Source organism: Pelobates fuscus, chromosome 8 (genome assembly GCF_036172605.1).
Source record: "Pelobates fuscus isolate aPelFus1 chromosome 8, aPelFus1.pri, whole genome shotgun sequence".
In the NCBI taxonomy this organism is placed as follows: Eukaryota; Metazoa; Chordata; class Amphibia; order Anura; family Pelobatidae; genus Pelobates; species Pelobates fuscus.
In genome coordinates, this window is record NC_086324.1 from 138,126,433 (window position 1) to 138,261,987 (window position 135,555).

General features: G+C 41.3%; 2 protein-coding genes across 2 annotated transcripts in view; both read left to right on the forward strand.

Moving 5' to 3' along the window:
* Nucleotides 1-26,691: 26,691 nt before the first annotated feature.
* Nucleotides 26,692-101,464, forward strand: LOC134571306 (uromodulin-like). The gene is made up of 17 exons (XM_063429482.1): nt 26,692-26,783; nt 29,421-29,483; nt 37,715-37,870; nt 41,866-42,104; nt 42,680-42,802; nt 49,375-49,552; nt 53,517-53,654; nt 58,932-58,946; nt 61,277-62,065; nt 69,089-69,187; nt 73,378-73,574; nt 74,695-74,855; nt 77,185-77,430; nt 85,127-85,289; nt 93,955-94,036; nt 99,171-99,194; nt 101,406-101,464. Exons 1-17 carry the CDS (start codon nt 26,717-26,719, stop codon nt 101,462-101,464), a joined length of 2,799 nt encoding a protein of 932 aa, XP_063285552.1. The 5' UTR covers nt 26,692-26,716.
* A 26,435-nt stretch (nt 101,465-127,899) lies between these two features.
* Nucleotides 127,900-135,555, forward strand: part of LOC134570876 (small ribosomal subunit protein RACK1) — a 9,359-nt gene continuing 1,703 nt past the window's right edge. The window contains exons 1-5 of the mRNA XM_063428865.1: nt 127,900-128,099; nt 128,978-129,149; nt 129,259-129,406; nt 129,609-129,704; nt 129,853-129,963. Of these exons, the coding sequence (XP_063284935.1) occupies nt 127,991-128,099; nt 128,978-129,149; nt 129,259-129,406; nt 129,609-129,704; nt 129,853-129,963 (636 nt within the window). The 5' untranslated portion in view covers nt 127,900-127,990. The remainder of the gene's footprint in view (nt 128,100-128,977; nt 129,150-129,258; nt 129,407-129,608; nt 129,705-129,852; nt 129,964-135,555) is intronic.

Sequence of the window (135,555 nt, forward strand, 5' to 3'; positions counted from 1 at the left end):
TCCTCCCTTTGTATACTGGACAGTTGAGCAGTTTGTCCAGCTCTAGGTCCATTTCCCATCCCTAAAAGGTAAAATCCATGCAACATTTTAGGATACATGCACTTTCTACTTAAACTTTTAATGCATCGATGGTGTTCATATGGCATGTCTAACATGCTAGATTCAGCCACACACAAACACAGAAACAAAATTAAAAATGTTTTTAAAAAAGTTTAATAATATAACATCTGTACAAAAATGCTTTACTGATTTGACTAATAATTCCTTAGAAGTTATCTCTCTGAAAAATATTTTAACAAACAATAACAGAAAACCTTTTGGACTATAAGAAAAGCATTAATTTGTTTTGTGATATGACCAATATTGCATACAAAACATAATTTATCCTATTTTGTTCAATAAATACTAATCTGAAGCATGTAAGATGAATGAATCAAATAAATAAAAATAATGTTTTATTAACTTGTATTTTTGTTGTTGTTGTGTCGTTATTAGGATAATGCTGTTTTTCTGCTATTTGTCCTTTTTTTTTTTTTTACCAAGTTCAAATCTTAGCATAATATGTATTTTAGTCATAATGCATAGCTAGCACATAATTTTAGCATATAAAATCATATTATACGTATATTTTTGTTTATAGATACATTTAAAAAAATAGAACAATTACAATGTTAAAAAACAAGATTTATAAGAAAATACTGCCAGTCATAAGTTCTGAAAACATCATAATAAAGTTAGGGCTTAGTAGCAGCACCAGATCTTACATCTCCTGGTCTGCCTGAGATTACGGGAACTTACATTCCAGGGCAGCAAATTCTATTTGTGCTGCTGAACTAAAATTTTTAATTTCTTTGTAATAATGTGTCAGAATCGGCGCTGGGGAGAGAGAATGGTTCTGTTTCTGTCTTCCCATCCCCTTGTATGGACTCTCAGAGTTTAGACATGGAGTTAGGAAGTAGATACAAAGATATACAGATATTTCTTCAAGGCAGAGGTATGGATGTCTGTTGCTGGTATTTTCTCTAGAATGCTGTACCATGGAACAAAAAATTGTGTGGTGTATACGTACGTGCAGAAACTATTATTTTACAATTCTAGGTGAGAATTAAAACACCAATAATATACCCACCAACTGAAATGCGCTGCTATACTGAACAAAAAGATTGAATAAATACTTAGACTATCTGGATAAAATACCCAGATGTCAAAAGTATGTGCTGGAATTGTAGAATGAAGATTTCCCAAATTAATTCAATAGGATAGGATGAAATGGTAATATAGCAAAGATAACCAAAATTGGTGGTCAAAAAACCCGAATTGGGTATAAATACTAGCCTTAATGGCACACCTCTAAATATCCTAGTAATTTGTAACCGATTGGCTACAGATAATAGACTTTAATCATGATAGGTCAATTCTGATAGCTACAGAAAATAAATTAACTTAGCTTGAGTCCGCTAAGTATAATATGTAACTAGGATTACTGGTCACTTAGATTGGAAATGATAGTTGTTAGATTGCTAAACGGCCATATGTGACACTTATAGAAGTATCGAACAAAGCCTACATAATCTTACAATCAGAATATACAACTATATTAGGTAGTGTAACAGACTTTCCACGAACAGTCCTGCATAAATCACCATATCTTAGGGTTAGAACACCTTGATAGAATCAAAGATTCCTCAGACTCATGGTGTAACTACCCACAATTACTGAATGAAAGGTGACAAGTTGCATATATATAGGTGTAGGTCTTGTAAAAAAAACTACCCACCCAAATAAGTATTAACCAGTGTGAAGAGGTGAAAATTATAGTAAACTAATGTGCAGAACCATACTTAGGTTGTTGGTTACCTGCACATAGTGACAGTGCCCTAGTGAAAAAGTAAAGTGAAAGAAAGGAGCCCGACGCGCGTTTCGGTGCTTACAGTAATGCATCTTCGTCAGGGGCTAAAGGGAGACTGACCTCCGGTCTCCATTTATATGTGTACAAGTAGCTGCTGGTTGAAGTTGAACCAATCGGTAGCAAGCACGACGAACTCAATTGGGCGCCAAAATGCCGATCGCTAAATATGCTAAGGAGCTCTTCGAAATAAACCAATCCGTTCGCTTGCCGTTTGACGTCAGCGGTTAAATCTATTAACTATTGCCATGCCGAAAATGTCATCCATAGGAATATACTGTTAAATTCCACTATCACAAATGTGACAAATTCGTTACTATTATTCTAAAAGGCAATACATAATGGAATGGTGTCATACAAAGAGCAAAATATGCCGAACTTCTCACAATAGATGATAAAGACAGTGTGCCGCTGAAGTGGCATAACTAAATCAAAGTCGTTAAACCTAACAGGATGCCAGGAACTGTATAACTAGTTGGCATACTGTAGTTTTATAGGTATTAATAAACACTTTGTATAGTGTCGCTGTCAAATCAATCAAGAAGACACTGCACCTGAAAATGTAAAAATTTAGCTTATTAAGTTACAATGCAGTGATCTATTAAAATGCAAATGTCATGCTCCGGCAGTATCTCTACTAGATTTCTAAGGAAAACTCTCATGTAATCAGAGAAATACAATAACTTGGTTGATCATGCAATAAAAAAAAAATGGTACTTATGTTGGAGAGAACTTATATGTTTGAGCGACTCTTCTCAAAAATGAAACACACGAAGAAGAAGATAAGAACCCAACTGACTGATGCCCATTTTAAATTAAAGGATCCCTCCCGTGGCGCTTTAATCCAGTGCCGGGCTCCCTCGGCGCTGGTCCCCCTCCCGTGGCACTTTAATCAAGCGCCGGGCTCCCTTGGCGCTGGTGACCTCTCCTCCCCCATCGACGTCAGCTCCCCAATCCGACGTCAGCAGAGCCGAATGCGCATGTGCGGTAAGTGCCGCGCGCGCATTCAAAGTGTCCATAGGAAAGCATTTCTTAATGCATTCCTATGGACACTCTGTGCGATGGAGGCTTAATATTCCTCCAGCGTCGCAGATGCGCCTCTAGTGGCTGTCCGGAAGACAGCCACTAGAGGCTGGCTTAACCCCAAATGTAAACACAGCAGTTTCTCTGAAACTGCTATGTTCGCATCTGAAGTGTTAAAACCTGAGGGACCTGGCACCCAGACCACTTCATTGAGCTGAAGTGGTCTGGGTGACTATAGAACGAGTTACGTGATGTCCTGCATCTGCCATTAATCACCTTGTCATAGGTAAGAGACTTTCAGACAACAGACAGCATCAAATCTAATGCCAATTCCTTCGTTCTTATTGTTTAACTATTGGTAAAACTTGTTTACAAAGTAAACGTTATTCAAAGTTTACTGTTTGTTGTTTTGATTGCTCTTAGCATTACTATATTACATTTTCTAGCTATAGAGATGAATGCAGCCCTCCATCTATTAACCACAATCCAGCCCTCTCAACGATAAAGATTGCCTATCCCTGACAAACTATAAATATTCAGTGCAGACATTACACAACTCAAATGACACACAGAATGTAAGGGACCTTTCTCCTTCGTTTCCTTTTGTCCTTACCCTCTCTCTGGTGCTCTGGTCTCTTCAAATTTTTCTGATCTCTGTTTTCACCCTGATTGGTGACACGAATCACATAACAATTGGTGACTGTCATTAAAGATATTTCCCAGTCACTTAATACTACCCCTGGTAGAATGTATTTCATTGTAACACCTGTCTTACTGTCAAAACATTTGTGAACAATGCATTGCATGTGTAAGTTTAGAAAAACACTACTTTGAATGAATTGAAATACATGTAAATCCCCAGGTGAGTGCTTATGTATTGGATGAATTATCAACTTGGGCCTTTGTCATTGAGAACAAAGACGAAATAAAAAGAAAAAATCAGGAATCCATTAACATTCTTTTAACACAAATATGAGCTTATTGCATTTATTCAACATTAAGAAACCGAAACCAAAGCTCACCAGATTTCTTATACAAGAAAGAGAGCCATTTATTATAAACATGTTACCTACATTAGAAAAAAAACAAAACATATATATATATACACACACGCAATATTATATTCAAAAAGATGTTTAAACCATGTTAATGCTGTATGTAAAAAATATGGTTTTATTAAAAGACCAGTGATTTTTTTTTTAAACTATTTAAGAGCTATCCACAAAAGAAAACAGACATTTTTGTTCTGCATGTTTTCTTTAGAGGCATATGAAAAAACTGATTCAAGCAGCAGACCTGTTATCTGCACCCTTTCCCAACCTTCCCATTTTCTCTGGCACAGACTGAAATTGTTCAATCAGAGGTTTCTTATTGAGTAGTTTCAGAGCTGCAGCCGGGAACATGTTTTTTTTAATGCTTCTCAATGTGCTGTAGTACTGCTCATTGAGAAGTGGGAAACATAAGCACACTTTAGCCTAGCGCGCCTGACACTTCCAGGAGGGTTGCACTCACCTCAACATGCATACATTCTAAGGGTGCTACTAGGACCAATTAATACAACATACAAGATCACACGCACTCACACATTCCCTAAAAAACAACTTTACAGCTCTCAAATCCAATGTTTCCAAACACCTGGCATCAATAATGGGGATTTAGTTAAGTAAATGATCACATATTGCATAAACCTGCCACATTGCCAATGTACCCCATTTTTGACTGCAACTCATATGGTTTTCACCCCACCCTGTCACAGGTGCTTTATTCCAAGGCCCTATTTAATCTTGCACTGCAGAGAGTCCCAAGTGAATGGATTTCTCAATTAAGTGATTTAATCTTATAAGAGCAGGCATTAGGTTGCTTATAGAAAGTATGATTATATACTGTAACATAATCCCCATTATTTTTGTTTTGTGAGCTTTGAAGTTGGTGTCTAGTGAACGAGTGAGTGTTGCTGGAGCTTGTATGTTGAATGAATTGGCTCCAGCAGCACCCTTATAATGTGTATATGTATGTGGTCAAAAGACAGATCCCTAAGTGCTTCTGTGAGCCACAAGGCAGGTACTTATGCTTGATGTATGTATTTTACTTAATGTGTCCCTTGCTCTAGTTTTCTGGCTGCCTGAGCGGTCAGGAACAGTAGTGGGGCAGTTGTTGCCAAGTGTGAGTGAGATCAAATAATGTTTCATTAACCCATAATGATATTGAACTCTAAATCAGCCTCTCAGTAGTGGTGACATTCTGGTTAAGGAGGTGAGCTCATCCATGTGATTCTCCACTGGTTCTGAAGGAGTTGCAATGTTTTGGAGATCTCTTTAATGATCAAGCAGAACTGGCCAGGGGACTGCCTTAACAAATATCCTCACCCAGTCATGCGTGCATGTGGATGGTCAAGTCTACTTCTGTCAGAAAGATGGCCCAATACCCGGTGGCTGAAGTCCATGTTAGTCCAGTGACTCCTTGAGAAGAATCACTTGACTGTGCCTCCATTCTTGCTGGTAACAATGTTTGTTGAGCAAAAAAATACAATAAAATAAAACAAGTCTTTTGATAAATTGTAACATAACTAGGCACCATATATGTTTCTGGGATCAACTGTGCCCCATTGGCCTATTTGTATAAATATACAGATATAATCAGTTGGTTACATAGCAAATATTGTTTACTACAGACATTTTTGCAAGAATGATAAAATATGGACTGTAACGGATCACCTGGCACCATGACTGGGCACCTCCATTGACGGACGCTTCCTAGCTGACGCCGAGGACCATAAGCACCGCATCGGACACCACAACCACTGCACACTCCACAACCACCGTAGCTTAACTGGAGTCTCGCTGTCTTCCTTCCACCCTGGATCAGCCTCTGTCCTCCTGGACCATGTGGGGAAGACCTCTCCTCCAGGAGAGCGTATCAGCAACAGCTCTTAAAAGAGCTAAGTGATTAGAGCTCAGGGGAGTATACAAAGTAAAGCAATCCCCAGGTTGAATATAGCTGTTTCCTACAATAATGAGACAAGGCTACGTATTGAGGGTTAAGCAGAACAGACTGAACTGAGGCTTTATTGCTTCTTATATACAAGTTCTCCTACAAGGTTACCACCCACGTGGACCTTGTTGGTCACTGAAAACACAAACTCAACAACCAATCATTTACAGTTACACAGTTAAATACTCCCATTCATTACAGTAAATTCCTCCCCTCTGCTTGGGAGATAATTGAGTTAATTGCTGTATCAGCTCAATTATCTCCAAGCGAAAAAATATACTTTTTACTAAATTTTTATAACTTTGAAATTTATACATGCAATTCCAATAAAAATTCGTACAAAATACATTTTCTGAACCAGCATAATTAGGGAACCAACATATCGAAAAATCATACGAATTGGTCCAGTGGTTCTGGAGATAGCTAGAAGTCTCATTTGACCGACCGCACGCACATTTTCATGCCCAAAACAGTTCCACAGATTTGGGCTGTGCAGCTGGTCTATTCACCATAGTTCAAATACTGTTCAAATGCACGAATGGGGACCGTTTGTGCAAAAAGGCAATGTTAATGTGGCGTTCATATTGTCAAACGCCGTTCGACTATTGTCGAAGCGTCAAAGTTCCAGAGAAGGCAAAAGTTCAGCGGTGTTCGTGCCGTCGTGTATCCGATTTTAGTTCAATGGGCTCGATGGCAAAACACCGCTGACCGCGTTCGGCTAAACAAGATGGCCGCCGCCACGTGTTCGACTATACGAACGGCAACCATCCAGCCATTCGTCTATTAGCGTGCGGTTCACCACCAGCCTGGGAGCTAAATTGGCTGCACACTCCACTTGTGTGTGGTCCGGCTGTTCGGTAATTCGAAGTTCCACTTCGACCACTTCGACAGTTTAAAAGGGGCATTGTGCCAAGTCTAAATATGCCCCTATATGGTTCTTAAAGGGCAATACACACCAGGGCCATAGTCACAGGGCAAAAGGCTAGCCATTAGTCCTCTCCAAGAACAAGTGGTGAAGTCCATTACAGTATGAGAAAATTTGGTTAAGCAGAAATTGAAAATAAAAAATTTGTTTGGGTAGTCCAAAATTTGTTTATGTGCAAATTATTCAGGTAAAACAATTTGTATGAACAAAAAATGGCACAAAAATGTGCAAATTATATAAATAATATAAAAGTTATGTTTTTTGTTTCATGCAATACACTGTAGGTATATTTTCCTGCCATATGGTTCACAGAATGAGTAGCCAAAAAAGGGGAGAAAAGAAGAGTAAAAAAAAAAATCTATATTTATGTTTTATATTTATTAAATATATAATCTATTATAAGTAGATACATATAGATTTTTTTTTACTGCTACTCCGTTTTCTCCTCTATTGATAGCTTCTCACTTGATCCGTAAAAAAAACCAAAAGCATTTATTGGCTTTCAACTTGCTATCAATCTTCTTTATTTTCCATCATCATCTCTTTTTTTTGGCACCATGGATGGAACTCTAAATAAAACAATAGAAAAAAAAACCAAAAAACAAAGCTACTCATGCACTGTTCATGATGCGTGCACATGGAACTTCATAGTTACAGAATTCAGCCAATCTGCCGAACGCCTAAAATTCATACAAATCCTAGTTTGTTTAAACCAAGCATGTCAAACTCAAAGGCTAACATGGGCCAAATAAACAAAGTTTAAGTTTATGTGGGCCGCAAAAAAAAAAAAAACAACTTTCATTTTCATAGTACATTATAAAAAAAATACAAGAACAACAATAAAATGAATGCTTTCTACTATAGTCCTGCGTCTATAGCTCAATAGCGCCATCCACCCTTGAAGGCAGAGCACGTAGACATGACGTGACATTGCGCACCTCCGCCCAACTCAATGCACCTCCGCCCGCCTCCAGGTCCCCTTGGCAATGAATATCTTTGCTGGGCCGCAAAGATATTCATTGTGGGCCGCGAGTTTGACATCCATGGTTTAAAGAAATTACACAAGTCTAATAATTTACGCTAGCTCAGGGGTCTTTGTAAATGTTGCAAAAAGCCCAACAGCAAAAGGTGACAAACCCACTTGGAGTGAGGTGACCTGAGGGTGCAATGAAATATTGTTATTCTTACCCAACCTGTATGACAAAATCTGACAGCGGAAGCTCTGGGTTCTGTCAACTTATGCACTATAAGTGGTACCTGTTTTGTCTTATCATATTTTTTTACTACCTGTGATTTTCAAAAAAATGCAATCTTTAGGAAATACTCAAGAATAACTGTTTGCAGCTTTTAATGGAGATATTTAGGGAACTTGCAAGTGTTAAAGATTACATACATTCAAGGGACATGCAGTACTTTGAGACAGAAATCTTTAAATGCTTTAGCTTCAAATGAGACAATTGCCTTACTCTGCAGGCTGAACAAAAGCAGTTAAATATGAATCTTTTCTTCAAATTTAACTACTTCTTCTTTCTTATGCTTTCCACACCCACTCCAGAGGGAACACTGACCTAACCAATCAGTGTCCTATCCCTGGGAATATTGAACAAGTGCATTTGGCACACCTGCCGATTTACACATATGCAACTGAAAGATCTGTTCACCTTGCAACATCCTGACAGAGGGAGAAAAGAAGGAATCTGATCAGTGTGGTTATGCGGAGCACGCTCCAGTGCCGAGTTTCTCTCTCCTGCTGCTGCACAATGATGCCCTATTTCTGTCATTAGTGGGCTGGTGTGAAACAGAGATGGGTGTGTAAGGAGGGATGCTGAAGAAACTCACTTTGCTGTGAAGCGTGAACAAGAATGCAATCTGGTTATAGTGTATTGTACATAGTTTATAAACATTTATTATATACTTTTGACAAATTGTTATCTTTTTATTTTGGTTCGTATATATGTTTAACCCCTTAAGGACCAAACTTCTGGAATAAAAGGGAATCATGACATGTCACACATGTCATGTGTCCTTAAGGGGTTAAAAGTGTCTGTTGTTATAAAAATATAATTGTTAAGTGATGCATGTCCATTTAAAATAAACGTTTACAACTATGCGTGTCCTTGATATTTTACTTTTAAGGTTTATATACCAGGTACCTGCATGCAGGTGGTATCAAAACCACAGCACATGACAAAAATCCTCCCCCTAGCCCCAGTGTGGTGGGCCACTAGTAGTGCCACTGGACAGACTGTACTTGGACTTAGTGCAAGCATTATGTTCACATACTTTTCATGTGAAAATTAGATTTGGATATTTGTTTTGGGCTGAACTGCAATTTGACCAAGTTCGATACGATCGGATGAGCAAAACAAATGTTATTTCTGCCAACTTGCGCAAGCCCAAATATGTTCGGTTCCAGATTGTCATTATGAGCATCAGAAAAAAAAGAAGAATGGAATGTTAAAGAGGCTGTTTTGTTTTTGTTTTTGTTTTTTGGGGGGTGGTGGGCAAATAAGCAGCTAACTTTCCCATGATAGACAAGAGGTCTGCCCAGTCATTTGGGTTGGGTCTCCTGTCAAGTCAAGAAGTAACAAAAAAAAAAAAAAGGTGACTGATAGTTAGTGGACACTCACTAAATGCTTTTTGTTCATTTTTTACAGTCTTTTTTTTTTTTTTAGCAAGTAGGTTTTGCAATAACAGACAAGGAAATAATATAGACATTTTAGAATCTTTATTCCAAAACAGTTGTATAGACAGAATCAAACAAAAGAAAGAGATCGGTTGTATCAAGTAACATAATAAATGGTATAAACATGTCACACATAGAATATTAAGGAAAATACCAGAACCTGAATTCGCTTATACAATAAAAAGATAAATATATAATAAAAGACAAGGAAATAAAGCAAAGTAGACATTTGAGACTTTCCCATTCAAGGCATCAGTTGTTCTAATATCTTGCATAAACAAGTCTCACAGCAGTAGAATGTACACCAGGACCTGAATTTGCATATATTATCAAAATCCAAAAACTGATCTTGAAAGGTCTGAGGGCAGATACGAGCAAAAGAAGTAAAAAGGGGGGGGGAGGGGGGAGCATGGAGAGTGAGAAAGGGGTAGGACAGCATTCCTCTGGATAAAAAAAGAAGAGCAGAGCAACAAACACTCTGGCACCTTCCTAAGTTATGTGTTTGGACATATATATTACAACCATCCACATAAGAGGGCATTTTTCAGATCTGCATGGAAGCTCTGCTGTCATGGACTCAATTTAACCACTCTAGACTTCCACTGATGGAGAGTGGGCACCACTTGTTGTTTCCAGTGTATCGGTATAAGGGCTCTAGCGCAAGCATGTCAAACTCAAAGACAAACACGGGCCAAATAACCAAGGTTTAAGTTTATGGGGGCCGCAAAAAAAAAAAGAGATCTAGACCAACACAAACTACAATTACTTGTATCATTCTCATGCAAACAATATGTAATCCTTTGTAGATATACCCTATGGTACATTTCTCAGTATGTACCATTGAGAAACAAATATAAAAGCAACACATTAAAACCAATGTGGCTTAGTAGAGAAGTAAAACAAGATATTAAAAATAAGAAAAGGGCATTTAAAGCATTTAAATTGGACAAATCAGACGCATCCTATATAAGATATAAGGAAGCCAATAATGCTTGCAAAAAGGCTATTAAAGTGGCTAAACTAAAAAAAATTTTTCAAATACATCAATTCTAAAAAAAACAAAAAATGAACACTGGAAACAGAGATGGGTCTGTTGGTTCATGAAGACCAGGAAAAGACAGGCATTTTAGATAACTATTTTTCTTCAATATATATTAATGAGGATCCTATGGCAAGAGATGTGCAAATGATTGCTGCAAAATACTTGCAGATAACTTGTGATTGGGTGACTTGAGACAAGGTACCAGAGCAGTTAAAGAAAATTAATGTAAATAAAGCTCCGGGGCCTGACGGTATTCGCCCATGAGTACTTAAGGAGCTAAGTGGGAAAATAAGTGAACCTCTGTGTTTAATCTTTTAAGATTCTTTTGTTTCAGGTATTTTACTGGAGGATTGGAGGAAGGCAGATGACGTTCCTATATCTAAAAAGGGTTTAAAATCCTTGCCTGGAAAATATAGAACTGTGAGCTTAACTTCTATGACAGGGAAAATATTTGAAGGGCTATTAAGCGATAATATTCAGGAATTCATTGGGAATAACTTTGTTATTAGCAATAATCAGCATGGTTTTATGAAACATAGGTCGTGTCAAACTAACCTAATTGCATTCTACGAAGAAGTAAGTAGAAGTATAGATCAGGGTGCTGCAGTAGATGTGATCTACTTGGATTTTGCTTGGATGTGATCTGCAGTGCTGCAGTGGATGTGATCTACTTGGATACAGTTCCTACAATAGGTTAGTCTTCAAACTAAAAGAAATTGGTCTATATGAATATCCTTGTTCTTGGGTAGAACCTTGGCTTAAGGATAAAGTACAACGAGTTGTCATTAATGGTAAATTTTCAAGCTGGACAAAAATGGTAAGTGGTGTCCCTCATGGTTCTGTTTTGGGACCGCTTCTAGTTAATATATTTATAAATGATCTTGCTATAGGCATTGAAAGCCATGTTTTAGTGTTTGCAGATGACACAAAACTTTGTAAAGTAATAAAATGTGCATATTATATTGCTTTGCTGCAGAGGGATTTAGATAGATTGGGGGACTGGGCATTAAAATGACAGATTACATTTAATGTAGAGAAATGCAAAGTTATGCACTGCGGGGTCAAGAATGCACAAGCAACTTACACCCTAAATAGTAGTGAATTAGGGGTAACCACACACGAGAAGGATTTGGGAATTGTTATAGACAACAAATTAGGCAGCAATATGCAATGTCAATCTAAATTCTCGGGCTGAAAATATAATTTTGCCTCTTTATAAATCGCTGGTAAGAACACACCTTGAATATGCTGTGCAATTTTGGGCACCTGTTCTAAAGAAGGATATCATGGCACTAGAAAAAGTGCAAAGACGAGCTACAAAATTGATCAAAAGAATTGAGCATTTTAGTTATGAAGAAAGGTTAAAAAATTTAAATCTCTTTAGTTTGGAAAAACATCGCCTCAGAGGGGATATGATAACATTATACAAATATATTTGGGGCCAGTGCAAACCATTATCTGGAAATCTATTCATAAACAGGGCTACACATAGGACACAAGATCACGCATTTAGGCTGGAAGAAAGGAGATTTAATATAAAGCAAAGAAAAGGGTTTTTACAGTAATAACTATAAGGATACAGAATTATCTGCCTGAAGAGGTGGTTTTATAAGAGTTCATACAGATGTTTAAACATGGTAATATTTTGAGCACTTATTTAGTAGGTGAAAAAAGTCTAATTAGAGCTAATAACTTAAATTACTGCTTCAAAAATGTTTAAGATGTTTAAACAGCAATTGGATAAATACTACCAGAAACATAACATACAGGGATATAATTTCTAATTAGTGGGTTAATAGCTGCTTGATCCAAGGAGATATCTGACTGCCATTTTGGGGTAAAGAAGGATTTTTTTCCTAGTTTGTTGCAAAATTGGAAGCGCTTCACACTGGGTTTTCTGCCTTCCTTTGGATCAACAGCAAAAACATATGTGAGGAAGGCTGAACTTGATTGACGCAAGTCTCTTTTCAGCTATGTAACTATGTAACTAATATATATAATTTATTGAAGAGCTTATCTTCAAGTTAAGGGCGCAGTGTTTGCAGGGGGCAATGCGTGGAGACGGGGCTGTGAGTAAAGAAGGAGCAGTGTGTGGATAGGGGGCAGTGTGGGGAGGGCAGTGTGTGGAGAGGGGGCAGTGTGGGGGGGCAGTGTGTAGATACAGGACTCTGTGGAGAGGGTGCAGTGGGGGGTGCAGTGTGTTGAGAGGGGGCAGTGTGGTGGGGGGGCAGTGTGTGGAGAGAGGTCAGTGTGGGAGGGGGGCAGTGTGTGGAGAAGGTGCCCTGTGGAGAGGCAGCAGTATGGGGGGGGGGGCACTGTGTGGAGAAGAGGAAGTGTGAAGGGGCTCTTTGGAGAGGGAGCAGTGTGGGGGGGCAGTGTGTGGAGAGGGTGCCCTTTGGAGAGGGAGCAGTGTGTGGAGAGGGGGCTCTGTAGAGAGGGAGCAGTGTGGGGGGGGGGTGGCAGTGTGTGAAGAGGGAGCAGTATGTGGAGGCATGACACTGTGGAGGGGACAGAGTGTGGAGACGGGGCAGTGTGGAGGGATAACAGTGTGAAGGGATGACACTGTGGAAGAGGGCAGTGTGGAGGGATGACACTGTGGAGGGGGCAGTGTGTGGAGAGGGGGCAGTGTAAAAAGATGACACTGTGGAGGGGACAGTGTGGAGAGGGGGCAGTGTGGAGGGATGACACTGTGGAGGGAGCTGTGTGTGGTAGGGGGCTGTGTGTGGTAGGGGCCAGTGTGGTGGGGGGCAATGTGTGGTGGGGGGCAGTGTGTGGAGAGAGGGCAGTGTGTGTGGGGGGTAGTGTTTGGAGAGTGGGCAGTGTGTGGTGGTGGGGCAGTGTATGGTGGTGGGGCAGTGTGTGATGGGGAGCAGTGTGTGTGGGGGTAGTATGTGTGGGGGTAGTGTGTGCTGGGGCAGTGTGTGGAGAGGGGGCAGTGTGTGGTGGGGGGAATGTGTGATGGGGCAGTGTATGGAGAGGGGGAAGTGTGTGTGATGGGGCAATGTGTGGAGAGGGGGCAGTGTGTGGTGTGGGCAGTGTGTGTGGCTGGTAGTGTGTGATGAGGAAGTGTGTGGAGAGGGGGCAGTGTGTGGGGGGGATAGTGTGTGATGGGGCAGTGTGTGGAGAGGGGGCAGTGTGTGGGGGGGCAGTATGTGATGGGGTAGTGTGTGGTGGGGCAGTGTATGGTGGGCAGTGTATGGTTGGGGCAGTGTGTGATGGGGCAGTGTGTAGAGAAGGGGCAATGTGTTGTGGGGGTAGTGTGTGAGGGGGCAGTGTGTGGAGAGGGGGTAGTGTGTGGTGGGGGGCAGTGTGTGTGGGGGGTAGTGTGTGATGGGGCAGTGTGTGTAGAGGGGGCAGTGTGTGGGGGGTACTGTGTGATGGTGGCTGTGTGTAGAGGGGGCAGTGTGTGGGTGTAGTGTGTGATGGGGCAGTTTGTGGAGAGGGGGCAGTGTTTGTGAGAGGGGGCAGTGTGTGGAGAGGGGGCAATGTGTGGTAAGGGCAGTGTGTGTGGGGGTAGTGTGTGACGAGGCAGTGTATGTAGAGGGGGCAGTGTGGAGAGGAGGCAGTGTGTGGTGGGTGGCAGTGTGTGGAGAGGGGGCAGTGTGTTTGGGTTTAGTGTGTGGTGGGGCAGTGTTTGTAAAATGGGGCAGTGTGTGGTGGGGCAGTGTGGGGGGAGGGGTAGTGTGTGATGGGGCAGTGTGGAGAGGAGGCAGTGTGTGGTGGGGGAAGTGTGTGGAGAGGGGGCAGAGTGTGTGTGGGGTAGTGTGTGATGGGGCAGTGTGTGGAGAGTGGGCAGTGTGTTTGGGGGTGTAGTGTGTGATAGGGCAGTGTATGGAGAGGGGGTAGTGTGTGATGGGGCAGTGTGTGGTGGGGTGCAGTGTGTGATGGGGCCAGTGTTTGTGTAATGGGGCAGTTTGTGTGGGGGTAGTGTGTGATGGGTGCAGGGCAGTGTGTAATGGGGGCAGTGTGTGGTGGGGTGCAGTGTGTGTGGAGGGGGACAGTGTGTGATGGGGTGCAGTGTGTGTTTGGGTGGTGTGTGTGTGTGGGAGGTAGTGTGTGATGGTGGGCAGTGTGTGGTGGGGTGCAGTGTGTGGTGGGGGGCATTGTGTGATGGGGCAGTGTGTGTGTGGGGGGTAGTGAGTAATGTCTGGAGAGGGGGCTTTGTGGAGGGGACAATGTACCTTTTTTTTCCCCTGCAATAACTTCCCTGGTGGTCCGGTGGCATAGCTATCTGGTCTGCAGCTCCGCTGGGTGCAGACCACGTGATAGGTGTCTTGCGAGCTTTGGAAGTGTCAGAGCGCTGCCGTGATAACCCACGGCAACGCTCTGATTGAGATTGCGAGACACTAACTTCAGTCTGCAGCTCTGCACCACTGGCGGAGCTGCAGACTGGAGGCACAGTGCTTACTCCACATGGGCAGAGTGAGTGGAGGGGACACAAGGCGAGAGCCGACTAAGTCCGCCCTTTTGAAAGGGCAAGTACAAAAATCCAGGGGGGGGGCAAGCGCCCTCCCTTGCCCACCCTCTGCGGACACCCATACATAGAGGGCAAGCCACCTGGCCCCCTCCTGGTGTCGGGCTCTCGGTCATAGATCACTCCCACCACTGTATATTAATAGACTGCCTCCCCACCCTCCCCCCAATATAATACACTGCCCAACTCACTCACTCCCACCACTCTAACACACTTCCCTCCTACCACCCCCCTTCCCATTTAATACACTACACTACAGGAAAGTTCCCCTACTTTAAGCCATTTTTCAGTCCAGCCCTGCACTATCTTCTCTGCTCAAGTAGGCCACACGCTCTTCTGACACTGTGAGCAGCATGGGATGGGGGGTGGCTGACCTTCTCTGCATGCAGCCAGCCACTCTGGGCACTCTAGCGCTGCCGCACAGCCACCAGATATGACTCCATAAGTATATCTGGTGGACGGCATGGTAGAATGCTTTGCGCTCTTGTGGCAGCCAGGGGGATCACAGGAACACACGATCGACCGCGACCTGTGGGAGGGCAACAGCACAAAGCGGCCCAGGGCCGATGGCCTATTAGGGAAATTTCCCGGTATCCTGATCCCGGGATTATTCTAGACACCTTGACTTCAACTATTATGGGAGACAGACTAGCAGTGACCCTGTGTGGGAGTGGGAGATAGCCTGGGTCAATAATTCTAGTGGGAGACTTGGTTTAGCTTTCTGCTGTATCTAAATAGCAGCTACTGCTTGAGGCACTTGAAACATCTTTGGGTGGGGGATATGAGCTTGGCAGATATTTTGTCATTGATCTTGAAGAGAGATCTTGTGAGATTAGATTACCAATATACAGCCAATACACAGTTGCTACATTTTTTGTTTAACTGTTTGGACAAAAAAAATCCCATTTTAATTTTTTTCTGATTGTATTCAGTCCAGTATGTACTGTGCAAGTGTGTGAGCACTGTGCAGTGTTTCTTAAATGAGCCCTATATTGCCAGGAAAGCAAACTAATTTTTCTGGCACTATAGAGTTATTAGGTCCCCTATTAACCCCAGGGCCCAACTCCTGCTGGGCTGAAGGGGTTAAAACCCCTACAGTCACTTACATTAATCCAGCGCCAGGCTGGACTCTCCTCCCCCTGCCGACGTCAGCTCCCGAATCAAGCTGAATGCGCATGCACGGCCAGAGCCGCATTCAAACCGCCCATAGGAAAGCATTACTCAATGCTTTTCTATGGGGATCTGAACTCACTCTGTGTGAGTTCAATGCAATTTTCTTATTGAGAATCACGGAAGCGGCCTATAGTGGCTGTCAGGGAGACAGCCACTAGAGGCTGGATTAACCCTCAATATAAACATAGCAGTTTCTCTGAAACTGCTATGTTTACAGCTGCAGGGTTAAGACTAGGGGGACCTGGCACCCAGACCCCTTCATTGAGATGAAGTGGTCTGGGTGCCTATAGTGGTCCTTTAACATAAAACACACAATAATCTTATGGCATTTAACTCACATACCACTAACTAATTCTGCAACACAGTCAACTATTTTTTTTTAATAAAGTTATGTTGGTTTACCTAATACACATACGTACTAATTCAAAGGTGAAACTGGGGGTAGGGGAATAGGTCCTGTTCTCCATGAATTGCCTCTGAATCAACATCCAGGAGGCAATTGTTTTTTTCCCATCTTGTTCATGCTTCAACAACATGTGTAGCCGCTACCAGTGCGGTTCCTTCCACCACAACTAGTTCAAGCGCTATATCTTTTTGGTGCCCTCCTTCCCCCCAAAAAGAAAAAGAGACTAATTTGTGGGGGGGCAACAGAGTCACTCTTTAATAAAGACTTAGCACAGAGTACCAAAGTAGTATTCCCAATGTCTGGTGACTGTGATGAATTCTGTTTTCCCCACCAACGCAGACTTAGCACTTTTACCTCTGGCCGAGAAGCTACTCGACTATGATTATGATGAGCCAGAGGAATCAAGAGAAAAGAGAGGACAAGCAGAAGTCCAGTATTTTCTTCGGTAGCTAGTGTGTACTCATCTCCTGCATCTTCTCCACCTTCCCAAAGTCCATTTGTATCTGCTGAAGAATCATCACTTCCAATGGAGACAAATGAAACATCTGCTGTGCCTGTAACCACTGGCACAAGTAGCTCACCCAGTACCAGTACCAACAACATTTCTATTAGCATTAATTAACCATGTGCTAGTATACAAACTAGATTTAAGACAACTTCCACTGTCATTGATGTGGCAGGAGGTGAGTAGTCACTAGTATCGCCAAAAAGCAACACCAGCATGAACTTACTTCTACCAACCTGAAAAAAGTTTTAAAAAAATATTGACAAAGTGGTTCAGAAGATCTGAACTTTTTTATCCTGCCCACATCTACTGAAAACAATGTAACCTTATGGGTAAGAATAGTGTGTTATGGTATAATTTTCTTTATGAAGATATATTCATGTGTTGTCACTCAGCTGTCTGGCAGGTGCTGGTATTGAGGTGACCCGACTGCATCCTCCAAAAAATATATATGCATAAAAACTATTTTGCAAACTTAGGAAATATGAGGGTCCTCTGGATTGAACTGTGTTCAGATGTTGGATTCAGAATTCCATTAGCCTTGAAGTATTTTTTTTTTATATCTGTATTGCATGTCAAAGCTCTAGTAGTTTACAACTCTTTTTACAATACATTACACCGTTTTTGCATGAACTTCGAGTGCGCTATTATTTTGTAATTTTCTTTATGGTGGAACTTTATGGTGCCCTCCAAAGCATCTTATTTGTTGACTGGCCACTTCCTCTCTGGTTCCTTGACTAACCGCCAGGTATGTACAAATATGTCTGCTTCCCAGTATGCAGCTGGAGTGTTCTTCTACCTCCAACTCCTCTACCTCCTCTCCTTGTTCCTCCCTGTCTTGGGTATACCTTCCTTTCCTCTCATTCCCTCTGTAATTCAATGTTTACTGCTTCTACTAATTTCTTTCCTGTATCGTACTGTTTCATTCTGCTCTCCTAAGTACCAATTCTGGTGCTTCTACATTATTAGTTCTTCTGTAATCACACCTGCTATATTATCATGTGATCCTTATTTGCCACCTCTGTTCTTTTGGATACTTGTTGTGAGTGGACTGAACTGGATTGTAATATAATTTGCTATTTTTATATATACATATAGAATCAAATGGATCATCACATGAAAATATGTTGATATTTTAACATACATTATAGGTGATTTTCAATGTTTTATTCAATTGTTCTATTCAATGATGCTATTACCATTAAAGTTAATGTTTCCTTTAAAAATAATTTTGATAAGAAACAACAAAATTATCTCGACACCAAACTCCTAAAATAATATCTTCGTGTGATGAGAACATTTTTTGTATTCTCAGAAATGAATATGGTATGTAAAAAATGTATACTATAATAGAGGGAACCCAAGACTTTTAGTAAAATATAATCTAAGCAGTGAGAGTAATATGAAACCCTTCTATTAAATTGGGTATTTCCTTGAAAACTGAATGTTTGTGGCAAACTATAAAAGGATGAATTGGAGGATTTTTATGCAGAACAGATTTACATGACGTCTATAATCAACAAAGGTACGTATTTATAGCCAATATTGATAATATATTGCACGCTAATATCTTATCGACATATATGATTGAAAAAGAGAATACCTTAATTGTTAATATAATCTCTCTGTTGGGGGTTATCAAGATTTACATTAGGAGTTAGCTATTTTGCTATACATAAGTATATTTGTATATATTTTTGTGAATTATTTGTTGTTAGTAGTTCAGAGCATTGTCACATAACTCTTAACCTTAGAAACTAATTTGCAAATAAATCACCACTATTATATTTTTTTTCTTTTTTTTTTTTTTTTGTCTTTTTCTGGAGAGAAATGTGTCAATTTATTTTTCTTATTATGTAGATGGCACAATTTTTAATATTTAGTATGTTTCTTGACTTTTTTTATGGGCAGGATAAATCTCAAAACTCTGTTACATAATACTGATATTAGAGATGAGAAAACAATATTTTAAATAAATACAATTTTGAATCGGTAGCATTTTGCCATAACATTGTCTAACTAATCTAAACGACAGCCTCAGTGACACAGTCCTATATGCCTTGCTTTTATCATGTATACTATAATCAAACAATTGCCCCACACTTTATAACCCTTACATTTCTGCCACAATTTTCTTTTCCCTTTAAATAAGATTAATTGGCAAATATGTCAATCATGTATATCGTGATGCTGTGGTGGTAGGTATACCTCTAAATAATTTGTAAACACAAAAAAACAGGAGTAAATCATATTTGCCAATTTTATGAAGCCTATTCATCATTATACCTTTACTAGTACAGCCCTCTAAATGTCATTGATGGATATGCCTTATGTTCTTCTTTAATGCCTAAAAGAAAACAGCTAAAGGGATACTATAGTGTTAGGAATGCAAACCTTTATTCCTAACACTATAGTACCGTCTGACTCCCACCTCCCTCGCGCCCCTAGGCCAATAAAGGGTTTAAAACCTTTTATTTACTTACCTGAACCAGCACTGATGTCCCTCGGCCCTGGGACTGTGCTTCGCCACCTCCGACATCACCAAACAGGGGGGCCTAATACACCTATGTGGTGAGTTCCGTGAGCGCATAAGGCTCTCTCCATAGGAAAGCATTGAATTAGTGCTTTCCTATGAGGTTTCCACTGACACTAAATGTCCTCATGAAGAGCGTGAGCACGTCCAATGTCAGTTAGGCGACCAAAAGTAGTCTAGCAAGCAGGAAGCACATCTAGTGGCTGTATGATAGACAGCCACTAGAGGCTGTCTTAGTCTTGCAATGTAAACATTGCAGTATCTCTAAAACTGTAGTGTTTTTCATTGCAGGACTAAGGGCAATAGGGACACTGCACCCAGACCACTTCAATGAGCTAAAGTGGACTGGGTACTCATAGTGTCACTTTATTATTATTACTGGCATTATATAGTTCCAACTTATTCTGCAGTGCTTTACAATAAAGTTGTAGAACACTATACTGTGTATTTGTAGTAAGTAATTTGTAACTATTTTATTCTGTATTAGTCCTGTAATTCCTTAACTGATTAAAAATTATTAAAATAAAGAACCTACTTAGCATAATTCCGCTGTCAGAATCCCCTTGCAGTACTTTAATCTGCTTGCTTTTTTTTCGCCATAACGTCAGTGCATTGTGAGCCCAATGCTAATGCTCGTCTCTTGCCGCGATCTGCCAATAAAATTAATCTCATAGAAAATTATTAAATATTATCATGTGTGGTGTGAGCATTTACAAGATGTGATTCATTGATAGCTCACTACTCACAAATCGCCACACACTAAAAGTCTTATTCATGTGTTCTGAGGTCAGGGTATGTTTGAGAATGAGAGCTGGTATGTATGATTCCCAAGTCTCTGATACAGAAGGCTTCTCTAGAAGGAACGCTTTCAAGCTCTTATACAAAACAACCACAATAATTTAGGACACTGGACAAAAGGGAACATATTTAGGGCACTATAACAAGTCCAAAAAGATTAAGCTGTTATAGTGCCTACAGTGTTAGTATAAGGAGATTTTAACAAAGTAGACAAACTATTAAAAATTTTGACAGAAAAAAATAGGTTGATGAGGACCCTGCTCAAACGAGATGGGCGAGATGGGGTATAAATCCACAATATTAAGAGCAGCGTGGGGGATAGGAAACAAGTGACAGGGTGGAAAAGTAACAGAACTAGAAGATAAGAGTGAACTGGAGAATGGATCCGCTAATTAAGTTGGGATATTAATGACGGTTACCATGGGAGTCCATAAACTAATCAGAAGAGGTGGGTTTTTAAGGACTGAATAGTAGGGGAGAGTCTGATGGGGTTAAGGATGTTCCATAAGAATGTAGCTGCCCAAAAGAAGTTCTATAAACAAGTTAGCAGTATGGGTACGAGCAGCAGAGAGGAGAAGGTCACCAGCAGAGTGGCTGATAAAGGTCACTATGAATTAGTGAAGAGAAGTAGCAGGGGGTCGAGATGTTGAGAGTTTGTAGCCAAGAGTTAATTACAGTAATTAATGTAAGAAAATACAAGAGCATGAACCAGCTCCTTAGTAGCATCGTGCATAAGAAAGGGGCAGATGTGAGCAATGTTTTAAGAGAGGATTTGGTGGCAGACCAGATATGAGGTGCAAAATTGAAGCCAGGATTAAAAATAACACCAAGGAAGCGAGTTTGCAAGGACAGGCTAATGCTTGTACCATCAACTTTCAGGACGTGCGACACGGGAGCATTATTATTATAAGGAGGGAAGATGTGGAGTTCGCTTTTAGACAGAGTGAGCTTTAGAAAGGGGGAGGACAGTGGCGTACATACCGGGGTCGCAGGGGTCGCGGCTGCGACCGGGCCCGGCCCACTAGGGGGCCCGGCCGCCCTGCGACCCGGTATGTATGTCACTGGGCCAGCCTCTTCTCCTGGGGGGCCCAGGAGCCGGCCACCTCCGGGCCCCCCGAGGCTGGCCCTGCTGTCATCCGGCTGGCCGGTACTGCGGGCGCGCAAGGGAGCACTGTCTCCTGGGTGCTTCCTCTTCAGCTCCCTCGCGCACCGCACTGATACCGGAGCCGGAAGATGACGTCATCTTCCGGCTCCGGCATCAGTACGCGGCGCGCGAGGGAGCTGAAGAGGAAGCACTCAGGAGACAGTGCTCCCTCGCGCGCCCGCCAGCCTGCCAGCCCACCGGGTGACCGGCCCCCCAGGAGCCCAGCAGCACCACTGGACCCCAGGGAATCCCCTCAGCTCTCCCACAGGTAAGGAGGCTGGGGGGATTTAAAAAAAAAATGTGTTTGTGAGTGTTAGTGTTAGTGAGTGTGTGTTAGAGTGTGAGTGTATGTTAGTGTGTGTTTGTGAGTGTATGTTAGTGTTAGTGAGTGTGTGTTAGAGTGTGAGTGTGTGTTTGTGAGTGTGAGTGTATGTTAGTGTTAGTGAGTGTGTGTTAGTGTTAGTGTGTGTTTGTGAGTGTGAGTGTATGTTAGTGTTAGTGAGTGTGTGTTAGAGTGTGAGTGTGTGTGTGTTTGTGAGTGTGAGTGTATGTTAGTGAGTGTGTGTTTGTGAGTGTGAGTGTATGTTAGTGTTAGTGAGTGTATGTTAGTGTGTGTTTGTGAGTGTGAGTGTATGTTAGTGTTAGCGAGTGTGTGTTTGTGTGTGTGAGTGTATGTTAGTGTGTGTGAGTGTATGTTAGTGTGTGTGAGTGTGTGTGAGTGTGTGTTAGAGTGTGAGTGTGTGTTAGTGAGTGTGTTTGTGTGTGAGTGTGAGTTAGTGTGTGTGAGTGTATGTTAGTGTGTGTTTGTGAGTGTGAGTGTATGTTAGTGTATGTTAGTGTGTGTGAGTGTATGTTAGTGTGTGTGAGTGTATGTTAGTTTGTGTTTGTGAGTGTTAGTGTGTGAGTGTGTGTTAGAGTGTGAGTGTGTGTTAGTGAGTGTGTTAGTGTGTGTGAGTGTATGTTAGTGTGTGTTTGTGAGTGTGAGTGTATGTTAGTGTGTGTGAGTGTGTGTTAGCGTATATGTGTGTTAGTCTTAGAGTGTGTGTGTGAGTGTATGTTAGTGTGTGTGTGTGTTAGAGTGTGTGTTAGTGTGTGTGTCTGTTACTGAGTATGTTTGTGTGCATCGGTTAGTGAGTGTGTATGTATGTCTGTCACTGAGTGTGTGTCTGTCAGTAAATGTGTGCGTCTGTTCATGAGAGTGTGTGTGTGTGTGTGTCTTAAGCACTTACCTTTCTCCAGCGCCGGACTCCCTTGGCGCTGGGAATCTCTCCGCCTCTCAGCTCCGAATACGCATGCGTGGCAAGAGCCACGCGCGCATTCAAACCGCCCATAGGAAAGCATTATTCAATGCTTTCCTATGGACGTTCAGCGTCTTCTCACTGTGATTTTCACAGTGAGAATCGCAGAAAATCCTCTAGCGGCTGTCAATGAGACAGCCACTAGAGGCTGGATTAACCCTCAGTGAAACATAGCCGTTTCTCTGAAACGGCTATGTTTTCAGCTGCAGGGTTAAAACTAGAGACCTGGCACCCAGACCACTTCATTGAGCTGATGTGATCTGGGTGTCTGTAGTGGTCCTTAAAGGACCACTCTAGGCACCCAGACCACTTCAGCTTAATGAAGTGGTATGGGTGCCAGGTCCAGCTAGGGTTAACTAATTTTTTTATAAACATAGCAGTTTCAGAGAAACTGCTATGTTTATCAATTAGTTAAGCCTTCCCCTTTTTCCTCTAGTGGCTGTCTCACTGACAGCCGCTAGAGGCGCTTGCGTGATTCTCACTGTGAAAATCACAGTGAGAGCACGCAAGCGTCCATAGGAAAGCATTATGAATGCTTTCCTATGTGACCGGCTGAATGCGCGCGCAGCTCTTGCCGCGCGTGCGCATTCAGCCGACGGGGAGGAACGGAGGCGGAGAGGAGGAGGAGAGCTCTCCGCCCAGCGCTGGAAAAAGGTAAGTTTTACCCCTTTTCCCCTTTCCAGAGCCGGGCGGGAGGGGGACCCTGAGGGTGGGGGCACCCTCAGGGCACTCTAGTGCCAGGAAAACGAGTATGCTTTCCTGGCACTAGAGTGGTCCTTTAAAGTGTATGTGTTTATGCATGCACTGGCGTACATACCGCGGTCACACAGGTCGCAGCCCTGCGACCCGGTGCCCGCCGCCATGTGCTGCGGCCCCTGCCCGCGCAGCGTAAGCGCGCACGCGGAGGGGCCCACGGATCAGTTTTCGCACCGGGGCCCCATGGGTTGTGTGTACGCCACTGGGGGAGGACATCTAATCAGAGATGGAATAGAGGCAACTGGAGTCTTGTTCTAGGACAGTGGGAGAGAGGTTAGGGTGAGAGGTATGTTGGGGTGTGTCATAGCTCCCGGCATGTCTGACCGCGTGGCTGCACTCAAACAGAGCAGCCACACTGTCAGACATAATCTAAACTTACATTGGGCTCGGTGGGTAGCTGTCCGGTCTCCCTCCTTTTTGGTCCCCAGTGGGTGCGATGCTCCTAGGAGCGCGGGCCACTGCGGACCGGGCTTTTATACGAAACCTACCTTCGCCCACGTCAAAGATGGCGCCGACATGCGTGCGGCGTCACGTCATAGACGCGCACGCACGTTTTGGGGTCAGAGGTCAGACACAGCCAATTACAGCCTAAGGAGGGATATTTAAACTCAAAATAGCATTTGGCCAATGCCCTGTCATGGTTTCCCTTAGCTGGTTATCTGAGAGAGTGTTCCTGATTAATATATTTCTGGTATTTGACTTTGGCTTCGTTTGACTTCCCTGATTTCTGGTATCCTTGACTTTTGGCTTTTCCTCATCGTTGTATCTCGTTCTGTATCCCTGACTTTGGAAAGTATTCTGACTATTCTTTGATACGTTAAGTCCGGCCACTCGAAGGTCCGGTTATACGTTATCCTTAGTACAAAGTGTGATATTATTCTGCGTGCTGGATCACTTAGTAATCCTGGTAGGGTGTCACTGGCATATAGGTAGTAGCAGAATCCAAAAGAAATAATAAGTTTGCTAAGAACGAGAGAATACAGAGAGAAAACAAAAAGGGAGCAAGGAGAGAGCTTTGGGGTAGTCCAAGCTAGACAAAAAGAGAGGAGGATGTGCTACCAGTAAAGGAAACACTAAAGGATAGAACGAGAACCAAAAGTCAGCATTACGAAGCCTAAGGACGTGAAGAGTTTGGAGAAGGAGAGCGTGATCAACAGTGTCATAGGCAGCAGAGAGGTCTGGAAGAATTAGCATGGTGTAGAGGCCTATGGATGTAGGCATGATTAGATCAATAGGCAGAGTATTCTCAATAGAATGGAGGGGGTGAAAAACAGATTGAAAGGGTTGAGGAAGCAGTTAGAGTTGAAAAACTGTTTCAGACAAATTGTTCCAGAAGCTTTGAGAAAAAAGGAAGCAGAGCTATGGGAAGCTAGTTAGGTGGGGAAGACAGGTCAAGAGACGACTTTTGTAGGAGGGGAACAACAATAGCATGTTTGAAGGGAGTAGGGACAATGCCAGAGGAAAGAGAGCAGTTGAATTTATGTTTTAAAGATGGCACAGGGCCATGGGAGAGTGATTGGATAACGTGCGAGGGAATGGGAACAAGGTGACAAGTGGTGATATGAAAGAAAAGAAGAAAAGCAGACACCTCTTAAGTACCTGGGGAAAAGGCCTGAAAGGTAGGAGAGGCAAAGTTAAAATCAGGTTGACAGAGAAGCGTATGAAGAGGGGGAGTAATTTCCTTAATTGATTATTCTTCAGTCAGCAACATAGCTTGCAAAGGTATCAGCTGTAAGGTTAGTATGGGGGATGGTCACAAACAGGGGCGAAGGAGAAGTTGAAAGTATCAAAGAGCAGGCTGATATCGTGAGGGCATGTACTAATGAGACAGAAAATTTATGATTGTTAAGCAAGGAAGCGGGCTGCACTGTATGAGCGTAGTATGAACTTGTAATGGAGAAAGACAACGTGTGAGACTTACTCTAGCAACATTCAGCCTAACAGGAACATCTTTGTAGGTAGTGGGTTTACTTACTGTGCCGCGGTTGGAGATAAACCCCCTTGTGGTGTATGTTTTGAGTGGGGCTACATTGTCAAGGGCAGAGGGTCAGGAGAAAGTATTTATGGATGAGAGTTAAGAATTGACAAAAAAAAAAAAGCAAGAAATTAGCTAGGTAATAGCAAACACTCCTAGAGGGGATAACCCTAATAGATGAAACAGGCAAAAAGAAAAAGAGAATGGAGTGTGCTAAATACGGGATATAGGACAGTGGAAGTTTAATAATATATTTTAAAACTTAACTTTTATTAGACTTGAAAAATGTAAGAACAATCCCTAAATTTACTATTGTTAGTAAAGCTCTCAAAACGAGAGACAGAAAAAGATGCCAAAAAGAAAACAGCAGTAGCCAGTAGAAAAATAAATATATATGGATACTCTCTAATAAAACTAGTATAATGACCTGAAAGTAATCCCTATATTAGAAAGATATAGAGATATAATACCTCTGAAATGCTACCATTGTAATATAAACCCTACCTGTGCCTTCAAGAGCACCTCGAAAAATTCCAGTAACTAAATCAGGTTGAGAAACTCCCTTCCTCCTATAATATTAAAATGCTAGCTGAAAATGAGCCTGTTGGTGAAACGCGCGAGTCAGGGGCTCTGAGATATCTATTGAGTAATGAGATCAGTAATCTATATCTGATAGCAGTATCAGACTCTTTTTTTTCTTTAGGATTATCTTTACTTTTCAACTAGCATTTTAATAATATAAAATAATAATAATAATTATAAGCAGAAAAATAGCGGAAAGTTATGCTTTCAGTTTGGCTACTCTGGTCTTCAATTTGAAATTCACTTCAGTAAATAACCCTCATATTGCTCATCATAGCAAAGCTATTGACACATTTAACATTTACAGATACCAACATACGGTAGCAGTATTGCTGACTAATAGTAATTTCTTAATCCAAAAAAAAAAGAAAATGAAACACAAAGATTTCTCTAAAAATGCTGTATGTTGTATAGACCATTTAATGAAATATTGTCTTGCTGAGTATTTTATTTTATTTTTTTACAAGGTTGTTCCTGTTGAAGTGAATCACTTTACAAGATGTTCTCGTATTTAGTTTTGACGTTCCTTACTATTTCCATGGTTTTCGCTGATCTCCCGTACAGGAGTAAGTACAAGGATATGAAAGATTATTAATTTACATATTTTAGATTAATAATTTACCTTGTTAAAGGGGACATTCTAAACAGAACAGCCAGAAAGTTAGCGTAATCTCCTAAAAATTGCCTGGTTGAGCCTGCAGCAGCCTACTGTGTTTGATAAGAACTACTAAAGTAAATGCACTAAGCTGTATGGTTGAAAATGAAACTTTTTTTTCTGGTAAAATGGAGGCTTTGCGAGTTACATCCAGGGGAGATGTGACTGCATAAATACAGTGACTTTAAAGGACACTATAATCACCAAAACTGTAATTTTTTACATTGCAGGACTAAGGGCAATAGGGACAGTGTGCAGTACTGCCGTTCAGCATTTCTACGCTCTGCATGGAGTCGCTGAACGCTCCAGATAGACATGCATTGAATTAATGGAAAAATAATTACGCTTGATAATGTTCTTTCTATCTTGACCTAAAATTAGCTATTTCCTTGCCAATTTTAAACAATCAATTATTGTAATTAATAACTCCATTAGTGTCACTCATCCCTATTGTAATGGTTATACACTTGTTTTCAAGGGAAGATAATGGAGATATACAAACAAATATTTGATCCCCTGCTGATTTTTAACGTTTGTCCACTGACAAAGAAATGATCAGTCTATAATTTTAATGGTAGGTGTATTTTAACAGTGAGAGACATAACAAAAAAAAATCCAGAAAAACGCATGTCAAACAAGTTATAAATTGATCTGCTTGTCAATGAGTGAAATAAGTATTTGACCCCCTCGACTTAGTACTTGGTGGCAAAACCTTTGTTGGCAATCACAGAGAGAGGTCAGACGTTTCTTGTAGTTGGCCACCAGATTTGTACACATCTCAGGAGGGATTTTGTCCCATTCCTCTTTGCAGATCCTCTCCAAGTCATTAAGGTTTCGAGGCTGACATTTGGAAACTCGAACCTTCAGCTCCCTACACAAATTTTCTATGGGATTAAGGTCTGGAGACTGGCTAGGCCACTCCAGGGCCTTAATGTGCTTCTTCGTGAGCCACTCCTTTGTGTCCTTGGCTGTGTGTTTTGGGTCATTGTCATGCTGGAATACCCATCCACGACCCATTTTCAATGCCCTGGCTGAGGGAACGAGGTTCTCACCCAAGATTTGATGGTACATGGCCCCGTCCATCGTCCCTTTGATGCAGTGCAGTTTTCCCCTTAGCAGAAAAACACTCCCAAAGCATAATGTTTCCACCTCCATGTTTGAGGGTGGGGATGGTGTTCTTGAGGTCATAGGCAGCATTCCTCCTCCTCCAAACACGGCGAGTTCAGTTGATGCCAAAGAACTCGAATTTGGTCTCATCTGACCACAACACTTTCACCCAGTTCTCCTCTGAATCATTCAGATGTTCATTGGCAAACTTCAGACAGGCCTATACATGTGCTTGCGGGTGCTGCAGGATTTCAGTCCTTCACGGCGTAGTGTGTTACCAATTGTTTTCTTGGTGACTATGGTCCCAGCTGCCATGAGATCATTAACAAGATCCTCCCGTGTAGTTCTGGGCTGATTCCTCAATGTTCTCAAGATCATTGAAACTCCACAAGGTGAGATCTTGCATGGAACACCAGACCGAGGGAGACTGACAGTTATTTTGTGTTTCTTCCATTTGAGAATAATCGCACCAACTGTTGTCACCTTCTCACCAAGCTGCTTAGCGATGCTCTTGTAGCCCATTCCAGCCTTGTGTAGGTCTACAATCTTGTCCCTGACATTCTTAGATAGCTCTTTGTCCTTGGCCCTCGTGGAGAGTTTGGAATCTGATTGATTGCTTCTGTGGACAGGTGTCTTTTATACAGGTAATGTGCTGAGATTAGGAGCTTTCCCTTTAAGAGAGTGTTCCTAATCTCAGCTCGTTACCTGTATAAAAGACACCTGGGAGCTAGAGATCTTGCTGATTGACAGGGAATCACATATTTATTTCACTCATTGACATGCAGATCAATTTATAACCTTTTGACAAGCGTTTTTCTGGATTTGTTTTTTTGTTATTCTGTCTCCTACTGTTAAAATAAACCTACCATTAAAATGATAGACTGATCATTTCATGTCAGTGGACAAACGTTCAAAATCAGGAGGGGATCAAATACTTTTTCCCTCACTGTATATATATATATATATATATATATATATATTTATTTATTTATTTATTTTAAACTATACAATGCATGAGAGAGCGCTGAGAAGGGGTCAGAGTGGAAGCTCTGACACCCTTGAGTCTGAGGCAGCCACTGATGCCAGGACAATTTTCAGACCGGGGCACTGTGGTTTCTAGTTACACCTAGGTTAGAGGGACTAAGTGACACACATGACGGCATACAGAGACATACCAACACATTTATACAGGGGGGTGGTTAATTAAACCACTCTCAAAGGGGGCACTAAAAAAAATCTTGGCTCACCCCCTACCCTTGAGTGTACATTTTCCAGTAGAAACTTAAAAAAGAAGCATTATATTATCCTACTTATCATGTATTTTCCATTAATTTGAATAAAGTTTCTAATGAATATTTTGAAAGTTGTGCCATTATTACTTAGTAAATAAACATCAAAATAACAATATGTATTGTGTAATATGTTTGTTTTTTTACTGTAGGTTTTTATAGCACTCAATATTATAGCACGCCGACACCTGAGTTTCAGAACTGCAAGAAAAGAGGTATGTCAAAGCTTCAGCACCAAATAACCTTTCTTAAAGATTGCAGTTTATTGATAAGCCTTCTATATGTGATCAGGGCCGCCACCAGAACTTTTGGGGCCCCTAACTCAGCTCAGGGTCTGGGCCCCCTGGGGCCCGCCTCCAATCCCGCCCACAGTACATGAGGACTTACACATACATACACCGACATTACATACATACACACAGACATACATTAATTCATACTGGCATACATACATACATACATATATACATACATACAGACATACTGACATACTGGCATACACAGACAGTCACAGACATTCTGAAATACACACAGACATTCTAACATACACACAGACATACTGACATACATACAGACATACTAACATACACACAGACATACTGACATACGTACAGACATTCTGACAGACATACTGACATACATACAGACATACTAACATACACACAGACATTCTAACATACATACAGACATTCTAACATACACACAGACATTCTAACATACAAACTGACATACATACATTCTAACATACATACATACATTCTAACATACACACAGACATTCTAACATACATACTGACATACATACATTCTAACATACATACAGACATTCTAACATACATACTGACATACATACATTCTAACATACATACAGACATTCTAACATACACACAGACATTCTAACATACATACTGACATACATACATTCTAACATACATACAGACATTCTAACATACACACAGACATTCTAACATACATACAGACATTCTAACATACATACAGACATTCTAACATACACACAGACATTCTAACATACAGACATTCTAACATACATACAGACATTCTAACATACATACAGACATTCTAACATACACACAGACATTCTAACATACATACAGACATTCTAACATACATACAGACATTCTAACATACACACAGACATTCTAACATACATACAGACATTCTAACATACATACAGACATTCTAACATACACACAGACATTCTAATATACATACTGACATACATACATTCTAACATACATACAGACATTCTAACATACATACAGACATTCTAACATACACACAGACATTCTAACATACACACAGACATTCTAACATACAGACATTCTAACATACAGACAGACATTCTAACATACACACAGACATTCTAACATACACACAGACATTCTAACATACATACAGACATTCTAACATACACACAGACATTCTAACATACATACAGACATTCCAACATACACACAGACATTCTAACATACATACAGACATTCTAACATACATACAGACATTCTAACATACACACAGACATTCTAACATACAGACATTCTAACATACAGACAGACATTCTAACATACACACAGACATTCTAACATACACACAGACATTCTAACATACATACAGACATTCTAACATACACACAGACATTCTAACATACACACAGACATTCTAACATACATACAGACATTCTAACATACACACAGACATTCTAACATACATACAGACATTCTAACATACACACAGACATTCTAACATACATACAGACATTTTAACATACATACAGACATTCTAACATTCTAACATACATACAGACATTCTAACATACATTCTGACATACACACAGACATACATACACAAATACACTAATTTTTCTTACCTTTTTTGCAGGTGGAAGGCTGTGGCTGATGGGAGTCGGCGTGGCTCCAGCGGCGCTTTTCTTTCCTCCCTCCCGCGCGGCGCTGAGGGGAGGGGAGCGAGCTGGGAGGAAGTGACGGGCATTTCCTCCCAGCAGTACTTTGCGGTTGGGATTTTTTTTAAAGGGGCCCGGTCGCGCAATTGCACGGCCGCAGCGCTGACCGGGCCCCTGAAGATACAGGGCCCATCGGGTGGCCCTAAGTGAGTGGGCCACCCGATGGGCCCCATCAGCATGCGCTACACGTGGGGCCCGGGCGGCCGGGCCCCCCAGGGTCGCCGGGCCCGTGACAACCGTTATGGTTGTCACCCCCTGATGGCGGCCCTGTATGTGATAGTGTCAAACTCCGGTCTCCAGTCATTCCTTCCCACATGTGCTCATAACCATCCATAAAGATAATATTAACAAAGACACATACATTTCCACACAGGCATAAATGCACACCATTACACATTTCCAAACAAAAATACACATATATATGCATTTAAGAAAATAGTCTTGTGTATGGCGACAATATTTTCCTCGGTTGAACCATTTTCCCCTGAAAACAGAACATTTTTTGGGACGTCTGTAGAATGTCGTTTATTTTTTATTTTTTTTTATATATATATATATATATATACATATAAATAATTATTATTTTTTATTTATTTATTTATAATTGACCCTACTTATTCTCTTCTGTTGGTCAATTCTCACTGGATTTGTGAATATACTGACGAGCTGAACCACCATGTGCACAAAATTACGCCTTCCCCCAATTTTTTTTCTTCACATTTTTGGACAAAGTGGTTTTCCATCACGTACAAATCTATTGATTGATGTTATGAGATTAATCCACTCCTTTGGAGTTACATCCTCTGGGACTCCCAGTGATTGAAGACTTTAGGGTCTAATAGCACAATCCCTTCTAACCTATAATTACAGCTTGAAAACTTTAGTAACCCCAACATACACATGTATACTTTAGCAAACCCTTTGGTATTAACCTTTGGGGTAACAATTGTCAAAATGACCACATTTGATAGCATCATATCTATATGCAGCTTCTAAGACTGTCCAACTGCCTGCAAGCATATTTTGTAGCAATTTGATGTAAATTTTTAGTATTCATGAAATTCTGCCATATCTTTTTTGCATGATTGGCGCATGCAAAAAAAGGAAGACACTAAGAGCTAGATTCTCTTAAAGGGACATTTCAGGCCACTAAAGCACATTAGCTTGCTGAAGTATTTAGTTTGTGAAGAACGTGTTCTCTTTTATTCATTTTACAAAAAGTGCAGATTTAAATATAATTTTGAACCTTTATAAATTAACTTTGTTACACCCCCTGGCTGTCAAACAGACAACCTGTCCTGTTACTTCCTGGTTTGGTTAGCTCAGTGGAGCTTAACACAAGAGGCAGGCAATTTCCAGAGCACCTGCCTTGCAAAGACTTCTCATTGTGCTGCATTGTGAAGTCTGATTGGACAGCCCATAAAATAAAATTGGGCCCATAAAATAAAAGTGAAATTAGCAGTTTAACTTATTTTTTCTAAGGCACCAGGCTTTCATACCCCAATGCAAAGTGATTGATGACTTTAGAAATCAGTTCTTGGAGCAGACTGAGCATTTTCACAAATGTCTCAAGGAACAGAAATGCCAAATGTTTCACCAGACTTCCGTCAATTAAGGGTGAGGGAAAATTGCAAAACTATAATTACTGACATTTATTCTATATAATAGAACAAATAGTTTTCTCTTAAAGCTGTATTTGTATGACTATTTTTACCATTTGAACTTTAATTGCTAAAGCATGAATGTTGCCAAACAATAAAAGCTAAAGAACATATAGAAAACAACTTGTGTTATCCAGATTAGCTTTAATAAAGTTGAGTAAAAAGCATACAAGTTCGACAAAGAAAAGATAATACCATACTCCAGGTTTTTTAGATGTTAAAACAAGAGTTTATGAAGAAAAGGACATCAGTAAGACAGATGGTAAAGGAGCTTGTCGTATTTTCAGAGACAAATGTTATAATATTATAATGAAAATGTTCATGTTAACCTTCCCACAACAGATTAAAAAGACAGACATCTATACTTTTGTGACAAACTCCTGGAGGAGCCGGCTTGCCAGCCTCCTGCCCAGAGACTATGGGCACTGTAGAGGAACCTGTAAAAAACTGTTTAAATGGCTTGGTTCATGTGATTTCCCTGTACCGTTCAGGAACCGAACAACCAAGTGGCATCCAGTACCTGGGGGTGGATAGAGCGAGTTCCCCATTCGGCTCCAGGAGGGTGTGGTAGCAGGACCCCAGTCAAGCCACGGCGACTGTGCTCAGAAGTGCTGCAGTTTGTCCCCTCTTCCAGCTTCGAAGCGGTCCTTGGAGGAGATACCCCAGTCAGGTGTACAGGGAGCTCCTTTATATTGGTGGCAGTGGTGGGATGGCTTCTTAGCCTTGGGAAAACCAGAACTACTTCAGAGGAAGGATTGTGGAGGAGCTTGGGAGAATGGGATGGGTAAGCCCCTGGGCAGCGCTCACATTAAAGGAGGAGAGTGACCTGAAATGGAGAGATGTAGCCCGAAAAGAAATATGGTACGATGCCCAGGAGGAAGCTCAGTTTCAGCGGAAGGAGAGCCTTCCTGGTATAGCGCACCGCTTGCAGGAACAAGTGGCCTGGCGGATGGCGCTTCTGGGGGACCAATCCATGACGGAGCAGGTAAGGCACCTTGAGTCCCTAGTAGAGAGGGAACTGATCCTGGACGACTAATACCGGGTGAAATGGTGGTGCACCTTCCAGCGAGAGACTTGGATGGCAGAGGGCATTCAATGGTAAAATATGGGGTACATGTCAAAGTAAAATACAGAAAATACAATATAGTGTAGATGGTACTAAAAAATGGCTTCACAGTGATTATAATGATATCGTGCTGAATATTACACTCACATTTCAAGGAGCCTGTATATAGAAAACACTGGCTCCGTATAAAGGCTTGTGTGCTGTTATGGTAGCACTGAAGCTCTATTTAAGAGTGAAACGCGTATTGGCCATTTTAAAGGACTTTTATTTGAGGACTTTTATCATCTTTGTTTTTATGTTTATTTTAAACTAATAAATTCACAATTTTCATTCAAAACCTCATCCAAGTCCTTTTTGGAGCCTCCAAGGAATCCTCACAGGGGAAGTGCCATCCCCATTCAAATTGGCACAAAACCTACACACCTAGAGCCGGGATTCGTAGGCTCAGGACCAGGTGAGCACCCCATTTATTGAACACATATCTGTGTAATTTATCACCATAAGTCTACACATTGGCCTGCTTTCTTCTCTTTTTTTTTCGTGTTCCCGAGAAATTCTTCAAGCCGAAGTAGGAGGGTGGTGCTACCATAACAGCACACAAGCCTTACGGAGCCAGTGTTTTCTATATACAGGCTCCTTGAAATGTGAGTGTAATATTCAGCACGATATCATTATAATCACTGTGAAGCCATTTTTAGTACCATCTACACTATATTGTATTTTCTGTATTTTACTTTGACATGTACCCCATATTTTACCATTGAATGAGACTACGTTTTGGTAAGATTTATCTGTGTTTGAGCGCTCCACTTATAGGGGTAGGTCCTTGTCACTTACACTGCACCAATATCTACTAAATTTATTCAGTGGAATAGAGGATATTTCCACACTAGTGTATTGAGCTGCCTGTAAATCACTTTTTGACTCTTTTGAGCACTTTTGTTATACACACTCCTCTGTAAAAAGAGGCAACCTTTGATTGGCAGAGGGCATTCAGCCGGAGGGGGAGAACTACAGTAGCCCTAGCCTGTTGTGGAAGGCCTTTGAGGAGGACAACGACTTCAGCAGTCCGGCAGAGTCACGGTTCTGGGCTATCTAATTGGGCTGGAACAAGACCTGATCCGTCTAGTTGCCATGGAGCGGGAACTGGAAATAGACTATGTAGAACTATTAGACTTGGTTCAGCCACAGGACATTGATGCAGAGCAGGGAAGCTGGGTGGCGACCCAGACCTGCCACACTCCAGGTGGGGAGACCTGGCTGCTGCACTCCCTGTTTCACTACCAGCTCCAGAAACAGGGGACCTTATAGACTGGTCCTGGGAAGACATTCAGTTGGCACGTGGAGATGGGACCAAGGTCACTCCACCGGCCTACAGGGATGCTGGGAAGCCTGCCCAGATCCCCAACATCAGTGTACGCTATGGGGGAAGAGACAACCGGTCCCTCTCCCCGGTCCCAGCTGGAGACGGTCGGTTCCCCTCTGCTGTGTTGGTCAACCAGGGACCTCCTACACTGGTTCTGGGAGGACCTCTAATTGGCCGGGGCAGATAGGACCCAGGTCTCTGCCCCAGCCCTACATGGATGCTGGGCAGCCTGCCCAGGTCCCCAACCACAGCCGGAGCTACAGGGAGTAGGGACAATTGGTCCCTCTCCCAAGTGGCAGGCAGAGTTACAGGGAGAGAAGTGTGTCGTCCTTCCTCCCCAGCAGCAGAGTGTGTTATTGGGAGAAGAGACAACTAGTCTCCCTCTCCAGCAGCAGCAGCCAACCCAAGCGGAAGAGCAGGCATCAGGGCAGAGGCCAGCTGGCCTCTGTCCATCAAGCACAGATGGCTTCATAAGTGAGGTCCAGGGAGATGAGAGTGTCCCTCCCCAGCGCCAGTATGGGTTAAAGGGAGAAGGGACAACCGGTCCCTCTCCCAAGTAGCAGGAGTTACCCCCTAGAGCGGGGGATTGCGCCCTCCAACCCCAGCAACAACTTGGTCTAACCATGGAGAAGTGTAGCCAGGTCATTTCCCCACAGGACCCTGGATGCATAAATAGGCACGTGTGACAGGAGGCCTTCTGGACAACTATGCCTTTTGGGAAAAGCCACCAGACTATCACAGACCCAGACTGATTGGAGGTCTGGGGTTTGGATAGTCGCCCCTGGGAAGGGGAAGATATGTGAAAAACTCCCCTGTCCTTGTGAGTTTGCCACAAGCTCCTGGAGGAGTCTGCTTGCCACAAGCTCCTGGAGGAGTCTCCTGCCCACAGACTATGGGCCCTGCAGGGAAACCTGTAAAAGACCACGGGACCACGGGAGCTTGTTAACCCCTATTAACACCTTAGAACAGTTCTCACCTTAGTGTTTTAATTGTTCATCTGGTAACAATTCGTATGAACGACCACGAGGTCGGCCATCTTGGTCGCACGAACATAGGCAGCGGTGTTTGGTCGTCGAGTTAATGGAACTAAAATCGGACACTGAAACTCCCTAACACCGCTTGACTTCCATGATCGCCTGGGTTCGATTTTTAAGTCCCTTAGAAGAACACTGTTCGGTGGGATCGTTCGTCTGGATGAAGGGAACAAGCTCCATAGTATGTCAATGGATTCTGTTTGGTAGTTTGTTCGGTTTTTAAACTACCGAACTAGACCGACTAGATCCCAACTGTTTTGGGCATAGGCTCATGCGTGCGGTCGGTCAAATTATGACTTCCAGGAAAATCCTGAACCCCTGAACCGATATGGGTGATTTTTGGATATGTTGGTCACCCAGATAGGGGCTACCAGAAGATGTAACTTTTAGGGAGTTTTATGTATTTTTAATGTACTTTTGGGGAGTTTGTGAAATATGTTTTTTGTGCCTGGAAATAATTAACTTTTGTACAGTTCCTGACTCAATTATCACCCAGGCACAGGGGAGGGATTATCTTGTTTTGTATGGGAATGTCCTGGACCTGAGAGCCAATGTAATTGTGTGTATGTTTTTACTGTTTGCTACTCTCAGGTCCAGTGGGAAGTGCCCCTTGCATGGGGACCTACATGTAAGGCCAGTTGTGGCTGCCAATAAAGGTATTCCAGCTTTTACTCCCAGAACTATGTGTCGTCTGGTTACTGGGAGGGGAAAGGGCTAATTACTGTTCCAGTGTGGAGGATTCAACGGGGAAAGTCCTTGTAAGGACTAGAGCTCCCAGGACTGAGTGTCATCACGTGCCTGGGGGTTGATAGAGCTAGTTCCCCATTCGGCTCCAGGAGGGAGGGATTCCAGGACCCCAATCAAGTCATGGTGACTGTGGGCAGAAATGCTTTGGTTTGTCCCCTGTTCCAGCTAGGAAGCGGTCCTTGGTGAAGGTACCCCAGCCAGGGGTACAGGGAGCTCCGTTAAAACTTTTACCATTGACAATAGATTACATTTTTTATTTATACTCTGGAGAAAAGTTTTTAGTGCCACTCAAGAGCTTTTGAGCAGTGGGTTTTTTAAATGTGATACTTTAAACAGATGACAGGTTACATTTTCCATGCACGTGTTATTTGCATTTCAGTGCAATACTTCATATTAAGCTCATGGACAGACATACATATGTACTATGTGCATGTTCACACACAGTATCAATAAGATACAAACTGAAAGGGTTATTTCTCCTACCAATCACTGCTTGCTGAATAAAACAGATATGTAACTACTACTTATTTTGTGAAAAATTGAATGACTGCAAGATGTGAAATATTATCTACTGCGGTTTTTTTTCTCCTAGAGGCATCTTCACTGACATACCTCGTGGACACGACAGGATCTATGTCTGATGATCTTTACCAGCTGAACTTGGTAAACAGTTGGCTACTTAATCGTGTAGTGGCGCAATTTCCATGTGGAGTACGGCAATATACAATGGTGCAGTTTAATGACCCAAGTATGGGATATCCTATTGTTTTTTATTATTAATATATTATGACGAGTTATTAAGCAATTATGAAAGCAGAAACTTAAAAGTAAATATCCTTATATGTGCAATCATATCATATCTGGAAGATATAATAGTAAACCATGAATGATCGGTAATATCAAATGTGTCAAGCTGCAAAAATATAGAAAAGACTAATGCCATGTCCCATCAAGTGCTGTATTGTTGGGTACACGTCTGTATTCCTGATAGTGGTCTTAGCCAAGCAAGGTATTAAATGTCAGGAGTTTCTATCCTTATCAATCTAGGACAGTCAGTTGTGTATTGAATTTTGATCATGTCATATCATGTCATGCTTCATATCACATCTTATCATATATTATAGTTTTTCCTAACTATCTATCACTCTCTCTTTTTCACACTTTTTCCCCTCAACCCACTCTCCTCCTTTGTCTAAGTACTCTCATACACATTTAACATATATTTGACATACCTCATTAATCTACACATTGGGACACTTGTCCTTGGTATAGCAAGGTTTAATAAAAGGCACCACCAAGGAGGGAATACATTTGGGCAGCTAAAAAGGATTTTTTTAAATCCATATGAAATAAAACAATGTGTAACAATGTTTCCATTTCATAAGGTAAGTCTTAAAATTATGCTTTTTAGAAAATTGTCTCCTGCATTACTTAAAGGGACACTATAGTCACCAGAAAAACTACAGCTTAATGCAGTGGTTCTGGTGTCTATAGCATATCTCTGGAGGCTTTTCCATGAGAGAATGAGAGAAAAGACACTGTTTACATTGCTGCCTAGTAACACCTCTAGTGCCAGTTACTCAGTCTGCCACTAGTGGTGGCACAGTGTGCATCACTGCCATTCAGTGACTCCACACTCTGCATGGAGATGCTGAATGTTCCCCATAGAGATGCATTGATTCAATGTATGTCTTTGAGAAGATGCTGATTGGTGCAGTGTGGCATTTTGCTACACATGCACAGTAGCATCCCAATGCTTCCCTATAGGAGAGCACTGGATTGGCTGAGATTATCAAGCTCAATTATCTTACACATGGAGGTGGAGCCAGCTACAGCAACACTGGTGTGGTGTGGGAGAAAAGGTAAGTTTAATACCTTTTGAGGGTGCCATGAGGAGGGGCCAGGGAGCTAAAGAGTTATGTAACGCTATAGTGCTAAGAATACATGCTTGTATTCCTGACACTATAGTGGCCCTTTAATGCATTTACTGCATTGATACTTAACCTTTATGCTAGCCTGGCATCATGTTAAATGTAGTACACAGTCATAGAAACATAGAAACATAGAATGTGACGGCAGATAAGAACCATTCGGCCCATCTAGTCTGCCCAATTTTCTAAATACTTTCATTAGTCTCTGGCCTTATCTTATAGTTAGGATAGCCTTATGCCTATCCCACGCATGCTTAAACTCCTTTACTGTGTTAACCTCTACCACTTCAGCTGGAAGGCTATTCCATGCATCCACTACCCTCTCAGTAAAGTAATACTTCCTGGTATTATTTTTAAACCTTTGTCCCTCTAATTTAAGACTATGTCCTCTTGTTGTGGTAGTTTTTCTTATTTTAAATATAATCTCCTCCTTTACTGTGTTGATTCCCTTTATGTATTTAAATGTTTCTATCATATCCCCCCTGTCTCATCTTTCCTCCAAGCTATACATGTTAAGATCCTTTAACCTTTCCTGGTAAGTTTTATCCTGCAATCCATGAACCAGTTTAGTAGCCCTTCTCTGAACTCTCTCTAAGGTATCAATATCCTTCTGAAGATACGGTCTCCAGTACTGCGTACAATACTCCAAGTGAGGTCTCACCAGTGTTCTGTACAATGGCATGAGCACTTCCCTCTTTCTACTGCTAATACCTCTCCCTATACAACCAAGCATTCTGCTAGCATTTCCTGCTGCTCTGTTACATTGCCTGCCTATCTTTAAGTCATCAGAAATAATCACCCCTAAATCCCTTTCCTCAGATGTTGAGGTTAGAACTCTATCAAATATTCTGTACTCTGCCCTTGGGTTTTTACGTCCAAGATGCATTATCTTGCACTTATCCACATTAAATGTCAGTTGCCACAACTCTGACCATTTTTCTAGTTTACCTAAATCATTAGCCATTTGGCTTATTCCTCCTGGAACATCAACCCTGTTACATATCTTAGTATCATCAGCAAAAAGACATACCTTACCATCAAGACCTTCTGCAATATCACTAATAAAAATATTAAAGAGAATAGGTCCAAGTACAGATCCCTGAGGTACCCCACTGGTGACAAGCCCAAGCTTTGAATATACTCCATTGACTACAACCCTCTGTTGCCTGTCACTCAGCCACTGCCTCACCTATTCAACAATATTGGAATCCAAACTTAAAGATTGCAGTTTATTGATAAGCCTTATATGTGCAACAGTATCAAAAGCCTTACTGAAATCTAGGTAGGCAATGTCTACTGCACCACCCTGATCTATAATTTTAGTTACCCAATCAAAAAAATCAATAAGATTAGTTTGGCATGATCTCCCTGAAGTAAACCCATGTTGTCTCTGATCTTGAAATCCATGTGTTTTTAGATGTTCAACAATCCTATCCTTTAACATTGTTTCCATCACTTTCCCCACTACTGAAGTAAGGCTTACTGACCTATAGTTGCCCGACTCCTCCCTATTACCTTTCTTGTGAATGGGCACAACATTCACCAACTTCCAATCTTCTGGGACTACTGTTATCAATGATTGGTTAAATAAATCTGTTAATGGTTTTGCTAGTACACCACTAAGCTCTTTTAATAGCTTTGGGTGTATTCAATCAGGTCCCATTGACTTATTTGTCTTTACTTTTGACAGTTGAAATAGAACATCTTCCTCTGTAAACTCACGTGTAATAAATAACTAATTTATCCTTTTTCTTAACTGAGGTCCCTCTCCTTCATTTTCATCTGTAAATACCGAACAAAAATATTCATTCAGGCAGTCAACTAGACCTTTATCCTCTTCTACATACCTTCCTTCTTTTGTTTTTAATCTAACTAATCTTTGTTTTACTTTTCTTTTCTCATTTATGTATCTAAAAAAGTTTTGTCCCCCTTTTTTACTGACTGTGCTATTTTCTCTTCTGTGTGTGATTTGGAAGCTCTTATAACTTGCTTAGCCTCTTTCTGCCTAATCTTATAGATCATTATGTCTTCCTCACTCTGTTTTTTTGTTATAATTACTGAATGCTAACTTTTTGTTTTTTACTATTTTGGCCACATCTGCGGAGTACCACAGTGGTTTCTTGAATTTTGTGCTTTTACTGACAAGCCTAATGCAATTTTCTGTTGCCTTCAGTAGTGCAACTTTTAAATAATCCAATTTCTCTTGGACGCCATTTAAATTGCTCCAGTCTGATAATGACTCCTTTACACATATTCTAATTTTAGAAAAGTCTGTTTTTCTAAAGTCTAAAACTTTTGTTTTTGTGTGGTGTGACTCAGTCACTGTTCTTATATTAAACCACACTGACTGATGATCACTGGATCCTAAACTTTCACCTACAGTAATATCGGATACCAAATCTCCATTTGTTAACACTAAATCTAGTATGGCCGCTTTACGAGTTGGCTCCTCAACGACTTGTTTTAGAGACAATCCCAGTAGGGAGTTTAGAATATGTGTGCTCCTGGCACAAGCAGCTATTTTTGTTTTCCAGTTCACATCAGGAAGATTAAAGTCACCCAGTCATATTTAAAGGCGCTCTTCTCTGGTCCCCCAGAAGTGGAATATCTAAGGAGAGTCCGCATTAAGGACAGAACAAGTGTGTGTTTAAATATTCTTATAAAAGTGATTCCACTGCCTTTCAGCAACATATTTTCACATAATTTCTCCATGTAATTGTCGTCTGGATAGGAGAATTTGTAGGTTTTATATAAATGATATATACTTGTTATTTTCAGTTATTCTAAATATTTGTTTTACTGTATTTTACAGCTGTTGGCCCTGTTCAGATCACAAATTCAACTACAGAGTTTGACTATTTCTTCAGTAAGCTGAATGCTTATGGTGGTGATGATTGCCCGGAATTGGCAGTCCAAGGACTCGAACTGGCATTGGAAAATTCTCCACCTAACTCTTTTATTCTAGTCTTAACTGATGCATCTGCCAAAGATTATCGGAATACAACATTAGTAGAGAAAATACGCAACCTTATCAAGTCAAAAAATGCACAGGTACAGTTTTGTTTTGTGGTTTTCAGTTTTGTTTTTGTTTGGCTTTTTTTTTTTTGGTAAACTAGAAGGTCCCCTCCAATTTTCCTTCATGTTCAAAAGTGGCATTATACTATTTGGTCCCAGGGTTAAGATAAGATAATGCCACTTTTGAACATGAAGTAAAATTGGAGGGGAAGGAATAGGGAAATAAAGAAAATGTGAAGTGTGTATACTGGAGCCAATGCCACACAGAAAGGTTCTAAACAAAAAACAAAAACACAAAAAAATGAAAAAGGGAACAAGACACTGCCCTTTACAAACCTGGTTGACTCTGAAAGCAGAAGTCTCTAGCAGAAAGTAAGAGAAATTATTTGATAGTTATTGATAGCTATCGCTAGTCTCATCTGGAATACCATTAACAGGTTGCAGGCATAATTTTTACCACAAAAGTTATGGAAACATTGAACAATAGCTGATGAGAAGTGGCAGTGGGAGTGGGGACAAAATGTTGATTGGACTGCAAAATGTTACATATTTATATGGTTCCCTAAGGTAATACAAAGTTTATTCACTTGAAATGTTTACTTTTTTCATAGGTCTACTTCTTGATCACGGGACTTTGCTCTGGTTTGGATGATCCAGCTTTCCTTATATACAGAGAACTTGCTTCTTTAAGTTTTGGACATGTCTTTCAAGTCGATCTTAAAGATTTAAATAAAGTAGGTAACTTTAAAAGGGACACTCCATACCACACTTCAGCCTGCTGAAGTCCTTTATGTGTGAAGAGAGTGTCCTCTTTTTTTTTTTTATTTACAAAAAGTGCAGATTTCAATAAAAATTGACCATTTTATAAATTAGCCTTGTTACGCCCTTCTGGTTGTCAATCAGACAACAGGTCCTGTTACTTCCTGGCTTGCTTAGGTCAGTGGAGCTAACTCAAGAGGCGCAGGCAAAGACGTCTCATTGAGCTTTATTGGGAAGTCTGTGATTGGACAGCCACATAAATTCTGGGTGGGGTTTGAAGGGGAGGGCTTACGAAAGCTTCAGGCAGGAAAACTGCAGCTTTCGCAAGCTTTTTAAAGTTGAATTAATGATAAAATGCATAGTTAAATGCATACATGTTTTTTATTGGGAGTAGATCTACTAAACATTTATTTTTACTTATGTAATTTTTTTGTCGGGAGGGAGGAATTTGGGCAGTGTAGTTTCCCTTTAATGTTTGCTTTGTCATTTTTATTTTGGAAAAAAAAGGTAATAATCAAAATATAACAGTAGTTGTAATTATAATACAAAATTAAATGAATAAAAATCCTAGGTTGCAGGAATTAGAGAGTTATCTACTAAATAAATAAAAGAGCAAAAGTAAGAAAATAGCATTTTGTTTCAGTTGTTTAGTAGAAATCTCCCTAATTTGGCATCCTTAGATATGGCAATCCCATGTAGGAAAAGCAAATAAGGAAGTTAACTGCCAAACAACTAAAAGAGCAAATTTAAGAAAAGGGCTTTTCTTAATTTTGATCTTTCAGCTGTTTAGCATCAAGCTCCTTAATTTGCTATCCTTAAATATAGCAATTCCATGAAAGGGTAACACATTTTAAAGTAAAATGTTTTGTCTAAATTTTTTTTAGAAAATTAACAAATTTAACCCCTTAACGACCGAGGACGGTTCAGGACCGTCCTAACGGTCAGATGTACTTACCTGATCGCCGTCATTCCCCCGGCGGCGATCGGCGGTGCTCCCGTTGTGGGGAGACTGCCTGCAGCCCAGACAGTCTCCCCATGGCGGATTAGGACCCCTGTGGCCATGTGATCGCTCAACAGGGCGACCACATGGTCACAATAGGTGTCCATGTGTCTGCCTGCAGGGGGACTGTCTGTGCTGACAGGCAGTCTCCCTGCTAGTGTAAAATCAAAAAAAAATTAAAGTTAAAGTTAATAAAAAAATAATAATAATTATATATGTGTACATATATATGATATATAGACATATATTAGACCTATATAATATACGTCTATATATCATATATATACACTGCGTGCAGAATTATTAGGCAAATGAGTATTTTGACCACATCATCCTCTTTATGCATGTTGTCTTACTCCAAGCTGTATAAGCTCGAACGTCTACTACCAATTAAGCATATTAGGTGATGTGCATCTCTGTAATGAGAAGGGGTGTGGTCTAATGACATCAACACCCTATATCAGGTGTGCATAATTATTAGGCAACCTCCTTTCCTTTGGCAAAATGGGTCAAAAGAAGGACTTCACAGGCTCAGAAAAGTTAAAAATAGTGAGATATCTTGCAGAGGGATGCAGCACTCTTAAAATTGCAAAGCTTCTGAAGCGTGATCATCGAACAATCAAGCGTTTCATTCAAAATAGTCAACAGGGTCGCAAGAAGCGTGTGGAGAAACCAAGGCGCAAAATAACTGCCCATGAACTGAGAAAAGTCAAGCGTGCAGCTGCCAAGATGCCACTTGCCACCAGTCTGGCCATATTTCAGAGCTGCAACATCACTAGAGTGCCCGAAAGCACAAGGTGTGCAATACTCAGAGACATGGTCAAGGTAAGAAAGGCTGAAAGACGACCACCACTGAACAAGACACACAAGCTGAAACGTCAAGACTGGGCCAAGAAATATCTCAAGACTGATTTTTCTAATGTTTTATGGACTGATGAAATGAGAGTGAGTCTTGATGGGCCAGATGGATGGATTGGTAAAGGGCAGAGAGCTCCAGTCTGACTCAGACGCCAGCAAGGTGGAGGTGGAGTACTGGTTTGGGCTGGTATCATCAAAGATGAGCTTGTGGGGCCTTTTCGGGTTGAGGATGGAGTCAAGCTCAACTCCCAGTTTCTGGAAGACACCTTCTTCAAGCAGTGGTACAGGAAGAAGTCTGCATCCTTCAAGAAAAACATGATTTTCATGCAGGACAATGCTCCATCACACGTGTCCAAGTACTCCACAGCGTGGCTGGCAAGAAAGGGTATAAAAGAAGAAAATCTAATGACATGGCCTCCTTGTTCACCTGATCTGAACCCCATTGAGAACCTGTGGTCCATCATCAAATGTGAGATTTACAAGGAGGGAAAACAGTACACCTCTCTGAACAGTGTCTGGGAGGCTGTGGTTGCTGCTGCACGCAATGTTGATGGTGAACAGATCAAAACACTGACAGAATCCATGGATGGCAGGCTTTTGAGTGTCCTTGCAAAGAAAGGTGGCTATATTGGTCACTGATTTGTTTTTGTTATGTTTTTGAATGTCAGAAATGTATATTTGTGAATGTTGAGATGTTATATTGGTTTCACTGGTAAAAATAAATAATTGAAATGGGTATATATTTGTTTTTTGTTAAGTTGCCTAATAATTATGCACAGTAATAGTCACCTGCACACACAGATATCCCCCTAAAATAGCTATAACTAAAAACAAACTAAAAACTACTTCCAAAAATATTCAGCTTTGATATTAATGAGTTTTTTGGGTTCATTGAGAACATGGTTGTTGTTCAATAATAAAATTAATCCTCAAAAATACAACTTGCCTAATAATTCTGCACTCCCTGTAATGTCACGCTAAGTGTATTTTTATATTAATATGTACATATATTAATATAAAAATACACTTATAATTAAATTACACACGTATATATATAATATATATAATAACTATATATATTGTATATATATTATTATAAAATACAAATAATAAGTAAATTAAATTAAATTAAAAAAATTAAAAATAATATTTTTTTTTTAAATGACATATCTTATGCAATTTTATTCTAACTGTATTTTGATATTAAAATATATATATTTATATCAAAATACACTTAGAATGAAATTGTATATATATCTATGTATATATAAATAAATAAATAAATATAATACGAAATATACATATGTCCATATACAAAATTACATAAATAATTATTATAAATATACACGTAGACTATATATATTTAAATTCTACATGCATATTTATGTAATATTTTTACATAATTAAGTAATTTTATTAATTGCAATTTGAGGGACCTGCCTGCCAACCCAGGCCGAAATTCCAGAGAATTTAATTTGCTAGCACTGTATTTTACTCTGTAACTTTCTATGACACCCTAAAACCTGTACATGGAGGGTACCGTTTTACTCGGGAGACTTCACTGAACACAAATATTAGTGATTCAAAACAGCAAATCCTATCACAGCGATGATATTGTCAGTGAAAGTGACTTTGTTTCGCATTTTTCACACACAAACAGCACTTTTACTGATGATATAATTGTTGTGATATGTTTTCCTGTTTTGAAACACTAATATTTGTGTTCAAGAAAGTCTCCCGAGTATAACAGTACCCCCATGTACAGATTTTATAGCGTTTTTGAAAGTTACAGGGTCAAATATATGGGTCAAATATTTTTACATTGAAAATGGCCAGGTTGGTTATGTTGCCTTTGAGAGCGTATGGTAGCCCAGAAATGAGAATTACCCCCATGATGGCATACCATTTGCAAAAGAAGACAACAAAAGGTATTGCAAATGGGGTATGTCCAGTCTTTTTTAGTAGCCACTTAGTCACAAACACTGGCCAAAATTAGCGTTCAATTTAGTTTTTTTGTTTTTTCACACAGAAAACAAATATGAACGCTAACTTTGGCCAGTGTTTGTGACTAGGTGGCTACTAAAAAAGACTGGACATACCCTATATTGAATACCCTGGTTTGTCTACTTTAAAAAAAATATGTACATGTGGGGTGTTATTCAGAGACTTTTGGCAGATAATAGTGTTACAATGTCACTATTGATAAATTTGAAAGAATATATGTTTTGAAATCGCAATATCCTACTTGTACCTATAGCCCTATAACTTGCAAAAAAAAAGCAAAAAAGCATGTAAACACTGGGTATTTTAAAACTCAGGACAATATTTATAATCTATGTAGCAGTTTTTTATTCGCTTTTGTAGATGAGTAAAAGATTTTTCAAGTAAAAGTAAAAAAAAACATGTATTTTTTTAAATTTTTCATCATATTTGTTTGTTTTTTAAAATTAAATTATATGAGATTATATAAATAATGGTATGTAAAGAAAGACTTTTTTTGTTCTGAAAAAAACAATATATAATTTGTATAGGAACAGTAAATGAGAGAGCGGAAAATTACAGCTAAACACAAACACCACAAAAGTGTAAAAAGAGGCCTGGTCGCAAATGTACAACATCGCAAAAACAGTCCAGTCCTTAAGGGGTTAAACAAAACTAAACAATTTGTTTCTAGGTGCACATTTCTAGTAGGTTGTATTATCCCCTTCTCTCCCAAACTATGTGCAATCAGAGGCTAAAGCAATACAAATTAAATCTAGAAGGTAACCCACCAACTTCTTAACAGTTTAACATCTGATCATCTAGAGCAGGGGTTCTCAACCCAGTCCTCAGGACCCCCTACCAGTCCAGGGTTTAGGGATTACCTGGGTGTGTCTAAGGTGTTTAGAAAAAGGGGGAAAAAAAGACTACAGTGTTTTTTTGTTTTTTTTCTAAACACCTTAGACACACCCAGGTAATCCCTAAACCCTGGACTGGTAGGGGGTCCTTGAGGACAAGGTTGAGAACCCCTGATCTAGAGCAGTGGTTCCCAAACCAGTCCTCACCCCTCTCCCCTCCTACCAGTCCAGGATCTACGGATTACCAAATTGTGTCTAACGTGTTTTTAGAAGAAAAAACAAACAAACACCTTTAAATTGGGTAATCCCTAATTCCTGGACTGGTAGGGTGGTAGGGTGAGGGGTGAGGTCTGGTTTGAGAACCACTGGTCTAACGAGTTTGTAAATTGTGTCTAAGGTGATTACCCAGTTAGACACACTGGGTAATCCCTAAATCCTGGCCTGCTCTGGAGGGAAAACACATTTATCCTTCTGGACTTCTGCAGGTCTCTCTGCATTACACAGGAGCAGGTAAATGTTGAACCGCCTTGCGTCAAAACACTGTATAGGTTTCTTAGAGAATCACAAGGTAAAATACTGCATTTCATGGCCAGGCATAAAGGGTGTGTGTTCTGCAACAGCAGTCTGTACAGTTTTATATAACACATATGCCTGGTTGTATCCTGGAAACTGAGCTTCCTGTACGCAGACAGTATTTTTACAATTCATTAGCATTTGAGTAATCTGTATAGGGATCCTAGAGCAGTGCACCTCAACCCTCTCCTCAAGGCACACCTAACAGTCCAGAATTGAAGGATTACCCGTGTGTGTCTAAGGTGCTTAGAAAAAGAGAAAAAAAACTTTTTTGTTTTTTTAAGCACATTACACACACCTGGTTAATCCCAAAATCCTGGACTGTTAGGTGTACCTTGAGGAGAGCGTTGAGGAGCACTGTCCTAGAGGATCATAAAGCAACAGACTGCATTCCACAGACATGGAAGTAGGATCGGCTCTGCAGTAGCTGTCAGCACAGCTCTATATAATACATATGCCAGGGTTTATCCTGGAAACTGTGCTTACTATATGTGTTTTTTTTCCCTTGTAGAAGTATTTGAGGAATCTGCATCCTCAGAAGTGATAGAACCTTACTAGCAAATACCTGAATTTAGGGTTGATTTTTTTTTTTTTAACACACTTCCTGTAAATAACAAAATGGTATTTGACCTTGCAAAACAGGCATACCTGTATATACCTGTATTTGTTTAAAAGTCTGAATGATTAATTGTGTAAATTTGCAGAATGTTTTTTTAAGGTTCATTAAAACCTAAAACCTTATTTTTTATCTAAAAGTGTCATTTTTAAAGTAAAAAGTATGTTTGATTTTTTTAAACGGCAAACATAGAAGGGGTTAATCACTATTTTACTCAGTGTACTCTAAAAAAATTCATCCAATATGCCCAAAAATACTTTATATGTGTCAAAAACAAAAAACAGTAACAGGCATATTTACAAAATTGGGAACCAACAGGAATGCAAAGTGATTCAAAATAAACTCCAAAATTTAGGCCAGAAAAAAACATAGATTCAAACAAGTAAATTCTGTATCCAGTTTGGCTATTTTGGCATTAAATTTGAAATTCTATTTGAATACACCTTTTTCCCAGCAATTCTCACTCTGGTGTATAATCCTGTAAATCTGGTGAAGCTGGCCACTTAAGACATATTTCACTAGGTCTCTATGTCAAGTATAAAATCAAACGTGCAATATATACATGAAATGATCTGACAGGCATTGTTCGTACCTAGATTTTAATAAATAGAATTTTTAGTGTTTCAAAAGATATGTCACCGAGTTTGTTTTTCTTTATACCAGGTATTTAATTACTTGGATTTCACATTATCGAGACCAGTCAACAGCTCAAGACAACTCTTCTCTGGAAATTACACTTCCAGCAATCATTCCAACAGTTTTGCAGTCGGAGATAACTTTACTGAACTAGTTGTAACTACCGATGGTACAGTTTACTCTGTACGTCTGACTGGACCAGGGTGTGAGTACATAAATGCACAATGCTATACAGATCATGTTTAATACATAGCAAACAGGGTTATATAGGAAAGTGAGAATTGTTGGGAATTCAAAGGGTGGCCAAAATGTAGGTCCCCATTTGTCATCTAAATCCCAAAATGCTTTACAGCTGGGAATCTACCATTTGCCCATCCTTGCAGAGTTGTATTTAGCACTGAGCAGTGTTTGTGTATTTGAATGTAAGAAAGCTTTTGTGTGTGAATGTTTGGGTGTGTTTGTATGTAGTGTTGGCATTTGATGCAGACAGGCATTTGTATGTGGTGTTGACATTGGAATGCAGGAGTTTATTTGTGTGTAGTGTTGGCGTTTTAATGCTAAGATGTATGCATATAAACACCTACACTGCCACACAAACACACAGATACACATACATACACATATACATACACTGACACCCATGCAGACCCACAGACACACAGATACACACACTGGCACACATGCAGATACACAGACACACAGAAATACTGGCACACATACACTTAGATACAAACACTGACACACATATAGATACACAGATACATACACTGACACACAAATACACACTGACACATGCAGATACACAGACATTCAGATACAAACACTGACATACACAAAGATATAAGACACACAGATACTAACACTGACATGCATACAGATACACAGGAAGCACATCATGACACACATAAAGACACAAATGCTGGTCAAAATGTAAAAAAAAAAATGTGCCCCCCTCCTCTCTGCCTTATCCTCTGTCCTCCTCTCCTTCCCAAGCGTCAGCAGTTCCATCGCTGATAGGAAGCATACATGACTGACAGAATTATTCCAGTTTGGCTATTTAGACCTTAAATTTAAAATTCACTTTGAATTACCCTGAAATAATTGCATGATCATAGATAGTTGTTACAGCTAGGATGTCTATTGTAGATATGGGTTATATTCCACTACTATTTTTATTTTCTATATATGGAGTAGCAGCAGGTATGTGCAATTGAAACGTCTAGACACAATAACCAGTGTGGCCTAGACTAACTGGCAGATAGCAACATAAACTAATTGATCATCACATCCAACCTGAAGCCAGCAGCTTCTCCGATCAGATCACACTTATGCTCAGCACAATCAACACAGCCTGTCACACTCCCAAAATGACTTGATGAATGACTATCTACCAACCTGGCATGGATTGCACAGCACCATGCTGGGAGCCAAAATGGCTCCTGCCTTGCCAACGACTTCAAACTCATGTGACAAGCCACTGGGAAAGTCCTCACTTTATCAAATGAAAATACATCTGCGAGCCCTAACAGCCATTACTGCCATCTGTAAGACCACCATCAGGATGGAGATTTTGTCCCCTGACCACCACATGATGGCTTTGGAAGCCTCTTAGCAAGCAATCCTAACAGCTTCATCAGGTGTCAGTGTAATATGCTTCTCACACTTTGAAGGCAGGTGGAAACATGGATTACTGTGCATGCCATAATAAAATTTGGGTCTGCAGCATACCAGAGTTACCAGATGGGGAGAATCTGAGATCTGTTAACATGTTTATTTCAGCTTATATTGGAGAAGTGTTGCAGGGAATTGAATTTGAGAGCACACCTGGCTTTGAGTTCACTTTGTTTGGATGGAGCACATGGATAAATTGTGTGCTCTGTACATTCCTTTCTTTTGAAGGAGAAAATCATGGGGAGGGCCAGAACCATCCCATGCAGGGAGTTTGAGTGCAAAGCAAAGCAGTGCACATAGTAGATGACTTGAAAGGGTCATCATATAAGGCACGCATGGCTGCACAAAATGATTACCAGGAATCTAGCTGTGGACTGTTGGGGTGTAGTAGTTGATAGGCCCATTTGAGGTTGACCGGATAACAGGGCTATAGCAGTTTATACCTTGACATAGTTTTGGTTACATGGTGTCACTCCTGGTTTGCCTAGACACATTAACCCCAGTAGCAGTTTGAATGATACCATTCCCTGATGGAGGAAGTGTTTTTTATTCATCAGGCCAAGGGTGAGTTTGGTGCATTAGAGCACTCCCTCAGTCTCGTCACTGATATATTCGTGTTCCTACCATTGTACATAGTTTATACTTGATATGTCAATCCACATTTTCTACTTTTGCTGTATTGGTGAGGTACTTAGTACTGACTTCAGTTCCAATTTTTCTCCCCCCTTCCCCTACACGCCCTACATGCAGTCTCAATTACGGATTATGTTTCTTAACTGAAGAGGCCTTAATTAACATCACATTTGCAGTTACTTCTCAAAATGTTCAAGACGCTGGTGGTTTACCTTTCTGTGTGGTGTCCTTCACAAATTAGCAGACTACTCTGAAGGTGTAGTCATTTTGGGGGTGATCTTGGGTTGGACTCATAAAAAGACGAGCGTTTTTCAATGTAACCATGAGCTGATATGGAGGGCACTTCCCGGGTTGAGGTTGGTGCACAGATTGAGAGCCCTAAACTACTATAGTAGTCCTCCCTTTGCCAGATGAGCCCAATCAGAGATTTGCACAGCTGTAAAAGCACAGACTTGTCTCAGGAGCTGTATTACAGTTCATTGAGAAGTGTTTTAAAGGGACACTATAGTCACCAGAGCCTACAGTTTAATGTAGTTTCTCTGGTTTCTACTGTCTATCCCTTCAGGTTTTTTACACTAACTTTTCAGAGAAATGGCAGTATTTACATTACTGCCTGGTAATATATCTAGTGGCCATTACTCAGACGGCCACTAGAGGTGCTTCTTGGGTCAGTGGTGCACAACATGCAGAACTGGCATTCAGCATCTCCTCACTTTGCATGGAGGCGCAATAATTCAATGTATCTCTATGAGGAGATGCTGATTGGCGCAACGCTGCATTTTGCCTTGCATGCGCAATAGCCTCAGCATTGGATTGGCTCAAGTCATCAAGGAGACAGAGAAGGGGTGTGGCCTAAATGGTGCTATTAGAACTATAGTAGCAGAAATACATGATTGTATTCCTGATACTATAGTGTTTCATTTGAGCTAAGCTTCGAGGAGCTAAACTAGGGCACACAGAAAAGTGCCTCCTGGCTGTCTGATTCATAGCCAGGAGGTGCAATAGTGTTCAGTTATAAAAGTGAAATTGGCAACTTTTTTTAAATGAGAAATGAGGGGACACATTTCAACAAGCTGAAGTGCTTTATGGTCTCTGATGACTTTTTCCACCGGACCAGATTGCAGCTCTCTCCTTCCAGGAAGGTATTGTCCCCTCTGCCTTTGCCTCTACTGTTCCTCTCCCAGGAAGGTATTAACACCTCTGCCTACAATGTCTCCAACTACAGCCTTTGCAAAGGCACTTGTGGCTCTCAGACCTAGCTATTTTTTAACTTGTCAGTGGAATCACAGACCAAGCCAGTGAACAGGTTTAAATACTCTGTTACTGGGACACACAGTTCCCAACGGAACTAATACATACTTCTTTATTTTTGGACAAGGACTAGCCTTCGGTGACTTGCCTTAATTATACATGTGGTTTAATATACAGATATACAGAACATTGGAGAACAAGCAATTATAATTAATACATGAACTATTTAATACAAGTAACATTTTCAAAGACAATAAAAAGCAACAATATATACATTTAGCTACTTATAGGGTTGCCGTAATTTGCATACCAGCATTATGTAAATATACACATATTTATTCAGTCAGCAGAGGGCGTTGCAGGGTTATTAGCCTAACATTTCATAGTTTGTATATTGCTACCATCACAAGCCTTTTTCAGGGGCTCCTGGGACCAGACCTATAGTCTGTTGGCAAGATGCTGGTCTTCAAGCCTCCCCAAAAGGCCATGACTTGGGAGCTTCTGTCACACTTATCATTGGTGATACGTTATCACTTCATTTACCTGTGCATTATACATTTTGTTTAGTAATTTTAATTTTCACTATTTGATTTCCTACCTTATTCTTTTTCCAGCTGTTGAAGTGGCAATGAAAAAAATTATCTCTGAATTGTGGGGATCCATGTATGTATTAAGAAATCCAGCCAAAGGTGTTTGGACGATGTATATATACGCAAACGGTGCTCATTCTGTCAATGTTGAAGGCTTTGTAGGTATGAAAACGTTTACATAATCCATACTTTAGTTTTTTCTGCATTCCTGAACAAATTCGTGGATTAGGAGTGAATTTTAATTTAAGGCCAAAGTAGCTGAACTGGAAGCTCAAATGACTATAAAATGTTTCTGGTTCGGCTATTTTGGCCTTAAATGTGAAATTTACTTTAAATTCCATTCAATTTTCAATCTAGTGAATAGCACTGAAAGAGAGAGAGTTTCAAATCATAGTTAGCTTGGAGCACAAGAATTATGGGGACTGACCCAGTCTATGCTTGGAATACTCTGCCTGGTAATAGTGAGTAGAGTTAAAGGGATACTGTAGTGCCAAGAATGCAAAGCTGTATTCCTGGCACTACTGATCTCTCTGCCTCCCCCTCCCTCGCACCCCCTCCTACCCAGTAAATAAAGGGTTTTTAACCCTTTATTTACTTACCTTATCCCAGCGCCAATGTCCTTCGGCGCTGAGTCAAAGCTCCGCCCCTCCTCTGTCCCACGACGAGCGGGATCTAATGCGCATGCGCGCCAAATGATGCATGTACATGTACATTGAATCAATGCTATCCTATGGGGTAAAATCTGATGCAGGAGGTCCTCATGCAGAGCATATTCGTCATATTCCGGCTCCCAGCATCCAGGGCCGCCATCAGGGCATGACAACCATAACGGTTGTCATGGGCCCGGCGGTCCTGGGGGGCCCGGACTGCTCAGGGAGTCCCGGGCCCCACATTCTATTTGTGCTCATATAGATAGCGATTATCGCTATCTATATGTTCACCTCGGGCCCCGGCTACCTGTAGAATGCAGACGGGGGACCAGCCAAAACATCCTCACTTTCCAGCTGCTCCTGCCTGTAAGTCTCGCGAGCTCCGCGGCTGGCAGAGCGTTGTCACGGGTTACCATGGCAACGCTCCGCGCGGCAAACAGGCACAGCTCGCGAGACTTACAGGCAGGAGCTGCTGGAGAGTAAGGATGTGCTGGCTGGTCCCCCGTCTACATTCTACAGCGGCTGGCTCCCTCTACCAGACCACCGGACCACCAGGGATGCAATCTCCCCCCTCCCTGGCCAGGTAAGAAGCAGGGAGGGGGGAATAAAATATCAAATTTCCCAAATTGTTCCTTTCCCACCCCCCCCCCCCCAATGCAGCCCCCTATTTTACATACACTAAAACCACAACACACACTAAAACCACAACACACACACTGCATACACACACTAAAACCACAACACACACACTGCAAACACACACTAAAACCACAATACACACACACTGCATACACACACTAAAACCACAACACACACACTGCAAACACACACTAAAACCACAACACACACACACTGCATACACACACTAAAACCACAACACACACACTGCATACACACACTAAAACCACAACACACACACTGCATACACACACTAAAACCACAACACACACACTGCATACACACACTAAAACCACAACACACACACTGCATACACACACTAAAACCACAACACACACTGCATACACACACTAAAACCACAACACACACACTGCATACACACACTAAAACCACAACACACACACACTGCATACACACACTAAAACCACAACACACACACATTGCATACACACACTAAAACCACAACACAAACACACACTGCATACACACACTAAAAGCACAACACAAATGTGCACTGCATTCCCCATGCACACACTAAAACCACAACACAAACACGCACTGCATTCAACATACACACACTAAAACCACAACACACACACACACTGCATACACACACTAAAACCACAACACAAACACACACTGCATACACACACTAAAACCAAAACACAAACACACACTGCATACACCATACACACACTAAAACCACAACACACACAATGCATTCACCATAGACACACTAAAACCACAACACACACACTGCATTCACCATACACACACTAAAACCACAACACACACACTGCATTCACCATACACACACTAAAACCACAACACAAACACACACTTCATTCACCATACACACACTAAAACTACAACACACACACTGTATTCACCATACACACACACGCACTGCATTCACCATACGCACACTAAAACTACAATACAAACATACACTGCATTCACTATACACACACTAAAACCACAACACACACTCTGCATTCACCATACGCACACTAAAACCAGGGCCGGTGCTAGGATTTTTGACTACACAGGCGAAGATGCATTTTGACGCCCCACCCCATGCCTCTCCCCAAAAAATAAACAATGCATCTTCACCTCTGTGTCTCGTAGCCCCCTTTTGAATTTCTTAGCCCCCATTAGTGTTGCATATCCAACCTCTTCAATGTCTTACCCCTTTGGCCCCTTAGTGTGTCTCCTACAACCCCTCTTATGTATTTCTTACTTCCCCGCCAGCCCATTTCTGTCTCTTTCTTCCCCTCAGCCCCTATCTATCTCTCTTTTTTTCCCACATAGACATGGATACAGGCAAAAATACATACATGCACAAATACACAAACATACAGACACACAACCATACAAGCACACAGACATAATTATTCAGGCACACAGTCACAAAGATATACAGACACACAGTCATAAAAGGCACACAATCAAACAAACACAGTCATACAATCTACACATACAGGTACATTGTCGTGCAAACACAGACATACATTCATACAGACACAGGCACACACAGAAATACAGACACAGACATAAAAAAACAGAGAGGCATATAGAGACATACATACACAATGATACAGACAGACAGACAGACATACACAGACAGACAGACACACACTGACAGACAGACATATACACACACTGACAGACAGACATACACACACACTGACAGACAGACATACACACACACTGACAGACAGACATACAGACATACACACACTGACAGACAGGTTCAGGAGGGTGGCTTACCTGGGATCCAAAGTGCTGCCTGAGGTAGTTGGGAGTTGGAGGAGCTGGTCCTGCCCAGCCCCTCTCCTCTCTGCCTCCTCTCTGCTCTCTTCTTGGGGGGACTTCCTCCCATGCTGAAGTGAGGGGCCGGCGGTAGCTCTGCCCCTGCTGGGCGCCAGCCGCGCTGTGTGCTACAGAGGGAGCAGGGATATGACGTGTTCATATCCCCGCCCCCTCCACACAGTCCGCGGCACTGCCGGCTTGCGCTCGGTCACGCTACAAAAAGTGACCGGCAGGAGAGGGGAGCTGTGCGCTTCCCAACCTCCTGCCGGTCACCCGGACTTTTGCGCCCCCCGGGCCGGTGCGCCCTAAGGCGGCCGCCTGAGCCGCCTTATGGACGCGCCGGCCCAGACTAAAACCACAACACAAACACACTGCATTCACCTTACACACACTAAAGCCACAACAAAAACAAACACTGCATTCACCATACACACACTAAAACCACAACACAAACATGCACTGCATTCACCATACACACACTAAAACCACAACACAAACACACACTGCATTCACTATACACACACTAAAACCACAACACACACACTGCATTCACCATACAAACACTAAAACCACAACACAAACACACACTGCATTCACCATACACACACTAAAACCACAACACAAACATGCATTGCATTCACCATACACACACTAAAACCACAACACAAACATGCACTGCATTCACCATACACACACTAAAACCACAACACAAACACGCACTGCATTCACCATACACACACTATAACTACAACACACACACTGCATTCACCATACACACACTAAAACCACAACACAAACACACACTGCATTCACCATACACACACTAAAACCACAACACAAACATGCATTGCATTCACCATACACACACTAAAACCACAACACAAACATGCACTGCATTCACCATACACACACTAAAACCACAACACAAACAGGCACTGCATTCACCATACACACACTATAACTACAACACACACACTGCATTCGCCATACACACACTAAAACCACAACACAAACACACACTGCATTCACCATACACACACTAAAACTACAACACACACACTGCATTCACCATACAAACACTAAAACCACAACACAAACACTGCATTCACCACACAAACACTAAAACCACAACACAAACACACACTGCATTCAGCATACACACACTAAAACTACAACACAAACACACACTGCATTCACCATACACACACTAAAACTACAACACACACACTGCATTCACCATACAAACACTAAAACCACAACACAAACACACACTGCATTCACCATACACACACTTAAACCACAACACAAACACACACAGCATTCACCATACACACACTAAAAGCACAACACAAACACTCTGCATTCACTACACAAACACACTTTATCTAAAACACACAAAACTACATTCATTATACAAATGTGCAATTTGTATCCATTTTACACACCACACAGGCCATCCTTGTGGGTGGACTCAGAATGGGCCCCCAGGGGCAGACTCGGGGGTGGGCCCAGGGGGCCCACACTTTGAACTGTGTCAGGGGCCCCAAGATTTCTGATGGCAGCCCTGCCAGCATCACTCTGTCGGCGGTGTGCCAGGGAGCTGAGCAGAGAGCTCAGGGGAAAGTGTTCCCTCGCCAGCGCCGCCTGACCGACCAGCAGCCAAGCAACCACTGGATCCCCTGGGGAATGGGAGAACCATGGGGGGTTAAATAAAAAAAAGTGAGTGTGTTAATGTGAGTGAGTGTCTGTGAGTGTCTGTTAGTGTGTGTGTCTCTGTTAGTGTGTGTGTCTGACTGTGTGTGTCTGTTAGTGTGTGTGTGTGTCTGTTAGTGTGTGTCTGTTAGTGTGTGTGTGTGTTAGTGTGTGTGTGTCTGACTGTGTGTGTGTGTCTGACTGTGTGTGTCTGACTGTGGGCAGATGAAACTAAGGCGTTCTTATATTTGCTTTTTTAGGACTTGACCACTAAAAGAAAGGGACATTGTTAATGTCCCATGACACGATGGGAAAAAAAAATATGCATGGCAGTGAAACAATGTACCTTTATTACAAAACTGAGCACTGAAATAAAAGAAGTACAAATAGTGACAAGGCTTACACAACACAACAAATCATACATATCAAATGTTAAGCCTGATAATGCAATTTATGCCATAATTCCTAGCCCCAGATGCCTTTACAAAGGTGATTGCAGGATTTAAAGGAATTCTGATTACATCTGTTACTTTATTTTAATATCATTAATAGTATATAAATCATCACATGTGCATGCTAATTTATTTTTTCTCTTTTTTTTCTCTAGCCTCCAACATATCATGTGAGTAAATAAATCATTTTTAAACATGAAATTATTTTTAAATGTTATATTATGTATTGTAGAATGTTAACTGTTAATATATATATATATATATATATATATATATATATATATATATATATATATATTTACATGCTTATATATGGAACAAAACCTTTTTGAAAATATTTACAGCGATTTTCCTCTATTTGTAAATGTGCTCTGTGCCCCTACTTGGTAGGTTAAGATTTGAGAGCTGAATGTACCTAACAATTTCATAAGATTTTCACTTCAAATTTTTTACATTTAATGGAGCTTGATGATATTTTTTACTGGTGCATAGTGATTATGTATTGATAATTAATTTTCCTTAAATGTATTAAACTGTAAAAAAAAAAAAAAAAACAAGAATTGAAAGTTGATGATAGCTGTCCTTGAAGAATACAATCAAAATATGCTATTGCTGATTAAATCACCAAAAATAATGGTGCGAGGATAGACAATTCATTATTTAAAAAGTATTAACGAAGCACTCCGATATAGAAAATGTATTTCCATTATTGGAATGTTCCCTTTTTGATGTTGATTTTCATAACAAAAAAAAATGTTGCGCAACTTTTTTTCACAGCAGCGAGAACCTCTTCTTGCCACAGTTTTGTTACACACCTGAGAGATCATCAGTAGTACTGATGATCTCAGGGCCAATGTAATGCTCCTCACAGAGAATCACTGAGGATACAGGGCACATGTCCAGTATCTGTCACACACCACCAACAAAAGCACTCAATACCGTTTCTGAACTAGAATTCCAAGCTATAGATCAGGAAATCCTCCCAACTATCTGATTGATAACTGGCAGAGTGGAACTAATGCCATTTATAAAAGTTCTGATTTAGTTTACTATTGGTATGTTTATGAAATAAGACATTGGGGATAGTGATGTCCCGAACGGTTCGCTGGCGAATAATTCCTGGCGAACATAGTGTGTGTTCGGTCCACCCCCTATTCATCATCATTGAGTAAACTTTCACCCTGTACCTCACAGTCAGCAGACACATTCCCACCTCCTAGACAGCATACATTGTAGATTAATTCTGAAGCTGCATTCTTTTTTTTTTGTGTTTGTGTTTCTTATACATTATCCTCCATAGCCAGTAACCTGTGTATATTATACATTATCCTCCCATTGCCAGTAACCTGTGTTTATTATACATTATCCTCCCCATAGCCAGTAACCTGTGTTTATTATACATTATCCTCCCATAGCCAGTAACCTGTGTTTATTATACATTATCCTCCCCATAGCCAGTAACCTGTGTTTATTATACATTATCCTCCCATAGCCAGTAACCTGTGTTTATTATACCTTATCTTCCCATAGCCAGTAACCTGTGTTTATTATACATTATTCCCCCCATAGCCAGTAACCTGTGCGTATTATACATTATCTCCCCCATAGCCAGTAACCTGTGTTTATTATACATTATCCCCCCACAACCAGTAACCTGTGTTTATTATAAATTATCCCCCCACAACCAGTAACCTGTGTTTATTATATCCTGAGGTAAGTCATTATAAGGCACCTACTGACTGTGGGAAACTGTGGAGACTAAACATAAAAGGCAGTGAGAGCAAAAGCTTAGAAACATCATAAAGATACATGGAGGCCGAGGGCAAGATGCCTGGACAATGAGAGAAATAGACCTGGAAACCTAGAGATTGAGAGTGAGTAATAGAGTTTGGAACTAGGATAATTTGAGGATAAGAGCCATGTGAACTAAGAAGGTTGTGGGTAAAAGACCCGTCACCTGAGAGAAGAAAAGATAAAAACTATGTATCAATACTTGGAGGTCCACCGCGTTTTACATAGACTCAAAAGCTGATATACTATTACCTGACAATTGCTTCTCTCTCCACCAATACGTGGAGGTCCACCGGGTTTTCATAGACTCAAAAGCTGACGTTTTATAACCTGACGATTTCTTCTTTCTCCACCAAGATGGCCACCATATTGAACATGAGCAGATATTTGTGCTCCCCCTAAAGTAGCAAAATAAACAGTACATGTTCTACCTCTATTTACTTTAAATGAACAAAGGCCTAATAAACACGTTTAAAAATGAAAAATAATCTGTACATTTGATGTCAATTAGGCCAATACTGTCTATGAATGTCATGTATTCGCTATTCAATATAATTCCAGGTACACTTTATCTCCACTCTAATTTTGGTATATCTTATCATTGCTCTTCAATGAATAGACACCTAAGATGTTTGTATTTACTGAACTGTTGATGTTTCTGATTAATGATAAATACTATGATTAATCATACATATCTATATTTCCCCAGCTACAACACATTGCTCAGACTGTCATGCTAATGCCACATGTGACAAATTCACGGACTCCTATATCTGTTCCTGCAAGGATGGCTTTATTGGTGACGGCTTCACATGCTCAGATATTGATGAATGTGCATATTCCTGGTCAAACAACTGTAGTTCTGGCATGTGTAAAAACACTTTTGGGTCATTTATCTGTAATTGTTCCAGTGGATACTACAGAGCTTCAGAAACCTCTTGTATCGATATTAATGAGTGTTCTAATCCTGAACTTAACAAATGTGATCCATCAGCAGCATGCTATAATTATCCTGGTACCTACTCATGTGTATGTCCACCTGGTATTTCTGGTAATGGTTTTTTCTGTGACACCGGTCTCTGTCCAACAGGTTTGTGTGGGTTTGGGATGGAATGCTTGTCCTATAACTCCTCTTGTTATGACCCGTGTCTAAATCATACTATTCTCAATGAACCTTGGAGAAGCTCATCCAATGCCTACTACTCATATCCCAATTGTGACAATGACAAATTTGGATGGTACCGCTTTGTTGGCAGTGGAGGTGTACGTATACCAGAAACATGTGTACCTGAAATAAGGTGTGGCACACATGCTCCTATGTGGATAAATGGATCACATCCAGTACTCAGTGATGGTATTGTAACCCGCTCTTCCTGTGCACATTGGTCGGGAAATTGCTGCTTATGGTCAACCAAAGTGAAGATTAAAGCTTGTCCTAATGGTTACCATGTTTATAAATTCACTGGAACACCAGCCTGTTCTCTAACCTATTGCACAGGTAATTATATTATGATTACTTCCATAATTCACAATGTAATAATTAGTGGATGCAGATACATTTTCACAAAGGATTTTATTGATATAGTAATGTGTTCATAATGGCCCCTCCTACATTATGCAGTGCCTCCCCAATTCAAGCAGTACTGACCTCTGTGAGTAGAAGCGCATCACAGTGATAGGCTCCGCCTCCTCACACCAAGCTACGCCCTCCATTTTAAGCTCCACTCCCTGCCTGACGGCCCTCAGAGCTCTGGGAAGGCTGGCTGGGCTGGAATGTAAAGCTGGAAGGTGAGCAGACACGGGAGGGGGGCTACATAAGGGCACAGGAGGCGTGAGGGGCTAAAGAGGGCACATGAGGGAATGGGGCTACATAAGAGCACAGGAGGAAAGGGAACAAAATAATTGCGCAGGAAGGGGCAAAAGAGGCACAGGATGGGAGGCAGGCCCGGACTGGCCATCGGGCACACCGGGCAAATGCCCGGTGGGCCGCGGTGGCCATGGGCCGAGGCCGGCAGGGGAAGGTCCCAGGATCTCCCCTGCCGGTCTATGCAGGGCCGGCACTATCTGAGCGCCGGCCCCGCTGTTTTTAATGAAGGGCCGGTGAGGAGATCATAGATCTCCCTCACCGGCCCCCTTGGAGAGACCTGCGGCTGGGGAGGGAGGTAGAGGACCCGGCGGAGCTCTATCTTGCAGCTCCGCCGGGTTCCTCTCGCGAGATCCGGCGCGTTGCCATGGCAACGACCGGATCTCGCGAGAGTGAACTCTAGCCCTCAGGCTAGAGTTCACTCACCACTGGACCACCAGGGATGGTGTCGGAGTGCCGGTCCCCCCCACCCACTCACCAGCATGCCGGTCCCCCCCTCCCAGGCTAAAGGTAAGAAGGGAGGGGGGGACATAATGCATACTTTTTTATTTATTTTACCCCCCCAACACTCAATCCATTCTAACATTCACACACAGCACACACATCACTATCACACACAACACTCTCACTCCCATCACACACAACACTCTCACACCCATCACAGCACTTTCACACACAGCACTCTCACACCCATCACACACAGAACTCTCACACACATCACACTCAGCACTCACACACATCATCCACAGCACTATCACACTCATCACATTTAGGACTCACACACACATCACACTCAGCACTATCACAAAACACATCATACACAGCACTCTCACACACATCACACTCAGCACTCACGCACATCATCCACAGCACTATCACACTCGGCACTCTCACACACAGCACTCTCACACACATCACCCTCAGCACTCACACACATCATCCACAGCACTATCACACTCAGCACTCTCACACACATCACACTCAGGACTCACACACATCACACTCAGCACTATCACAAAACACATCACACACAGCACCCTCATACACAGCACCCTCACACACATCACACACAGCATCCATCATACACACATACTGCACCCCTCACATACACACCGAACCTCCCCAACACACACATACACAATACTTCCAAATATATATATATATATATATATATATATATATATATATATATATATATATATATATTATATATATATATACACACACGCACACACTACATTCCTGACATACACACTCTGGATACCCTATACACACACTAGATTCCTTGTAAGCAAACACATACTACACCCCTAAACACACACTCTCTACAAACACTACATCACATATACACACACACACACACTATAGCCTGTATGCACACACTTGCTACATCCCCTATACACACATTCTTTACAGACCCTAGCCACATATGCATTACATTACACCACAAACACAACACGACTAAAACCGACCTTATTACACAATACCACACCACAATCAGCTCACTCTATACACACACACACACAATCCCACAAGCAGGCTCCAAACACTGCACGATACTCTTTCCTGGCATTTTTGTCTCCTGGTATCCATTTATAGAGACACCAGAGACAAGTTGCAAGGAAACACAGTGCAAGCATGTTATTAAATTTGCTTGCACTGTGCAGAACAAATACAGGGCTTTTTTCTCATGCTAGAGCTCTTTAGCAGAGCTCTGCGCATGGTCTGCCCTGGCCTGCACTTTGAGAAGGGGGCGTGTTTGTCGTTAGTGACGACAAAACACGCCCTCTCTGCACCGCCCCTTCTTAGTGGGCCGCTGTGATAAAAAAATGCCCGGGCCAAATTTTTATCCCAGTCCGGCCCTGATGGGAGGGGCTACATAAGGGCACAAGAGGGGGCTAAAGAGGGCACAGAAAGGGGAAGGAACAAAATAATGGCACAGATAGGGAAAAAGAGGGCACAGGAGATGAGGGAGGCTAATGAGAGCATAGGAGGGGAGGGGCTAAAGTGGGCACAGGAAAGGGAGGGGCAAAATAATAGCACAGGAGACGAGGGGGGCTACATAAGGGCACAAGAGGGAAGGAGAGCTACACAAGGGCACAGAAGGGGATAGGGCAACAGAAGAGCACAGGAGGAAGGGCGGGCTATGTAATGGTACAGGAGGGGATAGGGCTACAGAAGAGCACAGAAGTAAAGGGGGCTGCATAAGGACACAGGAGGGAAGGGGAGGCTACATAAAAGGGAACAGGAGAGGAGAGGGCTAAAGAGGGTACAGGAGGGAAGGGGGGCTACATAAGAGCACAGGAGGGGGCTAAAGAGCGCACAGCAAATGGAGGGGACAAAAGAAGAGCACAAGAGAGGAGGGGGCTACATAAGGGCACAGGAGGGAAGGAGAGCTACATAAGGGCAAAGGAGGGGATAGGGCTACAAGAAAGCACAGGAGGGAAGGGAGGCTACATAAGGGTGCAGGAGAGGATAAGGCTACAGAAAAGCACAGGAGGGAAGAGGGGCTACAGGAGGGGAGAGATGGGCTAAAGAGGGCACAGGAGGGGATAGGACTACAGAAGAGCATGGGGGAAGAGAGCTATGTAAGGGTACAGGAGGGGATAAGGCTACAGAAGAGCACAGGAGGGATTGGGAGCAACTGGAGCAGAGATGGGCTAAAGAGGGGACAGGAGGGGAGGGGGCTAAAGAGGGCAAAGGAGGCATCGGAACAAAGAGACACAGAGAGGAGCTGGGGAAAAAGGCACACAGAGGGTCTGGGGGCACAGAGCAACACACATATGGGCTGGGGGACACAAAGACACACAAAGGGGCTGGGGGACACAGACACACAGAGGGGCTAGTGACACAAAGAGACACACAGAAGGGCTGGTGGCACAAAGAAGAACCTAGAAGCACGGTGGGGGGGGGGAAGAGACACAACGAGGGGCTGGGGAAGGGGAAAAAGACAAACACAATGGAATTGGGGGTCGAAACAGACACCTACTGGCGGAAGAAAGCCTGCCTGTCAACCAGCCCCATCAGCATGCCAGCTGGCCACAGCAGCCAGCCTGGATCAGCCCTGGTGAGACACATGGTCTGCTGCTCTGCACCGTGGAGATGCAGACTGAATATCATGGCCACTGGACTACCAGGGAACTGATTTCTTTAAAAAAAACTATTTTAGTGTTGGGAGGCTGCTCACTTAAACAGCCTCACCAAACACTGTAGTGTCACCCTTCTCTGACTTGTCACCCCATCCCACCTGTCATTCCACACAGTATCACCCACCCCACACACACACTTTTACCCCCACACACACACAAATACACTGTCAACCCCCAAACACACTGTCATCCCCCTACACACACTATCATCCCCCCACTCACTGTCACCCACATACACACAGTCACCCCCTACACACACACTGGCAGCCCCCTACACACACACATTGTCACCCCTTACACACACATTGTCATACTTTTCAAACACACACACACACGGTCACCCCCTGTAACGGATCACCTGACACCCCGACTGGGTACCTCCGTTGAAGGATGCTCCTAGCGCTTACAGAGGGCTCCAAGCGCTCTGCAGACACCACAACCACCGCAGACCCCACTAACCGCCGCAGCTTGGTTGGGGTCTCGCCGTCTCCTACCCACCCTGGACCTACAACAAGGCTCCAGGTTCCAGTGGGTGAACCTCTCCTCCAAGAGAGTGAAGCAGGAACAAGCTCTTAAAAGAGCTTAGTAGTGATTATCCAAGGGAGCATGCAGAGCATAGCAATCCCTTGTGGTGATATAGAAATTCTCCCAATAAGAGACAGGACTCTAGATTGAGGGTGAAGTAGAACTCTGGTTTAATGACACACACTCTGCTTTTATGCAATTCTCCCATGCAAGGGAGACGCCCACAGACAATTAGACATTAACCAATCAGACAACGGTTACATCCCACAGATTCCCTCCCCTCTACTTGGGAGATAATTGAGTTTCTTACTGTATCTACTCAATTATCTCCAAGCTAAAACTTTTTTATGCATTTGTATAACTTTAAAACTATACATTCAATCTTCATAAAAACATATTCGGACTCAGCACACTTTACTTACAAACATATCCAAAATTCAGCCAATTCCATCCAGGGGTTAAAGAGTTAGCTGGAAGTCCTTTATGACAATTTCACACTGAAAAAATGAATCTTCGAACGGGACTTAGTCTCTGTGGCTGAAAACTCGGTGCAGGAGAAGGTAAGGGTCAGCGGTGTTTGTTCAAATGTGTAGCCGATTTCAGTTCCATGGATTTGGCTACACATACCGCTGACCTCATTCGAATGAACAAAGATGGCCGCCGCCACGTGTTCGTTTGTATCCGAAGTGCCAATTTAAAGCTGCAACACTGCTCCAAAGTAATTAAAGGGCAGAAACAGCATTATAAAAATCCCTTATGCCAAAATACAGTACTTAAAGGGTCAGTAATAGTATAATACAAGTCCATAAGCCCCAACTCAGTTCCTTAAAGGACAATACATCCCAGGGCCATAGTCGCAGGGCAGGAGGCTGGCAAACAGGCCCCTCCAAAAACCAGTGGTGAGGTTACTTTCGCCACACCCCCCTCCACACACATGGTCACCAATTTACACACACACTGTCACCCCCTATACACACCTTGTCACCCCTTTCACACACACACTGTCCCCTCTACACACACTGTCTTCCCCCTGCACACACACTGTTACACACCCCACATACACTGTGACCCTCTACACACACTCTGTCACGCCCTACACACACACACACACTGTTCCTTCATTTCTTTTGTTGTATAATTTAGTGGTGGAAGTTATTAGTGTCCCCCCCAGTTTTGACTGTGGCATGTTATGTGCCCCCCTTATATATTATTCCTAGAGTCATCACTGGATGTGATACAGACAAATTGTAGAATTCAGGTCTAAGGAAAAGTAGAAAAGATCTGAAGATCTTGAATCTCTCTTCTCTTATTTTTCTCCCTATTAAACCATTATTACTCTCTTATTAGTTCCTGCCCCTTGTATGTAAATGTGCAGTACCTGGGACTTAAATCTGGCTTTTGATTGGTTATGGGCGTATCTTAATTTTTTATTATTAATGTGGCCCTTAGCGACTTTCATCAGTAGATTTCCCTAGGTATGAGGACCTTAATTAGATCATTGATGCCATGGTTGAATAAATGATTTGACCTTTAATTCACCTATACTGGGGATATTCAAAATAATTTTAAATATCTGTCTTTGGTTATGTATATTCTTTAACCAAAGACAGGTTTGGTTATATTTATCATTATACAATAAGTCTATATCACTTATTCATCTAACCTGTACGAATAACTGATAAAGACATTCATCTATAAAAAAAAAATGAATTATATTAGTGTGTGTATATATATATATATATTTCCTTTTACCCATATATCTACATTTGTAGATCATGCATGGTTCCAGTATATTTAAATATGGAAGATAGTTTTCTGTGAGACCTCAGGCTTTGGGTCTTGTGGCTGGCTGACAAACACTCTGGATTGCTTGTGATGTTTATGCAAAAACAATTGCATTGTTTGTATACCCCTTTGAAGTTCTGTGCGTTTGAGTATCTCAAATTGTAAAATACAATTTAGTTCTTGTTAACCTTCTACACATATATCTCACGAATTAAACTGTAGATAAGTATTTCTCCTGTTTACTTCTTAGGGTCTCTGAACATAAGGCTATTTTGACCTTTGTCCAGGCCAATCTACCAGCATCCATATTGTTTTCTGAATATTAGAAATTATACTGCACCAAATAGCACAACATAATGCAAGCCCTATTTTTTCAATCAGACAGAGGCTACATACACACGCATTAATGTGATGCAAAACTGTAACATTATGTAACACTAACTCTTACCTCTTCACTGACACTAACCCCTCTACTACCTTAACATGACCCCTTAAAGCGGCACTGTCACTGTCTGTGGAATTTGCATAATTTGCAAAGACCCCCAACGGTGACATAGCTACTGGTCCGTGCATGCAGAAGAATATGCCATTAAGGTCTATGGAGGATCCCGCGTCTGTTGTAGGAAAAAAACTGAGACAAAATAGTCACCATTTTATCTCAATATATCTTTTGACTGGGTAGGAATTTCAGTGAAATTCCAAGACAGTATAACCAAAACAATATAAAGGATACAGTTGAAGATCTACAAAAAGCAAAACCTACAATAGTGTAATACAGTAATAAAACAATATACGAGCTAGCAGAGTTGCACTCACAGGAAGAAGACTGTTGTATATCGCCTTAGGGTGCTTCCCCTTGGAATGCTGGGGGGATGATCAGAGACACCTTCTCTTGGATGCCAGCATTGGTACCAGTATAGAAGACTCCAAATGTAATTCAATAAAGTGCTTTATTGCATACAAAAAAATAAATAAACAATAAAGTAATAATAAAAAGTAGCTAGAGGTCCTACACATTTCGCCCTGTATACAGGACTTCCTCAGAGACCAAACCGTTAAAAACAATATGAAAATAACAAGCAGCAGTATAAGAAATCACTAATGCCATAATATTTGGGACGGCTCATGTGGGTTAACAAGTATTTCTATAGTGCCATGTTATCGAGGTATTTAATCAACCATCTATCTGTCTGTCTAGATCCAGACACATCCAGTGTGCCTTGTGCCACCGATGAAGATTTGATTCTGAAGGACGGAGTCTATGGCTGTTACTGCAAAGTGAAATACGCCATCTCTGGTATGTAAACGTATCCTCACAGAACAACAATTTACAAGCTGAATCGGTTGGTAATTTTAATGCCTGATATAAATTTAACTGAAGTCACTGAAGGAACGTATTGCACCAGTTTTCATCCCACAATCTCTTGAATACAGTTTATTCACCGGTTTCAATACATATTTTTTTTATCTATACACTTACTACATACAAATATAAGCAGAAGGCTGTTGATATAAATTCTAAATAGCAAGCAAAATGTTCCTTGTATATCAAATGCTATGTGTTTTAGCCCCTTAAATACCAAAATATTTTTATGTATCTTGCAGTATAAAATCTAGTCGTCCATGAAGCCTCACTCACCCTGTGGCTTATCTGGCTATCCATACATGCAGGTTTTTCTTCATTACTTTCTCTTTATTTATTTTTATGTCCATTTGAAATGACTAAGATAGGAATGCATTTCCCAAAATTATGTACCTTTTAATCATTGATACTTAGAGATAATTGATAAATATAGCATGTAAAATGGATAAGTGCTGCATATACATGTCAAAGAGCTCAAACATTTTCTGTTTAGTATATTTTTAACATGTATTTGTAACATACACTTTATTTGTTTTTGTTGTGATATTTTATGTACATGCAGATAGATTATAACTTTTTTTACATTATCTTGGATGCATTTTATTTAGGGACACTTGTTATTTTGCACATTGCAATTTGCTGTTGTTGTTTATGTAACTATGGTTACTGTCACTTTGTATGGGTTTGCTACACCCCTTACTTGATCATGTGATTAAATAAGATAGCGGAGTATAGTTTGAGGAGATTACGTTGCTTGATAAAAACTCGCAGTCGAAACATTGCTGCTCTGCCAACACAGGGATATAGTTTCTCGTGATACAGAATGGATGCAGGACATCATTTCTGTTTATCATCTCCTCATGCCGTGCTTTGATTCAGCATCACTTCTGGTATGGGCGATGAGGAAGTGAGCCTACCACCATTTTTAAAAGTCCAATCTGGTTGCAGTTGCTATTTTTGAAAAGGTCAAGATACAAACAAACGAGCAACATTAAATGTGTGATATAATAAGACAGATGGATGCCTGTGTTAACTTAAAAACAGTAATTAGTAACTAGAATTAAAAGACTTAAAGCAATACTATGTAACGCCAAAAAAAGGCTTTTTGTATTGTGAGATATGTATAGCTATAGCTTATAGGGTGTCCTTGATAATAAATCTAAGGACTAATATACATGCATTCTATCTTTGGGTTTACTATGTGTAGGGTTTAATTTTATACGATGACACATGGTACAATAGATATTCCTGATTTTCTGGAACCCAACCTCCCAAAACATAAGTGGATGGCAAAACAGACAGGCTTCCACGTCTATAACATTATGACAGTGGCTCGCGAGCACAACGTCATAAAATGAGGTGGGGGAGCAGCACAGAAGTGTGCAAGAAAGCTGTTCGTCAGTTTAGGCGGTCACATGATCAGCAGACCACCAAGGTTAGGAGCATTGACATTATGGCATTACCCATCTTCCACCAGAACCACCCACCAGACGGGAACACGTTTTGTTAACTCGCCGAACACATGGTCCGCTGGATCGGGCCGTAAAGTGATCGGCATGCCGCCAGGTTATGTTCAGAAGTGCTGACGACATGCTTCTGATACTTGAGCAATTATTATAGGCTCTAAAATGTGAATGGTCCAATATTTACTGACCAGGGATTCATTTTCTGTCCTCTACAGAGCTGTCTTATTTTTGTTATGGTTATGTTATAGTCCCATGAAGATCTGAGAGGGAGAAATTTGTTTGTATTTTGTGTCCTTCTACATATTCTGTTAATATTTTCATTGGGGCATAGCTACTAACTAGTGAATCTTTCAATATATATATATATATATATTTTTATTTGGGAAGTAGAGTGTCCCTTTAAGAAAGCAGAAAATGGAGAGAACCTACAGGATAAAGTTCAATTGCACATTCTAATCACTAGTTTACTAGTATCTCACTAAAATCACATTCTTTTTAAATCCTAGGCTACCTCTAACCTTACAATTGTTTCACCATTGAGGCTTGTAAGGGATGCCATATTATGTTAGATGCAGCAGGCATTGGCAGCTGGTGAAGTTTTGAGATAGTGGCGCACTAGGCTCTACCCCTGTAATTTGATGCCGCCCCACTTTGACCCTAACCTGTTGGACTTTGCCCACTTTCATGCTAATACCCATATCCTATATCAGTAATATATTGAAGTTATTACTTATAACGTTAACTAGTGGCCATTTTTTTTTTTTTATATATTCTTGCATCAAAACATTTATTTTTATGCTTTATGACCTTATACCTTACCAGTAAGTTACACTCGAGTTCAAATATATCCTATGTCTCAAGACACTTAGCCAGCTAAATGGCTGGCTCAGTTTCATGGGAAAGTGGTCAACAAGAACTGCAGTGCTAAAGATAATACATTGCTATTTGAGGGTACTACCAAATACCAAACAATTTAGTTCAATTTCTATATGTAGAGTATCAGACAAAAGTATCAGACTTGGCTGGGCAGCGGTGGTGTGCGGAGCAGTGCTTTCAGTTCCTGCCTGGATAAGCCTGCAGTGAAGAGCTGTCAGCAGGGCAGAGCGTGAGGGAAGGAGTGACTCAAAGCATGCAGCAGTAAAAGCACCAGGCTATAACAATAGAGTCAAAATGGAGGCTGCATGAAGTTTTGCCAATCCCACCCCCTAGTGCAGGCATAGGCAACCTTCGGCACTCCAGATGTTTTGGACTACACCTCCCATGATGCTTTGCCAGCATTATGGGTGTAAGAGCATTATGGGGGATGTAGTTCACAACATCTGGAGTGCTAAAGGTTGCCTATTTCTGCGCCTAGTGCATGCAGCCTCTAAAAACATTTGGGATCAATGTTTTGTGTAGACGCACTGCGCCTACAAGTGAAGGAGACTGACTTGATGTGGAGTACATCCATAGAATTCTAAAAGTTAAGCTTTCAAAGACAACTCTCTGCTTAGAGCTTCCATTTAAGTAACCAATCAATTCATACATCACATATAAAGGTTTGCAGCTGTTTTTTGTAACTTGGATTGTAAATTAAAACCCTGCAGTCAAATTCTGATGATATTACAGTGTGTATTAAATTAGCTTAATAGTGGAAGGCTGGTTGTCTTATTCCCATTAAACAAAGTTAATAATAAAGGAAAATATATACCGTATACTATAATCAGGGCTCACACAGGTTCAAGTCTTATGCTACTAGCCAGGCCTTATTTGTCACTGCAAACCTGGAGGGTCCATGGCACACATGTCAGGGGTAAATTTCTACTCTCCGGAGCTGACTTTTTACTAGCCAATGGCTAGCGTGTGAGAAGGAATGTTGGTCCCTGATATAATATTATTCATCTTTTTTTTATTTCTTTTGTTTTGTTAATAATCTTGGTACTCTTCATTTAAATAGTATACAACATATTTTAACAATTTTAAAATATTAATAATTAATAAATCAAAATCGTTACTCCACATTGTTATAGTACACTGTATCAAAAAATAAATCTTTAAAGGATAAACATTTTTTTTTATCAAAAAGGAACTATGAAGAAGTCTATAGATGTCTTTTTTAATAGAATTTATAAATACCTAAAGAAGTAATTTATAATTACTTATAGTTCCTTTTTGATTAAACAAATACTAATCTCTTTAATTGGAAAAGCTTTTGAATGAGACAGTTATCTCAAAGTAACGCTCGTTCCTTTAATTCAGGGCTGTCCAACCTGCGGCTCCCCCAGATGTTGCTGAACTGCAACTCCCATGATTCCCTGGCTATATGTTTAATTGAAAGAGTCATGGGAGTTGTAGTTCAGCAACATCTGGGGGGCCGCAGGTTGGACAGCCCTGCTTTAATTCATACATTGGAGTGTTAAATGCTGTGCAATAGTTGCTTACTCTGCATTGGAACGCTGTACTATATATATATTTGCTAGAAGCTGGATTTTCCTTATAACTTTTGCACTGTCCAAGTTGTATGTAACCATTGATGTAGAAAGTACTGATAATGCTATGTTAGTGTTTTGTTTTTTTTCATATTCATATAGCGGCATTAATTAACATTTTGGGATATGTAAATTAAAATATATAATGCTGGAGCACATGATAAATGATGTATGTGCATTATTTTTTAAGATATTGCAGATTTCCATCCTGTTTTGACATGTGGTGCACGTGATATGAGAGCCTCGTTTCAGAAATGTCAATTAAAAGCCCTGAATATTAACAATATAAAGGATATAGGCTGCCTAGATGTTTGGAATGACAACACCACAAGCACATATTCAATAATATCTCCTCTTAAGGCTGGGAAATGTGGTACCCAAGTAATTGTGAGTAACATTTGGAACATTTATCAACATTTAATTTTGATGTTTAAACTGAAATTTGTCTATCAATGAGAAGAATAAAAGTTATAAGATACAGGGCTGGAATTTGAATCAACAGGTCAGCAGATAAAGTTATTTAAACACGAAAAACTAGTGTCGACATTTAATAAAATAAAAAGACCTTACCAATGGCTAATTTCAAAATGGCATCATATAGTTGTAGGGTCTAATATATGACGATAAATTAATGAGGCAGCATAAAGAAGATCCGAGTTAATTTGAGTGACGACAAGGTGGGCATAGACTAGCCTATACTATAACTTTAACCCATAGTACAACATGTGTGAGTATAAGGGGGCTCCAAGCTTTCTACTGATCGATATTTTATCCATTAGACCCCACATCATTATTTATTATCTATACCTACTACACAAGGGTAAGATTGTAGGGGAACCATTAAGCATCTAGGCAAAAGGTTTGGTGCATTCCCAATAATCGTTAACAGATGCAGTGATGAGGATCATACACCATTAAGTCATAGGTTCCCTCTGGCCTTCAAACTTTAAACCCCTCATTTATGTTATAATTGTGAGGTCAGAAGTTCTCTTCTAACTACTCACTGAAGAGGTTTTCTGCTAAAGTTAGGTGATACTGTGTACCCTTAATTTGTTGCTTATCCTCCATACCATAGCTTAGGGGATGGGGAAATAACTAGGTTGCAAAGCTATACCCTTTTTGACTTTGAACAATTCCCTGAAATCCCATGGGTGACATGTAGATACTTCAACTGTCAATATGTGTAGGGGACTACTGGACCCTGTATTGTTTATTTAGCTCCATCCCAAAACCCAGAGATGGATTCAGACTGGTTGCAATTTGGAATTCAGATATATTTTAACGTTGTTTTACATATTTTAACAATTTGAGTGTAAAACTGTATGTTTATGCACTGTACTAGTCTTCAAATTTTCAGGAGTATTTTAAATTCACTTTAGTTTAGTTTTAAACGTAAGTTTTAAAGATTGTACATTTTTTAACCTCTTTGTTAAGCTTCTTTTGGAAACAACTAATCTTACATAGTTTTACTGTTTTATACTGATAAATAATATCTATCTTTATTTAGAAAAACTCAACACACGCCGTTTACAAAAACAACCTGTTTTTAACAATGGATATTGGCAGTGGAATTATCACAAGAACAGAGGAAGTTAACATATTAATGTCATGTACATACAAGATTGATATGTTGATCAGTTTAAATCTAGCACTGCAACCTGCTGTCGGGTAAGTCTCATTACACATGTTGTTTTTTTAAGAAGTCATTCAGTTACGCAATGCGGGTGAAATATACATATCTTTTTATTACTAGCATTTATAAATATGTATATATATATATATATATATATTATTAAATACACTTTAGCTTTTTTCAGCGCTATTTGATTTATTCCTTACGTTTGGAATTAGTGTAGGATCCACCGATATTAGGGTTACTGTGAAGTAGTGGTGGGCTTAACAGAAAATATGGCCAAATGGTGAACATAAACAGAATCCCCATATTTGTTTGCTGAGATAGGTGATTTTAAGTAGCCTTACAAAATGTAAAACTGTATATGTGCACGCTGTTCCTTAATTTGTAATATATATATAAAGCCAGGGGGCTGCACTTGAACATCCATAAATGGGGTGCTGCTGGGGCCAATTCATACAACATACAAGATCCAGCGCACTCACTTATCCACTAAACATCAACTTCAAAGCTCACATATTTTATTAGTTTTTTAAAAGTACCTAATCCAGGACAAAAATAATGGGGTATTTAGTTACAGTATATGATCATACATTGCATAAGCCTGCCACAGATGTAGCACATTGACATTGTGGCAGGCTAATGGAATGTATGATCATTGCCAACATGATTGCTCAGGCAGATATAAAAAAAAAAAAAAAAGCTAAACTTACTCAAAAAAATCAGTATACATTATTTTCAAAAATATTATATTTCATTTAATAAACTTAAAAAAAAAAAAGAGAAGTGAAAATTTGATGACCGCTTTCCTTTAAATTAAAAATTAATGCTGAACTTAAGTGAGAAACCCTGTGAGTTCAGTTTGAATATAGAAAATCACTAGATTTTCTCTGGATTTGCAATTCTGATATTTACTGAATGTAAATCTGGTAGGATTTAGATCTTTGTTACTAAATTTGCACATTACATTCAGTACCAAAGCCATATTTCTGTCAGATCTTGCCTGTAATTGCAAATCCACAAAATAGATTTATATGCGTATTGCAGTCATACTATTTGCCAGCTTATATCACAAACAGCAGCACTACTTATAGGACTGCTAAGATCACCTAGACCACTTAAAATCAATGAAGTGGTCTGGCAGCAGTGGTCATTTGTCAAAAGAGTTACATCGAAAACAACCAAGCTTATATTATATTGATATTGGTCAATGTCTGGATTTTGGCATTCAGCATTTGAATGGATGTGATGTCCACTGTATCTCACTCTGTCAAGAGAGGTGTGGGGCATTGGGGTGCAGGAAGGCATTAGGTGAAAGGGAACCTATAGTCACGATAATAACAAGCGTTATTTTGGGACTATAGGTTCCCTTATAGCTTTGTGATCACTGACCATTCAGTAAAATTACATTAAATAAAATTTGCTCATATAGTTTCCAGTGTTGGGACTCCTCCCATGTAACCTCCAGCTCCGCCTCCGGTGATGTCAGCATGTAAACCGACCTCACACTCTGACATCAAATGTAATCTCCTCCAATCCATTGCTTCTCAATGAGAAATAGTGAATTCCTCCAATTATATGCTGATATCAGCAAAATTTGATTCCAGGACTGAGCTTTATCTCAGTTCAACTTCTGTAGGGGGGGGGGGGGGGAGGGGGGGGGCACCTCCAGAGGTTGGAGAATGGAGCAGTGGTCATTTTAGTAGAAATTTACATTTTATATTGCAGAGTTAAATAAAAAATAAAAAAATACACCTCTGGAGGTGCCCCCCCCCTTCCCCCCCTACAGAAGTTGAACTGAGATAAAGCTCAGTCCTGGAATCAAATTTTGCTGATATCAGCATATAATTGGTGGAATTCACCATTTCTCATTGAGAAGCAATGGATTGGAGGAGATTACATTTGATGTCAGAATGTGAGGTCAGTTTACATGCTGACATCACCGGAAGCGGAGCTGGAGGTTACATGGGAGGAGTCCCAGCACTGCAAACTACATGAGCACGTTTTATTTAACGTAATTTTACTGAATGGTCAGTGATCACAAAGCTATAAGGGAACCTATAGTCACAAAATAACGCTTGTTATTATCGTGACTATAGGTTTCCTTTCACCTAATGCCTTCCTGCACCCCAATGCCCCACACCTCTCTTGACAGAGTGAGATACAGTGGACATCACATCCATTCAAATGCTGAATGCCAAAATCCAGACATTGATCAATATCAATATAATATAAGCTTGGTTGTTTTCGATGTAACTCTTTTGACACATTTCTGGCAATTCAGTGAATAACACTGAATGTGAAAAAAAATCATCCTATGAAACCAATCACTAACATATAGAAATTGTGCTTTGATACTTGTAGTTCCACAAATATCAGCCTTGGAGGCACTGGACAGTTTTCTGTGTATATAGCACTTTATAAAGATAGCGCCTACACTTTACCTTATGAAGGATCCAGGGTTGTGGTGTCAATCAAAACCATATTGTACATTGGCATCTTCACTGATGGGGGAGATCCTTCTCAGGATGTATTGGTCATGAAAAACTGCTACGCAACTCCGACAGAAAATGCAGATGATCCAGTGAAATACTACATCATCCAAAACAGGTAAGCCTAATATTAATAGTGACTAAGTACAGCTAAAGAGGACACACACATGCTAATTAAAGCTCATACCTTGTTTTGAGAGTGGCTGGATATAAACAGCAATTTATAGGTTTATTTGCAATTTCAGAGCCAGGCATTTCTCCATATCCAGTTATATCCAATGTCGGCATATAGTTTGGGACAATATATTTTCCACTTGATAAATGTGTTATATATTACACTTGACGAAAAAAAAAAAAATCTAAGTTGTTTTTACTGTGGAGGGCAGTGATAGAAAAATGTATAGCTACCAATTTATAGCTGTCTTTAAACCTCTCATTGGTCTAGTCTGCACATAAAAAATCATAATAAGTCATAAGAATAATAATTTACATTATGTAGCGGATGCCTCTAGTTCCCTGGCTGGTGGAGTGGCTTGGAGACCAGCCTCCTCCTTATAGACTATGGTCCTAGAACCATCTAAAAGTATCCTAAAGTGCTATTGTAGCTGGTACTATTTGCCCACTTAGTGCCTTACCAGAAGTGGAACTTTGTGGAACTATTTACCAGATCGGAACTGTGCCGAAATCCAATGAATCTTTTTTAATGGGTGTCATTCGGTCCCCTGGTCACCAATCACAGCACTTTCCCAAGATGATGCCGGTGAGGTGAGGAGGCATCTGGGGATATTCTGGAGTTGGTGGTGCTCCTAACTGGGGGATCCTTGAACGTCTCAAAACCTGACCAGAAGCAGCTACAAAACAGTTTAGAACCATGTACTGGATGGGAGGATGGCCGTGACTCAGTGGAACTTTAACCCCTTAAGGACCAAACTTCTGGAATAAAAAGGAATTATGACATGTCACACATGTCATGTCTCCTTAAGGGGTTAAAGTAATATAATTTTGTCAGGGTAACTCCAATCAGGGTGCTTTTTGGACAGTAGATAGTTTATGTATCGAGCTACCTAGCGGTGTGCAGGTTTTGAGAGTGCTGTGTTGGAAAATGGAGTTTTGGGGGATAAATTCCCTAGTGCCCTTGGCTTGAGAGGACACAGCAGGGGGGAATGCCATTAATGCTGAACTGACCTTATTAACTTTTATCACCCCAGAACGAGTGACACCGGGGAGGAAACTGTATTGTATTGCATGGATCACCCCTGCTGGTTCAGCACACATTGGATGTATATAAATATGTGTGAGATCATTCAATAAAGTGCAGACTGTTTCACTCTTCATTAAGTTTCAGCTTATGTGTGAGTGAGCTCCTATAATCGCTCAAAGTATTCTTAAAGGAAAAAGGAAGGAGGTTGATGGTGGTACTCGGCCCGAGTACAGAGGCTCTTTCACACTATATATTTAGATGCATTGCATTGGTATACTTGAAGGCAGCACTGTACATCAATGAAATTCAGTTTTGCGGCCTTCTTCGACAATATACTGTATGTTAATGAAGGGTCATAGAATACAAATGTATAAAATCAGAGTACACTGTTAACTGATACCAAAAAGGAGATTGTCAGGATCGGGACAAGGATCCAACACGCAGAGTACAAACAGGTACAGGATACGTATACCGGACCTTAGAATGGCCGGACTAACGTACGGAGAATATAGAGAATAGTCAAAGACAAGCCGAGGTCGAGGGAACGAGAAGACAGGTAAGCGAGGAACAAGCCGGGTCAAGGGTAACAGAGATAAACAGAGTAAGTCAAACAAGCCGGGTCAGAACCAAAGGGATAACGGAAATACAAGAGCACTGTGTGACTAGGCAGACTAGAACCACGACAGGGCAATGAGCAAATGGGAGAAGCAAGTTTAAATACCCTGGCTCGGAAGGGTAGACACGCCTCCGACGAGTCCTGATTAGTCTCTGAAGGATTGAGTGACAGGTCGTTCCGGGTTGGCGTCATGACGTCGGTTTCCGGACGTCATGCTAGAAAAGGAAGTGAGTCCCTCGCGGCCGGCGTTTACGTGACCGGATGGACCGCGAGGAACAGAGGAAACAGCCCGTCCGGACGGATGAACGTCTAAGTCTCTACCTCTCTCGGAGGTAGAGACTTCAGGTACCCTGACAGAGATAAAACAAAGCGAATAATTTTCTAGTTGCAGAATGAAAACAATCCAACTTTGTTGCAAATGATTTCTAATTTAAAAGAAATAACAAATATACACAATATAGTATACAGTATTCTATAGTAGTCTGCCAACATACAAAATAGACTTGTGCTTGGCGGGAAAAAAAAAAGTTCATCCAAACCACAAAAAATTGTAAAAATTGTAATTTTAAAAAAAATTGGAGTTTAAGAATTGTGTCTGTGTGCTGGTTCGTTTTTTTATGAAGAAGCTTCAGCAACAAGAATCACCCAATCACTCAAACCAAAGGGGTGTGAAAATTGCACAATCAGTGTAATGAAAAATATATTTATAGATATATAATTTTGCAATGGACTGATAGCCACACTTTCCCACAATTTGCTCAACAGATCAAGTGAGTAAAAGAAAAAAAGGAGGAGCAGTAAAAAAATTGAAAAATTGAAATTGATATATTATGTTGTTTGTTGTTTTTTTTAACTGATCCTGCAGTATTTCCTTTTTTTTTTTTGTCAATCTTTCTTTTATTGAGGCATACGATTATGGTGGTACAGAATAAAGAGAGGGAGACTTGCAGGGGTTATACAGGTTAATGTCGACATAACAGGTGACAAAATCTCCTAGAATTAACAGCCTCATTTTATATTTTTTTTTATGCAAGCTTAATACAGTGATGTATACAAACAGGTGGGTTATAATGTATGTCTCGGTTGTCTAGCTTAATTAACGTAACGTTGGAACATTGATATACATTATGTGTAAAAAAAAAACATTGTGATATCAGGCTTTGTAGGTATGATTCACACTATACATGACATTGCTATCATTGAACAGTGCTAAAACATGTTAACTCTTCGATGCCTAATAGTGAACATAAGCTTGGTTAAGGCAATGATTCTAAGAACAAGAACAATTGTTGCTAAACAGTGCTAGTTCGGCTACCCCTATGTGTTCCTATGGTCCTACATGTCCTACCGTGCTATAGGAGCCAGTTTGTATTTAATGCAGTGAGGAGTCATATTTAGGGAGGGAACAGGTTAGTAGTCATCGCATATAGAACCCAGCATGCAAGATTAGGTAAAAGGAACGAGTATAGCATTATAATGTTTCCTATGCAGGGCTGCTTCAGGGTAGGCATGCTGTAGGTAAGGTCATGCCAACTAGGCCGTCACTGGGGTTACTGAAGTAGGTTAAACTTCTACAGACGATACAATAGCATTTTTAACTGTGCTTAGCGTTTGCCAGGAAACCAATATGCATACTGCGGATTGGAACGTAAAAACATAGCTGTATGATCATCATCTAATATCTACACGATAAGTGTTATGCAGCCTAATGCAGGTAAATTCTATCATATGGCGAACTATGCATTTTCCTTGTTTAAAGTCTTGAGCTGAAAAGACACACAGCATGGACATATACGACTAACTGTGCTCAACTATAGTAGCTTCACAAAATATTACATTCAACAGATTAAGGTAAGAGAAGACGGTAACTTCGTCAACAACCGGTCAGTTCCTAGTCAGGTGTGATGGTGGTGTAGCTGTCCGTTAGTAAGGCTGCCTCAGCCTATACCGTTGTTGGGCAGAACCGCCGTGTGTGTCCGAGAGGTGGGGAAGATGGCCCCGGTAATTTGTAGGTTCCATAATGATGGGACTTGGTGCAGGCCTGCGGTCGTCGTCTGCCAGCCCCAGGCTCCTGTGAAGGCCGTCACCTGTAATCCACAGACTCGGTTGCTCAAGGAGGCCGGGTCTTCCCTATTTCGGGCGCCATGTGGGGCTCTGATGTTCTGCCGCCGCCAGCGGCGTGTGAGCCTCCGACGATGTGGTTGGTGCCGTGGAGTCCGACTCCATGTGGCCTTCAGCCCGGGAAGGCATTGTGGACGGGCCCCAGAGCCGCGTCCCCAGCTTTGTAGATAGAGCCTTGGGCCAGGGGGTGCTTCTTTGAGCTTGGTATGAACTCCGTTCCCTGAGTGGAGCGGACTTAAGTGTGCTTTGGGTTTCTCCCGTCTCTTCCGTTTCTTGTCGGTTGGTGTCTCCTGGGTCTTGCGACCGGTGAGGCTTGGTGCATGACAGGGAGGGTGTATACGGTCATGCGGCGGGTTCATGTGTCGCGTTTTGCTTTCAAGCTTCTGCCAAAAGGCCGAGAATAGTTTATCCAGGCGGACCTCCAGCGGCTCCAGTAGGTCCCTCGTGTCGGGAGACCCTGTGGAGTCCGCCATCTTACCTGCTGCTACACGAAGTGTTCGTTGTTTGCGGGTTACCTCATCGTCGTTGGACAGCGGGTAGTGGGTAGCCGGGACCGGGATAACCCCCGCCGGTCCATAGGGGGGGGAACGTGGTCCTAGGCGTTGTCCGTGAGCCGTCGCCAGCAGTGGAGGAGCGGCCGCCTTCCCCATGCCGGTCGTGCTCTTAGGCCTCAGATTGCTTTGCCGGGTTTTCTGTCGTCGGTGCCCGGTGTTTGGTATCAACGTGTAGCCCTTGCCAGTGGCATTCCGTTGGTGACCCATTTGCCGGGTGTTAAAGTCGATTTACGGCTTTTTTCTCGGTTGGTACAGAGATTGGAGCGGGAGCAGCTTTGTCTTGCGTCCGCTTAGCTTCGCGTCCAGGCCACGCCCGCCCTGCAGTATTTCCTATGATAAATCCTCACATAATACAGTTGCAAGAAAAAGTATGTGAACCCTTTGGAATTATATGGATTTCTGCACAAATTTGTCATAAAATGTGATCTGATCATCATCTAAGTCACAACAATAGACAATCACAGTCTGCTTAAACTAATAACTCCCAAAGAATGAAATGTTGCCATGTTTTTATTGAACACGCCATGTAGACATTCAGAATGCAGGTGGAAAAAGTATGTGAACCCCTAGACTAATGACATCTCCAAGAGCTAATGGGAGTGAGATGTCAGCCAACTGGAGTCCAATTAATGAGATAAGATTGGAGGTGTTGGTTACAGCTGCCCTATAAAAAACACACACCAGTTCTGGGTTTGCTTTTCACAAGAAGCATTGCCTGATGTGAATGATGCCTCGCACAAAAGAGCTCTCAGAAGACCTACGATTAAGAATTGTTGACTTGCATAAAGCTGGAAAGGGTTATAAAAGTATCATCAGTCCACGGTAAGACAAATTGTCTATAAATGGAGAAAGTTCAGCACTGCTGCTACTCTCCCTAGGAGTGGCCGACCTGTAAAGATGACTGCAAGAGCACAGCGCAGACTGCTCAATGAGGTGAAGAAGAATCCTAGAGTGTCAGCTAAAGACTTACAAAAGTCACTGGCAAATGCTAACATCCCTGTTAGCGAATCTACAATACGTAAAACAATAAACAAGAATGGATTTCATGGGAGGATACCACAGAGGAAGCCACTGCTGTCCTAACAAAACATTGCTGCACGTTTACAGTTTGCACAAGAGCACCTGGATGTTCCACAGCAGTACTGGCAAAATATTCTGTGGACAGATGAAACCAAAGTTGAGTTGTTTGGAAGAAACACACAACACTATGTGTGCGAAAAAGAGACACAGCACACCAACATCAAAACCTCATCCCAACTGTGAAGTATGGTGGTGGGGGCATCATAGTTCGGGGCTGCTTTGCTGCGTCAGGGCCTGGACGGATTGCTATCATCGAAGGAAAAATGAATTCCCAAGTTTATCAAGACATTTTGCATGAGAACTTAAGGCCATCTGTCTACCAGCTGAAGCTCAACAGAAGATGGGTGTTGCAACAGGACAATGACCCAAAGCATAGAAGTAAATCAACAACAGAATGGCTTTAACAGAAGAAAATACGCCTTCCTGAAGTGGCCCAGTCAGAGTCCTGACCTCAACCCGATTGAGATGCTGTGGCATGACCTCAAGAAAGCGATTCAAACCAGACATCCCAAGAATATTGCTGAACTGAAACAGTTCTGTAAAGAGGAATGGTCAAGAATTACTCCTGACCGTTGTGCACGTCTGATCTGCAACTACAGGAAACGTTTGGTTGAAGTTATTGCTGCCAAAGGAGGTTCAACCAGTTATTAAATGCAAGGGTTCACATACTTTTTCCACCTGCACTGTGAATGTTTACATGGTGTGTTCAATAAAACATGGCAACATTTAATTCTTTGTGTGTTATTAGTTTAAGCAGACTGTGATTGTCTATTGTTGTGACTTAGATGATGATCAGATCACATTTTATGACCAATTTGTGCAGAAATCCATATCATTCCAAAGGGTTCACATACTTTTTCTTGCAACTGTATGTGAATACTATCAACATTTAGTAGCCATTAATTACTTATTTTTCCCATCAATCATCCTTTGGAGTTATTGAGAATTCAGACGATCACCCGATTAGCCAAAATCTGGATGACTTGCAACTTGAAACAAACTGAATCTCCACGTGTATTCAATAGATACATAGTAATATACTATGTAGCTATTGATACTTTGTATCAATTGAATACATATACATAGTAATTTACATAGTAATATAGTAAAATACTCAAGTCCATTGTGTTACGCATTTCACATGTCTGCTGTTGATACAAAAGAAGGTAATAAACTCAAATAAATCAATTTCCAATTGTGCCAATTTGTTCTTGATCCAAAATGAAAATTATATTTCTCATCGGTTCAGTAAGCATATATTTTTTTATTTTATTTTTTTATGAATGGGGAACTGATTGGCTTTAGAGCGTCACCTGACTGCTCTAGCAATCATTGGTACCCCTGTCTGGCCTGCAAACACAGCTTCAGAAGCCGGATGCCATTGGGGGACCAGGAGATCTGGCACCGGAGGAAGCCTTCAGGGATAAACCGTTTGAGAACGGTTTAACCCCTTAAGGTAAGAGGGGGCCTCTTGGCACCATAACTACTTAATATAGATAGGTGGGACATAGTGTTCCCCTATGCACTTACGGCAGGGCTCTAATTAAATAATACAATAGGGGAACATGTCCCCCTGTGCCAACAGCCATGGCCCCCGATTGAGGGGCTGCCACTTGATTAATCTTTGTGCTGCAGAGGTGTTAGTTTCAGCTGAAAATAGTTTTTCACTACAACATTTTGGTCAAACTGAACCAGCACATTGCTAAAAGTTAGAGGTCCCAAACAAAATTTTCCATTCAGAATTTTTTAGGGGGGAAGAACTGAAAAGTCTCTGCACACGTCTAATAGGAAGCATTGTGGGGAGGGGCCCCTCTCAAAATGTATACTGTAAAACCAAGAGCTCGCCTGAAGAGTGGCACCAACAAGGGGCACTAAAGTTTTTTTTTCCATTAACTGTGACTATGCTCTTTTGGACTATTGGTATATTTTTTTCGTTTTTGTTTTTTTAATTTACAAAAAAGAAGCTACATATCAAAGTGAAAAAGGAACATGTTACAAGTTTATGTGTCTAACTTGACACTTTTCACAATATAGTAGCGCAGAACTTTTATGGAATTCGGTTAATGTTTTTTGTTGTTGTAATGTTTGCAGCTGAATTTTATTAGTTTTGCACATTGTGTATAGCTACTTACATTGGTTTGAGTTATTTGGAACCTGCTATAATACAGATTTGATCTGACACTAATATAACTGACCAAAATGCATTGGCTTTTTTATCTTTTTTTTTGTACTGTTTATCTAGCTGCCCAAACAGACAGGACTCAACTATCGAAGTAACAGTAAATGGAGTCTCAAAAGAGGCACGCTTCTCCGTGCAAATGTTTAAATTTGTTGGAGGTTACAGCCAAGTATACCTGCACTGTCAGATAAGCCTGTGTGATGTCACAGTGGGGTCATGCATACCAGTAAGTACCATTCTAACATATCTCCTTAAATAGACATGACTTTTTTTGTTTTATGACACACATAGACAAGCAATTTTGCAAGTGTTGCTATCTGCTTGTCCAACCATAATTTGCCACTGTCTCTTTAATTGTAACAAACCTGTGTCTTATCTGCACTCATGTCGCTTTAACCCCTGTATCACAACTCAACTTTGAATTCTATGTGTCATCTTGCTCAGAATTGCTTCAAGCTTGAGAAAGGGAGATTCTCCAGAAAGCTTGTCATTAAAAAATTCTGTTAGTCCAATAAAAAAGGTATTACAAGATATGAATTTTATTTGTTTTTACATCTACATCACTAGACTAATACGGCTACAATCTCTAATTGTACCAACATATAGTCATGGGAAAAAGAAAGTGAAGCCATAGATATCCTGGGGTTTCTAATTACCAAAGACAAAATTCAAGCTGCAATTTCAGCTTTCAAGGGGAACAAATCCCAGGGACCAGATGGATGTGAAGGGGGATATTATAAAACCTTTTGGGAGGTCCTTATCCCTCATTTGGAAACTTACTTTAGTGATTTTATGAAAAGAAGATCCCCTGACAAATATGGGTCTCTTGCCAACATTGTACTTTTACCTTACATGAGTAAATATAGCTTCCTAAAATGTACATAACTTAATCATGATGCAAAGATTCTAGATAAGGTCCTGGCTGAGAGACTCAATTCGCTGTTGTGTTCCTTGGTCCATGCAAACCAAGTGATTTTGTTCCTGGATGACAATTATTTGAGAACACTTGTAAAAATATAGATTTGATTTGGAATCTGGTTACCTCCACAATGTCTTCTTTGATCTTATCACCACATGCTGAGAAGGTGTTTGATATGGTCAAGTGACCTTATCTTTTTGCTGTTGAAATTGATGCTTTTACCTCCACAACCTAAGCAGATCAAGATTAAAAGAGCAAAAAACACCTCTTCTTTTTAGGTAATGGAACAAGACAGGGGTGTCCCTTATCACCGCTGTTGTTTGTCAAATTCCTGGATCCACTGCTACATGCCATAATAACTCATAATAATGTTTATTTCTGTCATGAGTCTCTGATGATGGGAGCAGATCTAGCTCAGTTCTATAAATGGGTCCAAAGGAAATAAAGAGCTTTTCTCCGTACAGAGTGCCTGGCAATCGATAACTCCCTTGGGATTGGGATGCTGCTTCCAGTAGAGTTTTTTTATTGGATTCTTCCCCCCTCTTTGCTAATTCCATTACTGATAAATAGGTCCTGTTTGCTGTGTATGTAAGCAAAGAACTGTCAATGCATAGAGCAGGGTTGGGGAAATCATTTGGACCAGCCCGTGGACAGCCGGCCCTGCTTTTTCAGGATGGTGGGGAGATCAAAGATCTTCCTCCCCGGTCTCCGGGCTGTTTGTTAAGCGAAAAGGAGGGAGGGAGCTAGGACCCGGTAGCCTGCTGGACAGGAGGAAGACACAGGAGGCTGTGATCCTCCCACGAAGAAGCAAGAAGGAGCGTTGCCGCGCGTTGACATGGCAACACTCCGACAGCGCTGTGCTCGCGGGAAGAAAATAGTGAAGTCAGCCTGCAGCCGGAGGAGCACGCACAACCACTGAACCACCTTCCTTCCAGGCCAGAGGTAAGAAAAGGGGTGGGGGAAGGGTTAAAGTTTTCTATACCTCTTTGTAAGTAAAAATATATAGATTTTCTCCCTGATTCTGTAGCGGTACTTACCCTTCCGGGTGCCGGCCGGGGTCCTCTATTCAAGCCGCGCGCGGCTCATCCGACGGCTGAAGATGGAGGGCGGGCAGTGACCGCGAGAAGCGGTCACGTGTCCCGCCTGACACTAAGAGCGCGCCGCGAGTCTCGGGCGCGCTCTTAAAGGGACAGTGGGAGCCTAATTAGAAAAGGTCTCCCATTGGTCCCTGTCATGCCACACTCCCCATACAATTACCTTTTGGGGGTGTGGATATGACAGGGACCAATCATAATAGAGGTTTGGCTATTTATACTTACCTCTTTCCCTTATTCCTTGCCCTATCGTGGTTTCTGCTACAGTTCCCTTTAGCGCTTGTGGTGTTCAGTTGTGTTTCTTCGTTTTGACCTTGGCTTTGTATTCTGACTTCGTTTACTCTTTATCCTTATCTGTTCTGTTGGGCTTGCTGTTTACTGTGTACCAGACCCCGGCTAGTCCTAGTTTATGCTGTCTCTTAGTGCCCTTGACCTCGGATCGTTCCTGACTCTGTACTTCTCCTATATATGTCGAGTCCGGCCACTCTAAGGACCGGTAGACGTATCTTCCCTCTGTGTTGTCTTCTGTTTAGCTGGATCCTGCGTGTTGGGGTATAATCTCGTTACAGATTCTCCACCACAATATAGACCCCTGACACAAATTACACAACCTCACACACATACTGTAACCCTCCCACACACACACACACAGACAGACAGACCCCCTAACACTAACACACTGCCCCCACACACACACATATAACCTCTCACACAAACACACTGCTTCCCCTCACACACACACAGAACCCTTCATATAAACACACAGTCCCCACACACAGCACCGCTCCCACAAACACACATAACCTCTCACACAAACACACTGCCCCCTCACATAAACACACTGCATGCCGCACCCACAGAACCCCTCACACAAACACACTGCACCTCTCAACACACACAACACCCCTCACACACACACTCTGCACCCCTCATACAAACACACTGCCCCCTCACACACACACAGAATCCCTCACCCAAACACACAGCACCCTCACACAAACACACTGCACGCCACACACACAGAACCTCTCACACAAAGACTGCACCCCTCACACACACAGCACCCTTCACACAAACACACAGAAACCCGCACACACAGACCCCCTCACCCACACACACTGCACCCCTCACACACACACTGCATCCCACACAGCAGCCCAAGAGTGAGTTCTTTATTTCTCCTATTACTAATTTCTGAAATTTGTCAGTTTTTTCGTTTCTTCTGATCTCTGGTACCCTTTGACTTTGGCTGGTTATATCGTTTATGCGTATATCTCCTTTCCTTGACCTCGGTTTTCTTTCTGACGCTCTACAGTTTACCCGACCATTCTAAGGATTGGTATTCAGCTTGTCTATTTGCTGTGTTATAAATTGTAGGTTTTGGTTCCATGCTGTGCTTGACACTGTGTCACCTTACAGAAGCAAGGATCAAGGCCACCCCCAATATATGGGGTATAAAGATGCCTAAGATCCACCACAGCACTTGTCTTGAGAAAGCCCAAATTAACTTGGGCAAAACTTAGAGACAAGCACCACGTTTTTTTCCTCTGGATACAACGTACCCCTTTGATTTGCTATAGAAGTAGCCGTGTACACGATAGAGCTTAACTATTATTCTGAAAATGAAGTTATCAGCAATACTGACATTGATATCCTTTCCTCTATACCTGGAATTGGAAAAGTTTTTTACTATATGCATTTTTGGTACCACAATATGATAATCTGAGAGAGGTATATATCTACTAAGCATTGACTATCTTTTTAGCATCCTCCTGGGCTCCTGGGCCCCCCAGGGGAAGAGGCTGGCCACATTGGGTACATACCGGGTCGCAGGGCGGCCGGGCCCCCTGGTGGGCCGGGCCCGGTCGCAGCCGCGACCCCTGCGACCCTGGTATGTACGCCACTGCGCCCACCAGTTCTGCATTAACTAATTATATAGCGCAAGTGTGATATTTTTTAATTTTTATAGAAAGGGTTTTTTTAAAAAAAATAAAAAAATGTATCTTTAAATGTATATTTTTTTCCCTTTTTTTCCTATCTTCTATTCTACTCTTTTTTTTTGTGTGTGTGTGTGTGAGAGAGAGAGAGAGAGGTGTGCAGTGTGTGAGGGGGCAGTGTGTGTGTGTGTGTGTGTCTGTGTGAAGGGTACTGTTTGTGTGAGGGGTGCAGTGTGTGTAAGGGTGGCAGTGTGGGTGTGAGGGGACAGTGTGTATAAAAAGTGGTGTGTGTGTGAGGAGTGGTGTGTGTGAGAGGACAGTGTGTGTGGGGTGCAGTGTGTGAGGGGGCAGTGTGTGTGTGTTGCAGTGTGTGGGGATTGCAGTGTGTGAGGGGGGATAGTGTGTGTGAGAAATAGAGGTGGTGTGTGTGTGGTGCTGTGTATGTGTGAAGGGTGCAGTGTGTTTGGGGGCAGTGCGTGAGGGTGCAATGTGTGTGCTGGGTGCAGTGTGGAACAGTGTGTGTGAGGGTGGGCAGTCTGTCTGTGTGCAATGTGTGTGTGAGGGGGTAGTGTGTGTGAGGGGACAGTGTGTGTGTGAGGGGTGTTGTGTGTGTGCGGGCAGTCTGTGTGAGGGGTGTATTGTGTGTGAAGGGTGTGAAGGGTGCATAGGGTCTATGCTGTGTGTAGGTGGGTGAGGTGTGAAAATCTGTCTTAATGTCTCCCTTTCTTCTGCTTACCTTTTACCATGGAGGGGGGACATAATGTTGCAAGCCCTGGTGGTACAGTGGTGGCATGTTCACTTTAGCCTGCAGCTCCTCCAGCTGCAGGATGACTCTCCTGTCCTTCTGTAAGCACAGAACTGTATTGGAGCGCTATGGTAACGCGTGGCAAAAGCTCCAACCAGCCTGCTCGTGGGAGGAACATACCCCAGGTCCTTCCCTCCCTCTGTTGGAACTATGTGCCAGTGGGCCAGTGAGAGAGATCTTTTATCTTCTCACCAGCCCAAAAGGGGTTATAGCAAGGCTGGCTCTGCATGGGCCAGCAGGGGAGATGAAAGGATCTCCCCTGCAGGCTTTGGCCATCGAGACCCACCGGTAGTTTTCCGCAGAACCCACCACCACCCACCCGAAATCCCAAACCGCCCACTAGTGGGCGGTAGGAACCAGGTTGACGACCCCTGGTTTAGAGGGTTAAAAACAAAGCAGTACATTCTGTTAGGTAGAATAATCCTAACACTTCTAGAATATTACATGTAACCTATTGTTAACCATACTAGGATATTCTTAAAGGACCACTCTAGGCACCCAGACCACTTCAGCTTAATGAAGTGGTCTGGGTGCCAGGTCCTTCTAGGGTTAACCCATTTTTTCATAAACATAGCAGTTTCAGAGAAACTGCTATGTTTATGAATGGGTTAAGCCTTCCCCTATTTCCTCTAGTGGCTGTCTCATTGACAGCCGCTAGAGGCGCTTGCGTGCTTCTCACTGTGATTTTCACAGTGAGAGCACGCCAGCGTCCATAGGAAAGCATTATGAATGCTTTCCTATGTGACCGGCTGAATGCGCGCGCAGCTCTTGCCGCGCGTGCGCATTCAGCCGACGGGGAGGAGAAGAGGAGGATCGGAGGAGGAGAGCAGGAGGAGATCTCTCCGTCCAGCGCTGGAAAAGGGTAAGATTTAACCCCTTTCCCCTTTCCAGAGCCGGGCGGGAGGGGGTCCCTGAGGGTGGGGGCACCCTCAGGGCACTCTAGTGCCAGGAAAACGAGTATGCTTTCCTGGCACTAGAGTGGTCCTTTAATCATTGACTGTATGGTCCGCTGCAAATAAACTTGACACTGAGAAAAAGAAAACTGCTGTTTGGTCTCACTGAATTTTCTCACAGCAGAAGTTTCAATTCGTAGCATACTGAATGAAAGACTTTCCTAATCTTTAACTATCCCTAAATCCCCAAACACCAAACCTTATGCTAACCCTACACCAACCCTAACCTTCACTCTACACCAACTCTAACCTTAACCCTATACCAACACTGACTACGCTCTAATCATAACCCTACACCACACCTAACTCTACTCTAAGGAGCACTCTGAGCCCCATAACCTCTGCAGCAAATTGTAGGAGTTGTGGGGCCGGAGTCCCCTGATGGTGTCCCATTGTTAACAGTTGTGACAGAGTTCCAGTACTCCAATTGAGTACCTCCTCCAAGTCTGCTTTCTATTTCTAGTAGCTATCAGTGACCCTTGAGCACTTCAGACCCAGTGGCCGAGGCTTGGCTGGGATTGCTGAGGGCCTTGTACACCCTTGTACACCCTGGAACAAGCTATTGGGATTATAGCCCTTGTGTCATACCTCCTCACGGCCCGCGCTGCTCCGGTCCTGCCGTCCGCACTGCTCCTCCAGGCTCTGCTGACGTCCGGCTGACAACGCGCGCGCACGCGTCCGGGTGCATGCGCGTGACCGGGAACACGCTCGGGTGCACGCGCGTACACGCGCTAGGGATGTACGGCATGCCTCCGACCCCTTAAAGTGATAGTACCATGTTTTGCCTATGAACTGGTACTCTATTTATATACTGCCCTATCAGCTCTCTCCTAACCCTATTTATACCTCCCTCTTACATCACTTCCTTGCCCTGTCGTGGTTTATTATAGCCCGAGAGTGCATTCTGTTAACTTGTCTTTTCCTGGTACCTGACTTCGGCTTGTCTCTGATTTTCCGTATTTCTGGTATTCCCTGACCCTTGGCTTTGATTAACGTTTATCCGTACTTCTCCTACCCTGACCTTGGCTTGTCTGACCATTCTGTTTTTTTCCTATTTTCTATTCACGTTAAGTCCGGCCACTTTAAGGACCGGTAATATGTCTAGCTAGTTGTCTGTTAGTCCTGTAGTTAGCGTGTTTGGGGAATATACCTTGACACCTAGGGACACCCTTTTCAACAGCAGAGCAGTAATCAGAGCTCTTTTCCCAAACACCAGATGGCACTTGTTGAAGGTTAAAACAACAACTAACTTTATTACGCATAGCACACATATTTATGCCCCCATCAGCCTCATTTTTATACAATAGGGTGAATAGAGCACTATTGTACAAGGAAGGATGGGGCCAGACAATAGCAAGGGCTGAGAACCAAATGGGAGATTGAAGAGGTGCAGGGCTGCTAGTTTGAACTGGCCTGGCAGTTTCCCTGGAACAATGGGACGACGCTCTGCTGAGAAAATAGGACAGGAACCAATAATGGGCACAGGGTGACCAAAACTCAAAAGGAATCTGGGGACCTACATATAGTGTCTGTCTTCCATCTCCAGTGACCGTGACTACCATCACAACAGTCAAACTCCTTTCAATTTTTTTTTTACACTTACCTGAATCCACCAGGTCCCCACAATCCAGACTCTCTAGTCAGCTGAGAGTATAAGCTGATGCTTTCAGTCATTGAGTTCCATCCATATATGGACACATCTGATATCCCTAAAGCAGAAGAGATGCATAGGTATGTGTCAAACAAATCAAAAACATTTTAATTAGTATTCCAAGCACGATAACCACTACAGTGCTCTAGTGGATATTGTGCCAGAAATGCATTGGTGCCCTAGCAGTGTAAGTAGTCAAATGTATTAAGAACTTATTAAGAACCCAAAAGCTTGAAGCTTGAAGCCAGAAGCTCCTGCAAAGAGCTTCCAATTATTCCACCGAGCTAAGCCATGCTTTGAAGGGCCGACTCAGTGGCTGAGAGCTCTCAGCTAATAATTGCCTCCCTTTACAACTGGTCAGAGTAAACTTCTGGGATGCAGAGGAAGAAACACCAAGGTAAGTTTTCAAACAGGTCACAAATGTTTTGACCACTTACACTGGGAAGGTGCCAAGGCACAACTGGCACCTCAAACTTTACTGCTGGTTGTACTGGTTATTCCTTTCGCACTGGACGATGGCATGGAAATCCTGGAACCATAATTAATACATCGGCTTGTGGTGGTTGTGATACTAAGAATGACCTTCAAGGCACGGTTTTTATTAACCCTACTTATGCACATGATCGTTTTTTTCCAGTACATAACCTTTTTAGTGATTTCTCCCAATTCCATTGTCAAGGCTGTAGTATCCTATGAAGACATAATACAACTAACTCTAAGCATCAAGCCAGATCAGAGAGGGGAAAAATAATGAAAAATAATAAATCAGTGCTTTAAGCTTTATTAAACTTCAACAATGGGAAAACAAAACAAAAAAAAGAAAACTGCATATTGAAATTCCCATTGGGAGTATTGAAATGCTGTAACCAAAAGTAACCAAATACGACCTATAATTGTCTATAATTGTCGATCCTTGCAATAGCTGTGGCTCCAAGTTCAAGGCAAAACATTGTTTACTGCTTCACCCTCACATCCCTAACAGAGTAGCAGTAACTGACATAAATAACTGATGATATAGCAGAAATAACATACAGATTCACTACCTAGTAAGAGGCTGTAGTTCAGACAAGTAAATACCATGTTATGGCCTGTTAAAAATGTTAAATGCCCCTTGTGAGGGTCTACGCAACATGCAGCAAATATTAACGGACCCGGGGACGGAGGTGAAAGCAAATCACCATAGATTGAGGCATGAGTAAGGGAATCAAAAAGTATAGCACACACCCCAAAATTCTGCCTAGAGCCAGAGATGTGAGATACATATATTTCTCTACTTTTGTTACTTGTTTATCATAAAAAGTAACATTGACTCCAGATGGCTGGGCATGAAACTGTACCATCCAGGGATATCACAAGTAATCTATGTTATACAAATTTGATGTTAAATGGCAATAATCTACTGCACATGTTCACATTGTTCATATATGTACGATTTAATGTTTTGAGCATGCCAAGTCATGTCAATGCTAAATAAAGAATTTAAAAAAAAAAAAATTTAAATGCATTTAATAAATGTAAGTTTTTTTTTCTAGTCCTGTTCTGGACTCAGGTCTCTCACTGATACTGACACGACCACAAGCTATAATCTGAAAGTGGGACCAGTAGTTCTCGAAGGTATGTAATACCTGACTGTATCTCCTCGTATTACACATAATTAATTACTGTACCATCGCTCTCAGAACGTGCCTCTATTTTGTAACTGGTCTAAATGTTTGATTTGTACAAATAATTACTTTTTGTGGTGTCTGTGAGTTTGTGCAGTCCAAAGGTTCAAAAGTGGGATTACCAGTTTTTAAAAAGGGTAAATGTTTTCAAAACTTCATGAAATGTCAGAATCAAACAAACTGCTCTCTTTAAATAGCTCGTGATGCCAATGAAATAGATTATGACTCATGCATATGGTATTGGGGAAAAGAGTTTTGTATCCTGTCCATCCATTCCTGTTTTCCATTTCCTTTTCCTAGATACGTATAACTACGGTGAATTGCAAAATTAGATGCAGTTATAAGCCCATATCACCAGATATTTCGTAGGAGAAAATTACGCCTTTGTTTGACTGTACAATTACTTTTATAATATCTGTCTGCTGGGTGTGTTCACTCAAGTTTCAACCCCTTTTAGCAGTTCCTTCACTATTTTTTGGGGAAGGAGCCAGTGCATTCCTGTAACCTTTTATGATACTGATCGCAGCCATGTTGTGGCAGCTATCAGTCGGGGCAGCAGTTGCACTCATATTATCTGATGAATGGTACTGCTGTTGATTGCTCAGGTACATTGCTAAAGGGTTCTGTGTGTAGAACCTTTGTGAATGCACGTGAATGTCTCTGCAGGATCACTGTGTATTGTGTGTGTAGTGCCATTCAGTTTATAAGAGTTTCTGTGAGTACACTGTCAGTGTTCATGTGTGTACAATGTCAGTATGCATGTTTCAGTGTTGCTGTATACATGAATGTTTATGTGAATGTAAATTTTCCTGCATGTGTAATGTCAGTATAGTGTTCCCATGTGTGATTGTGTGGTTTTGTCAACCTACTTTTGGACCTCATGAACTAGTCCCTACTCATGTCTATCTCCAACCCTCCTCCTATTTGTCTTTCTATCACACATACGTTACCATCAAAAAAGCCTGTCACCTATCCCACTCCTTAACTCTGCCTCTCACTTATCATTTCTCCACATTCCCCCTTTTATGTCTATGCCATACTACTTCACCCTGACTTTCCTCTCCCTAATTTCTTCGCCACAACTTGTCTATAGGTCATATCTCCCTTATCGTGTGTCCTCCTCGTTTCTATCCCTGATATGACTCTCCAAACTCCCAGTGTTTCCCCATGTTCTCCTTCTATATTATTTTGATCAGTATGGATACGATGCATACCTCATAGCTGTGATTCTAGTGTAGATACTGTGTGTAAGAAGAGAGGCAAGGTTATATTCTCCCTTCAACTTACATAGTTACAGACACGAGTCCTTCAAGTTCAGCCTTTCTAACATTAGATTTTTGTTGTTGATCCAAAAGAAGGCAAAAACTCTAGTTTAAAACACTTCCAATTGTGCAACAAACTAGGGAAAAAATCCTTCATGAATGGTACTCAGATATCTCCTTAAATCAAGAAGCTATTACCCTAATAATTAGAATGTATATCCATATGTATTGTGTTTTTGCAAGTATCCAATTGCTGTTTAAACATCTGTATAGACTCTGATAAAACAACCTCTTCAGGCAGAGAATTCCACATCCGTATTGTTCTTGCTGTAAAAAAAGCCTTAGACTAAATCTCATTTCTTCCAGTCTAAATACGTAACCCCTCTCATGCATTGTTTTTTCAAACTAAAGACGTTTCAATTTGTTAACCTCTCTTCATAACTAAAATGCTTCATTCCTTTTATAAATTTTCTAGCCTGCCTCTGCACTTTTTCTAGTGCTATAATATCCTTTTTAGAACAGGTACCCAAAATTGCACAGCATATTCAAAGTGTGGTCTTAGCAGTGGTTTATAAAGAGGCAAAATTATATTTTCATCCCGAGAATTATTGCCCCTATTTATCCATGACAATACCTTACTTGCCTGGAACTGCCAATTGACATTGCATATTGTTGCCTAGTTTTATTGTCTATAATAATTCCCAAATCCTTCTCATTTGTTGTTATCCCTAATTCACTACCATCCTTGCCCCACTAGATATGGAAAAATCTTACCTTTATTGCAGTCTGCTGCTGCTAGCTCTGCCTCCGGTCTGCCTGCTTGGCTGACAACATCAAAAGGTGTGTTTTGAGCCAATCACAATGCTTTCACATTGGATTGGCTGAGCTTGTAAAGGAGGCAGATCAGGGTCAGAGAGAGCACAAGCCAAACACAGCACTGGCCAATCAGCATCTCCTCAAAGAAATACATTGAATCAATGCATCACTAAGAGGAAAGTTCAGTGTCTCCATACAGAGGGTGGAGATACTGATGTCACGGGAGTCGTACCCCAACAAGTAGATAAGAGGAAACCTACAAAAAGTGGATCCGAAAGACGTATTACCGAGTCTTAGAATGGCCGAACTTAACGTATTAATACAAAAGAAACAGAGTCAAGATAAATCAAGGACAGGATAACGGAAATACTCAGAGTCAAGACAAAGCCAGATCAGGATATCAGAAATCACAAGTCAAATACGAAGCCGAGGTCAGGATACCAGAAATCACAAGTCAAATACGAAGACGAGGTCTGGATACCAGATATTACAAGTCAATCACAAGTGCAGCACTGCCCCAGGAGGCACCTCTAGTAGCCATCTGTGGAGTGGCCAGTGGAAGTATTCTAGGTTGTAAAGATTGCATTTTTTCTGAAAAGACGGTGTTTACTGCAAAAAGCCTGAAGGGAATGATTATACTTACCAGAACAAATACAATAAGCTGTAGTTGCTCTGGTGATTATAGTGTCTCTTTAAGCTCGCAGGTCTATAATTTCCCGGTAAAGATTTTTTATTTTTTTTTATAATTCTTTATTTTCGTATTGATAAAGATACAGACATGTTCCAGAACAAATCAACATACAGCTTGAACATTTGCAAAAAATAATCCCATTACATCCGAGAGATGAGTGCCTCACTTCTCTTATTGTTACAGACTTTTACTATATGGACTGCCATTTGATGCCCATTAATACATTTATTTTTGATTTATAACCGTTTCTTTAACCCCTTAAGGACCAAACTTCTGGAATAAAAGGAAATCATGACATGTCAAACATGTCATGTGTCCTTAAGGGGTTAAGCAGAATTTGTGTTGCATTTGATCTGTTTACATACACTGTCACTTTTTTTTTTAATCTGTTTCTACTTTTCATTTTATTTTTTGCCAGTTCACTGTTTAGCCAACTCCACCCTATCTGGGCAGCATGTTTCCTTTATATTCCCTCTACACTACAGTTGTCTATTATTATTATTATTATAATTATTATTATTTGGCGCTGCTGTCTCACTATATATTTCCTGGTATGTTTAGGATCTAGTATCCTTACTATTTACTATTTATTTCTAGCCTTGATGTGGGCTATTATGTTATACCAGTAGTGATTTATGTGAGTTTGAGACCATTTATTCAATACTTTCCTTAGCATTCCATGTTCACTCCTAGTCTTTCCACTCTATCTAGACAGACTAGCCCCTGTCATAATCACCTCTGTCTCATTTACATGCTTTAAATGCCCTTTTTTAATCTCTTGGCTCCCTTTCCCAGTAATTCACAATTTTGTTCCTTTGATATTTATTACCCAATGGTAAATACTGAGAAATTTCCCTTTTAATATTTGTTTGAAGATATTCCATTTATCCTCAGTGTTCTTTTCACTAAAGAGTTTATGCCAGTCAATATATTGTAAAGCTGTCCTTATCTTTTTAAAATGACATGTTTTAGTATACGCACACAGTATTCCCATGACTTAGAGCAGGGATGGGGAACCGTCGGCCCTCCAGATATTTTGGACTACATTTCCCATAATGCTCTTACAGCCATAATGCTTGCAAAACATCAAGGGAGATGTAGTCCAAAACATCTGGAGAGCCGAAGGATCCCCACCCCTGACTTAGAGGAAATATGAACCAATCAGCATTATGTTGGGATAATGTGGTGGAATCCTAACTTGCTGTTCACTGTACATGATTGCTTCGGCTGCAAATATATTTTTTTAAATTTTTTTATTAATTGAGTGTATGTTTTTAAAGCATCATCTACATCATTGCTGTTCAACCTTAGGTAATACGAGGGCTACATTAAAAAAATAAGATTTATCCAAGGGCCGAATGCAAACTTATAAATTTATTATAACCTTTTTTCATGAATAAATATTTCTTAATGCAATAGAAAAGAATAACTGGTGACAAATGTAAGCATATTTTGTGTGTTTGAATGTATGTATGATTTTGTGTATTGTGTTGGCATGTGAATACAGTTGCATGTTTATGTTTAGTGTTTGTGCTTGAATGGTTTGTATGTAGAGTTGGCGTTTGATTGCTGGGATGTATGCACATATACACTCTCACACACACAGATACATATACACTCTCACACACACACACACACACACACACAGATACATACTGACTCATATACACACAGATACACACACACACTGACACACACAGATACATAGATACACATAAACGACATATAAACACAAACAGATAACACTTATACACACTATACAAAATATATACACACACAGATACCACATACACAGATACACACACACAAAAATGTACACTCAAAGATCACAATTTACAGGTGGCTTCCCTGGGGTCTATTGGCGTCTGATGGGAGTCGGACCCAGACCCTTCCTGCCTGGTCCTCCCCTCTCTCCCTCACCTCGCTTTGGTAAGCTGGGAGGCAATGCATTGTACTAACTTCCTTCCTGACCGGGCCCCTGATCAAAGATGGTAATCAGGTAGCCCTAAGTGCATGGGAAGCCCCCCTGATTTTTCAAAAGCCACAGGCAGGCTGCATAAAATCCCAGAGTAACCCATGTTTTCAGCAACCCTGATAGGGATAGGGATCTACATAATAGCGATAGGAAATATGGATCAGCTCCAGCCTGGAGTGTTCCTTGAAATGTATCACTGGAAAATCATCATTTCGTCTGCACTGTTTGGTACCTGCAAATAAAGGTCTCATAAAGTACTAAAAGACATAAACCAACACTAGAGAAAGCATAACAAAAAAAGTCAACATACAAATTTTAATTCTCATTTTATCCCTCACAGATCCTCTTCCTACAAGCATTACAGGTCAGTATGTTTTCTTATGCTGAAAATAATGAATCAAATGGCTGCCTTGGATTTCTGACTTGAAGTTATAGTGATAAGCCCCACACTGCCTCCTAATTTATTTTTTTATTTTTAGCTGTTCTTCCTTTTATCCTGTATGTCTCACCTTTTCCCCTCATTGCTTTTTCTTAACCCATTAACTTGTTTCCTAGCATTATTAGTGGTTTGCTAGTGATTCATGTGACCAGTAAGGGGGCATGCTATCTTGGCATACTAATCTGTTGGGTTAAAACACCTTGCAAGGTAGCTAGCCATAGCTGCCCGTGAGCAGATCACTGCTGAAGTGCTGTTATATGTAGAGAAATCATGCTCGTGTTGTGTTTCAGAAAGTTTAAATAAAAAGTAAAAAGGTGGGACAGAGGTTTTACTAAACATGAGACAGTTTGGAGCCGTGCTTTAAGATCTGTGTGCAGAAGACCCTATCTATCTAATCTGTCTTTCTGTCTGTCTTTCATTCATTCACATGATTACATATAAGAAAATGTACAACATTTACAGAATATATGACGCAACATGTTGTAGGTAAATAATGAATATTCTGGGCATAAGCAGCGACTGTCTCCTGCACCCTCCTCCACGGCCATTTTAGTGACACACAATAGAAAAGTAATTAAACACTGGCCAGGATACTGAGGCTTCCTGGTCCACATATGAAAGAAATGATCCCTAGTAGTCCACTGTCGTTGTAATGTATGGCTAGGGTCCTAGGGATATCCACACCTGCTGGTTCTAATACTGTGTGGTTTCCCTCAATAAAGGGATTTGCTGTGCCTATGTCCATAGACACCTAACTTTGCAATACCCCCTCCAAACCTCGTTTCTGGAAACTTATCATGCCCAGATGTTTTGATCTACGTTCTCTCTAACCTGTAATTATCAAAATGTTGTTTTTTGGTTGTTTTTTTTTAAAAAAGACAGGATCTCATCTGAGACACAATTTACCATCTTGGCAAAGATTAACATGCAAATTTTCATTTTATTTTTTACAGTCCGCCCACCTGCAGTTTCAAGAGCTACTGGTGAGCATGTTTTCCATTTCTTCTGCTTAACATAATGAAGCAAATGCACAGAGCTAGTGTGCTTTAAGTAACGTAAAGTGCTTTTATATTAAAGTGTATACAAATATCAGCGCAGTTGAAACCACTTACAATTGCCACAAAGTCTTTAAAATATTTATTTGCCAGACAATATTTTTGTACTTAAAATATTCAAGTGCAAAAATGATCAATACTTGTGCATCCAGTAACAGAGTTTGTTGTGTAGACAATTTTTTTTTATTCTTTAAAATACTTTATAGTGCAGAATATCAGTGTAAAATGATGTGCCTTAAAAGTTTCCAAAAGTAATGCACCCACTTCAAACCGGCTCTGGGTATTTCAGTTCTAAATATTCCAGACATATGTAATTTTATTCCTTCCCATAAAAAAAGAGAAAATATATATATAATTAGAGAACTCAGAAGGCCCCAATATATGTTATATCATTTAAACATTAATTAAACATGCGCGGTTAAAAACGTTTACATTTGTGTAGTAAGATAAAGAGCCCATATAAAGTATTTCAGACATACCCAGGCTGCCCTCCTCTATACTTTCCCTCTGTGTGCAATCCGTAGCATTCTGGTCACCAGGGAAATGCGCGTCCGCCTCTCTCTATGTTATGAGGTGACGCGTTTCGCCTTCTCACTTGGACTTCTTCCGACCTTGGGTGGAAATGTAAAACAGTAGCAATGCTGTCTAGTTTTGTATGCATATTTTAAAGATTGCATTGTAAAAAAATAATAAGTATATGAAAAAAATATATTCAGTGCATATTTGAGAAAAACAAATTCACACATTGTTACAGGTATATGTATGTGTACAAATGATGCCCCTTTTCTCTCCACCTCCATGGACAGTAGGAAAAGTCCTGTGTGACTCGCTTAGCATTGCATGGTGATTGGGCTGGATATACAATTATAATTCAGGTTATGCCCAGCTAAGACCATATAAATTATACTGCTTTTCAATAGGCATTTAAGACTCTCAGTTTTCTAGTCTGCTAGGTCTTGATATTTTTTCCCACTGGATTTTTATTCGTTACCCTTTTTGATTTATTTTAATTCATATCTGTTTCAGTATTTATATCTGAAATATACTAATCTGAGTTATTATGATCTTTTTTTTTTTTTAGGCAAATATGCATCTGTTGTCTTTCTACCTGCATTCATCCTGCTGGCAAAGTTTCTTTAAACCATCAGGAAATCTATTTCTTAACATGAAAATCACTATATTCACTGCAAGCATACTGTAAAATGTTATAACAATAATAAAATCAGTGGTGCATTAATATTAGCAATTCTGGCATTCAGGGGTAGAATTCTGGGTGCATTGGAGAATCATAGTTTTGAATAAACTGCTCAAAAAAGCTTTGGAAAAGTACTAAGATAAGGCATCCACAGCGTAATGGCACCATAAATACTATATAGTAGTGATACCCGTCATCTCTATCCACCCAGTATTTCAGAACAGCTTGCCCAGCTCTAAGTATGGCTCTGAAAATGTGATAAAATATGCAAATGTTTAAGAAATACGTAGCTACCAGTGTGCTAAACACACAATAAAACCAAGATTACACATTAATTATATATAAAATACAACAAGAACATCATTTTGCCAAATTGCTTACTGAGTGAATGTATTAAGAATGTATCATTATTTTTATAAATACCCCACCCCTTTTCTGGTGTGTAGAAAACTAATTTTAAATAGCTCTTGAGTGCTGAATCCAATCATGCATTGAATACATATATAAATTAGCTTTTTCTCACAACAATATAAAATGAATAAATAAAATAATAAACCAGTAACAGTCTGTATCTGTGTTTTTATGTGTAACTTGTCTTTGTCCAATTAAATCCCAGTGAAATATTAATGTTTGTGTCATTTCACTCATTGTAGCATTGTCTGCTATTTGATAAAGGATTGTCATGTTTTTAACCACAAAAGTGGGTAAAGGAAGGTTAGGAGATACACACAAGGGGAGTCGGGAAATGCAAACAAGTGGTAAGGAGGGCTAAGAGTTACACAAGAGGAAGTAACAACACACAACAATTTTTATAATTGCAGGCCAATGTTATATTATATTACTATAATTATTATAATTTATATAGCACCAATTTGTATTGGAGATATAAAAATAACAAACAAATAACAAAGTTATAAATTACCAATTTATAAATTATTAATTTACAATGAACAGGGCTGTGCCTACTTTAAACTTATATTGTAGAGGAAGTGTACAGGAAGTACAGTATTGGAATAAAAGGAAGCTTGCCAAGTGTATCGCCTACATCAATACATCATTTGTAAAAAAAAAAAAAAAAAAAATGTGACGTGTGGAAAAACTGAAAAGTGGAAATGTGAGAGAAATATAAGTACTTTTTATAGGTTTGGAAGGTTCTGTGGTAAGATCCAAATAATGAAGAAGATTGTGTCCATTCTCAGGGAAGTTAGAAGGTGAATTACAGAAACTAGTTATTTATGAGGACCACTCAGGGGCCATATTTCATTCACCTACTGTCAGGATCCTATCCTGACAACCAAGGTATTGTTTTATTTTATTGCTGCAATACCTGTTTCTCGCCTCTAGTGGCCTCCCTAACCACTAGTCTATCCTCAGTTTTTCTCACCTGCCTCATATGATTTTCCAAGTCTGCTATAAAAGGCCACACCCAACTCTTCACATGGCCTTTACATTGAAGTCAGTGTTCTGACATTGAAGTCAGTGTTCTGACTTGGAACTCAGTGTTCTGACATGGAACTTCTGATCCTCTAACTTGAGACTCTGTGTGTCCCGTCGCCGGAATCCTCCTGAAACTCCTATCTTCAACTATTGCAACACTGCATGATCCTGTAAGCAACCTATATTCTACTTACCTGTTTCAACTGCTGCAACACTGCATGATCCTGTAAGCAACCTATATTCTACTTTCCTGTTTCAACTGCTGCAACACTGCATTATCCTGTAAGCAACACGTATTAAATTATACTGGAATCTACTTACCTGTCTCAACTACTGCAACACTGCATGATCCTGTAAGCAACCTCTATTACATTATAGTGGAATCTACTTACCTGTCTTAGCTGCTGCAACTCTGCATAATCCTGTAAGCAACCTGTACTATATTCTACTGAAACGATTTACCAGCTTTAACTATTTCAACCCTGTATCAATCCTGAACCTGACTGCAGTGTGACATTCCACAAACTACGAATCTCCTTGGAATCACTTCAAATCTACTTGTATATAAAATACTTTAATTCATTTACTTTCAAGATATCCCATTTGTGGCATATTGCCTTTATTCTGTTTTTCTTACAAAGTATCCTGTTTGTGGCAGATTGCCTTAATTCTTTATTTTAACCCCTTAAGGACACATGACATGTGTCACATGTCATGATTCCCTTTTATTCCAGAAGTTTGGTCCTTAAGGGGTTAAGTAAATTATGTCTAAAAATACAAATAAAGATTCAACCAATAACCCTGGCAATCGTCTCCTCTCTGACCTACTCAGGAACATGACAACTTCCTGGAAGCTATCACACTTACAGGATTATTAATTAAAGTGAGAATTTTCAGGAATTCAAAGTCAACTCAAACAGATTTTACAATGTAAGGCCTTTGTTGCGGACCGTTTCAGCATAAGAGGGAATAAAATCCGTTTAGGCGATAATCCCATTTCTGAGAGACAGGCACAGCTACTGCAGAACACCAAATTCCCGATCTGGATACGAAATAACACTCCGGACTGGAACAGCTGAACAAGAAAAGCATACAATCCGCTTACACTCCTGGCAGTCAGCTTACAATCCAATTCCCCCCAAGAACGAGACGACACTTCATTTTGAGGGTTAAACAGGAACTGAGGACTGGCTCATCCAGCCTGGCTTTTATTTCCAACTCACACATACAGGCCACACCCAGGGGGAGGCATAAAAGAACCAATGACATAGATGTTACATCCCACACATCCCCTCCCCTTAGTGTGACACATAATCCCATTATGCATACAGTTTAAAATATACTTTTACACAACTTTCATAACTTTAAAACCATACCTCGCATCCACATAAAAATCACATATTCAGACTCAGCATACTTTAAACATAAACACTTCCAAAATTCAAGCAAATCCCTCCAGTGGATCAAAAGTTACACGGAAGTCCTTTTATGACCGACCGCAAGCACATTTTCTTGCCCAAAACAGTTCCATGGATTTGGGCTGTGCGGTCGGTCCCTTCCTGGTATAAAAACGACTAAGTCCCGTTCGAAGTGTGTTCGGTACTTCGACTTTAGTCGAAGTGTCGAAGTGCAGTCGATGGTACGGGTCGGCGGTGTTCGAGTTAAAATGGCCGCCGCCACGTGGTCCTTTGTCCGATGCCGGTCACTTCGACGACTTCGACACCTTCGGTAACTTCGGCACTTCGGCAACTTCGGCTGCATCCGAAGTGCCCTCTAGTAAGTGCCAATCCTTCTCCCATAGTCATTAAATGGGCGAACACTGTTCTTAAAGGGCCCAATCTCCCAGGGCCATAATCGCTGGGCAGGAGGCTAGCAACCAGGCCTCTCCAGTTCACAGTGGCGAAGCTGGTTTCGCCACACTTCTCCCCTTTACCCATTAGACTAACAGGGTACCTGACCTTCTGCCGGTCAGTGCCCTGGTTAGTCCAGCAACCCACCCATACAACAGAAACAACAGAGCAGCCCACCCATAATAAACGGTTACTACACCTGGGGGAGGGAGAATCTTGTCCAGGTTCAGGTGCCTCACCACGGCTGTGTGGGGGACTGGTAGGCTGCCTTGGTGGGTTGCTGAGTGGGCAGAGACCAGCGGTACTCTGTCCTGGTGCCAGCACTACCACGGGAGTAGTCTGGTTGGAGCCTGGTTGCTGGAGACTGACTGTCTCCCCTGTAGATGCATAGCTCGGCTGCCGGATGGAGAGACCGACTGTCTCCCCTTTGGATACACCGCTCTGTGGCTGGGGGACAGGACCGACCGTCCCTACCCCTTGTCCTGTAAGTGCAGAGACTACGGTCCCATCTGCACAGTTGTGGGGCTTAACATCTCCCCTTGGTGGGTTAGGCTGCCGTGGGAGAGAGGGTGTAACAAGCTCCTTTCTCTGGACGGTGAACTGCCGCTGGGGAGAGGGGTTAGCAGGCTCCTCTCCCTGACACTCTCTCTGCTGGTGGAAAGGGAGACCAGCTGTCTCCCCTTTCCTTCTCTTGTCCTGCTGCTGGGGTGCGAGACTGACTGTCTCTGCTCCCTGCAGGACACACTGCCGCTGGGGAGGACGGACGACACCATCAGCTCCCTGGGGTACACACTGCCACTGGGGAGGAAGGACGGCACCTTCGGCTCCCTGGGGTACACACTGCCGCTGGGGAGGAAGGACGACACCTTCTGCTCCCTGGGACACACACTGCCGCTGGGGAGGGAGGACGCTGCTCTCCGCTCCCTTCACTTCACACTGCCTTCTTGGCATATCACTTTGCTGTTGGGGGGCAGGAACAACTACCTCTGCCCCCTGTAACTCAGCCTGCCGCTGGGGAGGATGGACGACACCATCAGCTCCCTGGGGTACACACTGCCGCTGGGGAGGAAGGACTGCACCTTCTGCTCCCTGGGACACACACTGCCGCTGGGGAGGATGGACGACACCATCAGCTCCCTGGGGTACACACTGCCGCTGGGGAGGAAGGACTGCACCTTCTGCTCCCTGGGACACACACTGCCGCTGGGGAGGATGGACGACACCATCAGCTCCCGGGGGTACACACTGCCGCTGGGGAGGGAGGACGCTGCTCTCCGCTCCCTTCCCTTCACACTGCCTTCCTGGCATATCACTTTGCTGCTGGGGGGCAGGAACAACTACCTCTGCCCCCTGTAACTCAGCCTGCCGCTGGGGAGGATGGACGACACCATCAGCTCCCTGGGGTACACACTGCCGCTGGGGAGGATGGACGACACCATCAGCTCCCTGGGTTACCCACTGCCGCTGGGGAGGATGGACGACACCATCAGCTCCCTGGGGTACACACTGCCGCTGGGGATCTGGGCCGACTGCCCAGCATCCCTGTAGGGCCGGTAGAGAGACCTCGGTCCCATCTCCACCTGCCTGCTGGGGGCCTTTCCAGTACCACTCCATGCAGTCCTCTACTTTGGGTTTCTCTGGTTTGCGTTGGAGGAGGATATCGGCTACCTCATCTCCTTGACCATGTCTCACCATTAACAGGATGAAATCGTGCTCGAGATCACGTGACCTCTGGTTCTCTTCAAGCAGTTGCTGTATAGCTGCATCAACAATCACCTTCAGGGGATTCGGGCCATATTTGGCTATTCTCCTCATTAGCTCAGTAGCAAACTCTACGCCTTCATATCGATAGAACATGACTGCTGGTGGGGACGCTGTACGGGTACTGGCGTTGCCCTCACTTTGTAATCCAGGAATGGTGTTGTCTGTAGCTGTCCCTCTGGTTGTAGGAACGATCCCGCCGCTTGCCACCAATTGTTGCGGACCGTTTCAGCATAAGAGGGAATAAAATCCGTTTAGGCGATAATCCCCTTTCTGAGAGACAGGCACAGCTACTGCAGAACACCAAACTCCCGATCTGGATACGAAATAACACTCCGAACTGGAACAGCTGAACAAGAAAAGCATACAATCCGCTTACACTCCTGGCAGTCAGCTTACAATACAATTCCCCCCAAGAACTAGACGACACTTCATTTTGAGGGTTAAACAGGAACTGAGGACTGGCTCATCCAGCCTGGCTTTTATTTCCAACTCACCCATACAGGCCACAAGTATCGAAGTGCAGTCGATGGTACGGGTCGGCGGTGTTCGAGTTAAAATGGCCGCCGCCACGTGGTCCTTTGTCCGATGCCGGTCACTTCGACGACTTCGACACCTTCGGTAACTTCGGCAATTCGGCAACTTCGGCTGCATCCGAAGTGCCCTCTAGTAAGTGCCAATCCTTCTCCCATAGTCAGAAGGATTGTTCTTAAAGGGCCCAATCTCCCAGGGCCATAATCGCTGGGCAGGAGGCTAGCAACCAGGCCTCTCCAGTTCACAGTGGCGAAGCTGGTTTCGCCACAGCCTTATATTTGAAATTCACTTCAGTGAATAACCCTGCCTATCTTTCTTAAAATAAGCTTACTGGATGGCCCCTCCAAATGTTTAAATCGGCTGTCAGGGTAGGAACCAAAAGAAAGTGACAAAACTAAAATTTCTTCCAGTCTAAATGTGTAACCTATGTATAGTCCGACAAATTAATAGATTTCCAGACTATTGTTTGTAAAATGCTATCATATCCCCTCTGAGGCAATGTTTTTCCAAACTAAAGAGACTTAAACTTGTGAACCTCTCTTCATAACTAAAATACTCCATTCCTTTTATCAATTTTGTAGCCCGCCTCTGCAATTTTTCTAGTGCCATAATATCCTTCTTTAGAACAGGTGCTCAAAATTGCACAGCATATTCAAGGTGTGGTCTTACCCGTGATTTATAAAGAGGCAAAAATTACATTTTCATCCTGAGTATTAATGCCCCTATTTATACATGACAATACAATACTGGCCTTAGCAACTCTGATTGACATTGCACATTGTTGCCTAGTTTATTGTCTAATAACAATTCCCAAATCCTTCTCGTATGTTGTTATCCCTAATTCACTACCATTTAGGGTGTAAATTGCTTGTGCATCCTTTACCCGAAGTGCATAACTTTGCATTTTTCTACATTAAATTTAATCTGCCATTTAGGTTCCCAGCCCTCAATCTATCTAAATCCCTTGCAGCAAAGCGATATCCTACTTGTATTACTTTACAGAGCTTTTTTGTCATCTGCAAACACTAAAACATGACTTTTAATGCCTATTTCAAGATCATTTAATATGTTAAATATAAGCGGTCCCAGAACATAACCCTGAGGGGCACCACTTACCACTTTTGTCCAGCTTGAAAATGTACCATTAATGACAATTCTCTGTACTCTATTTTTAAGTCAATGTTCTACCCAAGAACAAGAATTTTCATCTAGACCAATTTATTTTAGTTTGAACACTAAGCTTTTTTGAGGAACCGTACCAAATTGATCACATCCACTGCAACACTCTATATTCTATACTTCTGTATACTATATGATCTATACTTCTACCTACTTCTTCATAGAATGCAATTAGGTTAGTTTGACATGACCTATGTTTCATAAAACCATGCTGATTATTACTAATAACATTCCTCCTCCCAATGAATACCTGAATATTATCCCTTAATAACCCTTCAAATACTTTCCCAGCCACAGAACTTAATCTAACAGGTCTATAATTTCCAGGTAAAGAATTTTAACCCTTTTTTTATATAGGAACCACATCTGCCTTATTCCAATCCTCTGGTACAATTCCTGAAAGAAGAATCTTAAAAGATTAAATACAGAGGTTAACTTATTTCCACACTTAGTTCCTTAAGTATTGCCTTATGAAGTGAGGAAGGTTCAAAAAATTAAAACCAGAAACTGCGATGTCATATAAAAAAGTGAAAAGACTTATGGTGGAGCGACCTATAGTCCAAAACAATCTTGTGGCAGACGAGGCAGAGCTGTGAGCTTGTGCGTTAGTAAGCTTCCATGGAGCAGGGGGCGCCCTGTGGCCGACACAGCTTGCACATGGTCGGCTGACAGGGGAGCTAAAACAGGTACCCGGCCAGCCGGCCAGCTCTTGAGCCCTCCAGGACGTGAGGCAAGCAAGGGATCTGCCTGGGCATTTGGGGGAGGCTTTTTTTGCCGCCTCCTGCAAAGTGCCGCCCAAGGCAGATGCCTTGTTTGCCTCGCGATACACACGTCCCAGGTGCCTGTGTGTGTTACTATATTCAGGCAACTTGGTGGGGTGTGGGCGGTGGGGCGCCGTGAAGACTTTTCGCACAGGGCGCCTAATTGCCTAAGGCCGGCCCTGGGTAGCACTATGTCCAGTGACCGGAAGAACCATCTGGGATCTCTGGATGGCAGTAAGGTGTCACAATCTAATACAGATGGCCCCGGCAAACTTAATGCTATGGTTTAGTAAAACATAATCAATTTGTTTCCATAGGCATCATCTTTGGAGAGTTAAAGAACACAAATCTTGGAAGACTTGTTCTTGGAATAACGATTCCTGGATCGTCTTCTCCTGCCCATGCTCCCTCCCCACACTAACCCAAAATATAACAACATCCCTGCTTTGAGGGTTCAGTCACTAAACTTAGTGGGAGAATGCAGAAATCAACTAAAAAATAGATGATTCAAAAAAATGATCCAACTCCGCTTCAGTCACAGCTTGGTTATTTTAGTTTAAAAGCATTATTTAGTAATACCGAAATTTTGTTTCATACTTACCAGTAAATTTATTTTCCTGGCTATTTCTCATGGCAGCATCACTTATGGGTTAGCTCCACCCTTAGCCGGATCAGGACAGAAAAGAATTAAACAATTAACGAGGCTGTAGGCATAAAGGGTTCCTCCTCCCTCCATACCTCAGTCCAATTGAAAAGCTCAGACAAACTGTAACCGCTGGCGGTTCCCTTATTTACCTCTATAATGTCTTAAAGCATAGAACTTAGCAGGGCTAACCATACAGATATCTTAGCCATAATGTTATATAGTTAGTAAGAGATCCTCTATTTAACATATGTAAATAATTGAGAATACAATATAAAATAAGGATTGTCTTGGAAGCAATAGTTTTGTCTTTTAGATATTTATTATATAAAAATATAAATATAGACATATAAAATCCATTATAGCAGAGTTTATAAGATGAAATTAAATGCTTGCAAATATCATTAGTAGGTTAACATACCCTTCTGAACATGTCATCATGTCAGCCTCTCAGTCATTTTAAGATGGAGCAGCGTCTGTCTCCAAGTCTCTCCTCTGTTTCTTAACATTTTAAAAGTACACCTATTTATACCTTAAGTGTCGTAATTTTAGAGTCACCATAGTTCATATATGAAAAAGTAACTTGTCTACTTTAAATCAATTTAGGACCTCCCTTAATTTGGCAAAGATACAAGGCCATAACTAAAGGGTGTATACGTCATGGAAATTTTCCTGACTTAGTTCAAGATGGCATCTTAAAGTCTGAATAGCTTATCTGTTGTTTATACTAAGACGTAAGTGCACAGTCGTGGGAGATTCCCGGATTTGGGGAAGTTCCATTAACTTGGGGTTACCACAGTATATTGTGTACTGAAAGAGTCGTAGAATAGCCTTGAAGCTTGTTTATGCATTATTGTTATTGTAATTCGTCTGGGACAAAATGGCGCAAACATAATATGCACTGAGGTTATTGCTTAAAGAAACAGTTATGAAAAACAATATGTTCCATTTCTAACACCTTGTCAATTTGCAATATCTCTTAAAGACAACGTACACAGTTTAAGAAATACAACATTTCATTCTAAAACTTGTAATATTTGCATTTGCCCATAACACCCTCTCCATTAAACTGTGGGCATTGTAGACCATTTCTTCCTTAAATTAGTGAACCAAAGTTCTCCAACAGTCTTTAGGTTTTTGTGCTCCCAGCATCTTAGATCATTGTTGTAACAGTAAAACATCCGTAGTGTGATCTTTGCCTGTAAAGGTGGTTGATTAAAATGAGCAAAGCTTTTGTCTAGGAAAGAATTGAAAAGAACACCAAGTTCCAGAGTAAGATATTCTCGGATGGATCCTGATACAAATTTTAATCCAAAGTTAAAAGTAGTAATTGTATTTGTAATCCAAAGTCTGTAAAGGCCTGTAGAATTTTACATTCCTTAGATACATTGCTGGAGGTTGTGTTTGTAGAATACCCGGGTATTTGTTGTAGAGTATAGGTTGCAGAGTCCAGCTTTCCAAATATTTGGCTAGAATTGGTTGCAGATATTGAATCGGCATCATCTGTTATCACCGTGGTGATGGTGTTGGTATTTGTCTTTGTCTTTGCTTTTTTTGTTTTGTTTTTTCATGAAATATCTTTACACCGATTATGATGTGTATAGATTGGATACTCTCCGATATTCTTTTACGGAATAAATTAATTTACAGCATTTCCCAGACATTGTCTTAAGTGACATGGATCCCATTATAGTAAATGTTATGTTGATACAGCAATCGAAGTGGATTCTCAAGAACGCCTCTTTTTGCTGTATTGGAATCTTTGTTACATCTTAGTGATAGACACCTCAATGACATCAGGTGCTGTTGTGCTAAAAATGTTAACAGGTAAAATCTGTGGAAAAATCTTTACATTTGTTATACTTTGTATAATAATGATAGATGAAATAGTAACATAGTTAATCTTTCTAGTGTTTTGTTTTAAAGATAAACACCCTTGTATATGATTTAGAGATATAAGGATAATTCGAAGCAGCAACGTATTTACCGCCTTTGTTCACAATGGTATGTAAAATTACAATCTCTTTAAATGTTAAAAATACTCTTTTATTCAAAATCTCTCTATATATTTGGAATAGTTGCTAATTGGAAATATGACATTAATTATCTTTCTTGGTCCTGTTAGGTAGAAGACAACCTATTCCCTAAGTTACAATTAGTAAATATAATAACTATAGTTATTAGTGGCTTAAAATACCAGAAACACCCAAATATTGAATTTTATTTTTATTTTTTTTTACCAAGATCTGACAGCCATTGTGGAAAGTCACGTTCGTAAGATTGGATGCTTAACAATGAGAATCTTAATTTTTTTAATATATTTACCAGCGGCTGTTGGGTGTAACTTAAGATGATTTGGATTTTTTATTATTTCTAAAAGTGAGTTAAGAAAGCACTTAGATGCAATATTGAAGGTATTTATATTTTAACTCTACCTTTGTATAGGTGGCTTTATGTACCTTTAACCATCACAAACCAAATAACAATTCCTTGGTATTTGAAAAACCGATAAAATATTTGATTACGTGTATTTTAATATATGTACATAGAGTGTTATGGATGTTGAATTTATATTTTTGACATCTTTTCACCAGTTTGCAATAGGTGACCTAAATGATCAATTTCCAAAATAATCATGTATATCACCTGGACGGGTTAATCCATAATACTCTTTGATTTCCATTGGCTGGCCTTGGCTCTGGCAGACTGAATATTTTTATCATTATAAATAAACTTTATGATAGTTGAAGTAAAGTTTCTGCCTGTCTTTCAGTTAAGTTTTAACTGTTGAAGTACTTCACTTATATTAATTATACCACTCTGCAAACTTATATGGATAACGAGTAGTTTCTGATTTAATAAGAACAGTTCACATTTTCTTCTAAAGTTTAAACGTTATTGCAGTTGTTATTGTAATCATATGATCTTTAACTATCATGATTCAATTATTTATCTGGGTAATTAGCTGTTATGCTCTTATACTTTATCTAATATATTTGTTTGTAGGCCATACTGCAGCTGCATTTGGCATTTTAGCAATAATTTTCAATTGCGTTTCAGATATTCACAAAGTCTATCCACCTTTGTAATTAACACATTATGTGTTTATTTTATACCATTAATTATAGTATCTGTATTATATTACACGTTGTCACTGACACATTTCTGATACAGGGAAACAAATAGCATGATTGCTTTAGTAATTGTAATTTTTCTGTCCATGCACCACATTCCTGGAAGTCCAGAATATAGCAAAAATCCTTTGTCGTTTGATTATATGGAGCCATTTAACGTTTTGATTGGTATAGTTATACCAAAAGAGCAAGGAGTACATCGGTAGATCACATCTGCAACAGAACCATGCCAGATTCCTTGTTGTATCAATGTCTCTGTGTTTATGTTTACAGGAGTTCTTTGCTTTGCAAGTATGTAAATAATATGTAGAGTTTAAGAAAAGCTGCAAATCGTGCTTTAGTACAAGTGTCCCATGATGTCAGGTTTCTGAAAGATTTTGCTGGCCTTTTATATTCCATTCTGTTGGCAGGGCATCTGCTCTTAGTAGGCCTGTGTTGTTATTATTTATTAATTGCATCAAGGTTTCTTTCGTTAATTGATATGTTTCTTCCGAATTCAAATTCATATGCCACCAAATGTCATTGTAAAGTTCATTGTTGCCGAATATTGTTCCAGCATGGTTTTCACTCCAGTAGGAAATCTATATTCCTCTTCTTCTGCTCCTTCCTATTAACCACGTTTTCTGAGTTGTAGGCAACAATCTGTGTCTTGTACTGTGAGGCGCTTTGATAGTCAATCAGGTTTTCTCAGTACCATGTTCCATCTTGAGAAACAGCTGGGTGTTGACAATTTTCAGCCTTTATTTCTTTTTCCGGTCATCTTCTGTCTGGATAATAGCAATGTCCAGAATTAACATAGCACTTCTTTTCAGCATAAGAAGGCTGTTTGCGGTAGTCATTCAATGATAAACTATATTGCATAGTCTTTTCTTACATCACCTTCATAGGTGCATCCAAAGTCTTTCACAAGCATCTGTCCCATCTTTTTCTGATTTCAGCATGCTTTGCCATCATCGTTGAGTCCATTATTAGGATTTGTAATAGTCCAATCACATCTTTCTCATGTATAATCGTTTTTTGGAATGATCTCAATAGGTTCCTTGTGAAATACCAGTGTAGGTCACATTAGCAATCATTGCACTGTGAGCGGTGTCTCTCCTTTTGAGAGAGTTCTTGGAGGCAGTCCTCACGATCAAAGAACTTGTATAATGTGCAGTCCAAGTCAGTTCAGGTGCTTCCTGCTTGTTAACATAATCCCAATGCAGTTTTAAAACGACAGCTAGGGTTGATGTTATGATAATGCTGCAGATTGTAAGAAGGAGACACCATAACCAATTTTCTAGCATCCTTTTGCTTATATCTTTGCATTTCTTTCTTACTGTATAAGATAATTCAGGTTCAGTCTGTTTTCTCCAGTCTTTCTTATAATGATGTTGATGATTCATTTTTCATACATTCCATGTTCACTGGAATCTGTCTGTTCATCCTTCTCCTTCACATTTGCAGGTTCAGACGTCAGATCACGATTCAGTCTGTTACGTGGCTATGATTCTGGTGACTTTTCTGTCGTCGTCTATTTGTTTTATCTTGTCATCTTTAACAGCATTCACTGTGTCAGTCAGTGGTTCTGTGAACATCTTGGAAGTATTTAGCAGGTCCTGGGATTATCAAATGCATACTAAGGAAGTGAGACTAGAAAACGTGGCATCAGAGGTTGCACTTCGCACACGATATATCCAAGTAAACCTGGTACATGCATCAACACATACAAAAACATAATTATAACCATGAGATGTTGGCAAACTTCCAATGTATAGTAATTCAAAAAGTACGTTAGATATTAATATTTCAATAAACAGTACATCAGTAATGTGGCAATAAGCAAATGCTTATGATTACTAAACACATGAATTACAGTATATCCCATATTGGACCATCAATATTCCTTTTCAGGAGTTAGTAGTAGATTACCTCTCTCTATAAGAGCTTGTCCTAGCCATGAAAAAGCTTTTGGGCAAGTCTATCTTTCCTCTATAGGAAGAACAACCAACATATTACCTTCAATGGTTATTATGTAATTAACCCCTCTAAACGATAGGAGTATTTACGTGGATACCAGGTGGATAAGGTCTGGATATCCTTGCAAGCATAAACTCTGCATCATGACTGAGAGATAGGGTATGCGATGTGATCCAGTGACCACAGAAAAGTGTTGGTAGACACATTGCATCAAAGTGCCTGGTAATGACCAACTATATGAGGAGAGGGCCCATGCTTTGTTATAAGCATGTCCATACACGTATTACAATGCCAGGCTTTCAATTTGTTTCCACAAAGCAACATGCAGTTGTGGATATAAACACACGACGTAGCGTAAGAAAAACTATTTGAACACCAGACTGAGACTCGAGATCAGTGGACCAAAATAGATAAATTAAATCCTATCAATTAATATACTTTCAATATACTTTCTCTAAATTACTTTATCCTCTGTATTAACTATGAAATATTAAAGTTAAAACAATAACATTTAAAAGCCAACTTTTAGTGTGGATAGGAATTACAAGGCCGTTCGTAGTGTGAGATAAAGAACAGCTTTTTTAAAATCCGAATAGTCTGTGAACACAAAATGACCTTGCGCTGAATATTCACTTGCAGGGGAAAAAAAACAAAACCTTTTTTCTTTTCTTTAGTAAATTAATTATTTAATTAAACATAGTTAGAAACTCCCTCAAAGTCCAGATGACTTTGCAAGAAACATGTCGTCTTTAAATACTGGGTAAGTCTATTAAACAGTGAAATAGTATTTTTACCCTGTATATTATGTCACAGCTATAATGTGCAGTATAACAAACTATGTTATAAGTGTTGTGCAAACTGTTCATTAAAAGCCAGTGGTCTAGCGGGCCATAGAATATTTATTTATTTATTCTTTAAAGCTCTGACCTCAATCGGTAAAGCAATATTGTAATGGTGTCCATTGCAATCTGCTGTCTTACTTGCTGCTGTCAAAAATTCTGAATATGTTCAGAGATTTCTTGGGCAATAATAAATCCCCAAAAAACAACAACTTTGCATTTATGCTAAACTTGCCTGTTGTAAATGTATTCTGTATATTTCTTGACATAAGTACTTGTACTTAAATCTGTTTAACAAAACTGTTTATATTGTGGTAAAAATATATATATATTTATTATTATTTATTTATTTTTAACATGGCTTAATTTTTAAAGATACCTGCATATTTAATGAAATATCCTTTATATGTCTTTAAGGCATAAATATCTGCAAATTACCGTATATACTCGAGTATAAGCCGACCCGAATATAAGCCGAGGCCCCTAATTTTATCCCAAAAAACTGGGAAAACTTATTGACTCGAGTATAAGACTAGGGTGGGAAATGCAGCAGCTACTGGTAAATTTCTAAATAAAATTAGATCCTAAAAAAAATATATTAATTGAATATTTATTTACAGTGTGTGTATAATGAATGCAGTGTGTGCGTATGTGTGTGTGTATGAGTGCAGCGTGTGTGTATGAGTGCAGCGTGTGTGTATGAGTGCAGCGTGTGTGTATGAGTGCAGTGTGTGTATGAGTGCAGTGTGTGTATGAGTGCAGTGTGTGTGCATGAATGCAGTGTGTGTGTGTGCATGAATGCAGTGTGTGTGTGTGTATGAATGCAGTGTGTGAATGCAGTGTGTGCAGGGCCGGTGCAAGGATATTTGCCGCCGTAGGCAAAAAACATTTTGCCGCCCCCTCCCCCCCATATGTCCTGACTTCCCCTCCTCCTCCCTCAGTGGTCCTTACCTCCCCACCCCCGTGTTCCTTCACCCCCCCCCCAGTGGTCCTGACTCACCCCTCCCCTAGTGGTCCTTACCCTCCCCTCCCCTAGTGGTCCTTATCCCCCCCCCCATCCCTCCCATAGTGGTCCATATACCCCCCCCTCCCTCCCATAGTGGTCCTTATACCCCCCTCCCTCCCATAGTGGTCCTTATCCCCCCTCTCCCTCCCATAGTGGTCCTTATCCCCCCCTCTCCCTCCCATAGTGGTCCTTATACCCCCCCTCCCTCCCATAGTGGTCCTTATCCCCCCCCCTCCCTCCCATAGTGGTCCTTATACCCCCCTCCCTCCCATAGTGGTCCTTATCCCCCCCCTCCCTCCCATAGTGGTCCTTATACCCCCCCTCCCTCCCATAGTGGTCCTTATCCCACCCCCTCCCTCCCATAGTGGTCCTTATCCCCCCCCTCCCATAGTGGTCCTTATCCCCCCCCTCCCATAGTGGTCCTTATACCCCCCTCCCTCCCATAGTGGTCCTTATACCCCCCTCCCTCCCATAGTGGTCCTTATCCCCCCCCCTCCCTCCCATAGTGGTCCTTATCCCCCCCCTCCCTCCCATAGTGGTCCTTATACCCCCCTCCCTCCCATAGTGGTCCTTATACCCCTTTTTTTTGTTATTATTAATTTTTTATTATTATTTCTTATTTTTTTATTATATTTTTTTTTTGTCCCCCCTCCCTGCTTGATACATAGCAGGGAGGGGGGCTCCTTCCCTGGTGGTCCAGTGGCAGTTCAGTGAGGGGAGAGGGGGGCTGGCAGAGCTGTACTTACCTTTCCTGCAGCTCCTGTCAGCTCTCTCCTCCTCCGCGCGGTCTGTGCAGCTCCCTCTGTCAGCTCCCAGTGTAAGTCTCGCGAGAGCCGCGGCTCTCGCGAGACTTACACTGGGAGCTGACCGAGGTGCTGAACGGACGGCGCAGAGGAGGAGAGAGCTGACAGGAGCTGCAGAACAGGTAAGTACAGCTCTGCCAGCCCCCCTCTCCCCCCAGTCTGTATTATGGCAATGCAAATTGCCATAATACAGACTCTGACTCGAGTATAAGCCGAGTTGGGGTTTTTCAGCCCAAAAAATGGGCTGAAAAACTCGGCTTATACTCGAGTATATACGGTAAGTTTATATACAAAATGCATGTTCTGGATGTTCCCACAATACCTCTTCTATTATTATATTTTTTTATTTTATTTTATTTTATTTTAAGTGTGAAATCTGATTCCTCTTAGGATGAGCACCCCTCCTCAGCCCCCCAGTTTCAGAGGCCCCTTTGGAGGTGACCACAGAAAAGTATTGGTTCTATAAAATAGATGTGAGGGGGCTTTGGACAGTAAAGTCACTTTAATTATACTTTTCATATAGCAGATTTGTGATATGCAATGGGATTTACTATATCAGAGCATTATCACTTTAATTGACACTGCATTATTCTTTATGCATTATGATTTTTCTTTTTTTCTTAATTTTTAATGTCTGTTTAGAATATTGCTGGCTTTGCAATATCACATTAATTTTGCAGTATATATATTCACAATGCTCTTACAACATATTATTAAAATTAGCCTCCTTCAGTATTAGCACTTTCTACCACTGGAATTAGTGCAAGATACACCCATATGTGGTGGAACTGAATCCCCATATATGAGATTTGAAACTGTATTTTTATTTCTACGCTGTGCCCTAATCTGTATTTATATACATAATTGTGGCAGCATATAGCTTTTAAAGAAGCAATTATTTCACCCATCATGTGTGGTTGACTGTGGACTTTTTAAAACCTACTTTTTATTTTTATTTATTTTTTTAAATCTGTTTCTGGCTCTGAGGGAGCAGGCTGCTGAATGCATGTAAATGCTCTTATTACCTAGTCTATATACATTTATTTATAAACAACATTGGTGTATTTATTTTATTTTATGTGTTATAAAAACCTAGTTTATAAAATTCACTGAGATTACATGTGTCTGATCTGATTAGAGTCAGTAGTACAATATCATTGTTCTAATTTCCTTACTGCTAGCAATACAGGTACAGTGGGATAGTACTACTTATTTAAGTAAGCTTTCCCTTTTAAAATTGGTGGATTTTAATCCTGCCATTGCAATAGACTAAAGACTGTACCTGAGTAAGCAAAGTCATTATGTGCAGGAATTGTGCACTTTAAATAGTAGAATACTTATGCTATTCTAGTGAATTGGGCTGGCTGCTTAACACATCATTTAGTATCTTTTGGTCACATTTAAAGCTGTAAATGTATTTAACATTTTATTTAAATAAGCCTTTAATAAGTTCAGTTTAAAAGTTATCAGAGATCCTGTGTAGTTACAATTTTATTTTGCCCTGATTTATCTTACATATATATTATTTTTAATCATTTTATAAATATTTATTTTTGCAGAGCATTTAGGGAAGCAAAGGATGTATAACCACCGGTTGCATTTTTTCTAGGAGGGTAGTATAATTTCAACTCTGTTTAGGAACAAATATGAGCTAGTTAGCATATATTATATAAAATATATGCTGCAGTGTACTGCATTGTACTGCACTGAATGTATTAAAAGCCATGTCTTTCTCTTTATGGCTGTATGTAATAATGTTGTTCATAATTTGGAATATAAACCAACGACTTCTCAATTCCTTGGAATGTTTACATGTCTCTATCTCTGCAACCTTGGCTGGAAACTCCAGACTCCAAAAATAGTTATGCTGTTATAATTCCTGATTTTCAATCAACAGCTAGCGTAACTGACAATATGGAAATTATCACTGTTTTATGAAACTTTTCATATATAGTGGACATTAGAATCCAGAACGCAGTAATTCAATAATTAAAAGTCCTGTCTGTCTGTTGCATGAATGTTTTCATTAAGCCATAATGCAATTTTCTTTGCATTCTTGGAATTAGACTTCAAATTTCATCGCTCTCTGTCTTATCACTTTTCTTTTGACAACATTTTGCATTAATCTTTTTCCTGCGCATGCATACTACGCAGCTACAAAGAGAACATACCCCTCTGCCTGCAATCCACTGTCCTGGAACTAATGGGCAATGCTGTGCTGGTGTATTAGGCATATCAGGGAGTTTACCAAATATGTATATTTGCTCTCTTATGATATTAAGATCCACAATTTCAGCATTGTATGCTAATTACAATGTACCTGTCACCAGAACTTAAAGCACATTGTACAAGTTCACATTAAAATCATCTCTAATGATGAAGATCTCTCTCTGAGTCTGGGCTGCAAATAGCTCAATAGATTCTTGATATTTCAAGACTTGTGCCATGACAAAGTATTGTGTCTTCTCTTACGTATAAGAGGTTACCTAGGTATTTATTATTTTTTATTTAACGCTTCCAAGTACAAGTCCCTTCGTGGTCGCCAATTGTAACCGCTGGCGGTTCCCTTATTTACCTCTATAATGTCTTAAAGCATAGAACTTAGCAGGGCTAACCATACAGATATCTTAGCCATAATGTTATATAGTTAGTAAGAGGTCCTCTATTTAACATATGTAAATAATTGAGAATACAATATAAAATAAAGATTGTCTTGGAAGCAATAGTTTTGTCTTTTAGATATTTATTATATAAAAATATAAATATAGACATATAAAATCCATTATAGCAGAGTTTATAAGATGAAATTAAATGCTTGCAAATATCATTAGTAGGTTAACATACCCTTCTGAACATGTCATCATGTCAGCCTCTCAGTCATTTTAAGATGGAGCAGCGTCTGTCTCCAAGTCTCTCCTCTGTTTCTTAACATTTTAAAAGTACACCTATTTATACCTTAAGTGTCGTAATTTTAGAGTCACCATAGTTCATATATGAAAAAGTAACTTGTCTACTTTAAATCAATTTAGGACCTCCCTTAATTTGGCAAAGATACAAGGCCATAACTAAAGGGTGTATACGTCATGGAAATTTTCCTGACTTAGTTCAAGATGGCATCTTAAAGTCTGAATAGCTTATCTGTTGTTTATACTAAGACGTAAGTGCACAGTCGTGGGAGATTCCCGGATTTGGGGAAGTTCCATTAACTTGGGGTTACCACAGTATATTGTGTACTGAAAGAGTCGTAGAATAGCCTTGAAGCTTGTTTATGCATTATTGTTATTGTAATTCGTCTGGGACAAAATGGCGCAAACATAATATGCACTGAGGTTATTGCTTAAAGAAACAGTTATGAAAAACAATATGTTCCATTTCTAACACCTTGTCAATTTGCAATATCTCTTAAAGACAACGTACACAGTTTAAGAAATACAACATTTCATTCTAAAACTTGTAATATTTGCATTTGCCCATAACAAAACCCCAGGGCGGGAACCTGATGCTGCCATGAGAATTAGCCAGGAAAAGAAATTTACTGGTAAGTATGAAACAAAATTTCGGTATTCCTGGCTAATCATGGCAGCATCACTTATGGGTAATACCCAAGCAAACTAGCAAGAAGGGTAGGGAAAAATAATCCACACATTTTAACTTCAATAACATTTCATTTTAATTTGCCGAGCTAACATTTGAAGAGGCTACATCCAGCCTATAATGTTTTATGAAAGTCATGGGAGAAGACCACGTTGCTGCCTTTCATATGTCATCAGGGGACACCTCTGCCCAATTAGCCCATGAAGTAGCCAAAGACCTAGTCGAATGAGACTTAATCCGTTTCGGAGGAGAAACACCTTTCAGAGAGTAAGCTTTAGTGATGATGTTGGAAATCCATCTACGTAGTGTAGAAGTGGAAGCAGCTTCACCTTTCCTGGAGCCTTCAGGAATAATGAACAAATGATCCGTCTTACGAAATATACCAGAAACAGACAAATACCTGATCAAGTATTCCATAATATCCAGATTATGAAGCTTCACCTCCAGCTCCGAGGAAGGTTCAGGAAAAAAGGAAGGTAGAACTATCTCCTGGTGTAAGTGAAATTTTGAGACAACTTTAGGAAGGAATTCCAACTTCGGACGTAAAACCACTCTGTCGTGGAAAACCTGAATATAGTCCTCTGCACAGGAGAGAGCTCTCACCTCCGAGATTCTTCTGGCTGACGTAACAGCCAACAAAAACAGAGTTTTGTACGTGAGAGAAGAGAAATCCAAGTTCTCTAGAGGAGAAAAAGGAATTTTGGATAAGGCATCCAAGACCAGAGGAAGATCCCAAGGAGGAGCATAGTTGCGCAAAGGAGGTCTAATGCGAATGGTAGCCTTAAAGAACCTGGCAATCAGTGGATTTGAAGCCCAAGAGTAGTTACAGAGGGCCGATAGTGCTGAACACTGCACCTTCAAGGTACTCAGGCTTAAACCCTTATCCAATCCAGCTTGTAAGAACTCCAAAATCTGGTTCTGATCAGGTTTCAAGTAGTCTAGACCTTTGTCAAGATTCCAGGACTTAAATGACTCCCATATACGGTGATAACACTTGGACGTAGATTTCTTCCTAGACAGAAGAAGCATATTTGTTACTGCCTCAGACAATCCTGTTTGCAGGAGCCGTTCCCTTTCAAAAGCCAAGCCCCCAATCTCAGATGTACGGAGTTGGGATGGTAGACAGGACCCTGGCTTAGCAGATCGTTCCTGATTGAGAGCCGCCAGTGTTCCTCCAAGGACATTTTGCACAGGAGAGGGAACCAGGGCCTCCTTGGCCAGAACAGGATGATAGCTATTATCACTTGACTCTCCATCCAAATTTTCTTTAGTAAGCGATGAGTTATCGGTAAGGGAGGAAACACATATCCCAGATCAAAATCCCATATTTGAGACAAGGCATCCTGACCCATTGCCCGATGGTCTGGAAGAGGAGAGAAGTACTTCGGTACCTGAGTGTTCCTGTTCGTAGCCATCCAGAATCTTCATGTATGACAGTCTCTAAACTGCACAATCTGCCCGTGTAGCCTGATTACTGAGTTCTTCAGATGAAGAGAGGCTGAACTTCATCTGGTAAGCCCACGGTAAACGTGGGAGGTGGCCAAAAAATAAAATCTGACTGCAAAATAATTCCTGTTGTCCGACTGAGGACAGAAAAAAGACTGAGGTGTGGAGGGAGGAGGAACCCTTTATGCCTACAGCCTCGTTAATTGTTTAATTGTTTTCTGTCCTGATCCGGCTGCGGGTGGAGCTAACCCATAAGTGATGCTGCCATGATTAGCCAGGAAAGTGAGAATTTTGAGTGAATTTTACATTTAAGGCCAGAGTAGCTGAACTGAAGCACGGCTGACTTAGAGATTTTTTCCAGTTTGGCTATTTTGATCTTAAATCTGAAATTCACTTAGAATTCACAACATAGTGAAGAACCCTGTAAATGTTTCCATTTGTATTTTCAGTTACTACAATTACTGTATAAGTTTACTGAATAAACATCTTAGCGAATAACCCTTACACATACTTCCCATACTTGTTAAATAAGAAATCTGGACAGAAATTGGTGAGAAAGTGTCATAGATAACGGTAAATAATAGGTTAAAACTGTTGCCTTGGTTAAGTCCTTCCACATCTGAAAGGGTTAAAAGTTAATTTCTTCACTTCTGCGTAGATCAGCAGTCTTTGCAGTACATTCCTTTCCATGAAACCATGAAATGTTACTTTTGTTTTAACCTTGGTATTCTAGCATGGCTTAGATAACACTTTCCCAAGTAAGTAATTGTTGCTTGTTTTTATGTAAACATGCGCAGTAGACTAATGCCATAATAAATATGCAATGCTCTCCTAATTAAAGCTGAGATTATATTGAGCTACAACGAAGGAAGTCTGGTTTTATTATCGGTTCTCCCGAGTGCTTGAACATCTAACTAGGAGCATCTGGTTATCTCTTGGATGATCTTATCCATGATACATTTCTATATCAAAAGTAAGAGGTGTAAATGATGGAGCAGGATACCAGAAACCAAAAGCACAATGGTGGGAAGGAACCCCAAATTCAGCAGAACATTTGTGCTGCATGATGATAGGACTATTTGCTAAATTTTGAAGTGTCTGAAATTCGCACAGGATTATTCACTTAAATGAGACTAAAAAGTGAATTTCCAATATAAGGCTAAAGTAACTGAATAAGAAGTAAAGCTGACAAATATTTTTTCCAATTTGCTTATTTTTATCTTGAATTTGAAATATATTTTAAGTTCTCACTTTACAGAATAACACTGAATTAAAGGGACACTATAGTCACCCAGACCATTTCAGCTCAATGAAGTGGTCTGGGTGCCAGGTCCCTCTAGGGTTAACCCTTCCTGATGTAAACATAGCAGTTTCAGAGAAACTGCTATGATTACATTTGGGGTTAAGCCAGCCTCTAGTGGCTGTCTTCCGGACAGCCACTAGAGGCGCATCTGCAATGATTGAGGCATATTATGCCTCAATCACGCAGAGCGTCCGTAGGAAAGCATTGAAAAATGCTTTCCTACAGACACTTTGAATGCACGTGCGGCACTGCCGCGCATGTGCATTCGGCTCCTGTGACGTCGGACGAGGATGCCGACGTTGGCGGGGGAGGAGAGGTAAGGGAGCCTGGCGCTGGAATTAGGTGAGCTACTGAATGGGGTTTTAACCCCTACAGCGCCACGGGAGGGGGACCCTGAGGGTGGGGGCACCCTTAGCGTACTATAGTGTCAGGAAAACCGATTTGTTTTCCTGACACTATAGTGTCCCTTTACATTTTCAAATTCAAGATCAATAGTCTCTCGCTGGTCACCCTGTCGAAACTGCTGTGACGAAAGTATCCAACGACTTAATTGCTGCTAAATCTCGCGGCCAATACTCTATCCTAATCCTCCTTGATCTTTCTGCCACCTTTGACACTGTTGATCATCAACAGCTTCTTCACATTCTCCGTAACTTTGGTCTACAGGATAATTGCTCTGTCCAGGTGCTCCTCCTACCTCTCCCAGCGCTCTTTCAGTGTTTCTTTCTCTGCCTCTGTCTCTTCTCCCCAACCCCTCTCTGTCGGCATCCCCCAAGGTTCTGTCCTCAGCCCCCTACTGTTCTCTATCGATACTGCCTCCCTTGGTAAACTCATCAGCTCCTTTGGCTTCCAATATCATTTATATGCAGATGACACACAAATCTACCTGTCCTCCCCTGATCTCTCCCCGCCCACCTTGACTCATGTTTCTGACTGCCTCTCTGCTATTTCCAATTGGATAGATGCTCACTTCCTTAAACTCAACCTGTCCAAAACAGAACTTCTAGTTTTTCCTCCCTCAAGTGCTGCTACTCCTGTGTCTGTCTCCATCCACGTCAACGGCGCTACTATCACCTCTACCTCGCAGGCTCGCTGCCTATGTTTTTTTCTTGATTCTGACCTCTCTTTTACTCCCCATGTCCAATCGATAGCCAAATCCTGTCGCTTCCAACTCAAGAACATAGCGCGCATCCGCCCATATCTAACGCCGGACGCGGCTAAGATACTGGTTCATGCTGTTGTTCTCTCTCGCCTCGACTACTGCAATCCCCTTCTCACCGGTCTTACATGTTCCCAGCTTGCACCGCTGCAATCTATAATGAATGCAGCTGCAAGGCTTATTTTCCTGTCCGGTCACATCTCCCACGCCTCCACGCTCTGTCAGTCCCTGTATTGGCTTCCAGTTAGATATAAGGCCCAATTCAAAATTCTGGCACTTGCTTACACATCCCTACATAATGCTGTTCCAACATACTTATTGTAGCGGAGAGCTGATTCCCACAGCTATTCTCCACTTACGATCTTAGTGAGGCTCAGGAACAAGTCAATAGTAAATCCACAAGCAGAGTTTCCAGCAGGTAAAAGGTACAGCAATATCCCCACAGCACTCCCAATAACTGGACGACACACAGTTTCGGGAGTAGAACTCACAATCGTTTATTCCAGGGTTCCTTATAAAGCATGCTCCCATGCAAGGGAGGGATTCACATTAATTAGGACAGTAACCAATACAGTGCTTGTTACCTCCCACACATCTCCTCCCCTCAGAGTGACTCATAATCCCCTTAACTTATACAATAGTTTACCCCAAACATGGATATACCCCTAAACCAACACATAAGCTAAATATTAGGGTACCGCTAGGTAGCCCTGATCTGGGTGACTATCATACCCGAAATTCACCCAGATCGGACCAGTGGTTCGGTAGTTAGGTGGAGGGTGAAGTTTGACCGACCGCACACGAGGTGGTATCCGAAAAGGGTTCCATGTGTTTGGGCCCTGCGGTCGGTCTCCGTTCGGCAGTTAAATCATACATTTATATTTGCCATCCACACTTCAATTTACCTAGATATTGGTTCCCTCATTCGGTACTTTGTTTCTACCGAATGGGGATTCGTTAGGACTCTCCGTTCGGCAGTTACGGAGCTCTGGAGGTCTCAGCGGTGTTCGGTTGTTTGAGTGTCCGATTTGAGTTCCAGACACTCGACGACCAAACACCGCTGATATTTTCATGCGTAAGATGGCCGCCGCCACGTGTACGCATACCGAATGGCGGCCACCCAGATACAATCTTAACGAGCTTGTTAACTTGCGGTTTAAACAGAATGCGAACCTTAATTGCCAATACACTTCTCTCTGGGGTGGTCCCTCAGTTCGGTAGTTTCCATATGCCTCTTGTACGGACGGAAACTACCGAATAGCATACGATTATTACATGGAATATACAAAATGGGAAAATAGACACAGACAGAATATACTGAACACAGTTACACAAGCATTATACAGGACAGGCTTACTGCATTCCGCTACACCTATTCTCCCTCATACACAAGTATGTCCCGTCGAGACCCCTGCGCTCAGCCCAAGACCTACGCCTATCCTCTGCCCGGATCCCCACCTCTGATGCGCGCCTTCAAGACTTCTCCAGGGCTGCACCTCTTCTGTGGAACTCCCTTCCCTCCTCAATCAGACTTTCACCCTCAATCAGCCTCCACTCCTTCAAAAAATCTTTAAAAACTCACTTCTTCATTAAAGCGTATCTATTAAACTGTCAGCAGGTTTCTCATCCCCCACCCCATGACTCCTTTCCTGCAACTGTCAAAAATGACATACCAAGCACTCAATAAACCCTTCTCTAACAAACTATTTAATTACCCTACTTTAACCCTTTGTGTCACTATACCCCACTCCCTCTAGCATGTAAGCTCATCGAGCAGGGCCCTAGGGCTCTATCTGTATCTCAATACTGACCAGCATCACACTTTTTTTAAACCTCCCTTAACCCCAATTATGCAGTTTAATAGTTTGACTTCCAGATTGATTATTCCTCTTGGAGCCAATCACAGTAATGACGTACAATAACTGACCGTTAAGGCAGGTCACTCCTTTAATTGGTTCCCAGGGTGATTGTTCAGCCTGAGAGTCAATCAGGGACTACGATCAGAATGCCTCTTTGTGGAATTGCCCAGCAGTAGCCAATTACCAGCTGATCTCAGCATGCAATGCGGCAGCCTGGGATCAGCTGTCAATCATGCCATAGGATGGCTGTCACAGTCACATGAGTGAAACTGTCCAGTATTAGTATATGCACGCTGCGTTCACGAAGATTGCGGCATGTATAACTTCTGAAAAAGACATGCAGCCGCCTTGAACTGTCTGTGTATATATGCAATACAAAGCCCGTGGTAAAGTATGTTAATGACATAGCCGTACTACATACAGACATCGTAAGTCAACTACAAGAATCCAGAATTGTGCAAAAATAAATAAAAATTTCCAAACTGACTGCATAACAAGTTTCAATTCACTACTAGTTGGTCGTTCATGAATAAACCTCTCTGAATTCATGACAATGCACACTATTGTGAATAACCAATCAAAGGATGCAGAACAAACTGGACCCATTATGGAACCATGCTTTAGCTGTGTTCTACATTCTACAAACAGAATTCAGCTTGTTAATTAACAGCATAGTACACATGCAACATCCTTTATTGTACACATACGCGGAACAAAACTCCGTGTTCCCCTGTCCCAATAAACAATATCGGACATTTATTTCCCGCACACAGGAAGTGGCCATTTTTGCGACAGTTGCCTTACGTTCCATATCACGCTACGCGTTGACGTTACTGTACGTCAGATTAAGTGACTGCCGCCATATTGTGTGTGGCAGCTTTGTGTTTTCTTGACGTTATGACGGTGAAATTGAATTAAAGCCTATTCTGCTCTAAATGTCTGAAGCCGAAGGTGGTGTACGCTTGTGCAGTAGCTCCGTCCCACGCACTGTCCTGTTACATTACCAGAATGCGGTTTGCGGCGATAAGTGCCGTACACGTTTTCCGTACAGTGACGCTATGACGTTCGCCACGCCCCTCTCCTCTCGCTCCCTATATAAAGCCCAATAGGCCCGCTCTCCGCCTTTCGCCGCTCTCTGTGCGCCCAGGTTATCCAATCTGTCTTCATCCGCCACCGGCGGGGCACCCCTGGATACCGGACAGCCATGACCGAGCAGATGACCCTTCGGGGGACCCTAAAGGGTCACAATGGCTGGGTTACCCAAATAGCAACTACCCCTCAATTCCCGGACATGATCCTCAGCTCCTCCCGGGGTGAGCTAGCCGTGTATACCAGCAGTAATCCCAACACACAGCCCAGCATCCCATTAAACCTGTATCCCTGTATCATTATATCACTGAGTCCTTTATTCATGTAGGGAAATGTGTCTGTGAATGGCAGGGGTGACTGATACACACTATTAAACACACCTATAATAATGTTATTTATTGCTCTGTGTGTGATATTCATGGTGCACTGTGCACACACATTATTATTATTATTATTATTATTGCTCTCTGTGTGATATTCATAGTGCACACATTTTATTATTCTGTGTGATATTCATGGTGCACTGTGCAGTAGGAGATGGTGTATATGACAGGTGCTGAATAACAATAGTCTGGTCCATTGCAGGAGAGATTCATTCATTGGACATTGTATTTCCTCAGTGTTTGAATGTATGATTGGATAACCTGGTCTATATTATGGCAGGTGTATATGTAATCTGACTGACTATGGTGTGCAATGATCTAGTCTAGTGGCTTGGCATAGCTGATGGTGATTAAATTGGTTACATCTACAATTTGTTTAACTCATAAACCTGTTTGATGGCTTGTTGGATGCATTCCCCCCCAAAGCTTGGTGAATCATTAAACTGATCCTTTTTATAGCTTCCAACAAACTGCACCCACCTCGGTCGTTGAACTACAACTCCTATGATTCTGTAGATGTCTATTGCATTAAACTAATTCTGGGAGGTGTAGACCATCAACATTGGGGTGAGGCGCATAGAACTCCACTATATAGCATCCTTGACGTTTTGTTAAAGCTGGGAAAGTTTTTACTACTTTGAACCTGTCTCACTTGGTTGCTGACATTTTAAGTTTCCTTCTATAACACCCCACCCATCCTTATTTATTCTATCTAACAGATAAGTCTGTCATCATGTGGAAGCTGACTCGTGATGAAACAAACTATGGTGTACCTCAGCGTGCCCTGCGTGGTCACTCTCACTTTGTTAGTGATGTGGTGATCTCATCAGATGGCCAGTTTGCTCTGTCTGGCTCCTGGGATGGCACTCTAAGGCTGTGGGATCTTACTACGTGAGTATCTGAAATGCTAGGTCTTGGGAGGGGGAGATGCAAAGAAATGGTACCTTACTTTAAAGGCTGACTGTGCAGCTTTGTCATTGTGCTAAACGTTTCCCTGCAGAGGTACCACCACAAGACGATTTGTGGGTCACACCAAAGATGTCTTGAGTGTTGCTTTCTCCGCTGACAACCGTCAGATCGTGTCTGGATCCCGTGATAAAACCATCAAGCTATGGAACACTCTGGGAGTATGCAAATACACTGTACAGGTAAGAACTGTAAGACATGTCCTGATTCAAAATTTGTTCCTTATGAATAGAGAAAAATAATCTGACTGTCTCTCAGAGATGGCTCCTACCAAGCTGGCACTCCTGCAATTATGATGGGAACATTATTAATTTTACCTCTGCCAAAACATACACACTGAATAGAATCTTCTAATGTTTTTTGTATTTTTTTTTTCTCTTGCAGGAGGAGTCTCATTCTGAGTGGGTATCATGTGTCAGGTTCTCTCCAAACAGCAGCAACCCCATCATTGTCTCCTGCGGATGGGACAAAATGGTGAAGGTAAGACTAGGACACTGCATTTAATGGAATGTTCTCCTAGATAGCCGAGAGGTGTCTGATTGTGGTGGGAGGCATTAGCTAGTAGAAACCAGTGACTTTAGCTTGACTTTTTTTGATGCAGTGTTGACTATATGATTGTTCTCTTCAGGTGTGGAATTTGGCCAATTGCAAGCTGAAGACCAACCATATTGGCCACAGTGGCTTCTTGAACACCGTAACAGTCTCCCCTGATGGATCTCTATGTGCCTCTGGTGGCAAGGTAAGGACATGGACCAAACTGGGTGATGGGATCCTAAGTGCAGTAGGTTGTTTTGCATTGAAATATGTTTTGGTTTATTGGAGAGTGAATGCTTTATTTTATTGTGCTTGGTAATACCTAAAATGTGGTCGTAAAGATTCCTCTCTCCAAAGGTTAAAGCAGAACATTAAATGTTTTTGCACAGTCTCATTGATAATTACTTTTCCTGGGGTTTGTGCTAAAGCTGAACTTGTTTTAATAATTGACATTGCCTGGCTGTACTGGAGCAACTCGAATGTGGCACTATGGTGCACGAATGCACTTAGAGCATTATGGGTCACTGTTACTCTGGAGGGAAATGTATGGTGTGCGCTTTTATTCCCTCTTCATCAGAGTCATGTTTACTAGGTGGAGGAAAAGGGTTGCTATCACTTATGGAGAAGTGACAGTTTTGTCTTTCCCTAAATGCTGTAGAAGGATTTCATTTTGTACTGCACCCCATCTTGTCCTTTCCACAACTTCTAAGAAAATGTAAGCTGGGCCTTTCGGAAAAATCTTACCGTAGTTTTGTTATTTACACAAATCTTGGCAGTCAATACTACAAAAATGGTGAAGGAGACTGAGCGGCATTTGACTCTGCATTAGATTTGCATGGCTAGAGTTGCAATAAGCTGTTTAAAAATTGTTTTGTCATGAACTGCCCATGCTCATTATGTTTGCATGAAGCATGTGAATACTGCTGATTTAATTTTGTCTTCTAACCATACCATGATATATTTAATATGCAATATCTATATTATTTTGCATGTATTGGCAAATTCAAGAGTTTTCCTATTTTCACTGGTACAGAAATGCCATTCACACATAGCTGTGTTTAAATCACAGTGCCACTGTTTTTTTTTAATGTTTTTTTTTTTTTTTATGCACTCATTTTACAACAAATAGTGCATCCTTCTCTGCAGTGAATGTTTAGTATATTTAAACTTTCAGAACCGGCTAGCTTACTAGCTAATTTGCTGAGATTTTTACTGTCACCAATCTTTCATCTTAGATCTCTTTGTATCTTTGTGTTAATGGGTTACTCCAAGCACCATGCCCACTGGATGTTTAGCGTCTGGAGGCCACCTCCAGAAGCATCATTAGGTAGCCCAGAGCAAAGTTCCAGGCTGGGGAATGTCAATTTTGGCGTCTGACGTCTGCATGATGGTGCCAGGTGGGCCATCTTAAAGGGTTGCACTTGCAAGTGTGTGAAAACTGGGTTTTGGTTGGAGTAACACTTTTTAAATACTCACCACAATCTCCTCACAACTTTTGTGAGTTGGGCTTTAAGAGCTGTCCCGTTAACTCGGCATGTCTTTTCATGAGATCATTGGTATTGGGTGGATACAATGAAGGTTATGTATAGGTTGTGCTCTGAAAAGTAGTCTAAAGTACAAAATGTGGGTCAGTCATCTAAATAAGTGGACCCAGCAGGCACATTACATTGGTGACTCAATTTTTCTGTTGTATTAGTTTTTAGAATAGGTTTTTTGTTTAAACAGTATACATAACCCTAATGTGCCTTTCCTTGATCTATTTTTTTTTTTTTTTTTTTTATCTCTCTCCAGTAGTCAAGGCATGTATACCAGCACAAGAATCCTTTTAATTCTTTGTCGCGTGCATATTGGTAGCTTGCAAACCAAGTTCTAGTCTCTAAGTGTGTTGCTATAACTCCTTGCTTATTTAAGTATGAAGCTCAGAATTAAGCTACTTTTGTCTGGCATGGGGATATGCCACATTTTGTTTTGCTGTTCAGTGAAACCATTCTTCTAGTGAGAGCAATGTTTTGGGGATGGTTGCTGAGGGGATATGGATGCAGGGTTTGTCCCTGAAGAGAGAAATAGAAAGGAAGCTGAGCAGCAAAGACAGGGAATGTACCGTATATACTCGAGTATAAGCAGAGTTTTTCAGCCCATTTTTTGGGCTGAAAAACCCCAACTCGGCTTATACTCGAGTCAGAGTCTGTATTATGGCAATTTGCATTGCCATAATACAGACCGGGGGCGAGGGGGGCTGGCAGAGCTGTACTTACCTCTCCTGCAGCTCCTGTCAGCTCTCTCCTCCTCCGCGCCGTCCGTTCAGCACCTCGGTCAGCTCCCAGTGTAAGTCTCGCAAGAGCCGCGGCTCTCGCGAGACTTACAGTGTGAGCTGATAGAAGGAGCTGCACGGACGGCACGGAGGAGGAGAGAGCTGACAGGAGCTGCAGAACAGGTAAGTTACAGCTCTGCCAGCCCCTCTCCCCCCCCACTGAACTGCCACTGGACCACCAGGGAAGGAGAGCCCCCCTCCCTGCCATGTATCAAGCAGGGAGGGGGGACTAAAAATATAAATAAAATAAGAAATAATAATCAAAAAAGAATAATAATAAAATAAAAATTAATAACAACAAAAAAAGGGGTATAAGGACCACTATGGGAGGGGGGGGGGGGTGGGTTAAGGACCACTATGGGAGGGAGGGGGGGGGGGGGTGGGTTAAGGACCACTATGGGAGGGAGGGAGGGGGGTATAAGGACCACTATGGGAGGGGGGTATAAGGACCACTATGGGAGGGGGGTATAAGGACCACTATGGGAGGGGGGGGTATAAGGACCACTATGGGAGGGGGGGGGGTATAAGGACCACTATGGGAGGGGGGGGGGGTATAAGGACCGCTATGGGAGGGAGGGGGGGGGTATAAGGACCACTATGGGAGGGGGGGGGGTATAAGGACCACTATGGGAGGGGGGGGGGTATAAGGACCACTATGGGAGGGGGGGGGTATAAGGACCACTATGGGAGGGAGGGAGGGGGGTATAAGGACCACTATGGGAGGGGGGGGTGGGTTAAGGACCACTATGGGAGGGAGGTGGGTATAAGGACCGCTATGGGAGGGAGGGGGGGTATATGGACCACTATGGGAGGGATGGGGGGGGATAAGGAACACTATGGGAGGGAGAAGGGGGATAAGGACCACTATGAGAGGGAGGGGGTGGGATAAGGACCACTAGGGGAGGGGAGGGTAAGGACCACTAGGGGAGTGGTGAGTCAGGACCACTGGGGGGGGGGGGGTGAAGGAACACGGGGGTGGGGAGGTAAGGACCACTGAGGGAGGAGGAGGGGAAGTCAGGACATATGGGGGGGGGGGAGGGGGCGGCAAAATGTTTTTTGCCTACGGCGGCAAATATCCTTGCACCGGCCCTGCACACACTGCATTCACACACTGCATACACACACACACTGCATTCATGCACACACACACTGCACTCATACACACACGCTGCACACATACGCACACACTGCATTCATTATACACACACACTGTAAATAAATATTCAATTAATATATTTTTTTAGGATCTAATTTTATTTAGAAATTTACCAGTAGCTGCTGCATTTCCCACCCTAGTCTTATACTCGAGTCAATAAGTTTTCCCAGTTTTTTGGGATAAAATTAGGGGCCTCGGCTTATATTCGGGTCGGCTTATACTCGAGTATATACGGTATATTGTGCATTATGTGATGAAATCCTATCACTAGCACATTGCGATGGATTAGACAAATGTCTCTAATTTGCTTTAAAGTAAAACTATACTGTCAGGATAAAACTATTAGTGGTGAAATCAAGAGCGAATACATTACAGGGGTATGAGGTAAATGACCAATGAGAGCTAGGGAGATATTAAATCAAATGGGGAATGTATGAGGAATGAAGGTTACAGAAGCATGAGATTATTGTTAATAAAATGTAGGGGTTGGTGAGACAGTGGCATATAAAACATTGGTAAGAGTCTGTGAAGAGATGTATAGAAACATTGGGGTTGTGATGGCCAGCAACGGAGCAACTGCAAAATGTTGCAAAAGGTCTGGCTCCTAGATTTTAGGAAAATTGCATGTTGATCTGATTGGGCTGCCTGCAATCTTCACATGTCATGTTGCAAGGAATGTGTGCATATTCTCAAATTCCCTACACTAAAGGTGCCTTTTTAAGGAACACTCCAAGCACCATAACCACGACTATACATGGAGTGTCCTGGCCATATTTGTTGAACAGGTTTTAGAATGTTCTTACTATTTACCTGGTATCCGCTGGGTGCTATCTCCTGCAGGGCAGATTATTGGCTGCTCGATGACAGCCATTCGGCTCTCATGAAGGCAGATGTGTCCAGTAGACTCCAGGGCATTCTTGGTATCATCACCACCACATCCTTTAATCTGCACACTTGAAGGATCTTCATGTAGAACCACATATTGACACAATTTGTGAAGACCTACAATGCACTTGTTTATCTGCAAAAAAGCTTTAAACAATCTATTCAGTGTCCAATACATTAGGCTAACTGCACAGATGGCTAAACATGTGGTCCACTAATCTTGTCGACTCTTTATATTTATATTTATAAGAAATGTGGTGGGGCATAACTATGGTGGCTGAAGCTGGCTTGGTTTTTATTATGGATGGCTGTCTACGTGCTGTATTAAAATGGAATGCAATTACATTTTTACCTTGTGACTCTTTTTATAACTGGTTAAAGCAGCAGCATTCATTCTATAAACCTTCTAAGATTACTGCATTGGTTTTATGAAATACCATGCAGTTTATACAAGAGTGTGGACTTTGTCTTGTGGTGGTTTTTGACAAATAATTCCAAAACTGAGCTTTGTGCTTCTGCTTGAGGTCTATTTCCAAACCATTTCTTACTTAATGTGTAACAGATGCTTGTGGCTCTGATATGGCTGTAGTAGTCCCATAGAATGCATTGACTTGGTTCTTCACTAAACTGCTGTAAAAGGGTCATACCCAAAGAATCAGTCCTAAGTCCGTTCCTAAGAACGTCATGCAGCAGAAATAAAATGGAAGCCGCCCACTACCATACAAAGGTAGTCGTGAATTCAGCACATGGGACATGCATGAATAGGCTGAACATTAGAAATATCCAGTTGGTAAGCCCAGGGCCAACAGGAAAGTCTGCTTCAGAAAAGCAAAAAGGGCTGTAACATGGTCCGTTCTGATGGTTCTAGACTGCTCTAAAGGAGATCGTCCTTGCATGTAGAAGGCAAATAGCTTGGATAGGACTGTGGGACAAGAATGCTTGTAGTAGTATCTGAAAGTTCAATGTATAATAGTCCTAGGCTTCTTGACTGTACAGAGACTTGTCCATTTCGCAAAATTTTTAGTAACTCATCCCAGGCAATGCTTGTACCTCTGGCAAGTGTGGTGTTTACAACAACCCATCTGAGTTGAGGATTTGGATAGTCTTTGAGAAAGAGGCTAGGTGTCTTAAATGTGTCTGGCTGTGTCTTCTCTGGAGATCTGTATCTACAGCTCTGTATATGGTTTCTTTAAACTTCCAGTAGCTGGTTACGCATCTAAAAATTTTACTTCTATGATGCTGCCATGCAGCTTGTGAGAGTGTTGGTCTTACTCGTGCCAGATAGGTTAAAGGATTACACTTGGAAAGTTAAATGTGTTTGGTTATGGTGCCTGAATTCTGTGCCCTAAATGTGCGGTTTGCAATAATACACAAAACCATGTTTGAACGGTTTGACACTTATAGTACTGTTTGGTCTGTCTGGTCATACTTTCCTTTTGTATTAT

Coding starts and splice junctions, on each gene's coding strand:
- LOC134571306 (XM_063429482.1), top strand. CDS start 26,717: ATGTTCTCGTATTTAGTTTTGACGTTCCTTACTATTTCCATGGTTTTC. Junction 42,105..42,679: donor TCAAGTCAAAAAATGCACAG/GTACAGTTTTGT, acceptor CTTTTTTCATAG/GTCTACTTCTTGATCACGGG. Junction 49,553..53,516: donor ACGTCTGACTGGACCAGGGT/GTGAGTACATAA, acceptor TTCTTTTTCCAG/CTGTTGAAGTGGCAATGAAA.